This window comes from Pelophylax lessonae, assembly GCF_965119305.1.
Source record: "Pelophylax lessonae genome assembly, chromosome: 2".
Taxonomy (NCBI): Eukaryota; Metazoa; Chordata; class Amphibia; order Anura; family Ranidae; genus Pelophylax; species Pelophylax lessonae.
The window spans coordinates 19,324,681-19,468,859 of record NC_138769.1 but is presented as its reverse complement, the minus strand read 5'-3'; the positions used below and the strand labels follow the sequence as shown (position 1 = coordinate 19,468,859).

The following is a 144,179-nucleotide window of genomic DNA, read 5'->3' as shown; positions in this document are numbered from 1 at the left end:
AGCGCACGCGCCGGAGTCGCGCCCGCTCCCATTAGGCAGTGGAGAAGCCGATCCACAGAGCCAGCCGCCACAATTGCTGCTGGACACCCACGATCGCTCCCCATGGAGAGACGACGACGGTCTGCTCTTGTAAACACAGCAGACCGTTGTTCTCTCAGGAATGAACACCGGTACGGTGATGCTCCAGTTTAGGATCACAGGTCTCTGTGTTGATTCCACAAGTCCCTCCCCCATACAGTTAGAAATCACTCCCCTAGGCTCACACTTAACTCTTTGATTACCCCTGGGTTAACCCCTTCCCTGCCAGTGTCATTATTACAGTAACAGTGCACATTTCTAGCACTGATTACTGTAGTAATGTCACTGGTCCCAAAAAAATGGCAATTTCAGGGGTCCGATCTGTCCATCACAATGTCGCAGTCACGCTAAAAATTGCTGATCGCCATTACTAGTAAAAATAAATAAAAATGACATTGATATTTCCCCTAGTTTTTAGACGCGATAACTTTTGCGCAAACCAATGAAAATACTCTTATTGGGATTTTTGTTTGTACCAAAAATATGTAGCAGAATACAAATTGGCCTAAAATGATGAAAACTTTTTTTTTTTTTTGGGATGTATAGCAGAAAGGGAAAAATATTATTATTCCTATTATTATTATTATTATTATTATTATTATTATTATTATTATTATTATTATTATTTTTTTTTTTTTTCAGAATTTTTTTTTTTTTTTTTTTTGTTTATAGCACAATAAATAAAATCATTCTGTTTGCAAATATTAAAGATTCTAACTACCAGCAAGAATACAAATTGACCTAAACTGATAAGTTTTTTTTTTTTGGGGGGGGGGGATGTATAGCAGAAAGGGAAAAATATTATTATTATTTATTTATTATTTTTTTTTTTTTTCAGAATTGTTTTTTTTTTTTTTTTTTTTGTTTATAGCGTAATAAATAAAATCATTCTGTTTGCAAATATTAAAGATTCTAACTACCAGCAAGAATGAGTCCTTAAATTTTAAAGAGCACCTGTCATTTCAGATCCATCATGGCAGCGCCGGTTAGTGGGCATCCACTCACCTGCTGCCGCCACATCCCTCACCTTGTCACTGCTGCATCATCAGCCGTCCCATTAAAGTGAATGGGACTGTCAGTGAGTCAACAGCAGTTTGAAAGTTGCTCTTTAAAAATTATTTAACCACTTACCGCATACTAACGTAGGTCTACGTCAGTAAACTTTGCGGTAGTGTACCGGGATGATGCCTCTAGCTAGAGGCACCATCCCGGTACCGTGGTTTAGAGCCGACGGTTGGCTTTCCGTCGGTACCGACCGATGCGGCTCGGGAGCCGCTCGATCGGTACCCGGGGGGGCGGGAGGGGACGTCCCCCCCCCTCCCGCCGCCTTCCGTGGCTTTGCCCGGGGCTCCCGTTCCACCGGGAGCCCCGAGCACCCAGCCGGCACGTCCGCCGGCTGGATGGAGTCCCGATGAATGCCGGAAACGGCATCGATCGGGTCTCCGATGACGTAACCCGGAGGCGGCGTCCATGACGTCACTTCCGGGTTACTGTGCTGCAAAAGGCGGCAAATTTGAAAAACGGCTGTATGCAAAAATGCCGTTTTCGGCGTTTTGCATACAGGGAAGTGTAGTGGAGGGGTCTAGGGTCTTTTAGACCCTCGATCCCTCCATAAAGAGTACCTGTCACTACATATTGGTGTCACAAGGGATGTTTACATTGCTTGTGACAGCAATAAAAGTGATCAGATTTTTTTTTTTTTTTTAAAACTTTAATAAAGTTAAAAAAATAAATAAAATAAATGGGAAAATAAAAAAAAAAAAAAATTTAGCCGCCCCCGTCACCGTTAGCTCGCGCACAAAAAAAAACGTATACGGAAGTCGAGCCGCAAATGAAATCGCTGTTCAAACCACACATGTGAGGTATCGCCGCGATCGCCAGAGCGTGAGCAATAATTTAAAAAAAAGAGCTACACTCTAACTCTAAACTGGTAACCGTTACATAAATTTAAAGCGTCGCAGATTGAGATCTCTTTTGACCGTAGTTTGTCGCGATCCCACGGGGGGGCGCAATTTTAAACCGTAACATGTTGGGTATCTATTTACTCGGCGTGACATGTTCTTTCACAATATACAAAAAAAATGGGCTAACTTTACTGTTTAGTATTTTTTAAAATTAGTGAAATGTGATTTTTCAAAAATTTTCCAAAAAAATGGCGCTTTAAAGACCGCTGCGCAAATACCGCGTGATAAAAAATATTACAATGACCGACATTTTATTCTCCAGAGTCTTTGCTAAAAAAATATATATAATGTTTGGGGGTTCTAAGTAGTTTTCTAGGAAAAAATACTGATTTAAACTTGTAAACAAAAAGTGTCCGAAATAGGGCTGGGGCTTAAGTGGTTAAATCGAGCCTTTTTGCTAGTGATTTATATTGTGATTTAAATCTACTTTTTTAAAATCAAATCCACCCTGAGTAACGCCGTCCTTTTTCTTCCTCCACAGACATGTCCAGATCAGCAATGAGTCAGCCATAGATTTCTACAGGAAATTTGGCTTCGAAATCATCGAAACAAAGAAGAACTATTACAAGAGGATAGAGCCGGCCGACGCACACGTCCTGCAGAAAAACCTCAAAATCTCCTCCACCGCCTCGCAGAACGCAGACGTGCAAAAAAGCGAAAATTAAAAAGCGAGTTACGAACGAACCCTTTTTGTTTTTTCTTGCACTTGCTTGTCGCCAAATAAGGAAAGAGACCCGTTTTTGAGTTTTTACTCCGACCGTTCACTTCTAATACTCCGACCGTTCACTTCTAATATCTCTTCTTCCTCTCCACTTGAAAGAAAAAAAAAATTAAAAGGTTTTAAAATAAAATAAAAAAAGTTGAATGCTTCTTCAGAGAGCTGTACAATCTTATCACATATTATATATTGTTTGGTTGAACTCTTAACGTGTTTTCATGGAGACTCGCAGGGAGTGACGGATGTTCTTTCTGGCTTTTCGACTTCTTTGCCCCGTTTTTTTGTTTGGGAGAGTGCGTGGTTCTATCGGTCTGGAATAGTCTTTAAATAAAATCTAATTTCTTTTTAGCATTCTTTTTTCTAACTTCATTGCTGTTTATTTCACTATTGTGCAAATAGTGTTTTATGTTTTTGTTTTAATGTGCAATGATAGGTGCACTAGATGTAAACAGTGTATGTCAAAACAAAAACACTACGATAACAATGTTACCTGATGAAATGGTGCATAATACAAAAAATATGATAAATGGTGCACAATGCAAACCTATGTGTGATATAAATAATATGATTGATAAGTCCAAAACAAGGCAGTGAGACAATATGATAATAAGTCCAAATAAAAGGCAGGTTGTGGTCTTCTTAGGCCCCGTTCACACTGGGGCGACGCTACTTCCCAGGGCGACCTCATAGGTCGCGGCGCGCTGCTCGCACCGCGACCTCGGAGCGGCCGGCACGGACTTCATAACATTGAAGTCTATGCAGGTCGCTCCGGGTCGCCCCAAAGAAGCTCCGGACCCTTTTTCTAAGTCGGAGCGACTTGTGTCGCTCCTATTAGAACGGGTCCACAGCTTCTCTATGCCAGACGACCTACAGGCGACCGGGTCGCCCCAGTTTGAACGGGGGCTTAAAGATGAGAAGTGAAAAAAGGATGTGTAAACACAGAATCCCTCTTGATATCCACGTGTAGAAGATAGGAAGGTAATGCCCTTACCAACTTTAAAAATGTCATGCACTTGAACAGACAACAGCCAGTGTGATAAAACAGAGAAAGATCCCAACCTTTCACTCTTCCACCCGATGTGAGGTTTATTAAGACTCTTACCAGAGGTAAGTATCACAAATCAGATGGGGAGTGATGTTGTTCTTCAAAATTTCAGGCAGTATGCTTCCTTGCAAATCCTGCTCTAGCTCTTGCTACTATGAGGAGGTATGCTTCTTCCTTAGACTCCTCACACAAAGCCGCAGATAATATCCACATGAAAGAGTAAGGAACGAGCAATAGTGCATTACCTCTTTAAACAGCTTTATTTATAAAGTAGAACACTTACATTAAAGTGGAGTTTAAAAGGCGAATACAATCTTAATCGTGGCCGCTCTGCAGCGCGAACCACGGGTGGTGACAGCGCAGGCTTCTCCCTCCGACGCGTTTCCACTGGGAATGAAAAAAAATGTTTCTCTTACGTCCTCTGACAGTCGCCGCCCACTCATACAGTCTTCACTACTGGGTATTGGTCTTATCCACAGGAGTAAGCTAGGCAGAAGATTTTGTTAGAAAACATTCACAAAACCTTGTATAGACACACCTACAGGGGGCTGTCCCTCTGGTCCAATACCCCCCTGCTAGCAGCATTCCCAATTCAGTTTGTCTTTTGCCTGGTTAGGAGTAGGCAGGCTTCCCTTGGCTGGGGCTGCAGTCTCAGCCTTTTCTTCTTATATTTTATTTCTGCAAAGTGATTTTTCTTAACACATAGCTTTTTATTTGTTCCTGCGCTTAGTTAGTCAGACTTCGAAAGACTACAGCGTTTTTGCTGAGCTGGGAATCGCACTGGTTGTCCTAGAGCCTTACGGATTCCCAGCCTGCCATCGAGCGTTAGCAGGCTATGCGTACGCCCAGGCCTCGCAAACGACCTGTCCCTGTCCTCAGGGACAAAGCCTGCGGAGTGGCTACTTCGCTAGGATGTCTCAACTGCGGTACGCAGCGTGTTGCTAGCGTCCTGTTCGGCTGACGGCACCCCACCTAGAGCGGGAGGCTTCCCGTCACAGAGCAGCACCCACGTTTTTGCTGGACCGGTGTGTACCATGCTACCCCTCTGTCTATGGCATCTCTGTTATGGGGATGGCAGTCTGTGTGGAGTCTGTGATATCCCCCTTGTGTGTCTGTATGGTTCCGTGTGTCCCTTCACGGTCCCTGCAGGGGTGCTATTGCGGTTCTGCCGCAGTGTGGGGGGTTTGCGGGGGTCCCTGAGCCCTTTGTGATGCTTATGCTACGTTTTTGGGGGTACAGACGTGTGTGGGGGCCGCAGCGGTGTAAAACCGAAGGGCCACCATTTCGGGTGTGGGCAGGCTGTTTGGCTTCTTTGTAAGGGCAGCAGCAGCCATTTTCTGTAATGCTTGGCGCCCTTTCGGGCACCATCTTTAGTGTGGGCAATGTGTTTTCTCATGTGCTCGGCGGCCATTTTATCTGAGCCTCCCCATAGACTTATATTGGCAACCATTTTCTTGTGGCTCTAGTGGCGTGACATTTCCTTATTCCAAGCACTCAGATCGAGCTGGCAGCGTGGTACTGTATACACTTCTGTTACACTTCTGGGGGCTTTTCTGCTATTTTTTTTGGGTTTATATCTCTGCTGGCAGTTATATCCTTCAGTGCTCAGTAGCACAGACTAGTCACTCATTGCGGTGGGAACCGCCGCTATTGCCGATTTAAAGGGCCAGCGCCATTTAATTTCTAAGTGTTTCTCTGGAGTCCCAGGATAGCAAATTCCACCCAGCTCTGGTGGAGGGTTCAGGTACTCCTGAATCCTCTGCATTTGTCTCACTTACTGCTGCATTTGCGACTTTCGCGTCTACAGTGGATCTGCTGATGTCTGAGCGGGCTTCTAAGAACAGGCCCAGGTTTTCTCACTCTTCTGATTTGGAGCTAGATATGGTTGCCACGGACAGTGTACCCCCTGGGGTGTCTCAGTCCTCTGTCGGGGGGAGGAGGTGGAAGATTCCCCCTCCGGGTCGGCCAGAGAACGCGCTGCAATGTCTGCGCTCATTGGTTCTGTAAAAGACACGCTGCATTTAGAAGATGAGCCCCACCTGCCGGGTAAGCTGTCTTCCTTTGGGACCCGCAGAACCCAGAAGTCGGCTCAGGTGTTTTCCTGTCCCGCTGAGTTTCACGAAACGGTGAACGAACAATGGTGCAATTTAAAGCGCAATTTTGTGGTACCCAGGCGGTTGTCAGAACCGCTATCCCTTTTGCGTCTCCGGTGATTTGCGCTGGACTGTGGCCCCTAAGGTGGACCACACGGTATCCAGGTTGAACAAAGCCACTCTGAAGCCCGCCGAGGATTCTCCGGTGTATAGGGACCCGGCGGATAGGCGGGTGGAGTCTCTTTCCCCGCCACTCCTATATGGTGGCAGGTTCCTTGATGAAACCAGTGTTCGCCTCAGTAATGGTCTCATAGGCTGTGGTGGAGTGGACTAAGGTACTGAGTCGCACCTTTGTGGCTGATTCGGCCCCTCCTGCTACTCTGAAGATGGTGGACCAATTTATTCAAGCTGTTTTATACCTTTGTGACGTGGCCTTTAGTCTCCCGCCTATCTGCGGTCGCAGTGATGATCCGTCGCATCATGTGGTTGAAAAGCTGGGCGGCCGACCAGACTTCCAAGAAGACGGTGACATCCCTTATGCAGGAAATTGCTTTTTTGGGGACGAAATGGTTAAGGGGGGTCACTGGGGGTAAAAGCACACTGCTGCCCCAGGTGTCCAGAGGCACGTCTTTCTGCGATTAGCGGGGCCCTTCCTTTAAACCTAACCAGGGGTCCTTTCGTGCCTTCAAGGCACAAGACAAGGGAAAATCCTTCAAGGCCTCCGGTGGCCAGTAGAAGCCTTGGGCGGGTAAGCCAAAAGTCCGCCTCGTCCTGAAGGGGTGCTCTCACCCGTTTTCCGGGGTGGGGGGACGTCTGCTCTGTTTTCCCGAACCTTGGCTGGCCAAGATTCAGGACAGATGGATTCAGGAACTCATTCGCTCGGTACAAGATCGGATTGCGATCGCGCCCAGCAGACAGATTCTTTCCCTCAAATCTTCGTTTGACCCCAGATCGTTTCCAAGATCTCCAACAGGCGGTTCAGGATCTCCTCGCCCAGGGGGCGTTCGTCCCGGTGCCACATCGGGACTGGTTTCGGGGTTTCTGCCTGAATCTGTTCACGGTGCCCAGCAAGGTGCGTCCAATTCTGGACTTAAAGTTTCTAACCCGCTTCGTGCGGGATCAAACGTTACGTATGGAATTCCTTCGATCGGTGGTGGCCTCCCTGAGCCCGGGAGATTTCCTGGCTTCCATCGACCTCTAGGATGCGTATTTGCACATCCCCATTTACAAAGGTCATCGGAGGTTCCTCCGACTCGCATTGGCAGAGGAGCACTATCAGTTCGTTGCGTTGCCTTTCGGTCTCGCTTCGGCTCCAAGGGTGTTTACCAAAGTGTTGGCTCCTGTCCTGGTCCTGTTGCGGGCGCAGGGGATTGCAATCCTTGGATATCTGGACGATCTCCTGTTAAGGTCGAGTTCCACTACCTCTCTGTTGCACGATCTGTCAACTACAGTAAAGATTCTCCAGGTGTTCGAGTGGACCAGCAATTCTCAGAAGTCGACATTGTCCTTCTGTTCGCCTCCCTTACCTGGGGATGATTTCTGGACTCCGCCCAGGCAAAGTCCTCCTGCCGGAGGACAAACTCTGGACTCTACAGAACGTGGTCGGGTCCCTCGGGGACAACGGATCCTCATCGCTCAGGACCTGCATGCGGTCCCTGGGATTGATGGTGTCAGCCTTTTGAGGCGATACCATTTGCGCAGTTCCACACTTGATCTCTGCAAGCAGAGATTCTGGCTAGGTGGGACAGGCATCCTCAGTCCTTGGAAAGGAGGATATCTTTGAGCCACCAAGTCAGAGCCGATCTTCTGTGGTGGCTCCAGTCTCTGGCTCTGAGGGAAGGGAAATCCTTCTGGCTGTTATGGACGGTGATTGTCACGGACGCCAGCCTGTCGGGCTGGGGTGGCGTTCTGGGCAATTTGTCTGCCCAGGGCACTTGGTCGGAGGAGGAATCCTAGTTCAAAAGGAAAATGACCGCACTCCGAAATAAATCAAACAGGAGTGTATTTATTCCACATCAAAAATAGGCATCAAACTGTGAGACAAACTCATTGGGTAATGAGTAAGCGACATTCCTAGTCGTGGAACGCGTCTACCTTTGTCCTGGGTCTCACAGTTTGTAGTTTGATGCCTATTTTTGATGTGGAATAAATACACTCCTGTTTGATTTATTTCGGAGTGCGGTCATTTTCCTTTGGAACTAGCAGCCTCTGGATTACGGCTCTGACCAGCACCTGATATTACCTCACCTGGAGCGGTCCCTTTTCAGTTTGGATTCAATATATCTCCCGGAGGAGGAATCCTCTCTACCGATAAATGTCTTGGAACGGTGAGCGATAAGACTGTTTGCTCAATCACCAAGGGGGCACCAGGAGTGCCCGGGCGGCCAAGGAAGCGGTCGAGATTCTGTCTTGGGCCGAGACGCAGGTCTCAGCGCTTTTCGGCAGCTCACATTCCAGGTGTGGAGAACTGGCAGGCGGACTATCTGAGCCGCCAGACCCTGGACCAGGGGGAATGGTCCCTACACCCGGAGGTTTTCAGATGATGTGTGCGCGATGGGGATCCCTGGACGTGGGAAAGTTCGTGGCATGTACACGCGATCCAATGGTGGACACCTCGGACGCGCTGGTGGTGCCTTGGAATCAGTATCGTCTGATTTATGCCTTTCCCCCGATTCAGTGGTTGTTCCAGGTTCCTTCGCAGGTTGGTCTCGGAACCGAGGTTGGTGATTCTAGTGGCCCCAGACTGGCTGCGCCGGTCTTGGTGCGCGGACATCATGCAACTGGTTATCGAGCCCCCTTGGCGGCTCCCACTATGGGACGATCTGCTGTCTCAGGGGCCGATCTTCCATCCTGCTTTAACGGAGTGGCTGTTGAAAGCCAGGTCTTTAGAGATCAGGGTCTCTCGTCGGCGGTCATTCCTACCTTACATAAGGCAAGGAAGGCCTCGTCCGGTAAGATTTATTATCGTACCTGGAAGGCTTATTTTGCCTGGTGTGAGTCGCAGGGTTTCCATCCTCGCTCCTTTTCGGTGGCGAGGGTATTGGCATTCCTGCAATCTGGTGTGGACCAGCGTCTTGCACTGACCACTATTAAGGGTCGTTTATCTGCGCTGGCCATTCTTTTCCAGCGCCCCTTGGCGTCAAATTCCTTGATTCTCACCTTTATTCAAGGGGTTCGTCATCTGGCTCCCCCTAGGAGGACACCCTTGCCTCCTTGAGGACTTGAATTTGGGTTTGTCCGTTTTTGCACCGTCCTCCATTTGAGAACATCCGGGAGATAACTCTACCGGCACTGTCACGGAAATTCGACTTTCTGGTGGCGATCACATCTGCTCGCAGTGTCGGAGTTGGCGGCCCTATCTCACTGCCTGGTTGTTCATAGGGATAAGGTGGTCTTGCGACCTCCTCAATCTTTCTTTCCAGAGGTGGTGTTGGATTTCCATCTCAATGATGACATTGTCTTGCCTTCGCTGTGTGCGAATCCTAAGCATCCTAAGGAGTTTGCCTTGCATTCCTTGGATATAGTCGGGTCGATCAGGTTTACCCGTCGTCTACTGAATCCTTCGGTCTTGATTACCAGTGCAGTGCAGCATTGATTACCAGTGCAGACCCTTGTGGGGGAGGGGGGTGCCACTAGAACCACCAGGGATGCCCACCCATGACCCCAGGGATGCCCATCAGGGCTTAGTGAGCCCGCCAGTGCCCTCCCAAACAGTGCTGCTTGCCTGTGCCCATCATTGCCATCTATCAGTGCCCACCAATGCTGCTTATCAGTGCCACATATAAGTGCTCCCTATCAGTTGCCGCATATTAGTGCTACCTCATCAGTGCCTCCTCATCAGTGCAGGAAAAAAATTATCTACTTACAACATTTTATAACAAAAAACTTTTTTTTTTTTTCAAACTTTTTGGTCTTTTTTTTATTTGTTTAGCAAAAAAGAAAAAAACCTTGCGGTGATCAAATACCACCAAAAGAGAGCTCTATTTGTGGGGGAAAAAATGACATACATTTGGGTTAGGTACAGCTTTGCATGACCGCGCAATTGTCATTCAAAATTCAACAGCGCTAAAAGCTATAAATTGGCCTGGGTGGGAAGGGGGAAAAGTGCCCAGTATTGAAGTGGTTAAGGGGGTAAAACCTTCTGAAGCTGAAGTGGTTAAATACCACACAAAGAAAGCTTTATTTGTGTGAAAAAAATGATACAAATGTCATATGGGTACTGTGTAGCATGACCGCGCAATTGTCATTCAAAGTGTGACAGCGCTGAAAGCTGAAAATTGGCCTGGGCAGGAAGGGCGCACTGCATTGAAGTGGTTAAAGCCGTACAGATATGAAGAATACTCATGGAAAGTCCTGGTGTACGAGTTGTCATGCGACTTTGCAATCCCAAGTTGCAGGACGAGTCACACAAGTGTGGAAGGGGCCTAAAATCCCCACTTTAACTTTAAAAGTAGGCATTGACGTCTGTCTAGGCCAGTGATGGCGAACCTTGGCACCCCGGATGTTTTGGAAATACATTTCCCATGATGCTCAACTACACTGCAGAGTGCATAAGCATCATGGGAAATGTAGTTTCAAAACATCTGGGGTGCCAAAGATTCGTCATCACTGGCCTAGGCATACCTTCACCCCCTCCCCACACTTGATGCCCCCCGTACTTTTGATTGTCTATTTGGACACCAAGCATTAAAATGTGGGCGGTCAAGGGGTCCCCCTCCTTCATGACCAGGCCATTTTTTTGCAATAGGGCACTGCGTTACTTTGACAATTGCACGGGCATGCGATGCTGTACCCAAATAAAATTGATGTCCCCTTTTTTTTTTCTCTCCCCACAAATAAGAGCTTTCTTTTATTGGTATTTGATCACCTCTGCATTTTATTTTTTGTGCTATAAACAAAAAAGCGACAATTTTGAAAAAGTATTTCTGCTATAAAATATAACCAATAAAAAAAAAAAAAAAAATTGAAAATAAAATCGGATTTCTTTAATAAATTTAGGCCAATATTCTGCTACGCATTTTTGCTAAAAAAAAAAAAAATAAAATCCCAATAAGCTTATATTGATTGGTTTGCGCAAAAGTCATTGCGTCTACCAAACTATGGGATATTTTTACTTTTTTTGCTAGTAATGGCGGCGTAATAGTAGTACTAATCAGCGACTTATATCGAGACTGCAAAATTGCAGGCCAAATCCTGACACCAATAAAAAAATTAAAATAACCAATAAAAAAAAAAAAAATGTCTTTAATAAATTTACGCCAATATTTATTCTGCTACACATTTTTGGTTAAAAAAAAAAGAAAAAAATCCCAATAAGCGTATATTGATTGGTTTGCGCAAAAGTTATTGCTTCTACCAAACTATGGGATATTTTTACTTTTTTTTTTTTTTTTTTTTCTAGCAATGGGAGCGTAATAGTAGTACTAATCAGAGACTTAAATCGAGACCCCCCCCCCCCCCCCCCAGGCCTTTCGTTCTGCTCTTTTCATAGTTAAAATGTTGACATTGGTGCATAAGTAGTTTGCGTTGCTGATCTGAAACAAGCAAGCAGATAAGGAATGCAATGCCTAGTACACATGATGAGAAAATCAGACTAAAAAAAATGCCGCTTTTCAAGCAATCGTCCGATAATCTGATAGTACAGAGCTTTCAAGAGTTGATCGTGACAGTTCATGCAAAATTATCCAAAGGGTCAAATGTGAAAACTTTTCTCGTACAATAACAGAATGTATGATTTTTGTTTAATCAGTACAGTATTTCGAAGAAAGTCTGAAGAGCAAGACCACGCATGCTCAGAAATGATGCAATGCATTACATCACTTCCCAAGTTGTATTCTGTCGTACGAGAATTTTGGAAACTTTAGTAACCTATTTGTTTTTGATATGAGACTAATATAAAAAAATTAAAAAAATGTTTATTTGTCTAATGATTTCACTGTGTGTATGAGGCTTTAGGACAGGCATCACTAATTGGCGGACCACGATCCAAATCTGGACCAATGCGGTCCCGCCACTTAGGAGCCTGGTCTCTCGCTCTCTTTTGCCTGCAGATCCTGCCACTGTCTACTTCCCCCCCAGCTGCTGTGCTATCATCTTTGCAGCAGGGCAGAGGATGGGAGAGGTGCAAGGTCCGGACACAGTGCAGGAGCTGCAATTGGGTGATTGGTTGCTAGCATGCTGGATATTGCTAGCTACCAATCGTCAGCTTGTTAACAAAAAAAAAAAATGGTTCAGCAGCTCCCATCCTCCATTTAGACTTGCCCTGAGTATGGTAGGATTGAAAACACTACTGCAAAAGGGAATGGGGGAGTTAGCGCAGTCCTCTGAACCGGGGGGGGGGGGGGGGGGTTGGGTGAGATGTGAGGACACAGTGCTCTGAATTGGAGGTGAAGGGGGGGGTGTGACAGTGCTCTGAACTGGGGGTGAAAACAGTGCTCTGAAGGGAGGATGAATGGGGTGTAAGGACAGTGCTCTGAACTGGGGGTGAGAATAGTGCTCTGAAGGGTGGGTGGGGGGGGGGGTGAATGGGGGGTAAGGACAGTGCTCTGAAAGGGGGGGTGAATCTGGGGTAAGGACAGTACTCTGAATGGGGGAGTGATGACAGTTCTCTGAAGGGGGGGGGAATGAATGGGGGGGAGACAGTTCTCTGAAATGGGGGTGAAAACAGTGCTCTCAATGGGGGGGAGGACAGTACTCTCAACTGGGGTGACAACAGTGCTCTGAACTGGGGAGTGGTGATGACGGGGGGAGGGGGGAGGGGAGACAGTTCTCTGAAATGGGGGTGATGACAGTGCTCTGAAGGGGGGGGTGATGGGGGAAGGACAGTGCTCTGAACTGGGGGTGAAAACAGTGCTCTCAATGGGTTAGTGATGACAGTGCTCTGAAGGGGGGGGAAGAACAGTGCTCTGAATTGGGGAGTGATGACAGTGCTCTGAAGGGGGGGGTGAATGGGGGGGAAGAACAGTGCTCTGAATTGGGGGGTGATGACAGTAGTGCTCTGAAGGGGGGGGTGTAAATGGGGGAAGGAGAGTTCTCTGAACTGGGGATGAAATCAGTGCTCTGAATGGGGGAGTGATGACCGTGCTCTGAAGGGGGGGGGGGAGACAGTGCTCTGAACTGGGGGTGAATGGGGGGGTGAGAACAGTGCTGGGAAGTGTGGGGGCGAGCACAGTCTTGTGAAGGCAGGAGTTAAGGGGGGGGGGGCAGGGGAAACTGATGTGAAGAGGGGGTGAGGATACTGCTATGAAGGGGGACATAGGGAAAAAATTGTGATATGCGGGGAGGGGGGGACAGCGGACAATGATGTAAGAGGGTGAGTGATATATAGATATGGACGGGCTGGGATGAGAAGGATCTGAGTCATCGCACAAACATGTGATTCGGACCTCTGCTGGACAAAAATGTTACTGTCTGGACCTCTGTGAATTTTAATTCATTACTCCTGCTTTAGAATGTACCCGTACCTCTACATGGGCCCTATTGCTTTTACAGGGCGAGAAAGGGGGCCCCCTTCTTGTCACCGCCTGGCACCTTTACCTGGCTGTCAGAACTGCTGCTGCTTGGTCCCCTGGAGAACTCCGAGGTGAGGAAGGTACAGCTGTACCCCCACTCTTTGTGATGTTAGAAACCGGAAGCAATGAGGAACTCTGCTTTTCTGGTTACTGTTTGATGTTTACAAGCCGTTACCGGCCTCGTTTCTGGACAATGAAGAGAGATCACACCGCTCAGGCTAGTCAAGGTCCATGATTCAAGGTGAGTGCTGAACCTCGGCTCGCCACCAGGAGAAGCATAAAAGACGAAAATGGTCGCACACCACCACGGAATCCAATGAAGAAAAGTTCCGTTATTCGCATAAGTGGTACAAGGTACAGCAGGGTAGGACAGTAGACGCCTTTCACATGACTGCTACGTGCTTGTTCACTACCAAGTGAGCAAGCACGTAGCAGTCGTGTGAAACGCGTCTACTGTCCTACCCTGCTGTACCTTCTATCACTTATGTGAATAAAGGAACTTTTCTTCATTGGATTCCATGGTGGTGTGCGACCATTTTCTTCTTTTATTGTCTCTGGACAGGCTGATTCGGTTGTGGATGATGCTATCCCGGGCTTTGATGGTGCTGGAGTTAGGGCAGTCCTTTCTTACAATCTTTTGGTAGATTCTTGAGGAGGACACCAGCTTGCACATTTCCGTGGTTATTAAACTGAAAGTGATAGGACCATACTCATAAATGTACAGTATGCTTCTCTAAGAGCCAATTCACAACAGATGCAGTGGAATGTTGCACAGACAGCCCAAAATCAATGTTAGATAATGAGCATGTTAGTGGACAAATGGAAATGTATGAAAAAATGTGTGAATCCCAGGTACGGATTTATTTGCAAAGTTACATTGTTTCTGCTTGGACCATTATGTAAGTAAACATATTCCATACCTGTAGGATCCTTGTGGAATCTACCACAATCACCACTGTCTTCCTGAGCCCTTGACCAGGCGTCTGCCCTGCTACATACCGAACACAGGAGGAGGTCCCTCATTTGGCACAGTGCCATTTATGGAATGCCTTGCATTTTTGGCTTTGCACACTCATGGGACTGGTTGTGCAACTTTGGACGTCAAAGTTGCATGTCAAGTCGCATCCCATTCTTTTCAATGGCACTATTCAAATGGGTGTGACTTCGAAAAGGTGCCTGCACTACTTTAGTGTGACTTTTGATGCGACTTTGGTCAAAAGAATGTAAAGTTGGATCAGTCATTGTGACGGGATCTATGCGTTCTACTGTCAGTATACGGCTTCCTCCAGTCTGAACATAGATATCAGATATTACAGCTGCCCTACATACAAAGCTAGCCGAAAACTTAGCTTGTAAAGAACTGGAACGTTTTATTGAACAAACTCACACACAATATATACCACACAGGAGGACATCCCCCTCCTGATCAGATTACCCCACCAGGTCAGGTGCCTGATTACATTATAATATGCAGATACAATTGTTTACAGAAATATAATAAACCTGAACTAATTATCTAGCCATCTGGACAGAAACAATAGGTGAGTAAATCAGCATAATCAACAATGTGTGGAAGGCAGGTGGTTGAGCTGATGATATTAGAATCTGCTATGAGTCTGACTGTCTTGGGGAGACATGGACTTGAATCTAAAGTAACATTACTCCAAGGGCCCCACATATAGTGTCTGTCTTTCATCCCTAGTGACTGTGAATACAGTTAAATATCTCTCCCCCCCCCAAGGTAGACTAACCAGGTACCAGACCTCCAATCGGTCTGTGCCTGAGTTAGTCAGGTAACAAGTCCCCAAAGAGTCGATCCATCCTGGCAGCCTCCTCGACAAAGTTCCACATAGTTTGTAAGTTTGTCACGACAGGGCACATGGCGCTGTCATAGCCGATCAGTCTGTGGAAGTCTGGTTTGGGCAGGCCAGACTGGGCTTCTTAGTCACCCTGTGCCCCTAATAAGCACAGGGTGACTTAGACATACAGTAAGGAGGGCCTAGGGAGCCGAGAGAGGGATATCCCAACCTCTCTAAGGTAAGCTGGGTTCCACGGGCCCCCAACCAAAGTGACTTAAATGCCAGGGCCTATAGGCAGTAGGCTAGAAGCTAGCCTGCAGTCCCCTCCAAAAGCCCCTGTCCTGAGTGAGTTTGTCACAGTCATGCTCTAAAGTCACACTGGAAATTGCGCGACTTGGGAGACACGCTAATGTGAATGGAGCCTTACTCAATGATTCCACGAGATGGAGAAGCAGGGTGGTGGTGTCATGATGCCCACCTGGTCCAATTAGAGAATGTCTTGCATTTACGGAGAAAAATGCAATGTGTTCTGTGAATGGGGTCCGTACCGAACCAGCAACCCCCTGTATTCACTGTGCACAGGGGAGGAGTGGGCCAGGGGGCAATTGCCCCCTGTGCCACTCTGATGCCCCGTAAAAAGGCTGCACTGCTTCTGCCAAAGACATGCCTAATGGATTCTTGGTGAAGAGAAGTAAAAAGCCCCTGCTACTGTGTGTGGGAAGAAGACAAGGACAGAGCGCAGCCCCCAGGGGCAGACTGGCAACTTTCAGCCAAGGGGGCAAGTACAAACCAGAGGCCCATGGTGCAGTGACTCGGCCCGCTCCCACTCTTCCTGTCCTCCTCCTGACCCCCACTCCAGGTACTCTCTACTCACCGGCTGAATCCCGGTTCCCGAGCTGGCCAGCAGGGGGCAGTTTGGGGGAGCTAGAACAGCTTAGTTGGGGCTGGCTGGGAGAAGGAGAGTCTCCAGTGGGGCATTAAACTGGCTTCTGCTCAGACACAGCTTACACCATCCAGACACAGCTTACACCATCCATGCATGCCCCCTGGCCCAGTACTCCCCCTAGCAGCCCCCCCCCATCATGGATGGTGTAAACTGTGTCTGAGCAGAGGCCGGTTCCATGCCCTACTGGAGACTCTTCTCCCCCGGCCAGCCCCAACCAAGCTGTCCCAGCTTCCCCCACCACCCCCTGCTGGCCAGGTCAGGAACCTGGATTCAGCCAGTAAGTAGAGAATATCTGGAGCAGGGCTTCAGCTTGGAATGGGGATCAGGTGGAGGACGGGAAGAGTGGGAGGGGGGCCTAGTTGCTGCACCATGGGCCTCTGGTTTGTACTTGCCCCCTGGGCCGAAAGTTGCCAGTCTGCCACTAACTGTGCAGCAGGGCAGCTGCTCAGCAGAGGACTCGGAAGACAGCAGAAGTGATCACTAACGCGATTGTCTGCTTCCACTGCGAACCCACAGGTATGGAATATGTGTACTGAAATTGCTCCAAGCTAAAATAATGTAACTATGAGACAAAATCCATAGCTGGAATTTAAGATAATGCAATAAGCGTAAGGCACATGGACAACGTCTTATGAGTAAAAGACCTTTTCATATAACCTGCCTGCTTTATAATTTGATGATTTAGAAATGGTTATGCTACACAGCTAGAATTAATCATCATGTAATGACCCCCAGCTCAGATGGTCCTTTAGGAATTACTGTAATGAATGGATAATGGAAGCCTACACGTCTATAATGCTACATTGTACCTTGGCAATCTGCAAGTATGTGTGTCGTCTAGAATCTAGAAGGACCTTTAGGGGCCACATGTTTCTGCATCATGGTTACGCGTGTGTGTTTGCATAAAGGCACGTAATGTGTTATTGTGTTTGCGGTGCCCCTCATTTAGAATGGTACCCCCCAATGCAACACGGGTTCGGGTGCACAACACATTTTAACACAAGACACAACACACCAAAGGACTAAAGGCCTTTTTACGTAACATCCGTTATTACATTGTGGTGCCATTTTGAACGGTAATGCAATACACAGCTGTGCACTGTAGTATGTTGCACTAGGGGAAAAAGGGTCATGCCCCATTTTTGGCACACCATGGTGCATTGGCAGTGCAAGCATTTCAATTGGTTGCCCTAAAGCAGAACTCCGAAATGTTTTTTTTTTTTTTTTTTAATGCAAGTGGGGCTGTGCCCACGTTGCATGGGTTAACTGCGGTTTTTAAGAAAACAAAAAAAAAAACAAGAGGGGGTGTGGGAGTTGGATAGGTTTGAAAAAGTGCTGGGTCGTTTTAAACCCTCATCCCTTTAGCTAGTATAAAGCATATATATGGACAATATCCCCCAGATTGGGACTATGACGGGTAACGACACAGGTAGGTATAACCAAAGGAAATGGTTTATTGATGATAAACACAATAAAATATATATATACAGTAATTGGCAAGAGGGCCAAAAATATTACACAATTGCACAATTTTGAAAGAAAACGTTAAAAATTGGGCGACTCTTTATATTGGTAGATCCAATGATCATTTAGACATGGAGGAACCTGTAATGTGGTTTTGAAGACCCTACGCGTTTCAATGATACTCTTCTTCAGGGGTATTTTTAAACCTTGGTTCCAATTGACTGTTTATAACTATTTTACACTGTTCTACAAAAACAGAAACAAAATTGTTAATTTTATATCATGGTACAACTTCTAGTTATATATCATTTATTTTTCATTGTATATTGTTCAACATATCTCATCATACACATACCATGTCTTTTTTTATGTCATTCGATCTGCAAAGAGTCGTCTTTAAAAACTTGATCGTTTTGGCATTCTCCAGGATCACATGCTAGGAGATGTGTACGGGGGTTTGTACTGGGGATTCAGATCATTCCTACTCAATCCAAAAGGGAAGAGAGAAATGGGTGAATCAGTACTGGATAAGGAGCCGAGATAAGGACAGAGACGTAGGACAGAAGCACTGAGTCACTACACGGGGTCCATACCCAAAAAGCACCAGCTTATTCAATCCGCCATTCTAAAAAGATTAAATTAAAAAATATATATGTTATAATCTTATTTGTTGGTAACATGATTTCTTAGTCAGAGAATAACAGTATGAAGAGATATATCTCTTAACATATTAATGTTTAAATCGGGTTTGTGGGATTTTGGGTTTACATATCCCTGGGTATTGGGTAGTCATTTGAACATTGTGATTGGAATGTGAGTTTTAAAGCAAACCCAGATAGATATAATCTTGCAGGGTATAAATTGTTCCCTTTGCAAGAGACATCCGTGCATTCAAAAGGATACCTACCTTATAAAAGTGTGTTGTCAAGAAAAGAGGCTTTGGAGGGGAGGACAGGTCAAAAAATCACACTTGCAAGATATTTTCAATGGCCATATGGTTTCCAAAGAGACAAAGGAAACATCTATTTGGAATATAAAGTTATATATCAGTAAGTAAGTATGTATTTATTCATACAAAAGACTAGATACATGATCATAGTCTGCACTTCTAAAGAGGGAAGCCAGACTAGAAGATGTATATATCTATAAGTATCTTCAATGGTTTTTATATTTCAAAAATTACCTTTTGGAAATTGTCAGGCCGATTGCAGAGTGTGTGTGTCCCTCTCCTCCTGTGAGTAAAGAATGCCTAAATGATTGTGGGAGGGATGGCTTTTTATATCTGGGCTTATGGACTGAATTGACGGATCTAAAGCAGGTGTGTGTAATGGGAGGGCCCCCTGAGGGGGCGGTGCGGGGGGCGGCCCCACGGGATGCCAACCAATCGGGGCCAGCCGTCATGACACGTCAGGATCAACTCCGACCGTCGCCACGGCAACCCCGCTGTCAACAAACCCGGGACCACGATCCGCATCGCTCCCCCACCGACGCACGAAAGGGGGAACAGGGCGGTCAATTTGACCATCCCGACCCGCATAGCCATCCATCTCCAAGGCATAGATTGCCAGAGATCGGATGGCTTACGTGCGCCGGGCAGTGACTGTACGGACCGCCCATTCCGGGACCGTCCCATCCCGGCTCCTTCCAGGGGCGGATGTGACGTCACACATTGTGTGGCTTACCAAATCTCCCCGCATACAAGTCCCAGAATGCCTCTGGGGAGGCTCACGATCTGTGTGCCAAGTCATAGATTTAAAAAGACAAGAGGAGAAAAAGGAAAATGTAAATAACAACGTATATTGGACATACTATCTTATATAAACCATACAATGTATCCAAATATCGCTTTAGATTCATTGGTATTTACATTGCTATTAGTCATGTATAACAGAAAAGATGTACTTCCACATCATACAGTTATATTAACAGGATTTCTTTGTTATTGTTATACATTTACATACATTGATGGTAATAATATACATTCATATATATTGATGGTAATAATATAGCATTAACTACAGAAGATTATTTTACAGCGTAGACCAGCTCCTGTGCCATGACCGCAGCCTCTGACCAGCTCCTGTGCCATGATCACAGCCTCTGACCAGCTCCTGTACCATGACCGCAGCCTCTGAACAGCTCCTGTACCATGACCGCAGCCTCTGACCAGCTCCTTTGCCATGACCCCAGTCTCTGACCAGCTGTAAAATAATCTTCTGTAGTTAATGCTATATTATTTAAATTATTTAAATCTATGACTTGGCACACAGATCGTGAGCCTCCCCAGAGGCATTCTGGGACTTGTATGCGGGGAGATTTGGTAAGCCACACAATGTGTGACGTCACATCCGCCCCTGGAAGGAGCCGGGATGGGACGGTCCCGGAATGGGCGGTCCGTACAGTCACTGCCCGGCGCACGTAAGCCATCCGATCTCTGGCAATCTATGCCTTGGAGATGGATGGCTATGCGGGTCGGGATGGTCAAATTGACCGCCCTGTTCCCCCTTTCGTGCGTCGGTGGGGGAGCGATGCGGATCGTGGTCCCGGGTTTGTTGACAGCGGGGTTGCCGTGGCGACGGTCGGAGTTGATCCTGACGTGTCATGACGGCTGGCCCCGATTGGTTGGCATCCCGTGGGGCCGCCCCCCGCACCGCCCCCTCAGGGGGCCCTCCCATTACACACACCTGCTTTAGATCCGTCAATTCAGTCCATAAGCCCAGATATAAAAAGCCATCCCTCCCACAATCATTTAGGCATTCTTTACTCACAGGAGGAGAGGGACACACACTCTGCAATCGGCCTGACAATTTCCAAAAGGTAATTTTTGAAATATAAAAACCATTGAAGATACTTATAGATATATACATCTTCTAGTCTGGCTTCCCTCTTTAGAAGTACAGACTATGATCATGTATCTAGTCTTTTGTATGAATAAATACATACTTACTTACTGATATATAACTTTATATTCCAAATAGATGTTTCCTTTGTCTCTTTGGAAACCATATGGCCATTGAAAATATCTTGCAAGTGTGATTTTTTGACCTGTCCTCCCCTCCAAAGCCTCTTTTCTTGACAACACACTTTTATAAGGTAGGTATCCTTTTGAATGCACGGATGTCTCTTGCAAAGGGAACAATTTATACCCTGCAAGATTATATCTATCTGGGTTTGCTTTAAAACTCACATTCCAATCACAATGTTCAAATGACTACCCAATACCCAGGGATATGTAAACGCAAAATCCCACAAACCCGATTTAAACATTAATATGTTAAGAGATATATCTCTTCATACTGTTATTCTCTGACTAAGAAATCATGTTACCAACAAATAAGATTATAACATATATATTTTTTAATTTAATCTTTTTAGAATGGCGGATTGAATAAGCTGGTGCTTTTTGGGTATGGACCCCGTGTAGTGACTCAGTGCTTCTGTCCTACGTCTCTGTCCTTATCTCGGCTCCTTATCCAGTACTGATTCACCCATTTCTCTCTTCCCTTTTGGATTGAGTAGGAATGATCTGAATCCCCAGTACAACCCCCGTACACATCTCCTAGCATGTGATCCTGGAGAATGCCAAAACGATCAAGTTTTTAAAGACGACTCTTTGCAGATCGAATGACAAAAAAAGACATGGTATGTGTATGATGAGATATGTTGAACAATATACAATGAAAAATAAATGATATATAACTAGAAGTTGTACCATGATATAAAATTAACAATTTTGTTTCTGTTTTTGTAGAACAGTGTAAAATAGTTATAAACAGTCAATTGGAACCAAGGTTTAAAAATACCCCTGAAGAAGAGTATCATTGAAACGCGTAGGGTTATTCAAAACCACATTACAGGTTCCTCCATGTCTAAATGATCATTGGATCTACCAATATAAAGAGTCGCCCAATTTTTAACGTTTTCTTTCAAAATTGTGCAATTGTGTAATATTTTTGGCCCTCTTGCCAATTACTGTATATATATATTTTATTGTGTTTATCATCAATAAACCATTTCCTTTGGTTATACCTACCTGTGTTGTTACCCGTCATAGTCCCAATCTGGGGGATATTGTCCATATATATGCTTTATACTAACAAAAAAAAAAAGGCCTGGATGGCCGCACCTCGATGCAACTCCCATTTATTGGAATAAATAAATCCCATACAGCATAGCAGAGGTGCAGGAACATAATCATCTGATGCGTTTCGCACTTACATCAGTTCTTAGTTGCAGCTGTGACTAAGCACTGATGTAAGTGCGAAACGCGTCAGATGTCTGTGTTCCTGCACCTCTGCTATGCTGTATGAATTTTATTTATTCCAATAAATGGGGGTTGCATCGGAGTGTAGCCATCCAGACATTTTTTGTTTTCTTATGCAGATCCAGCACCCTCTCTCTCTGTGCTCAACAAGGATTAGTTGAGAAGTACTCACCTTGAGCGGTGTTTTTTCATTGTTTGTTCCTACATAACTGCTCGTTTTGTCCAGGGGTGTACCGAAAAGCTATACTTACCAGATCCTTCTGAAAACAGCACTCCCCCACGTCCAGTGGTGGACTGTTCCTGCCTTTCTCTGTATCCGGAGCTGGTCTATGGGCGTGATGACACCGGGAATAGTCCATTCACAAGACTGCTAGTGTGTGTGTGTGTGTAAGGGGGTGGGCAGGAGCAACAGTCACTGGTCCTGCGCTCTGAGGATCAGCGGATTTGGTAAGTATATCTCCGCTCTCCTAGACAAAAGAACTAGCAGTTAACATGTGCAGTGTGGGCACAGCCCCATTGCATGGGAACATTTTTTTCCCTGGAATTCTTCCTTAAAGGAGATGTACAACCAAAGCTGGTTTGGCTGTCAATCTCTTCTGGATCACAGGAGTGCAGTTCGTTCTGCACTCCTATGACCTGTTTTCAGCAGAGAGCGGTCTGAAGTCCGCTCTCTGCTGACGTCACAGATGTCAGTCCAGGCACAGCGTCATCACGACCATGGAGTTGGGATCCGCCAGATGCCTGTTCTGACACCCGTCTCAGCCTCTCAGCGAGCCGCTGAGAGCCTGAGCCACCTGTTACGCCCCCTCCACAGCCCAGCACTCCAGTGAGCGAGGAAGTGGGAGCAGAGCGGACAGCAGCTTTCTGCTCACGGAGCTGTCAGAACCGAGCAATCGGCGGTGTTCGATCGATCAGCTCTCAGTGTAGAGGCGCCGGGGGACAGATGCAGCATCCACTTGGTAAGTATAACTGAGGAAAAAAAAAAACATACTTCTCTTTTAACGCAATGCAGGGGCAAGCGCAACTTCACACATACAGTGCAATGCGAAAGTATTTGGCCCCCTTGAACTTTTCGACCTTTTGCCACATTTCAGGCTTCAAACATAAAGATATAAAACTGTAATTTTTTGTGAAGAATCAACAACAAGTGGGACACAATCATGAAGTGGAACGAAATTTATTGGATATTTCAAACTTTGCTAACCACTTGCCTTCTGTGCACTTAAACCCCCTTCCCATCCTGGCCAATTTTCCGCTTTCAGCGCTGTCACACTTTGACTGACAATTGCGCGGTCATGCTACACTGTACCCATTTGAAATTTTTATCATTTTTTTTCACACAAATAGAGCTTTCTTTTGGTGGTATTTAATCATCTCTGGGTTTTTTATTTTTTACAAAAAAAAAGAATAAAGACAGAAAATTTTGAAAAAAAAAAAAAGTTTTTCTTATTTTCTGTGAGTAAATTTTGAAAATAAATTTTTCTCCTTCACTGAAGGGCGCTGATGAGGCGGCACTGATGGGCACTGATAGGCTGCACTGATGGGCACTGATGAGGTGGCACTTATGGGCACTGATGAGGAGGTACTAATATGCCGCAATGATGAGCACTGATAGGCGGCATTGATAGGTGGCACTGATAGGTGGCACTGATAGGCGGCACTGATGAGCACTGATAGGCGGCACTGCTGGGCACTGAGAGGTGGCACTGCTGGGCACTGAGTTGGCACTGCTGGGCACTGAGAGGCGGCACTGGCGGGCACTGAGAGGCGGCACTGATGGGCACTGGCGGATGGCACTGATGGACACTGACGGGTGGCACTGATGAGCACTGATGGGCAGCACTGATGGGCAGCACCATCAGTGCCCACACTCAGTGCCCATAGTGCTGCCAATCAGTGCTTATCAGTGCCTAGATGAGCAGGCACTGATGGGCACTGACTGGCAGCACTATGGGCACTGATTGTGGGCATTGATGGGGGACACTGATGGCGGGCACTGTGGGCACTGATGGGGGAGCACTGTGTATGTTTTTTACCTTTTAGTAATCAGGGCACTGGTGATCAGTGCCCTGATTACATGTCTCTTTGTCCCTGGCGCTGTGCAGCTCTCCCTCGTTCCTCACACTGCAGGCTCCGTGTGAGGAAGGAGCGCCGGCGATGAGAGATGATCTCATATGTTTACATATGAGATCATCTCTCATTGGATGATCCGATCACGTGGTGAATGGCCGCTGTGATTGGCCATTCACCACGATCTGTGATCCAAGGGACACGGCCGACACAGATTCTCCCCGCTGCGCGCTCGCGGGAGCGCGCGGGGGGCGTGTCACTGGGAGGCCGTTTAAAAACGGCCTCCCGAAAATTCGAATCCGCGCTGCAGCCGTATATAGGCTGTAGCGCGGATGGGAACTAGTTAACAAATAAAAAACTGAAAAATTGGGTGTGCAAAATTATTCAGCCCCTTTACTTTCAGTGCAGCAAACTCTCTCCAGAAGTTCAGTGAGGATCTCTGAATGATCCAATGTTGACCAAAATGACTAATGATGATAAATAGAATCCACCTGTGTGTAATCAAGTCTCCGTATAAATGCACCTGCACTGTGATAGTCTCAGAGGTCCGTTTAAAGCGCAGAGAGCATCATGAAGAACAAGGAACACACCAGGCAGGTCGGAGATACTGTTGTGGAGAAGTTTAAAGCCGGATTTGGATACAAAAAGATTTCCCAAGCTTTAAACATCCCAAGGAGCACTGTGCAAGCGATAATATTGAAATGGAAGGAGTATCAGACCACTGCAAATCTACGAAGACCTGGCCGTCCCTCTAAACTTTCAGCTCATATGCCCCGTACACACGTGCAGATTATCTGCAGACTTTTGTCTGCAGACTTACCAAAACCATATAATATGAGGTCAAACCTAAACATTTTCAATTTGTATGCAATCCGGCAGGCCCTTGCACTACATAGAAAAGGTAAGTCTGCAGACAAAAGTCTGCAGATAATCTGCACGTGTGTATGAGGCAATACAAGGAGAAGACTGATCAGAGATGCAGCCAAGAGGCCCATGATCACTCTGGATGAACTGCAGAGATCTACAGCTGAGGTGGGAGACTCTGTCCATAGGACAACAATCAGTCGTATACTGCACAAATCTGCCCTTTATGAAAGAGTGGCAAGAAGAAAGCCATTTCTTAAAGATATCCATAAAAAGTGTCGTTTAAAGTTTGCCACAAGTCACCTGGGAGACACCAAACATGTGGAAGAAGGAGCTCTGGTCAGATGAAACCAAAATCGAATTTTTTGGCAACAATGCAAAACGTTATGTTTGGCGTAAAAGCAACACAGCTCATCACCCTGAACACACCATCCCCACTGTCAAACATGGTGGTGGCAGCATCATGGTTTGGGCCTGCTTTTCTTCAGCAGGGACAGGGAAGATGGTTAAAATTGATGGGAAGATGGATGGAGCCAAATACAGGACCATTCTGGAAGAAAACCTGATGGAGTCTGCAAAAGACCTGAGACTGGGACGGAGATTTGTCTTCCAACAAGACAATGATCCAAAGCATAAAGCAAAATCTACAATAGAATGGTTCACAAATAAACATATCCAGGTGTTAGAATGGCCAAGTCAAAGTCCAGACCTGAATCCAATCGAGAATCTGTGGAAAGAACTAAAGACTGCTGTTCACAAATGCTCTCCATCCAACCTCACTGAGCTCGGGCTGTTTTGCAAGGAGGAATGGGCAAAAATTTCAGTCTCTTGATGTGCAAAACTGATAGAGACATACCCCAAGCGACTTACAGCTGTAATCGCAGCAAAAGGTGGAGCTACAAAGTATTAACTTAAGGAGCTGAATAATTTTGCACGCCCAATTTTTCAGTTTTTTATTTGTTAAAAAAGTTTGAAATATCCAATAAATTTCGTTCCACTTCATGATTGTGTCCCACTTGTTGATTCTTCACAAAAAATTACAGTTTTATATCTTTATGTTTGAAGCTTGAAATGTGGCAAAAGGTCGAAAAGTTCAAGGAGGCCGAATACTTTTGCAATGCACTGTATGTGTTAGTGCATCACAAAGAAGTACACGGCCATTAATGGACCCTCAAATAGTCAGTTTAGCCAAGAAAGATAATTCCTGTTTTCATTTTGTAGGTACTGAACAATTAAAGTATAACCAATGCTTTAATACTTTAATGCAGCTGTCTCCAAACTTGGGGCCCTTTGCTCTATTCCTCCTACTGTTACAAGGTACTTATGCCCCCACAGGAAACCAACAGTGGGGCATAGTTCCTGCCACTGACACCTACAATGGAGCACTATCCCTCCCACTGATACCAATTATGGGGCACTATTCCTCCAACTAATACCAATGTTGGGGAATTATTCCTCCCACTGACACCAATGATGGGGAATTATTCCTCCCACTGATACCAATGATGGGGCACTATTCCTCCCACTGATACCAAGGATGGGCACTATTCCTCCCACTGATACCAATGATGTGGCACTATTCCTCCCACTGACACCAATGATGGGGCACTATTCCTTCCACTGATACCAATGATGGGACACTATTCCTCCCACTGACACCAATGATGGGGCACTATTCCTCCCACTGACACCAATGATGGGGCACTATTCCTCCCACTGACACCAATGATGGGGCACTATTCCTCCCACTTATACCAATGATGTGGCACTATTCCTTCCACTGACACCAATGATGGGGAACTATACCTCCCACTGACACCAATGATGGGGCACTATTCCTTCCACTGACACCAATGATGGGGCACTATTCCCCCCACTGACACCAATGATGGGGCACTATTCCCCCCACTAACAATAATGATGGGACACTATTCCCCCCACTGACACAAATGATGGAGCACTATTCCTCCCACTGACACCAATGATGGGACACTATTGCTCCCACTGATACCAATGATGGGGCACTATTCCTCCCACTGACACCAATGATGGGGCACTATTCCTCCCACTGACACCAATGATGAGGCACTATTCCTTCCACTGACACCAATGAAGGGGCACTATTCCTCCCACTGACACCAATTATGGGGCACTATTCCTCCCACTGATACCAATGATGGGGCACTATTCCTCCCACTGACACCAATGATGGGGCACTATTCCTCCCACTGACACCAATTATGGGGCACTATTCCTTCCACTGATACCAATGATGGGGCACTATTCCTCCCACTGACACCAATGATGGAACACTATTCCTCCCACTGATACCAATGATGGGGCACTATTCCTCCCACTGACACCAATGATGGAACACTATTCCTTCCACTGACACCAATGATGGGGTACTATTCCCCCCACTGACACCAATGATGGGGTACTATTCCTCCCACTGATACCAATGACAGGACACTATTCCTCCCATGAATACCAATGATGGGGCACTATTCCTCCCACTGATACCAATGATGGGGCACTGTTCCTCCCACTGACACCAATGACAGGACACTATTCCTCCCACGAATACCAATGATGGGGCACTATTCCCCCCACTGATACCAATGATGGGGCACTATTCCCCCCACTGATACCAATGACAGGACACTATTCCTCCCACGAATACCAATGATGGGGCACTATTCCTCCCACTGACACCAATGATGGGGCACTATTCCTCCCACTGATACCAATGATGGGGCACTATTCTTCACACTGATACCAATGATGGAGCACTATTGATCTTTTATTGAAAAGAATCAAGCAACATATTTTATACAAAAGTAAAAAACATAACTATAGTACAATATTCCAACAGAAAACAAAGGAATACACATCCATGTGCAGAATATATACAATATATACATAATCCACTTCCAACATTTTTAGAAAACTATTTACATAAAGCAGCAGAAAGGGCCTAAGAGGCACAACCCATCACCTATGTATGCAGCCATTTATCAAAAACTGAGCATTAAGAAAAAATCTAGGGTGATAAGAGACAGAAAGCCACACCCAGGACAGAGACTCCTGGCAGTCAGGGAGGCTTGAAACCCCTCCACGCCTTCAACCAAGCCCTCTGACCCCACTTGTCTCTCTCAAGCGCCCGAATCTTCCCCACCTCATGCAGAATGTCACACACCACCACCTGAACAGGAAGGATTTTACGCCGAAGGGTGACCTGACACCGTGCGTTCCAGGTGTAATAACGGACTACTAAGCTAACTAAAAAAAGTGTATCCAAACAAAAGCCCCCACCAGTATTGAATGCTCCATACACCCACTCAGCATAACCCAGCCTGGAGAGGAAAGGAACACCGAGGGCCCGCCCCACCTGTTTGTATACCTCTATGTTAAAAGGGCAACGAAGCAGAAAATGGTCCATAGTCTCCTCCTCACCTGAACATTCCTCCCGAGGACAACCACGATCCATCCCACTGCGGAATTTCAAATTGCCCCGAACATAGAGCCTCCCATGGAAGCACAACCAGGCCAGATCCCTGATTTTAAGGGGGACTCTAGCCAAATTAATCAATCTTAACCCTTCCCTCAAAATTGGGCCTGGGCAATCCCTTAAGGCCAGTGGGTCATGAAAGACTTCGCTCAAGACTCGGCTCATAAGGACTTTCCTCGGAGCAGATCTGAGATCTTCAGCCGACAGTTGCCACTGCCGCAGCAACTTCAGACACGGAGCGACATAGGCTGGGAGCTGACCACGATGACCCCTGAGATTCTTCACTTGGCCACCTTCTTCCCAAAGTCGCAGAAAAGGCCTAAACCAAGATCTAAACATGCCTGTCCATCCAGGAGGTTCCACTGCAAGCATACTACCAATGTTAAACTTGAGAAATAGCAGTGAAAAGAAAAGAACGGGGTTGACCATACCTAAGCCACCCTCCCTCCTGGATAGATAGGTGACATTCCTCTTGATGGGGTTCAGTCTGTTCCCCCACAGCATCTGGAAGAACACACTATAGATCCTAGCATAGAGAGACACTGGCAAGATGCAGACAGGGCTGACATACAAGAAGATCGGTATCAGGTAAGTCTTAATCAGATCAACCCTTTCCCTCAGAGATAACTTCCATCTCTTCCAGCTGACCACCTTAGTATTGGCAACTTCCAGCCTGCCTTCCCAGTTTTTAAGGCCATAATCGCCAGGTCCGAATTCAATGCCTAATATCTTAATTTTTTCCTGGGGCACTGGAAAGGTGTCCGGGAGATCAAACCCCTCACCTTCCTTTCCCATCCAAAAAACTTCACTCTTTTCCTGATTGATCTTGGAGCCTGATGCTTCAGAGTACCGTGATGTCAGAGAGACCACCTCCTCTGCTTCATCTGTCCCAGTGACAATCACTGACACATCATCCGCATAGGCAACAACCCTCAAAGGCGGCTCACCCGGGATTCCCACTGGTACCCCACACAACATGCTGCTCTCTAGTCTCCTGATGAAGGGGTCGATTGCAAACACATAGAGCAGGGGACTCAGGGGACAACCCTGGCGCACCCCAGAACCAACCTCAAAGGACTGTCCAACCCAACCATTAACAAGAGGGAAGCTTTCTGCCCCCTTATACAAGACTTTTAACCAATCGACAAAACCACCCGGCAGACCGTACTTACTAAAGAGCAACCAGAGGTACTCATGGTTGACACGATCGAAAGCCTTTGCCTGATCCAATGCCAGTAAATACTTTCCCCAGCCTGCAGCCCTGCACTGCTCCAAGGCCTCCCGGACAGCTAAAACCGCTGTGAAGGTGCTCCTACCCTGGATCGAACAGTGCTGATGGCGAGAAAGCAAAGACTCTGCTACTGCCGATAGGCGCCAGAAAAGTATCTTCGCCAGCACCTTTCTATCGACATTGAGAAGGCTGATGGGGCGCCAATTCTCAATCATCGAAGGATCTTTACCTTTTGAAAGAAGAATCACAGCTGAGTGTCTCATGGAAGGGGGAAGCACCCCCTCAGCAAGACAACTGTTAAAAATCTCTACCAAATGTGGGGCCAGAATAGACTTAAAGGCTTTGTAAAACTCAGCCGTCAGACCATCCGGTCCAGGTGACTTCTTGATGGCAAGCTGTTCAATTGCCCTCGTCACCTCTTCAACTGTGATCTCTTCTGTCAAATTCATCAAAGGGACATCTCCACCATTTAGACCTGGAGTAGAGTCCAAAAAGCTTTCCATCTTGTCTCGGTCAAGCTCTTTCCTCCCAAGAACTTCAGCATAAAAAGACCTCACGACCTCCAGGATCCCTGACCTGGACTTTGTCAAGGAACCTGTACTATCCTTAAGGCCAACGACCATCTTAACAGCTATACCCTGTTTGCAGTTCTGGTAAGGGTCAGGCGAGTGGTATTTCCCATAGTCCCGCTCCAGAACCAAAGAGGTATGCCGATCATATTGACACTTCCTGAGGAGGATTTTCACTTCAGAGATTGCCCCAGGATCTCCTCCTCTCGAGACAAGAATATCCAGCTTCCTCCGCAAACATTGGTAGGTCATGTATCTATTAAAATGTTTTTTATTGGCTAGGCCCCTGAAGAATCCAGCAATCCTCTTTTTGGTCAGCTCCCACCACTCAGCCTTGCTGCTACAAAAGTCCAGGATGGTCACCTGTGCCTGAAAGAATTCCTCAAAGGATTGTCTAACATGTTCTTCCTCAAGGAGAGTCGAATTCAATCTCCAGATGCCTTTGCCCCTCTGAGGGAAGTCTGAAGCATTCAAGACCACAGATAGCATACAGTGATCAGAGAACTCCACTGCCTGCACCACTGGGGGTGAGAAAGCAGAGGCCTCCTTCAAAAAAAACCTATCTATCCTACTCTGACTATTACCTCGATGAAAGGTGAACCCTGTGTCATCCGGAAGGTGCTTAATGTGCACATCCACAAGACCAGCATCCCTAACCATACTATTTAAAAAAACGCTATCATATCCCAGCCTGTCATTGAAGTCCTTCCTGTCCTTGGGCCTAGTCACAGTATTAAAGTCACCTCCAAAAACCACTTGCCGGGATGTAAAAAGAAATGGCTTGATCCTTGTAAAAAGGCATTTCCTGTCCCACTTTGTGTGCGGCCCATAAATATTAATTAGGCGCAGGTCCTGCCCTCCCACAAGGACGTCTAAGACCATACATCTCCCAATCTCCACCTCAATAACCCGCCGGACAGTTACCATGCCGGTTTTAAACAACACCGCCACCCCGCTGTAAGGCTCGGCCGCAAGAGACCAGTAAGATGGACCATACCTCCACTCTCTCTTGGCCATATGAATATCTGCCAAGGAGGTGAGCCTAGTCTCCTGCAAAAATAAAATTTCAGCATCTAATTGGCTGAACAAAAAGAAGGCCATAGAACGAGCTCTTACCGACTTAATACTGGCGACATTTATTGTCACCACTTTTAACGGAGGGGGAACCGCCATTTGGGTTATTGGGTGGATTGCTTCTTAGCTCCCCTCTGCTGCTCATCACCAGAAGCCTCTCTTTTTCTTGAGGCCTCCTCCAACTCCATTTCTGAATCTGAATTTTGTTCAGAGGAAGCTCCAGATGAGGAAATATCCCAAGCGGAAGCCCTAGAACGGTTGGGGACAGACACTGGGGCTTCCTGTCCCTGTTCCGTCCTCACCGCCTGTCTCTTCCGCCTCACAACCCTCCTTCTCTCCTCCAGGTACTGCAGGTCAGACTCCGAGATGTTTTCATCTCTTGTCTTTTTCTTCAAAGTCTTCGCAGAAGACTTCTTTACGGAAGAAGCAGCAGCACCCTTTTTGGCACATGCCACCGCTCCAGGTGGGGGGGGACCTTCCCTTAAGTCAGACCTAGGAGACTCATGGGGCAAGACTGACTTGGGGGGCACAGACTTAGAAGGTTCTGACACAAGAGGAGCGGGTACAGTAGGCTGGGGGGACACAGAGACAGCCACAGAAGGAATACCTACAGACACAGGAGGGTTGGCTACAGAAACTGGGGAGGGATCCTGAACAGGACCTGGGGGGTCAGTCACCGCAGAGGAGGATGGTACACCAGGGGCCTCATCCTCCATCCTGTCCAGCCTCAACAGCTCATCTACTACCTCCTTCTCCATATTGTGCCAGGCCTCCGGACATCGGCTGTAGGGGTGGCCAAGGCGCAAGCACAGGTTGCACCTTATCGCCTGGGTGCAGTCCCTGGCCACATGACCCTGTCCCCGACATACCGAACATATTAAGGCTGAACAGGAGGAGCTAAAGTGCCCCTTTTCTCCACAGCGGTGACACAGCTTTGGCTGACCAGGATAAAAAACAGTCATCCTATCCCTCCCTATGAAAGCCGAGGAGGGCAGGTGACGGACAACATTCCCATCCCTGGCCAACCTGATCGTTACTGACCAACCCCCAGTCCAGATGCCACGTTCATCAAGGATTTTATTTGGCGTTGTCAAAACCTCACCATAATTCCTTAACCAGACCTCCAAGTCCCGAGCAGGAACACTCTCGTTAGTGAGGATGATGGTTATTTTTTTAACCGTTGATCTTTGTGAAACAGCAACTGGTGCCAGATCTTCCCATTCGGGTCTTGACCTGCACCGAGCCTCATATCGTTCCCAGAACAGGTCAAGACCCTCTGGCCTGGTGAAGCTGATTGTGTACTCCCGGCTCCCAGCTACATGTATTAGGGCATAAAGGTCATTCGCCCCAAAGCCCATCTCCAAAATCATATCCACCACCACACGCCGTGCTGGAGAGACTGCACCACCTTCCCATTTAAGAATGACTACATTACGCCTTGGACCCCCAGCAGAAGCCAGAGACCCAAGACCGGAACCAGGGGTGCTCAAAGTGGCAGTCTGTGGTGTAAATCTCTGCCTGGAAGCAGGGTTCCTCATTGGCTGCAGCCCTGGCTTAATAATATTACCAGGTGCAGAGCGTACCACCTGAGCAAAAGAGGGCTTATCAGGGCCAAGACCCCACACTGATGTGACTTTAGCCGGTACATTATTATTATTATCCTTATTATTAACTGCTTGTACTGAGCCAGCAGGATTGTCTATTGCACACATATTGGCAGCATTATCCAGAACACCTGAAATAGAAGAATCGTTAGAAGAATTGTTACAATCACCATTCATTATCACAGTGTCTGCTGTAGTACCACAGGTGGCCTGATGCTGCAGTGTAGAGTCCTGAACAACAGCTGTGACTGGACAAACAGCCTTGGGCTCAGCAAAAGGGGGGTTAATGGGTTGCTCAGGCTCTTGTAGTTCCTTTGCTGCAATGTCATTTTTTAAACGCAGTTTTTCCTGCAAGGAAACATCAGCAGCTGAAATATTGCTGGATACAAAATTACCAGCCTGGGTGTCATTGGGCAAAACATCAGTATTAGCCAAGGTGTTAAATGGCACAAAAATAGTTTTATCAGTCACTTGTGACTTGCTAGGTTTTACCTTATCAGGCACATTATCAGGTATGTTCTCCTCACCAAACACCAGCTGATTCGCCTGTAATGGAGACTCCACTGCCTGGATCACTTTAAGCATGCCTCCTGAGCCTTGAGAAGGTAACGGGCTGCTCACCTCACCTTGGGGGGGCAGGGGATCAGAACTTGGGGTCCCCTCCTCCACCTCCATCTTTGCCATCCTTGCAAATCTGCGGTCATTGCAGAACTTTTCTTTAAAGGGCCCCTCTTTACCTTCCATCATGGCCACAATGGTTTCCTGGTGTTGAACCCGGACCTTTGCCAACTGGATTTCCGAATCCATAGATCCACGGCTGCGGCTGTGCAAACCTTCACGTTGCTTTCGCAGGCGTTTCAACTCTGCTCTCAGTTTGTAGAGCTGGTCTCTCTCCCTATTCAGGACCTTGATCCCGGCCACCACTCGCTCCCGAATGGACTCGGTATCCTCATCCTCACCAGGGGCAGAGAGATCTCCAGCCATGGCTTGTCCAGGAGCAGGTATGTCATCCATCAGCCCAGGGGATGGTTCAGAGCTTCCAGCAGGAGAGGCCCTGCTGGCCTGCATGGCCTCCCCAGATAGGGGCCAGCAGGGCTGGGAGAGATTTTACCGAACTCCCCTCTCACAGAAATCACCTGGAGCAGACACACAGCCAGAGAACCTTCCTGCAGCCACACCCGAAGCTGAATGATGGGAAACTACTCCTCCCACTGACAGCAATGATGGGACACTATTCCCCCCACTGATATTAATGATGAGGCACTATTCCTCCCACTAATACCAATGATGGGGCACTATTCCCCCCACTGACACCAATGATGGGGTACTATTCCCCCCACTGATATTAATGATGAGGCACTATTCCTCCCACTAATACCAATGATGGGGCACTATTCCTCCCACTGATACCAATGATGGAGCACTATTCCTCCCACTGACACCAATGATGGGGCACTATTCCTCCCACTGACACCAATGATGGAGCACTATTCCTTCCACTGACACCAATGATGGGGCACTATTCCTCCCACTGATACCATTGATGGGGCACTATTCCCTCCACTGATACTAATGATGGGGCACTATTCCTCCCACTAACACCAATGATGGAACACTATTCCTCCCACTGACACCAATGATAGGGCACTATTCCTCCCACTGACACCAATGATGGGGCACTATTCCTAATACTGATACCAATGATGGGGCACTATTCTTCCCACTGATACCAATGATGGGGCACTATTCCTCCCACTGACACCAATGATGGGGCACTATTCCTCCCACTGACACCAATGATGGGGCACTATTCCTTCCACTGATACCAATGATGGGGCACTATTCTTCCCACTGACACCAATGATGGGGCACTATTCCTTCCACTGATACCAATGATGGGGCACTATTCCTCCCACTGATACCAATGATGGGGCACTATTCTTCCCACTGACACCAATGATGGGGCACTATTCTTCTCACTGATACCAATGATAGGACACTATTCCTCCCACTAAACCAATGATATAGCACCTTCCAAGGGAATACCTTATATAGAGGGGATGTTTGAATAATGTTGCATTAAAAGGTATTTTAAACCATAACAATTAACTTTTCTGGTCTGTTAAATATAATAATGAAAGTATTTTGTAATATCTGTTTAATAAGTGTAAAATAAAATTCCTGTTTATCCTGCCAGAAATCTTGTGAGCTGATAACTTCCTGTGCTCTCTGCCTGCGCTGTTATTAGGTAACAATATTTCCAGTTCCCTCTGTGGAGTACGAAGCATTCTATCCTATAGAGATGAGACTGAGAAATGATTTGTAAATTCTAACACACTTCCTATCCAAGGGTGACAGAGCTGCGCCTCCATAAATATAGTAGAATGACGTAGATGAGTGTGGATAGAGTAGATGAGCGATGTCAGCCTAGGATAAATTTACTAGCAAGGGCAAATAGTGCCCCATCATTTGTGTCAGGGGGAGGAATGGTGCCCCATCATTGGTGTCAGTGGGAGGAATAGTGCCCCATCATTGGTGTCAGTGGGAGGAATAGTGCCCCATAGTTGGTATCAGTGGGAGGAATAGTGCCCCATCATTGGTGTCAGGGGGGGGAATAGTGGCCCATCATTGGTGTCAGTGGGAGGAATAGTGCCCCATCATTGGTATCAGTTGGAGGAATGGTGCCCCATCATTGGTGTCAGTGGGAGGAATAGTGCCCCATCATTGGTATCAGTGGGAGGAATGGTGCCCCATCATTGGTGTCAGTGGGAGGAATAGTGCCCCATCATTGGTGGCAGTGGGAGGAATAGTGCCCCATCATTGGTATCAGTGGGAGGAATACTGTGCCATCATTGGTATCAGTGGGAGTAATAGTACTCCATCATTGGTGTCAGTGGGAGGAATAGTGCCCCATCATTGGTATCAGTGGGAGGAATAGTGCCCCATCATTGGTGTCAGTGGGAGGAATAGTGCCCCATCATTGGTATCAGTGGGAGGAATAGTGCCCCATCATTGGTATCAGTGGGAGGAATAGTGCCCCATCATTGGTGTCAGTGGGAGGAATAGTGCCCCATCATTGGTATCAGTGGGAGGAATAGTGTGCCATCATTGGTATCATTCGGAGGAATAGTACTCCATTATTGGTGTCAGCGGGAGGAATAGTGCCCCATCATTGGTGTCAGTGGGAGGAATAGTGCCCCATCATTGGTATCAGTGGGAGGAATAGTGTCTCATCATTGGTGTCAGTGGGAGGAATAGTGTCCCATCATTGGTGTCAGTGGGAGGAATAGTACTCCATCATTGGTGTCAGTGGGAGGAATAGTGCCCCATCATTGGTGTCAGTGGGAGGAATAGTACTCCATCATTGGTGTCAGTGGGAGGAATAGTGCCCCATTATTGATATCAGTGGGAGGAATAGTACTCCATCTTTGGTGTCAGTGGGAGGAATAGTGTCCCATCATTGGTGTCAGTGGGAGGAATAGTGCTCCATCGTTGGTGTCAGTGGGAGAAATAGTGTCCCATCATTGGTATCAGTGGTAGGAATAGTGCTCCATCTTTGGTGTCAGTGGGAGGAATAGTGCCCCATCATTGGTATCAGTTGGAGGAATGGTGCCCCATTATTGGTGTCAGTGGGAGAAGTAGTGCCCCATCATTGGTGTCAGTGGGAGGTATAGTGCCCCATCATTGGTATCAGTGGGAGAAATAGTGTGCCATCATTGGTATCAGTGGGAGGAATAGTGCCCCATCATTGGTGTCAGTGGGAGGAATAGTGCCCCATCATTGGTATCAGTGGGAGGAATAGTGTGCCATCATTGGTATCAGTGGGAGGAATAGTACTCCATCATTGGTGTCAGTGGGAGGAATAGTGCCCCATCATTGGTGTCAGTGGGAGGAATAGTACTCCATCATTGGTGTCAGTACGAGGAATAGTGCCCCATCATTGGTATCAGTGGGAGGAATAGTACTCCATCATTGGTGTCAGTACGAGGAATAGTGCCCCATCATTGGTATCAGTGGGAGGAATAGTGTCTCATCATTGGTGTCAGTGGGAGGAATAGTGTCCCATCATTGGTGTCAGTGGGAGGAATAGTACTCCATCATTGGTGTCAGTGGGAGGAATAGTGCCCCATCATTGATATCAGTGGGAGGAATAGTACTCCATCTTTGGTGTCAGTGGGAGAAATAGTGTCCCATCGTTGGTATCAGTGGTAGGAATAGTGCTCCATCTTTGGTGTCAGTGGGAGGAATAGTGCTCCATCATTGGTATCAGTGGGAAGAAAATCCAAAAATATGCACTCACAATGTAAAAAGCAATATATAGCGTTACTTGGTATAACAGCTTCCTCACGCCTGTCCAGCCAGTCTACGCTTGTACTCTCCGCGGCTCGGTACCAGCCGACGGACTTCCGGATTGCGGGGTATGACGTCAGATGTTCTGTTTGCTAGGGTGACCGCTCACGCCCTAATGCGTTTCGTCAAAGGGGACTTATACGGAGGAAGTCTAATAATAAAAATTCTATGTGTGTTCCCGCTGTAGTCCTTTAAAAAATGTGCCACATCCCTGAATTGTAATTAAACAATATAGGTTCCCCTGGAGGTGGGACTTTTTAGGCACAATATAATATTGGTAACAAAAGAAATTAGTATTAAAAATATTTATTTTATTACAGACATTTGGTCTGGACTGGAAGGTTGAGTCAAATCAATTGCATACATGAATTATTGCTTGCTAAAATAAGATATCATTGTTCCTATATTTGTATTCATGTTTATGTAATAAAATAAATATTTTTAATACTAATTTCTTTTGTTACCAATATTATATTGTGCCTAAAAAGTCCAACCCCCCAAGGGAACCTATATTGTTTAACTAATAATAAAAATAATGTGTTCTATGGTTGCAATTTATTCTACTAAACAACTAAAATAACAACACAGTTTTCAATAATCAAAAAAAATAATATTATTTAAATAAATTTGTATAATACAAACAAAACAAAGTTACTACTACTATAACTAATATGATTAACAACAGGAAAAAAGATAATTATATAAAAATCCCACTGTTGCAACGGAAAAAAAAAAAGAAAGAAAATATTGCCACCACTACAATTAAATTATATAATACGTTATAATTGTTAATAATAAAAATAAAAAAATGTATAAAAATAAAATAAATAAATAATAATAAATAAGAAAATAAAAAAATAATAATAATAAATAAATAATAATAAATAATAATAATAATAATAATAATAAAAATATATAAAAATAAAATAAAATAAATAAATAATAATAAATAAGAAAATAAAAAAATAATGATAATAAATAATAAATAAATAATAATAAATCAATAATAATAATAAAAATATATAACAATAAAATAAAATAAATAAATAATAATAAATAAGAAATTAAAAAAATAATAATAATAAATAATAAATAAATAATAATAAATAAATAAATAAATAAATAAATAAATAATAATAATAAAAATATATAAAAATAAAATAAATAAATAATAATAAATAAGAAAATAAAAAAATAATGATAATAAATAATAAATAAATAATAATAAATAAATAATAATAATAAAAATATATAACAATAAAATAAAATAAATAAATAATAATAAATAAGAAATTAAAAAAATAATAATAATAAATAATAAATAAATAATAATAGATAATAAATAAATAAATAAATAAATAATAATAATAAAAATATATAAAAATAAAATAAAATAAATAAACAATAATAAATAAGAAAATAAAAAATAATAATAATAAATAATAATTAAATAATAATAAATTAATAAATAAATAAATAAATAATAATAATAATAAAAATATATAAAAATAAAATAAAATAAATAAATAATAATAAATAAGAAAATAAAAAAAATTATAATAATGAATAATAAATAAATAAATAAATAAATAAATAAATAAGAAAAAAAAATAAGAATAAAATAATATTCATGTAAACATTGTTAGTCTGTGTTATTTATTTCTCATTTCTATATATCACTCCCGTTCTCTATCAGCTCTCTCATATCCACAGCATTACAACTTCACTGCAGAGGAATCTCCAAACACCAAAACACCCGCATTGTCCCTTTAATCAAAGATCCTCCCTCTAAAAAGCTATTGGCCGAATGAGCCATCAATCAAACAAAGGAGAAAATAAACACTTCCTCGATTGTACATTTCCACACAGAAACGCCCTCTTTCCAACTTCGCCTCATATCAGGCCTCCCATTGGCGGGACATACCGCCACTCAGGATAGATCCACACATCGCATACCCTATTGGTCGATAGAGGAGGAGCCGGGTACAGGATTGGTTGCCCCATCAGAACGGCCGCAGACTGGCTTCGGTAAGCTTGGTTGGCTGGCGGGGATGTAGGCCCCACCGGGGGGACCTGCCCGGGAGGGAGGAGACACCGGATTACCGGAACTAAGGTACCACATACCGGGCGGGAAGGGGAAAGAAGGCCCACAAAGCGGGAAAATAGGGAGAAAGGGGGGGGGGAATTACCCAGAGAGTGCTGGAGGAGCATAAATAATAGGACCCCCCCCAAATATTACTCTGTACCCCCCCTACACCCCCTGTCACTCTGTATATCCTCCACTATCACTGGGTAATACACCCCCTGTCACTCTGTATATCCCCCACTATCACTGGGTAATACACCCCCTGTCACTCTGTATATCCCCCACTATCACTGGGTAATACACCCCCTGTCACTCTGTATATCCTCCACTATCACTGGGTAATACCCCCCCTGTCACTCTGTATATCCCCCACTATCACTGGGTAATACACCCCCTGTCACTCTGTATATCCCCCACTATCACTGGGTAATACACCCCCTGTCACTCTGTATATCCTCCACTATCACTGGGTAATACCCCCCCTGTCACTCTGTATATCCCCCACTATCACTGGTAATACCCCCCCTGTCACTCTGTATATCCCCCACTATCACTGGGTAATACACCCCCTGTCACTCTGTATATCCCCCACTATCACTGGGTAATACCCCCCCTGTCACTCTGTATATCCCCCACTATCACTGGTAATACACCCCCCTGTCACTCTGTATATCCCCCACTATCACTGGTAATACACCCCCTGTCACTCTGTATATCCTCCACTATCACTGGGTAATACACCCCCTGTCACTCTGTATATCCCCCACTATCACTGGGTAATACACCCCCTGTCACTCTGTATATCCCCCACTATCACTGGGTAATACACCCCCTGTCACTCTGTATATCCTCCACTATCACTGGGTAATACACCCCCTGTCACTCTGTATATCCCCCACTATCACTGGGTAATACACCCCCTGTCACTCTGTATATCCTCCACTATCACTGGGTAATACACCCCCTGTCACTCTGTATATCCCCCACTATCACTGGGTAATACACCCCCTGTCACTCTGTATATCCCCCACTATCACTGGGTAATACACCCCCTGTCACTCTGTATATCCTCCACTATCACTGGGTAATACCCCCCCTGTCACTCTGTATATCCCCCACTATCACTGGGTAATACACCCCCTGTCACTCTGTATATCCCCCACTATCACTGGGTAATACACCCCCTGTCACTCTGTATATCCCCCACTATCACTGGGTAATACTCCCCCTGTCACTCTGTATATCCTCCACTATCACTGGGTAATACACCCCCTGTCACTCTGTATATCCTCCACTATCACTGGGTAATACTCCCCCTGTCACTCTGTATATCCTCCACTATCACTGGGTAATACACCCCCTGTCACTCTGTATATCCCCCACTATCACTGGGTAATACACCCCCCTGTCACTCTGTATATCCCCCACTATCACTGGGTAATACACCCCCTGTCACTCTGTATATCCCCCACTATCACTGGGTAATACACCCCCTGTCACTCTGTATATCCCCCACTATCACTGGGTAATACCCCCCCTGTCACTCTGTATACCCCCCACTATCACTGGGTAATACACCCCCTGTCACTCTGTATATCCCCCACTATCACTGGGTAATACACCCCCCCTGTCACTCTGTATATCCCCCACTATCACTGGGTAATACACCCCCTGTCACTCTGTATATCCCCCACTATCACTGGGTAATACACCCCCTGTCACTCTGTATATCCCCCACTATCACTGGGTAATACACCCCCTGTCACTCTGTATATCCTCCACTATCACTGGGTAATACCCCCCCTGTCACTCTGTATATCCTCCACTATCACTGGGTAATACACCCCCTGTCACTCTGTATATCCCCCACTATCACTGGGTAATACACCCCCTGTCACTCTGTATATCCCCCACTATCACTGGGTAATACTCCCCCTGTCACTCTGTATATCCTCCACTATCACTGGGTAATACACCCCCTGTCACTCTGTATATCCTCCACTATCACTGGGTAATACTCCCCCTGTCACTCTGTATATCCCCCACTATCACTGGGTAATACCCCCCCTGTCACTCTGTATATCCTCCACTATCACTGGGTAATACCCCCCCTGTCACTCTGTATATCCTCCACTATCACTGGGTAATACACCCCCTGTCACTCTGTATATCCCCCACTATCACTGGGTAATACACCCCCTGTCACTCTGTATATCCCCCACTATCACTGGGTAATACACCCCCCTGTCACTCTGTATATCCCCCACTATCACTGGGTAATACACCCCCTGTCACTCTGTATATCCCCCACTATCACTGGGTAATACACCCCCCCTGTCACTCTGTATATCCCCCACTATCACTGGGTAATACACCCCCTGTCACTCTGTATATCCCCCACTATCACTGGGTAATACACCCCCTGTCACTCTGTATATCCCCCACTATCACTGGGTAATACACCCCCTGTCACTCTGTATATCCTCCACTATCACTGGGTAATACACCCCCTGTCACTCTGTATATCCCCCACTATCACTGGGTAATACACCCCCTGTCACTCTGTATATCCTCCACTATCACTGGGTAATACACCCCCCCTGTCACTCTGTATATCCCCCACTATCACTGGGTAATACACCCCCCCTGTCACTCTGTATATCCCCCACTATCACTGGGTAATACCCCCCCTGTCACTCTGTATATCCTCCACTATCACTGGGTAATACACCCCCTGTCACTCTGTATATCCCCCACTATCACTGGGTAATACACCCCCTGTCACTCTGTATATCCTCCACTATCACTGGGTAATACACCCCCTGTCACTCTGTATATCCTCCACTATCACTGGGTAATACACCCCCTGTCACTCTGTATATCCCCCACTATCACTGGGTAATACACCCCCCCTGTCACTCTGTATATCCCCCACTATCACTGGGTAATACTCCCCCTGTCACTCTGTATATCCCCCACTATCACTGGGTAATACCCCCCCTGTCACTCTGTATATCCTCCACTATCACTGGGTAATACACCCCCTGTCACTCTGTATATCCCCCACTATCACTGGGTAATACACCCCCCCTGTCACTCTGTATATCCCCCACTATCACTGGGTAATACCCCCCCTGTCACTCTGTATATCCTCCACTATCACTGGGTAATACACCCCCTGTCACTCTGTATATCCTCCACTATCACTGGGTAATACACCCCCTGTCACTCTGTATATCCTCCACTATCACTGGGTAATACACCCCCTGTCACTCTGTATATCCTCCACTATCACTGGGTAATACCCCCCCTGTCACTCTGTATATCCCCCACTATCACTGGGTAATACACCCCCTGTCACTCTGTATATCCTCCACTATCACTGGGTAATACACCCCCCTGTCACTCTGTATATCCCCCACTATCACTGGGTAATACACCCCCTGTCACTCTGTATATCCTCCACTATCACTGGGTAATACACCCCCCTGTCACTCTGTATATCCCCCACTATCACTGGGTAATACACCCCCTGTCACTCTGTATATCCTCCACTATCACTGGGTAATACACCCCCTGTCACTCTGTATATCCCCCACTATCACTGGGTAATACACCCCCTGTCACTCTGTATATCCTCCACTATCACTGGGTAATACACCCCCTGTCACTCTGTATATCCCCCACTATCACTGTGTAATACACCCCCTGTCACTCTGTATATCCCCCACTATCACTGGTAATACACCCCCCTGTCACTCTGTATATCCCCCACTATCACTGGTAATACACCCCCCTGTCACTCTGTATATCCCCCACTATCACTGGGTAATACACCCCCCTGTCACTCTGTATATCCCCCACTATCACTGGGTAATACACCCCCTGTCACTCTGTATATCCCCCACTATCACTGGGTAATACACCCCCCCTGTCACTCTGTATATCCCCCACTATCACTGGGTAATACACCCCCTGTCACTCTGTATATCCCCCACTATCACTGGGTAATACACCCCCTGTCACTCTGTATATCCCCCACTATCACTGGGTAATACACCCCCTGTCACTCTGTATATCCCCCACTATCACTGGGTAATACCCCCCCTGTCACTCTGTATATCCCCCACTATCACTGGGTAATACACCCCCTGTCACTCTGTATATCCTCCACTATCACTGGGTAATACCCCCCCTGTCACTCTGTATATCCTCCACTATCACTGGGTAATACACCCCCTGTCACTCTGTATATCCCCCACTATCACTGGGTAATACACCCCCTGTCACTCTGTATATCCCCCACTATCACTGGGTAATACTCCCCCTGTCACTCTGTATATCCTCCACTATCACTGGGTAATACACCCCCTGTCACTCTGTATATCCTCCACTATCACTGGGTAATACACCCCCCTGTCACTCTGTATATCCCCCACTATCACTGGGTAATACACCCCCTGTCACTCTGTATATCCCCCACTATCACTGGGTAATACACCCCCTGTCACTCTGTATATCCTCCACTATCACTGGGTAATACCCCCCCTGTCACTCTGTATATCCTCCACTATCACTGGGTAATACACCCCCTGTCACTCTGTATATCCCCCACTATCACTGGGTAATACACCCCCTGTCACTCTGTATATCCCCCACTATCACTGGGTAATACTCCCCCTGTCACTCTGTATATCCTCCACTATCACTGGGTAATACACCCCCCCTGTCACTCTGTATATCCCCCACTATCACTGGGTAATACACCCCCCCTGTCACTCTGTATATCCCCCACTATCACTGGGTAATACCCCCCCTGTCACTCTGTATATCCTCCACTATCACTGGGTAATACACCCCCTGTCACTCTGTATATCCCCCACTATCACTGGGTAATACACCCCCTGTCACTCTGTATATCCCCCACTATCACTGGGTAATACTCCCCCTGTCACTCTGTATATCCCCCACTATCACTGGGTAATACACCCCCTGTCACTCTGTATATCCTCCACTATCACTGGGTAATACACCCCCTGTCACTCTGTATATCCTCCACTATCACTGGGTAATACACCCCCTGTCACTCTGTATATCCTCCACTATCACTGGGTAATACACCCCCTGTCACTCTGTATATCCTCCACTATCACTGGGTAATACCCCCCCTGTCACTCTGTATATCCCCCACTATCACTGGGTAATACACCCCCTGTCACTCTGTATATCCTCCACTATCACTGGGTAATACACCCCCCTGTCACTCTGTATATCCCCCACTATCACTGGGTAATACACCCCCTGTCACTCTGTATATCCCCCACTATCACTGGGTAATACACCCCCTGTCACTCTGTATATCCTCCACTATCACTGGGTAATACCCCCCCTGTCACTCTGTATATCCTCCACTATCACTGGGTAATACACCCCCTGTCACTCTGTATATCCCCCACTATCACTGGGTAATACACCCCCTGTCACTCTGTATATCCCCCACTATCACTGGGTAATACTCCCCCTGTCACTCTGTATATCCTCCACTATCACTGGGTAATACACCCCCTGTCACTCTGTATATCCTCCACTATCACTGGGTAATACACCCCCCTGTCACTCTGTATATCCCCCACTATCACTGGGTAATACACCCCCTGTCACTCTGTATATCCCCCACTATCACTGGGTAATACACCCCCTGTCACTCTGTATATCCTCCACTATCACTGGGTAATACCCCCCCTGTCACTCTGTATATCCTCCACTATCACTGGGTAATACCCCCCCTGTCACTCTGTATATCCTCCACTATCACTGGGTAATACACCCCCTGTCACTCTGTATATCCCCCACTATCACTGGGTAATACTCCCCCTGTCACTCTGTATATCCTCCACTATCACTGGGTAATACACCCCCTGTCACTCTGTATATCCTCCACTATCACTGGGTAATACACCCCTGTCACTCTGTATATCCTCCACTATCACTGGGTAATACTCCCCCTGTCACTCTGTATATCCTCCACTATCACTGGGTAATACTCCCCCTGTCACTCTGTATATCCTCCACTATCACTGGGTAATACACCCCCTGTCACTCTGTATATCCCCCACTATCACTGGGTAATACTCCCCCTGTCACTCTGTATATCCCCCACTATCACTGGGTAATACTCCCCCTGTCACTCTGTATATCCCCCACTATCACTGGGTAATACTCCCCCTGTCACTCTGTATATCCTCCACTATCACTGGGTAATACACCCCCTGTCACTCTGTATATCCTCCACTATCACTGGGTAATACTCCCCCTGTCACTCTGTATATCCTCCACTATCACTGGGTAATACTCCCCCTGTCACTCTGTATATCCTCCACTATCACTGGGTAATACACCCCCTGTCACTCTGTATATCCCCCACTATCACTGGGTAATACACCCCCCCTGTCACTCTGTATATCCCCCACTATCACTGGGTAATACCCCCCCTGTCACTCTGTATATCCTCCACTATCACTGGGTAATACACCCCCTGTCACTCTGTATATCCCCCACTATCACTGGGTAATACACCCCCCCTGTCACTCTGTATATCCCCCACTATCACTGGGTAATACACCCCCCCTGTCACTCTGTATATCCCCCACTATCACTGGGTAATACACCCCCTGTCACTCTGTATATCCCCCACTATCACTGGGTAATACTCCCCCTGTCACTCTGTATATCCTCCACTATCACTGGGTAATACACCCCCTGTCACTCTGTATATCCTCCACTATCACTGGGTAATACTCCCCCTGTCACTCTGTATATCCTCCACTATCACTGGGTAATACCCCCCCTGTCACTCTGTATATCCCCCACTATCACTGGGTAATACACCCCCTGTCACTCTGTATATCCCCCACTATCACTGGGTAATACACCCCCTGTCACTCTGTATATCCCCCACTATCACTGGGTAATACTCCCCCTGTCACTCTGTATATCCTCCACTATCACTGGGTAATACACCCCCTGTCACTCTGTATATCCCCCACTATCACTGGGTAATACTCCCCCTGTCACTCTGTATATCCCCCACTATCACTGGGTAATACTCCCCCTGTCACTCTGTATATCCTCCACTATCACTGGGTAATATCCCCTCTGTCCCTCTGTATATCCCCCACTATCACTGGGTAATACACCCCCTGTCACTCTGTATATCCTCCACTATCACTGGGTAATATCCCCTCTGTCCCTCTGTATATCCCCCACTATCACTGGGTAATATCCCCTCTGTCCCTCTGTATATCCCCCACTATCACTGGGTAATACACCCCCTGTCACTCTGTATATCCTCCACTATCACTGGGTAATACACCCCCTGTCACTCTGTATATCCCCCACTATCACTGGGTAATACCCCCCCTGTCACTCTGTATATCCCCCACTATCACTGGGTAATACACCCCCTGTCACTCTGTATATCCCCCACTATCACTGGGTAATACACCCCCTGTCACTCTGTATATCCCCCACTATCACTGGGTAATACACCCCCTGTCACTCTGTATATCCTCCACTATCACTGGGTAATACACCCCCTGTCACTCTGTATATCCCCCACTATCACTGGGTAATACACCCCCTGTCACTCTGTATATCCCCCACTATCACTGGGTAATACACCCCCTGTCACTCTGTATATCCCCCACTATCACTGGGTAATACTCCCCCTGTCACTCTGTATATCCCCCACTATCACTGGGTAATACCCCCCCTGTCACTCTGTATATCCCCCACTATCACTGGGTAATACTCCCCCTGTCACTCTGTATATCCCCCACTATCACTGGGTAATACCCCCCCTGTCACTCTGTATATCCCCCACTATCACTGGGTAATACACCCCCTGTCACTCTGTATATCCTCCACTATCACTGGGTAATACACCCCCTGTCACTCTGTATATCCTCCACTATCACTGGGTAATACACCCCCTGTCACTCTGTATATCCTCCACTATCACTGGGTAATACACCCCCCTGTCACTCTGTATATCCTCCACTATCACTGGGTAATACCCCCCCTGTCACTCTGTATATCCTCCACTATCACTGGGTAATACACCCCCTGTCACTCTGTATATCCTCCACTATCACTGGGTAATACACCCCCTGTCACTCTGTATATCCTCCACTATCACTGGGTAATACACCCCCTGTCACTCTGTATATCCCCCACTATCACTGGGTAATACACCCCCTGTCACTCTGTATATCCCCCACTATCACTGGGTAATACTCCCCCTGTCACTCTGTATATCCCCCACTATCACTGGGTAATACACCCCCCTGTCACTCTGTATATCCCCCACTATCACTGGGTAATACTCCCCCTGTCACTCTGTATATCCCCCACTATCACTGGGTAATACACCCCCTGTCACTCTGTATATCCTCCACTATCACTGGGTAATACCCCCCCTGTCACTCTGTATATCCCCCACTATCACTGGGTAATACACCCCCTGTCACTCTGTATATCCCCCACTATCACTGGGTAATACACCCCCTGTCACTCTGTATATCCCCCACTATCACTGGGTAATACACCCCCTGTCACTCTGTATATCCCCCACTATCACTGGGTAATACACCCCCTGTCACTCTGTATATCCTCCACTATCACTGGGTAATACACCTCCTGTCACTCTGTATATCCCCCACTATCACTGGGTAATACCCCCCCTGTCACTCTGTATATCCCCCACTATCACTGGGTAATACTCCCCCTGTCACTCTGTATATCCCCCACTATCACTGGGTAATACTCCCCCTGTCACTCTGTATATCCCCCACTATCACTGGGTAATACACCCCCTGTCACTCTGTATATCCCCCAATATCACTGGGTAATACTCCCCCTGTCACTCTGTATATCCCCCACTATCACTGGGTAATACTCCCCCTGTCACTCTGTATATCCCCCACTATCACTGGGTAATACACCCCCCCTGTCACTCTGTATATCCTCCAGTATTGGAGAGTGTATTGATCGGTGAGTAGTGGAAGAAGATATAATGTGATGGAGGACTGTTATCCAATGTGTAGTGGAGGGGGATGAGTGTGATATAGGAGTGTATAGCCCTTTGGTGGGTTGTATTGGGTTACACTGGAAATATTAAACCCTTTGAGCAGTGGGTGGGGATAAAGCTGGGCAGGGGATGGGCTCACTCTTAGAGCAATGAAGGGGGGCGTACTGAGGATGGGGGGGCGCAAAGGAATTGTGTCAGGGAAAGTTTTTCTTTTCATGAGCAATGAAATGATAGGGGGGTGTGCTACCTACCCTGAGCAATGTAGGGGAATATATAGAGTGGCTCTACACCCATCCACATTGGAGGAAAATGTAGTTTTCCAGGGGATATCGTTACTCCTTTGACCAAAGAAAGGGGATAAGGCGTGACGGGATCACTATACAGCCTCCGAGCAATGGACTGGATCACCCATACAGCAGCAGAGGGGGGTATAAAGCAAAGACTGGTGTATAGATGCAAGTGGTTAGGTAAGGGGTGGGGGAATCGCTGTGATTGGAGAGCATTATTTAGTGAGAATTGCTTAGAAATACGCTATGCTCACTGATGGTTCAGGATAATTGTTCAGCAAGTGTTTTTTTTTTTCCCCCATTTTTTTAAGTAATCATTGTTTGAATTCTTTAGCATTTAATCTGGTGTTTTCATATTTTCACGTTGTCCTCTTTGTAGTGTGCAATATCATGACCGATGGCGGGTGCGGAGTGCCACAAGAACCCGGAGGAGATGGGGATGGTGAAGCCAGAGTGAGACTACAGTACTTTCTGGAGTAACTTTGAGGGTGTGAAGGTAAGTTCTTTACTCATTGGTTGTCTAAAGACCCCAAACCAAAATGGAGACAGGAGGTTGAAAAAATGTCAACCTCCTGTCTCCATTTTTTTTGCTTTTATTTTAATTTTTTTTTTTTTTTTTTTATGTCCTTTCTCAGCCGTTTATTAAAGACCACTTAAGGACTGCCCTATAGCAGATATACTGTTTCAGGGCAGCCCTCTTTTGCTAAATCAGGTATATTTACGCGATCCTGTACTTCGCCTAGGGGGTGCACAGCGCCACTGCCTTGATTAGTCAGAGCAGATGCCGATCTGTGGATGCCAGGCAAAGGATGTCTGCTGGCACCCGCCAGTTGTCGGGCAAAGACTCGGAAGCTCTGCCTATGTAAGAATGACAGGGCTCCGTTCTGACTGGTCCCCTTTCAATGGCAGAGTGACCCCAGCGTGCCCCCCTTTCAATGGCAGAGTGACCCCAGCGGGCCCCCCCTTTCAATGGCGGAGTGACCCCAGCGTGCCCCCCTTTCAATGGCGGAGTGACCCCAGCGTGCCCCCCTTTCAATGGCGGAGTGACCCCAGCGTGCCCCCCTTTCAATGGCGGAGTGACCCCAGCGTGCCCCCCCTTTCAATGGCGGAGTGACCCCAGCGTGCCCCCCCTTTCAATGGCGGAGTGACCCCAGCGTGCCCCCCCTTTCAATGGCGGAGTGACCCCAGCGTGCCCCCCCTTTCAATGGCAGAGTGACCCCAGCGTGCCCCCTCCTTTCAATGGCAGAGTGACCCCAGCGTGCCCCCTCCTTTCAATGGCAGAGTGACCCCCAGCGTGCCCCCCTTTCAATGGCAGAGTGACCCCCAGCGTGCCCCCCTTTCAATGGCAGAGTGACCCCCAGCGTGCCCCCCTTTCAATGGCAGAGTGACCCCCAGCGTGCCCCCCTTTCAATGGCAGAGTGACCCCCAGCGTGCCCCCCTTTCAATGGCAGAGTGACCCCCAGCGTGCCCCCCTTTCAATGCAAAGCGACCACCATGCAGAGACTGCCAGAGAGACCAGTGCACTTTCCTGCAGTGGCGGGCGGCTTCTCCTCAGTCCCCCGCGTCTCCTCGAGTCCTCCCGCCTCCTCCTCGGCCAATGGCATGGGTTCGCCTTTTGGCCAATCTGATTGGCCAGGAGGAGGATCCATGTGACAATAGCGAATTTTAATTCGCTATTGTCACACAAATGGGTGGGCTAGGGCGCAGTGCTCTGCGCCCCGGGTCTACCCTTTTCTGAAGCATAATACAGCTTCAGTGAGTGACCGACAGTCAGCCCTATTCCGATCCCGATGGGCGGGCCGGGTTCAGGACCCTGGCGGGCCGCATGCGGGCCATAGTTTGAGGACCCCTGCCCCACAGTGTCAGTTTGTGCCACAGGTGATGTTACGCCGCAATATCCCAGTCCCAGTATAAGTCGCTGATTGTCTCCATTACTAGTATAAAAAAAACTAAAAAATTCCAGTATATAGCCCAATCGTTTGTAGACAATATCATTTTTCGCAAACCAATCAATATACGCTTATAGTGATTTATTTATTTTTTTCTTTACCAAAAATACGTGCAGAATACATATTGGCCTAACTGCTATGAAGAAATTATATTTTTTTTTATAGCGGAGTTAAAAAAAATAAATAAATAAAATATATATATATAAAAATCTACCGGAGGTCAAGTGGTTAAAGGCCTCCTCTTCCTCCCCTTTTTCTTCTCTAAATTTTCCACATTTTGTCATGTTACAACCAAAAAACTTAAATGTATTTTATTGGGATTTTATGTGAATGACCGACACAAAGTGGCACATAATGGTGAAGTGGAAGGAAAATGATAAATGATTTTCAATTTTATTTAAAAATAAATCTGTGAAAAGTGTGGCATGCATTTGTATTCTGATATACTCTGTATATGATATACTCTGATACCCCTAACTAAAATCTAGTGGAACTAATTTCCTTCATAAGTCACCTATTAGTAAATAAAGTCCACCTGTGTGTAACTTAATCTCAGTATAAATACAGCTGTTCTGTGAAGCCCTCAGAGGTTTGTTAGAGAGCCTTAGTGAACAAACAGCATCATAAAGACCAAGGAACACACCAGACAGGTCAGGGATAAAGTTGTGGAGAAGTGTAAAGCAGGGTTAGGTTATAAATAAAATATCCCAAGCTTTGTACATCTCACAGAGCGCTGTTCAATCCATCATGGGAAAATGGAAAGAGTATGGCACAACTGCAAACCTACCAAGACATGGCCGTCCACCTAAACTGACCGGCCGGGCCCCTACCAAGACATGGCCATCCACCTAAACTGACCGGCTGGGCCCCTACCAAGACACGGCCATCCACCTAAACTGACCGGCTGGGCCCCTACCAAGACATGGCCATCCACCTAAACTGACCGGCTGGGCCCCTACCAAGACATGGCCATCCACCTAAACTGACCGGCTGGGCCCCTACCAAGACATGGCCGTCCACCTAAACTGACTGGCCGGGAAAATAGAGCATTTACAAAAACTGTAGCGGCTGACTTTTAGAAAAACAGCCGGCCCCCAATCCAGTGGTGTGCTTGTGACGGTACTAGCCGTCACTATGGGTGACGGATCACCCTGTCCCTGGATTGTAAACCCCTTTGTGTCATTTTCTTATGAGTTTGGGACATTGCATTTTATTTTCCCTTTATTCATCCTCTGAACAACTGACTCATGGCATTGAGTTAATGTAATGTAATGTTACAACCCATCCCCCCCCCCCCCCTCCTGTTTCTGTGTCTAAGTGTGTGGATTCATGGCAGACAATGGTCTGAGTTGGAGACATCTCTCCGCAGGGGGTGTGTATTAAGACTGCATGTTTCAAATGTACAAATGTTCAGTTCTCATTGGTTGGTTCCCTTCCCCCCCTTCTGTGGAAAGGCTAAGGGGAGTTTCCCTAACTGTATGTAAAACTGTTGTCTTGGAATGTAATAAACAGTTTAAGCTCTGCATGTTTAACCCTCAACACCTGTGTGGATTGTCTCGTGATTGAGGGGTTAAGGGCTGGATATGACTTCTCCGCAGGCTGTGGGTGCGTTTGGAGGACAGGAGACACAGATTCGGCGGATGTGCCCAGCTGGGGTACAAAGATCCGTCACATTGGTTGGCAGCGGTGGGATGTCTCCTGCAGTCCAGGACATCCAAACCACCACCAGGATTCAAGATCTGGGCAGCTGCCAAGGAGTGATACGGGGACCAGCCAGCATGAGAGCGGAGTTCGGGAGGAGGCTGCAAGGCATGCGGAAGCAACATCGGGGACCAGCGACAGAGCACACCAGGCTCGGCTGGGAGGATGTGATCCGCCGGCAACTCTGGCATGAGGCGCTAAGCCACGAGCGGCACCATCAGGGGAAGATCCTTCCCTCCTCCACAGAGATGTACCGGAAGCAGTACCGTGCGCGAGAGGTGTTCCTGAGGGAACGACCGCGAGATGAAGGGAAGACGGAGCTCGGAAGATTGGTCCAGGAGGAAATGAGGCTGGACGCCAGCTACAGAGCCCTCCGGTGGTTCGCGGCTCAACTGTGGCCAGGTACAGCAGATGGCAGCCCAACAGAAGGCGTTGGCTATGGCGGCGTGGGGCTGCTCCATCAAAAAATGTACGGAGACCCAGACTTTGGGAGCGATGAGGAGTGGCGGCTGGAACACATTCTGGATTTCCGAGATGAGGTGCTGGACCTCCCCGACGAGGCGTGTGACCTGGAGGAATTGGAGTTCCTGGTTGAGCAGGAATGGGAGCTCGAGATTGCCTACAAGCGGCTGTTTGACGGTGATCAGCAGCCTGGCATGGCTCCCGTTGCCTGGGACTGTCCGAGAGAAATAGCAGACAGTCACGAAGATGAGAAGCAAATGGGGCCAGGGGTGACCCTGCGTTTCCCGTACTAACTGCAATGGAAGAAGCAGCGATGATACAGAGGGCACTGCGAGCGCTAGAATGCCGGAACGCACCGGAGGTCCACCAGGCAGCGAGACAAGCTAATAGCATGAAGGTCTCAGAAGGGGGGAGTTGAGACAGGCGCTGGAAGGCTGGGAAATGGTGATCAGCAGCAAGTCCAGAGTATCTCATCTGGTGCCCCAGCAGAAGCATTGGCTACAGGGCAGAGTGCCCCTGGCATCTGCCCAGCATCAGAAAAAGAGTTGGATCCGGAGAGTCTGAGAGAGGATCTGCGTGAGCTGTTTTCCCAACAGCAGATACCCCCACCGGGAGTAGAGGAAGCAATTCTCCCTCCCCAACAATTGGACACTACCCCAGTGTTTATCCCCCCAGCAGAAGCGCTGGCTACGGGGCAGAGTGCCGCTGGCCTCTGCCCACCCTCAGAGGTAGATCCAGGGAGTCCGAGGGGTGACCTCAGTGAGCCGTTTCCCCAGCACTTGGACACTACCCCAGTGGTTATCCCCCCAGCAGAAGCGCTGGCTACGGGGCAGAGTGCCGCTGGCCTCTGCCCACCCTCAGAGGTAGATCCAGGGAGTCTGAGGGGTGACCTCAGTGAGCCGTTTCCCCAGCACTTGGACACTACCCCAGTGTTTATCCCCCCAGCAGAAGCGCTGGCTACGGGGCAGAGTGCCGCTGGCCTCTGCCCACCCTCAGAGGTAGATCCAGGGAGTCCGAGGGGTGACCTCAGTGAGCCGTTTACCCAGCACTTGGACACTACCCCAGTGTTTATCGCCCCAGCAGAAGTGCTGGCTACAGGGCAGAGTGCCCCTGGCATCTGCCCAGCATCAGAAAAAGAGTTGGATCCGGAGAGTCTGAGAGAGGATCTGCGTGAGCTGTTTTCCCAACAGCAGATATCCCCACCGGGAGTAGAGGAAGCAATTCTCCCTCCCCAGCAATTGGACACTACCCCAATGTTCATCCCCCCCAGCAGAAGCGCTGGCTACAGGACAGAGCGCTGATGGTCTCTGCCCAGCATCAGAACCAGAGATGAAGAATCCGGGAGACAGTCCCTGCAAGATACCTTCTCAGCGGCTCGTAACTACACCAGGAGAAAAGCAAGTACCTTTTTCTCCCCAAATGCATAGCCCTACCAGCCTACATTCCCTACCAGTGGAAGCGCTGGCATCAGGGCAGAGAATTATTCAGCTCCCCCCAATATCTGCAACCCTGCCCTGGATCAGAGGAGTGCAGACAGCTGTTCCCACTCTGCAGCGGCTGTTTTTATTCATGGGAGACCCTATGTGCGGTGTTGCTCCCCAGCGCCAGAGTCGTTCTTTTAGTTTTCCTGGTTGCCTGGGGTGGAAGTTTGTGACTAACGCAGGTCCAGACCAGTTGAGGGTCAGGAACCTCGTTAGCCTGTTTTTAAAAGGGGAGAAATGTGACAGAACCCACTGTCACTGTGTGTTTTGGAGGGGACTGTGCGCAAGCCTCCTACCGACAGACTATGGGCCAGAAGCTACTGGAGTTTGGCGCTGCAGCCTTTTGACTTTACCATCCACTACTGCCCTGGGAAGCAAAACGGCAACGCCGACGAATTATCCAGGCAAACAGACATTGACTCTTTTTGGGATTTGTTACCCGACTAATTCAGGCACAGACCAGTTGGAGGTCTAGTACCTGGATTAGTCTACCTTTGGGGGGGAAGAGATGTGACGGTACTAGCCGTCACTATGGGTGACGGATCACCCTGTCCCTGGATTGTAAACCCCTTTGTGTCATTTTCTTATGAGTTTGGGACATTGCATTTTATTTTCCCTTTATTCATCCTCTGAACAACTGACTCATGGCATTGAGTTAATGTAATGTAATGTTACAACCCATCCCCCCCCCCCCTCCTGTTTCTGTGTCTAAGTGTGTGGATTCATGGCAGACAATGGTCTGAGTTGGAGACATCTCTCCGCAGGGGGTGTGTATTAAGACTGCATGTTTCAAATGTACAAATGTTCAGTTCTCATTGGTTGGTTCCCTTCCCCCCCTTCTGTGGAAAGGCTAAGGGGAGTTTCCCTAACTGTATTTAAAACTGTTGTCTTGGAATGTAATAAACAGTTTAAGCTCCTCATGTTTAACCCTCAACACCTGTGTGGATTGTCTCGTGATTGAGGGGTTAAGGGCTGGATATGACTTCTCCGCAGGCTGTGGGTGCGTTTGGAGGACAGGAGACACAGATTCGGCGGATGTGCCCAGCTGGGGTACAAAGATCCGTTACAGTGCTCACCCCAGTCGGTCCCTTCCTCTGGCTTCTTTCTTCGGCGCCGGCATCTTCACTATGGGCTCTCGGCTGTGACAGCTTGTGGCTTCACAACTGGGTGCCCACTGCACATGCGTGAGTCCCAGAAGACTGGAGGGAGGGAGGAAAACTTTAGTTTCGGACCGCCTAGGCTGTCGGAACGGAAGTCGGATGGAGTACCTGTCAAAATCGGGTACCTGCCCCCCTCTCCCAATTGTTCAGGAGGAGGGGGGGGGGGGGGAAGTGGGCGATCACTTTTTTTTCCTATTACAAGGAATGTAAACATCCCATGTAATGGAAATATGGTCCTCTTTAATGTGGGATCTGGGCTCAAAAAGACCTCAGATCTCACATCTACCCTTAACCACTTGCCGACCGCCGCACGACTATTTACGGCGGCGGTGAGCCCCTCACATGCAAAGCGACGTAGGGCTACGTCACTAGCCTGTGAGGCTCTAGGGAGCGAGCGCGCGCGCCGCCGCCGCGCGGTGGACCCGATCGTCCGTTACACCGGGAGAAAGGCAGACGGCTAATGTAAACAAAGCCGCCTGTCATTCTTCCCTGTGTAAGAATGGAGATCATACGGTTCTACTATGTAGGACCGTTGATCACTGTTCTTACACATCAAGCCACAGCCAATCACAGTTAGAAGCACGCCCCTAGGGACACACATAACCCTTCCCTCTAAAAAAAAGTTAACCCCTTCACTGCCAGTGTCATTTTTACAGTAACCATGCATATGTATAGCACTGATTACTGTAGTAATGTCACTGGTAACCCCAAAAGTGTCAAAAATGTCAGTCAAGGGTCCGATCTGTCCGCCGCAATGTCGCAGTCCCGCAAAAAAAATCGCAGATCGCCGCCATTACTCGTTAAAAAAGAAAAAAACAACAAAAATGACAAAAATCTTTCCCTTAGTAAACACAATAACTTTTGCGCAAACCAATCAAAATACGCTTTTTGTGATTATTTTATTTTTTTTTTTACCAAACATATGGTAAAAAAAAAATGGCCTAAAATGTTAAAAAATTGTTAAATTTTGATTTTTACATATTTTTTTGGGGGAATTTCATATAAAAAAATGTGAAAAATATTGTTGTTTTTGCAAAATTGTCGCTCCTTTTTTTGTTTATAGCGCATGATCAAAAAATCGCACAGGTGATCAAATACAACCAAAAGAAAGCTCTGTTTGTGGGACAAAAGGACGTCAAATTTGTTTGGGTACAGCGTCGCATGACCGCGCAATTGTCCGTTCAAATCACGCAGTGCCGAATCGCAAAATAGGCCCTGGTTAGGAAGGGGGTAAAATCTTCCGGGGCTTAAGTGGTTAAAAGCAAGAAATAAAAAATAAATATTTTTTGGATTTTTAAGCATTAATAGTACAACAGACAAACAAAACAATAAGGCATTATTGCAGGGGTGTCAAAGTCCATTTTTTTTTTTTGATGGCCACGTCCGCATTATGGTTGCCCTCAAAGGGCCGGTTGGATCTGTAAGATTAGTTGTCCAGGCGGCTGGAGACTGCTGAATGGTGAGACTGGGGAAGCGGAGATGAGGGGGGTGCTGCGGCTGCACAGAGAGGTACAAAATATGTTGGAGGAGCTCTGTTCTCCTGTCTGCTGCTGAATGCTGAAACAAGGTGGGGGCAGAGACGAGGGGGTGTGCTGCACCTGCAGGAGAGGTGCGAGGGCCACATGAAATTGCCTCGTTGGCCGCAGTCAGCCCGTGGGTCTTGTGTTTGACACCTGTGCATTATTGTGTTACCCACGCAGGGATGCAAACTAAATGACCTAAATGGAACTTTCACATAAGCATTAGTGACATCAAGATTTTTAGTGATTTGTGTATTCTTCTATGATTAGCGCAGATTTTTTACTTTTACAGCCCATTCACACTGATCCGACTTGGACCGCGACTTGGTCAGCCTGACAAGTCGCGGTCCGTCGCGTCCCATAGTGTAGTACAGGAACGGTTCTAATAGGAGCGACACAAGTCGCTCCGACTTAGAAAAAGGGTCCTGTACTACTTCGGGGCGACCTGGAGCGACTTGCATAGACATTCATTATATGAAGTCCGTGCAAGTCGCGCCAAAGTCGGGCTGCACGCGACTTCACAGGTCGCCCCGAAGTCGGATCCGACATAGTGTGAACCGAGTCTTATATTAACCTCAAGATAATGCTAGTGCGACTTCTAGGTGAGTTCATTTATGGAAAAAAAAAAAAACATTAGAAAGACGAGGATATAGATAATATAGCCTGTGTCCTCAATTAGGTGAAAAGCAAAAATAAAAGAAAGCAAACAATGCAAAAAGGCGCTGTTAATGCTTAAAATCACCTGGGCTCCAAAACCACAGCCACATCCTATCAGGAGGAGACAGTGGAGGGATCTGCCTAAATATAGGTATTTTGGTGTCTCGGGCCAAAGGGGTTTGGGATTTTTTAGGCAAATAAGTAGGTAGCGTAATAAAAAATAAACCATTTTTTGAAGAGTGAAGTCTTTTTTTACAGTGCAAATATATACATTGTGCAGGGTTTAGTAACCCTGTGGTGAAGAGGTGATAAGAAATATAAAGGTATGTGACATAGGTGATATGGTGACTGTAAGAGTTGTTCTCTTTATTCCGTGCTTCTACACAAGTCTGGGTTAAAACAGAGAAAACGCCTGTGAAGTCCGACGCGTTTCGGCTGTTAAGCCTTTTTCAGGGATATCGCCATATATTAGAGCTGCACGATTCTGGCCAAAATGAGAATCACGATTTTTTTGCTTGGAATAAAGATCACGATTCTCTGTGTAACATCTTTTACATTATAAAAAAAATTGGGATAACTTTACGGTTTTGTTTTATTTTTTTTTATTCATTAAAGTGTATTAATTGCGTTTGAAAGACTGCTGCGCAAATACAGTGTGACATAAAAATTTACAACAATCACCATTTTATTCTGCAGGGTCTCTGCTAAAAAAAAAAAAAATATATAAATGTTTGGGGGTTCTAACTACTTTTCTAGGAAAAATAAACTGATTTAACTTGCAAGCAACAAGTGTAGGAAAAAGGTTTAGTCTTTAAGAGGTTAAACTTCCTTCCTCCGGCAGAGGGAAAGAAAAGATACAATGTAATCATTTGTGTTTACAGTTCAGTGGGAGACTAATGCTGATAGGCTTTTGCGGGAGGCTTTTTTTTTTTTTTTTTTTTTTTTGACAGCTGCTCCCTCACAGCTATGTAAAGAATCCAGCAAGTGTCATGTTAAGATCGTCAGGGGGAGTGAATCGCGATCTCGATTCTGTTACGATTAATTGTGCAGCTCTACCATATATCGTATTTTTTTTTTTTGCCTTCTCCATATCTGAGGGTCTTTCTCTCCTAATGTCCTTCAATCGCAACGAGAACAGGAGTTGCTGCTTCTGTGTGGTATTGTTTTCTGCACATATGGTGCTCACATGAGAGCCGTCATGGATGGTAGTTGCAGGGTACTGCCGCGATTCTCGAGTGGAGTTTTTTAGGTGTCCAAGGCAGCGCTTCCACAGGTGCTTCTCCTTTCCTCTCTCAGAGGGATCTGCCAACTACTTGGACCATATTTTATCATGTTTGGTTGGGTATTCACAATTTAGTATATGTCTCCTAATAAAGTGGGAGTTTATTTTTTATTTTTTTTATTCGTTTCCAGAAGGAAATCGAAGGGGAAGGCCTCTTCTTCCAATGTAAGGCAATTGCCTTCCTGGCATAGAAAAGAAGTAGGCTGACCAAAGTCTGTTAAGTAAGGGCAGTTTTGGGACTTTGAATGAGACACAAGCTCTGCGCCTCCATCCCTATGATCGAAATTAAGGAAATAAGGTTGGGACTTTAAATGACGTGCTTGAGAACAACCGGCCCTAAGTAAACCATACTCACGGACCAGTCTGATAAAAAACCGAATCATCCTGTCTAACAATGTAGGTTAAAAACAGGGGTTTAGTTAGCACACATTTGCAAACGCATGTGTAAGCTGCAAGGCCCCTTCACGGCACCCTGTATTACTTGCAGTCCTAACACTACTAATTTATAAGTGTCTCCACAGTGGGAGCACATGCTAGCCAATGGATAGATGAGGGACAGGTGGGCATGGAGGTAGCCCAAGCCTCCCCCCCAACCAGCCCCCATCTATGACTGGCCTTCGATGTATATTACATAATCACAAGTAAATACAATCCAATGGCTATGTGATAGCCATAGGGTTGAAACTAAAAATGACCGGCTGAGGAGCACGCACCTCCATCCCTGATTGTATTATGGGTAAGGGCAGTTTTGGGACTTTGAATGAAGACACAAGCTGGGTAAGGCTGACCAAAGTCTAGTCGGGATAAGGTTATCCACTAGGCCCAACAGGCAGACATCTATTGCCAGTGGGACTGGAGACAACACAAAAACATTACTGAGAGGTAATCCGTCCTTCCAGAACTACACAATGGGAGGACAGGTCTAGAACATGTGAGCAAAATCACCCGGAGCCTTGGCCTCATCTCCAGCACTCTGGGGAATGAGATGTATTCATCTTATAATGTCTGGAAGGAGTATAGTAAGCTCTATGCGCTATTTTGAATTGGATCAGTCCATCATGAAGGGGCAAATACTTTTTCCCTGTATGTGTACCCCGATTTTTATTTTTTTTCTTATGGTCGTGTGACTGGCTCAGTGTTCTCTGTACAGCACTGCGGTATATGTCAGAGCTATATACAGTGGGTACGGAAAGTATTCAGACCCCCTTAAATTTTTCACTCTTTGTTATATTGCAGCCATTTGCTAAAATCATTTAAGTTCATTCTTCTTCCTCATGAATGTACACATAGCACCCCATACTGACAGAAAAACACAGAATTGTTGACATTGTTGCAGATTTATTAAAAAAGAAAAACTGAAATATCACATGGTCCTAAGTATTCAGACCCTTTGCTCAGTATTTAGTAGAAGCCCCCTTTTGATCTAATACAGCCAGGAGTCTTTTTGGGAAAGATGCAACAAGTCTTTCACACCTGGATTTGGGGATCCTCTGCCATTCCTCCTTGCAGATCCTCTCCAGTTCTGTCAGGTTGGATGGTAAATATTGGTGGACAGCCATTTTTAGGTCTCTCCAGAGATGCTCAATTGGGTTTAAGTCAAGTCTCTGGCTGGGCCATTCAAGAACAGTCACGGAGTTGTTGTGAAGCCACTCCTTCGTTATTTTAGCTGTGTGCTTAGGGTCATTGTCTTGTTGGAAGGTAAACCTTCGGCCCAGTCTGAGGTCCAGAGCACTCTGGAGAAGGTTTTTGTCCAGGATATCCCTGTACTTGGCCGCATTCATCTTTCCCTCGATTGCAACCAGTCGTCCTGTCCCTGCAGCTGAAAAACACCCCTACAGCATGATGCTGCCACCACCATGCTTCACTGTTGGGACTGTATTGGACAGGTGATGAGCAGTGCCTGGTTTTCTTCACACATACCGCTTAGAATTAAAGCCAAAAAGTTCTATTTTGGTCTCATCAGACCAGAGAATCTTATTTCTCACCATCTTGGAGTCCTTCAGGTGTTTTTTAGCAAACTCCATGCGGGCTTTCATGTGTCTTACACTGAGGAGAGGCTTCCGTCGGGCCACTCTGCCATAAAGCCCCGACTGGTGGAGGGCTGCAGTGATGGTTGACTTTCTACAACTTTCTCCCATCTCCTGACTGCATCTCTGGAGCTCAGCCACAGTGATCTTTGGGTTCTTCTTTACCTCTCTCACCAAGGCTCTTCTCCCCCGATAGCTCAGTTTGGCCAGACGGCCAGCTCTAGGAAGGGTTCTGGTCGTCCCAAACGTCTTCCATTTGAGGATTATGGAGGCCACTGTGCTCTTAGGAACCTTAAGTGCAGCAGAAATCTTTTTGTAACCTTGGCCAGATCTGTGCCTTGCCACAATTCTGTCTCTGAGCTCTTTTAGGCAGTTCCTTTGACCTCATGATTCTCATTTGCTCTGACATGCATTGTGATCTGGAAGGTCTTATATAGACAGGTGTGTGGCTTTCCTAATCAAGTCCAATCAGTATAATCAAACACAGCTGGACTCAAATGAAGGTGTAGAACCATCTCAAGGATGATCAGAAGAAATGGAAAGCACCTGAGTTAAATATATGAGTGTCACAGCAAAGGGTCTGAATACTTAGGACCATGTGATATTTCAGTTTTTCTTTTTTAATAAATCTGCAACAATGTCAACAATTCTGTGTTTTTCTGTCAGTATGGGGTGCTATGTGTACATTCATGAGTAAGAAGAATGAACTTAAATGATTTTAGCAAATGGCTGCAATATAACAAAGAGTGAAAAATTTAAGGGGGTCTGAATACTTTCCGTACCCACTGTAAATGTATAATAATAATAGCGTGTGACTGTGGGGGGACATTAGAGTGTAAGCTCCTCTGGTACAGAGACTGATGTGACTGGCTCAGTGTTCTCTGTACAACACTGCGGTATATGTCAGAGCTAAATGTATAATAATAATAGTGCGTGACTGTGGGCGCCATTAAAGTGTAATTAACCACTTACCGACTGCCTGCCACAGTTCTACTGGGGCAGGCTGGCTCGGCTGCGAGAATGGACATAGGGGTATGTTGGTTCACAGGAGCGCTCCTGAAGGCGAGCGTGTGTCGGTGGCTGCGCGCTCTCGCCCCCCATTAGGCAGCGAGGATGCCGATCCATCGGACCAGCGGCTCTTTAAGAGAGTGCTCCTAATCTCAGCTCCTTACCTGTATAGAAGACACCTGGGAGCCAGAAATCTTGCTGATTGATAAGGGATCAAATACTTATTTCACTCATTAACCACTTGCCGACTGCCCATCACAGTATTACTGCAGCAGGCTGGCTCGGCTGCGCGAAACGACATAGCCCTACGTCAGTCACGCACGTGGTGCTGGGGCCGCGCTCCCGCCCCCACTAGGCAGCGAGTATGCCGATCCATGGAACCAGCAGCCGCAATTGCTGCCGGGCACCCGCGATTGCTCCCCGCTGAGAGAGGACGGTCTGCTGTTGTAATATATCCTATATAGGAATTGTGGAGCTTGTGGAATTTGGAAAGTAAATCAAATGATTCAGAATTTCCAATGGAGTGATGTGCCAGAAAGAGACATCCGAATCGTCGCTGTCATCACTTTCCGTACCTTATGATGAGTTTTCCCACAAATCGCTATCGCTCGGTTCTTCAAGTAACTCAGTTTCGCTGTCGCTGTTTTCCAGTTTGTCTAAAAGCACGTTTGCGTAAAAAAAAAAAAAAAAAACGCTTTTTGGACGCCATGGTTGTTCTCAATTTTCCAGGCACAAAGAACTGGAAAAGTCACCAGGTGAAATCCTGTGGTGAAATGGGATGATACAGTGTAATCCGTTAGGATCACAGCATCGTGTCATTTCTGTATTTACATTTTTGAAGTTGCCGCCGTTTCCTTCCCCTGCTTTGCACCGCTCGCAGGGAAGGGAACCAGAAGACAGGTGCCGTCAACAGCTGGGAGGATGGCTGGAGGACGGCGAGGGATCGCAGGGGAAGGTGAGTTTTAAAATATAAAACCACAGATTTCCTTGCAAAACAATGTACCGCTTTTAGCACAGAAATCCTGACATAATCGGACCGCCAGGGAGGTTAAAGAGTGTAAGCTCCTCTGGTGCAGAGACTGATGTGACTGGCTCAGTGTTCTCTGTACAGCACTGTGGTATATGTCAGAGCTATATAAATGTATAATAATAATCGTATGTGACTGGTGGGACATTAGAGTGTACATTTTTGTTTATTAAAAATCTTACCAACATAGTATAAACATTTACATATATAAAAAAAATAGAGTGTAAGCTCCTCTGGTGCAGAGACTAATGCGACTGGCTCAGTGTTTTGCACAGCGCTCCGGAACATGTCGGCGTTATAAAAATGTTTAATAGTGTGTGACTGAATGACATTTCTTGATTTTTCCTTGTTTCTTCAGAAAGCATCCTCTGGATTTAAGCATGCCGGAGATGACTCAGAGTGCAAACCCTAATAAAGCCAAGCATAGGTAAGAATGGAGTTCTTATAATGTGAAAAATTAGGCTGGGTGTTTTTATATTGAGATTTTGAGATCGAAGTGATGAGGATGAAATATGACCTTGATTGATGACTTGCTGTGGTTTTATAAAATATTACCTCCCCCCTGGAAGAGTCTGCTAAAGCAACCCCCCCCCCACACCTCCATGGCAGTTTTCCTATGTTACATAGTTAGTCAGGTTGAAAAATGACACAAGTCCATCTGGCTCAACCAATAAAAAACAGTAATGAAAACCCAACCATACAATCCCATATACACAATCCTATACTCGCAGTTGATCCAGAGGAAGGCGAAAAAACCCCCAGCAAAGCATGATCCCAATTTGCTACAGCAGGGGAAAAAAATTCCTTCCTGATCCCCCCCGAGAGTCAAATCTGATATTTCCTGGATCAACTTAAAACTTTGTGACCCAATTCAAATGGGTTTGCAGTGTTTTTAAAACTGTGTTCAAAATGAGACAAGCAGGGGGACAAAGGAGTAGTCTCCAATATTTCCCATGGTCTCCCTGCAGCTCAATTGCTGGCTTACCATGTGTGTTTCTGCTCTGTGTCTATGTGGAGGCGGCCATATTGATAGAAGCATGGCTTTGCTTCCTGATATCAAAGCCTTTATCTTGGAGAACAGTCAGCAACACAGTAGTGACCTCCCCCAATCTCCCCTCCAAATCTCGTGAGACGAGCAGTGACGGGCAACAGTGCCTTAGATGTTCCCATACTGCAGATATATTGTATAGTTATGAGGCTACAGAACCAGAGTGCTTAGGTAAAAAAACGTGCTAAGAAATGTTTTGGGAAGAAAGACGAGCTGAACTTCAGGATGTACCTAATTTTATTACAACATTCCCACCCCCACGTGCAGCAAAAGCACCTCAAAATGTTCTAAATAGCGGAAATTCTGAGCCAAAAAAAGTTTTCTTTTTCTTCTTTTCTTTTTCTTCTGAAATACACATTTAAATGCTAAAGATTGGATAAAAAAAAAAAAACCCTACAAACATTTATTAATTTTTCAAACACAGAAACTCTGGAAAAAAAAACATGGTAGCTGCAAACGGTCACAAGACATTGGCACAAGGATTTATCAAACCTATCTTTTTTGGCTAAAAAATACTTTAAAGTTCATTTTAGGGCACACAATTACTTTCTGATGCAAAAAATAAAGGGTGAGATTGTGTCAAATAAATAAAGGCCCAACAGGGCAAGCTTTAACCCTTTCCCGTCACTGCCACCTCCTGGCCCTTTAAGAACTTGTAGATGTCGGGAGGCAGAGGCGGGCATTCAGATCATGTGACTGCTGCGATTTGCTGTTACAGTGGTCACATGATCAGAAAGCTCCTGATTGAACGTATGCATCGGCAATTATTATGCATTGATGCCTGCCAGTGACTTTGCTGGGAGTGCGTACATAGGGCTGCATATACAGTAACCTCTTCCCGTCGGCCTATATATATATATATATATATATATATATATATATATATATATATATATATATATATATATATATATATTATATTAGGGATAGACCGATTATCGGCAAGGCCGATATGCACTTTCCCCGATATATCGGTATCAGCCCTGGAACTGGCCGATATTTTTGTGACGTCATTCTGCCTTCTTAGGCCGCCTCCCTCGCCTTGAACAGCCTCGTCTGGAGTCGGGACTAGTTTTGCGGGAGTGTATCCCAGCCATACACCCACCCACAGCAGCCCATAGCCAGCCACCCACACCCACAGGCCCTGTACCAGCAAGCCAGCCACCCACAGCCCCTGTGCCAGCTAGCCACCCACCACAGGGTGCCAGACAGCCAGCCACCCACAGACAGGGTGCCAGCCCTGAAAAAAACCATATTGGTCTATCCCTAAAAAAAAAAGTGTGTGTGTGTGTGTGTGTGTGTGTATATAATATATAGTAGCACTGACCTCTAGAGGGCTGCTGAAAATTACTTTCTTGGGTCCCCTGGGTTACCATTAGCAACTGACAGTAGATTGACGGCAGTAACAGTTCTTGGCTCAGACAATGATCAGTCTAGGGGATTTGGTTTTTGTGTTTTATTTAGAACTGGGATGGGAGAAGGGATGAGTGGGATACTCCAACTATGAATTATGCACAAACTTGAGGACAAGGATCTGTAGTATGCAGCAAGGCTGCTGCTTCACCTTGCCACAGAAGTAAAGATAAATTGACTGTTCCTGTTTGAATATTCTCTTCAGGGTTAACAACTTGGCACCCCCTTTACTCTCACTGCCTGTGTGCTAACACCCGTCCGCTGACTCTAGCCACTGGAGCGGTCCCCTTCCTGGGCAGACCCTTTGGCAAGCTCCCCTGTACTCACGGACACTGTTTTTCCAGAGTTGCTCTGCCTTCACCTCCACAGTCAGCTTCACTGGACTTCTGGGTTCAGCCACACTTTTTGGTCCACTAGGCCGACTGCCTGTAACCACCTTCCACAGCAAACAGTAGGAGAGACAGCCGTCACCCTCCTCCTGGGACCTGGCTTCCCGCTCAAAGACCCCCTGTCACATGTGTCCTTGGCTTTATAACATATCCCAGGATGCACCACTGTTTGTGCCAACCCACTTGGACAGTTACAATGCCTGTGTGTCACTGGCTAGGTTTTTTCCACTGTCCAACAGGCTCTCCTATTGAATACAGTGGGGACACTTCCTCAGACCAGTTGAATCACATCTAGACACATGCAACAGGCCTGACTAGAAATCCTGCTCCCCTGTTAAGCAGATAGAGCAACTAGGTTTTACCTACCGCTCTCCTGATAAGCAGGCAGAGCAAACTATACTCCCTACCTAGCACCTATCTAGGAGGGTGCTTCATATATAATACTGAACAAAACTTTCTCTTACGTCCTCCGACAGTCGCCGCCTCTTCATATTCGTCACATATGGGGTATTAGACTTTGCTCCGAAGGAGTAGCTAGGCAACAGAATATGTTAACAATAAAGCTTTAACATATCCCACCCTCAAGGGGTGGTCCCCTCAGTCAATACCCTCCTACTTCCTGCAACCATATCTCAGTTTTAATGTCTAGCTTGTCAGGAGTGGCTGGCTCTCTCTGTGCTGGGACTTTCTGTCCCAGACTCTTTCTTCTTTTTAATATTTTGTTTGAGTTTTTCTCTCTACCTTTATTTAGCTGTTATTTTGTCAGCGTTAGTTAGTTCTTCGGACGAAGAGGATCATGCGGACTGGGTCTCGGGCTGATCCCCCCTGGTCGCAGGTCGTGGGTCAGTGGCTTCCCAGTCTGCCATCGAGCGTTCAGCCAGGTAACGCTCCTGGCACAGTGAACGACCCATCCCTGTTCGATGCAGGGATGATTGGTGAGGTGGCTACCTCACTGGACGCCGTGCGGTTTCTTAACCCCCTTTTTTGTGCGTCTTGAATTGCGACTCTCCCTGCCTCATGTGCAGCGGCTTGTTCGCCTGTGCGGGTCCCCCACGCCATGTGAGGTAAGTGTATCTATGTGGGGACCTGTCTGTCTGGGGGGGTGTCAGTCTGGGACTGTGTAACCTGCCTCTATTCACACTGCTTGTCTCCCTATCTCTCGGCTGCATGCTGTGGGCTGCAAGGGGGGGGGGGGAGCTGTATGACACTGTGTGTGTCAGTCTGGTCAGTGTGAGAAGCTGTGTGCTGTGGGGCATGTTTTTTTGGCATGTTTGGGCACTATACGGCGATCGCTGCGGCGATCTGACATGTATTCTGATATTGGAATGTAATGTGTGTTTTAATGCACTGTGGAGCGGCGGTTTCGGCGCCAAACGACGCCATTTTGCCTACACCCGCTCCGGCCGCATGGTTTACATGCATGGCGGCCATTTTCTTGTAGCCTCCATAGGCTTACATAGAAGCGCCCTGGCAGCATCACTTCCTCTTTCCTGGAACACCGATCGAGGCAGCAGCAGCGGCGAGGGTCTCCTCAGGTTTTATCCTTCTGTTCTTGCTATCCATTGCCTGTGTTCAGTTTGCATATTCCCTGTGGGGGTCTCATTGTGCTTGAGTGTGGTGCGGTGGGCTGCGCTTGCCGCGCTTGCTTAAAAGGGGCAGTTAACCCTTGGTTGTCTGGCATTACAGGGGCAATGGATTCTCAGGAGGGCAAATTTCCTACAGTATTGGTGGAAAGCCAGGGGACCGCTGTTTCCCCCCCAGGGGGGGATTTGGCCACTATTGTGGCTGGCCTTGCTGCTCAGGTGCAAATGCTGGTGGCTGCTCAATCTACTAAAAGGCCCAGAGTTGCTCTTTCCTCTGATTCTGAGGGTGAAGGTGATGGGGCTGTTCTGGCAGGGGCCTCCTTATCGGGGTCCCGCTCCTCTCTTGATCTAGTGGGGTCTGAGGTGGAGGCTGAAGTTGAGGGGGTTGATAATTCTCCCCCTGGCTCGCCTGAAGAGCTTGCAATCATGGATGAGTTGATTGCTTCCATTAAGCAAACGCTGCGTTTGCAGGACGAAGTGTGTCCCCCCGCTGCCTTGGCGGCTTATGGGACGCAGAGGAAACGCAGGACGCCGCAGGTTTTTCCCTGCAATGCTGATTTTCAGCGCGCTGTTAAGGATCAATGGCGCGATCTGCGCAAGCCTTTTGCGGTACCGAGTAAATTCAAGCTGCGTTATCCTTTTTCGCCTGCCACTGATGAAAGGTGGTGTGTGCCTCCACCAGTGGATCATGCAATTGCGGTTTTGAACAAAGCCACTGCGATTCCTGCAGAGGGTTCCCCTGTTTTCCGTGATGCCACGGATAGGAGATTGGAGTCTCTTGCCCGTCATACTTATTCTGTTACGGGTTCTATGCTTAAGGCTCTGTTTGCTTCTCTCATGGCGGCCCAGGCGATCGCAAGTTGGACGCAGATGCTTAGGCGCGTCCTAGTGGCCGACTCGGCCTCGCCGGCGACCCTGGATATGGTGGATCAGATCCACCAGGGTGTCATGTATCTGTGTGATGCGGACCTGGACCTGATTCCGTTGGCTGCACGTGTGCACAGCGTGGCGGTGTTGTCTCGCCGCCTGGTTTGGTTGAAATGTTGGTCGGTGGACCAGTCTTCACGTAAGACCTTAGCCAATCTGCCTTATGATGGGTCTCGCCTTTTTGGGGAGTCCTTGGATGTGCTGATTAAGGGGATCACCGGGGGTAAGAGCACTCTCTTGCCCCATTTCCCCAAGGCTAAGGGGGCTTCTGGGAAGAAGCATGCTAATTTTCGGCCCCCTCAGGGGTCCTTTCGTGCCTTTCGGCCGCACTACAAGGGCAAACCGTTCAAAGGTCAAGGCTCTCAGAAGAAGCCCTGGTCTGGTAAACAGAAGTCCGGCCAATCCGGTCCTGCAGCCCATAACAGTTCGGCCTGAAGGGGCGCCCTCACCCAGTTTTGGGGTGGGGGGACGCTTGCTCGGTTTTCTTCAGCCCTGGTTGGCCCGTGTGCGGGACAGATGGGTTCTGGAAATCGTTCGATCTGGTTACAAGATCGAGTTTCTCTCTCGGCCGGAGAGCAGATTTTTTCCCTCAAATCTTCAACTGTCTCCAGAGCGCTTGCGGGACCTGCACCTGGCGGTGCGGGATCTGAGGGCTCAGGGAGTGGTAGTTCCGGTGCCTCATCGGGACAGGTTTCGGGGGTTTTATTCCAATCTGTTCACCGTGCCCAGAAAGGAGGGCAAGGTTCGTCCGATTCTGGACTTGAAGGCTCTGAACCGCTCTGTGCGGGTTCGCAAGTTCCGCATGGAATCCCTGCGGTCGGTGGTGGCTGCCCTGGCTCCGGGGGAATTCATGGCCTCCATCGATTTGAAGGATGCGTACCTTCACATCCCCATATTTGAGGGTCATCAGAGGTACCTTCGATTTGCCATTGCGGAGGATCACTACCAGTTCGTGGCGTTGCCCTTTGGTCTCGCCTCGGCTCCGCGGGTCTTCACCAAGGTGCTTGCACCGGTTCTGGCATTATTGAGGGCCCAGGGCGTTTCTGTCCTGGGGTATCTGGACGACATTCTGGTTCGGTCTGCGACCAGCCAGGGTCTGGAGGAGGACCTGTCTGTCACGATGCAAACTCTACAGGAGTTTGGTTGGACGATAAATTTTCCAAAGTCGACACTGAGTCCGTCGGTTCGTCTCCCCTATCTGGGAATGATACTGGACTCGGTGCAGGCGAAGGTCTTCCTGCCGGAAGACAAACTCAGGACTCTCCGGGAGGAAGTCAGGTCCCTCAGGGACGTTCCAAACTCGTCTCTGCGGACGTGTATGAGATGTCTGGGATTGATGGTCTCGGCCTTCGAGGCGATTCCTTTCGCACAGTTTCACACGCGGGGTCTCCAAGCGGAGATCCTGTCCAGGTGGGACGGGCGACCTCAATCTCTGGATCTTCAGATCTCGTTGAGTCTTCGCACCAGGGAAAACCTTCTGTGGTGGCTCCAGTCCCCGTTGGTGTCCGGGGGCAAGTCGTTTCGTCCGATCTCGTGGACGGTAATCACCACGGATGCCAGCCTGTCGGGCTGGGGTGGAGTTCTGGGCGTTCTGTCCGCTCAGGGGACTTGGTCGGAGGGGGAGTCTTCCCTTCCGATCAACATTCTGGAATTGCGTGCGATAAGTCTCTGTCTTCATCGCTGGACGGACCGGCTGCAGGGTTGCCCGGTTCGGGTGCAGACGGACAATGCCACGGCGGTGGCCTACATCAACCACCAAGGGGGCACCAAGAGTGCCCGAGCGGCTCGAGAAGTGGCCGACATTCTGTCTTGGGCCGAGACTCATGTCCCGGCGATAACGGCGGTTCACATTCCGGGAGTGGAGAACTGGCAGGCGGACTATCTGAGTCGCCAGACCCTGGATCAGGGGGAATGGTCTCTCCATCCGGCTGTCTTCCAGACGTTGTGCGCGAAGTGGGGTCTTCCAGATGTGGACCTGTTCGCGTCTCGCCTCAACAAGGTGAAGAGGTTCGTGGCAAGGACGCGCGACCCTCGGGCAGACGCGTCAGACGCGTTAGTGGCCCCGTGGCATCAGTACAGGCTGATGTATGCGTTTCCACCGATTCAGTTGCTGTCCAGGTTCCTTCGCAGGTTACACTCGGAACGCAGCACGGTGATTCTTGTGGCACCGGACTGGCCTCGCCGGTCCTGGTACGCAGACCTCGTGAATCTGGCGGTCGACGCCCCGTGGCGTCTGCCTCTTCGAGACGATCTACTGTCTCAAGGACCGATATACCATCCTGCTTTACAGTCGCTGGCTTTGACGGCCTGGCTGTTGAGACCGAGGTCCTGAAGGAGAGGGGTCTCTCTCCGGAGGTCGTCCATACTTTAATCAATGCGAGGAAATCTTCCTCGGGGAAGGTTTATTACCGTACTTGGAAGGCCTATTTTGCCTGGTGTGAGTCCAGGGGGTTTTCACCCCGCACGTACTCGGTGTCCCGTGTGCTGTCTTTCCTTCAAACGGGTGTTGATCAGCGTTTGGCGCTGGCTACGATAAAGGGTCAGGTGTCTGCTCTGGCCGTTCTGTTTCAACGTCCCGTGGCTTCCAACCCATTGGTTGGCACCTTTATTCAGGGTGTGCGGCATCTGGTTCCCCCGAGGCGGGATCCTCTGCCCCCTTGGGACTTGAATCTCGTTCTATCTGTGTTACAACGTGCTCCTTTTGAACAGATCAGGGAGATCTCGTTGTCTATGTTGTCCAAAAAGGTCGCCTTTTTGGTGGCGATCACTTCGGCTCGCAGAGTGTCGGAGCTGGCGGCTTTGTCCTGCAAGTCTCCGTACCTGGTTATTCATTTGGATAAGGTGGTCTTGCGACCTAATCCTTCTTTTCTTCCGAAACGAGTTTCGGACTTCCATCTTAATGAGGATATTGTCTTGCCTTCGTTGTGCACGAAGCCTAAACATCCGAAGGAGGTGAGATTGCACTCTCTGGATGTTGTTCGGGCGATAAGGGTTTACCTTAAGTCGACTGAGTCTTTTCGAAAGACGGACTCCTTGTTTGTTCTTCCAGAGGGTCCTCGGAAGGGCATGGCGGCTTCGGCCTCTACCATCGCCAAATGGATCAGGCAGACCATTGAACAGGCCTATGCCTTGCAGGGGAAGGTTCCCCCTGTGCCTGTGAAGGCGCACTCGACTAGATCTCTGAGTACGTCTTGGGCCTGTCGTCATGGGGCTTCTGTAGCCCAGGTGTGTAAGGCGGCGACTTGGTTGACCGTGCACACTTTCACAAAATTCTACAAAGTAGATGTTCAGGCATCGGCGGATGCTTCCTTTGGCCGCAAGGTTCTTAGTGCGGCTGTTCCCTAGGGTCCCTTGTTGGGGACTCCTGGCTGTTGGGATAAGTTTTGTATCCCCCGGTTTTTTTGTCTTTTCCTGGGTTGTTGCTCCTGTTGAGCACTTGTTTTTTGCTGTTGCCCAGCTGGTTCCTTCCTTTGGTAAGGTTCCTTCTTTGATGCGGAGACTGCGTTGCCTTTCGGCGCGAATGCGTTTCCCACCCCTCATGTTTGCACTGCTTTGGGACGTCCCCATATGTGACGAATATGAAGAGGCGGCGACTGTCGGAGGACGTAAGAGAAAACGGAATTTTTGTAAAATCTTACCTGTAAAATTCCTTTCTCTGAGTCCTCCGACAGTCGCCGCCCCCGCCCCTCTTTTGGGGTTTGATTGTGTACTCTACTGCTATTCCACTAAAACTGAGATATGGTTGCAGGAAGTAGGAGGGTATTGACTGAGGGGACCACCCCTTGAGGGTGGGATATGTTAAAGCTTTATTGTTAACATATTCTGTTGCCTAGCTACTCCTTCGGAGCAAAGTCTAATACCCCATATGTGACGAATATGAAGAGGCGGCGACTGTCGGAGGACTCAGAGAAAGGAATTTTACAGGTAAGATTTTACAAAAATTCCGTTATATATGCAGCACTTGTTTTTGCCCCCATTTTTCATGCGCTGAACTCCAAGATCTAAGAAAACCAAGATTCATCCGTGAAGAGAATCCCTCTCCAAAGTGCCAGAAGCCATCGAATGTGAGCATTTGCTCACTCAAGTTGGTTATGACAACGAACTGCAGTCAGGTGAAGACCCCGATGAGGATGACGAGCATGCTGATGAGCTTCACTGAGACGGTTTCTGACAGTTTGTGCAGAAATTGTTTGCTTCTGCAAACTGATTTTTGCAGCAGATGTCCGCGTGGCTGGTCTCAGACCATCTTGGAGGTGAAGATGCTGGATGTGGAGGTCCTGGGCTGGTGTGGTTACACGTGGTCTGCGGTTGTGAGGCCGGTTGGATGTACTGCCAAATTCTCTGAAACGCCTTTGGAGGCGGCTTATGTTAGAGAAATTAACATTTCATTCACGGGCAACAGCTCTGGTGGACATTCCTGCAGTCAGCATGCCAATTGCACGCTCCATCAAAACTTGGGACATCTGTGGCATTGTGCTGTGTGATAAAACTGCACATTTTAGAGTGGCTTTTTATTGTGACCAGCCTAAGGCACACCTGTGCAATAATCATGCTGTCTAATCAGCATCTTGATATGCCACACCTGTGAGGCGGACGGATTATCTCGGCAAAGGAGAAGTGATCACTAACACAGATTTAGACAGATTTGTGAACAATATTTGAGAGAAATCAGCTTTTTGTGTACATAGAAAAAGTCTTAGATCTTTGAGTTCAGCTCATGAAAATGGGGACAAAAACAAAAGTGTTGCGTTTAAATTTTTGTTCAGTGTGTGTGTGATTATATATATATATATATATATATTATTATTATTTATGTATATAATTTTTTTTTTTTCGGTTTCTAATATGCTTGGCTACAGCACTCTGTGAACAGCCAGCTTCTTTAGCTTTGACCTTTTGTGACGACTTACCCTCCTTGTGGAGTGTGTCAGTGACTGTTTTCTGGACAACTGTCAAATCAGCAGTCTTCCCCATAATTGTGTTACCTACTGAACCAGACTGAGAGACCATTTAAAGACTCAGGGAATCTTTACAGGTGTTTTTTCAGTTAATTCTCTCCAACGAATACAAAACACCACACAGGTGGTTTCACAAAGGTATCACTCTAGGCTCTTATACTCTTATTCTTGTCCACCCAGGATAATTGCCACCTCGCTGCCCTCTCAAAGACGGGGTGGGGGGAGAGATATCTGTATATACTGGAATCAAGAAATATACAGAGGGCGCACCGGCCTAGCGCATTATCCTTAATAAAAATGGCTTTATTAAGTAAACATTCAAATTCATACTCGCAAACATAGGTTCGACAAAGACACATCAATTTCCATGTTATAGCATCAAAACGATCGCATAGCAGGTAAAATGTCTTCAATATGACTGGCTGACCCGTTTCGAGGTCCTGCCTCTTCCTCAGAGCCAACTAAACTGTACCACAGCCTTTGAGTTTATAGAACCAGACACAATGCAAAGGAGGTGTAATCCAGGATTAGCCCCTCCTAAATGGGTGTATCATCCTATGGTGTCAACCCACACAGTGTTGGTATGCAACCTCAAGGCATATTAAAGTGGAGTTCCACCCATTTTAATAACTTTACTGTAGATGTATGTAATCCCCTTTAAAACTACTTTTACCAATGGAAACTTTTTTTTTTGCTAGGAAATACATTTTTTTCTTCTTTATTCATCCTCACTTCCGGTTCCGGCCGCGGATCGGCGATTAAGTAATTTGGCCATTCGCCCTGGCTGCTGGGATGAAATCTCGCATTATTACACAGGTGTCCTGAGCCGTACTGTATGTATTGGATTGAGTCCATGCTCCGCCCCGCCTCTTCTCAGTGAGCTCTACGTGATATAATGCTTTCAGTCCGCGCTCACTGAGAGGAGGTGGAGCAGGGGCGGAGCATGGACTCAATCCAATACATCTGAGTACAGCTCACTGAGAGGAGGCGGGGTGGGGCATGGACTCCATCCAATACATACGAGTACAGCTCAGGACTCCTGTGTAATAATGCGAGATTTCATCCCATGAGATACATCCCAGCAGCCCTTGCGAATCGCCGAATGACGTGATCGGCGGCCGGACCTGGAAGTGAGGATGAATAAAGAAGAAAAATAAAGTATTTCCTAGCAAATAAAAAGTTTCCATTGGTAAAAGTAGTTTTAAAGGGGATTACGTACATATATGTAATCCAAGTTATTAAAATGGGTGGAACTCCACTTAAAGTAAATCAAAACCAAGGAAGTGCGGCCAACTCCTGCGTTCCAGGCCACTAACATCACTTCCGTCCACGTCATTTCCGGGCCATTTCCTGCATTCCAAGCCACTGACATCACTTCTGCCTGCGTCATTTCCGGGCCATTTCCTGCATTCCAAGCCACTGACCTCACTTCTGCCCGCGTCATTTCCTGGCCGCCTCCTGCATTCCAGGCTACTGATGTCACTTCCACCCGCGTCATTTCCGGGCCGCCTCCTATGTTCCAGGCTACTGACCTCACTTCCGCCCGCGTCATTTCCGGGCCGCCCCCTGCATTCCAGGCTACGAACGTCCCTTCCGCCCACGTCATTTCCGGGCTGCCTCCTGCGTTCCAGGTGAGTGCATTTGGTATAATGCAACGTGGTGCCACTTGGGTAAGGTACATAAAAAATATAGTGAATAATAATTCATAATAATAATAAAACTGTACAAAAATCAAAGATGGAACAAATTGTCAAAATTGCCACCATAAATATAAATGTAAAAACGTACTGCAAAATTGACCGGATAATTTTAAATTATGAACTAAAGTAAAAATATATAACCCCTAAAAGATACAGTAATTAAAATCAATATTAATAATAGTAATAATCGTATAGCAGAATAAGTTCCACCCTGATATGGGAGGACACTAATCTAATAACCACTAATTGATTCTTTTAGTTATCTGTAAGTGACGGGTATATGATGCCACAATTTCTCCACAAAAGAATGGATAGGTTACCTCTCTATATCACTCTGTGAACACACAAGAGCAAATTGGGAGAGAAACCAGAAACCAAACCCAAGAAACTCAACCACCCCTAAAAGCTAGAGCTAGGCAGTTCGGTTTATAGAACATTGCAGGTATCTACAGTATATGTGAAAGAATCGACTGGTTTGAGGAAATTCTCACCCGTCCATAGTTGCATGTAAAACCATCCATATCTGAGGTACTTAATACGCAGAGATTGGAAATCATAGCTGGATAAAAGGGGTGGACTAACCAGACCCCTCATATAGACATAATCCCTAAATGACTCCATGTATCTTAAGGTCCTCATTGAGTCCCCCAGGTATAAGAGTTCCCAGAGTGAAGATCCAGTAGGTCTCCCTCTTACACAATTTCAGGAGCCTCCTGCCGCTATCCTGATCTCTGCCTATGGCCGCAATGCCAAAGACCCTCGAACCAGACAGCTCCCCATTGTGGTGTTGCCTAAAATGCGGAGGGACTGAATATTTGTTCCTCTCCTTCACTCTTTCATTTTTGTTCAAAATAATGCATTTATGCATTACTGTATCTTAGGGGTTATATATTTTTACTTTGGATAATTTTAATTATGAACCAGTCTATTTTTTGCATTGCTTTATTTATATTTACGGTGGCTATTTAGAAAACTTTTTTACATCTTTGATTTCTGTACAGTTATATTATTATGAAATATTATTCACTATTCATTTTTATGTCCCTGACCCGAGTGGCACCGGGTTGCATACACTAATTTGCATTATATGGTCATGAAAAGCTCCCCTTGATCAGACTGCCCTTGTGCATTTGTTCTGTTTTTTTTCTTTTCAGTACTGCCAATCAGTGACTGCCTGTCAGTGCTCATTTGTGGTGCATATCAGTGCAGCCCCATCAGCCCACAAATGTGAGGAGAAAAATTACCTGTTTGCAAAATTTGACAACCGAAACTAAGAAAAACGTTTTGTGTTTTTAATTTTTAAAACTTTTTTTCGTTTGTTTAGCAATAAATACAAAACAGAATAATGATTAAATGCCACCAAAAGAAAACTTAAAGTGTGATAAAAATGATGAAAATTTCATATGGGTGTAGTGTTGCATGACCGAGCAATTGTCATTCAAAATGTGACAGTGCTGATAACTGAAAATGTTGTCATAGGCAGGAAAGGGGTGAGAGTGTCCAGTAGGCAAGTGGTTTATACAGGGAATGCATTAAGGTACAAGTTTTGGCTTTACAACCACTTTGCCAGAGAGGCCTCTAGGCATAAATTGCCCAATTTGAAAAAAAAAAATTAGTTTAGCTTTTTTTTTTTTTTGGGTCCATTACTGATCATGTTTTTCTGTGTTTTTGTTACCGTAGGAAGAAAAACCGGGAGAGCCACAATGAGGGTGAGTTTAATCTACTCTTCAGAATGTTTTTGTGCTTTGGATCATAGGTGTCCTAACCAAAAATCCTTTAGATCTTGGATAAATGTATGACTTGCACCCTGAAGTGACTCTATGGTTCAGCAGATCCTCACGGGATGACGGGTAGCAGCTGTTGTAGTGTAAATTAGGTTGACCCACCCCTTTCCCATGAGCCAATATGAGGAAAAGATTCTACCTATTACCATATCATGTGACACTGTACCCAAAATAATTTTTTTTCATCCCTTTTTTTTTTTTTTTTTAAATAACCACTCTTTTCACTGTATAAAGCAGGGGTCTCCAAACATTCTAAACAAAGGGCCAGGTAATTGGCCTTCAAAATTTAGGGGGAGCTGGACTATGGTATCAGTGAGAGTAAACATCGCTACATTTGGTATAAGGGGGAGGAATAGTGCCCCATTATTGGTAACATTGGGAGGAATAGTCCTCCATCGTTGGTATCACTGGGAGGAATAGTCCCCCATCGTTGGTATCACTGGGAGGAATAGTCCCCCATCGTTGGTATCACTGGGAGGAGTAGTCCCCCATCGTTGGTATTACTGGGAGGTATACTCCCTCATCGTTGGTATCACTGGGACGAATAGTCCCCCCCATCGTTGGTATCACTGGGACGAATAGTCCCCCCCATCGTTGGTATCACTGGGACGAATAGTCCCCCCCCCCCCCCCCCCCATCGTTGGTATCACTGGGACGAATAGTTTCCCCCGCCCCCCCCCCCTCCATCATTGGTATCACTGGGATGAATAGTATCACTGGGACGAGTAGTCCCCCCCCCCCCCCCCCCCCCCATGGTTGGTATCACTGGGAGGAGTATTCCCCCCCCATCGTTGGTATCACTGGGAGGAATAGTCCCCCCCCCCCCCCCTCCCCTCCCTTCGCCGGGAACTGGGAGGAATGGTGCCCTGTTGTTGGTGTCAGTTGGCAGGATTGTGTCTAAAATCAGTGGGGGAAAAAAAGTGCCCCAAGGGCAGGATAAAAGCCAGCAAAGGGCCGTATATGTCCCCTGGGTCACAGTTAGGAGACCACTGATCCAAAGGAAAGAAAACCAGAAATTTCCCTTGCTTGTTAATAAATACAAAATGCCAAAAAATGTTTTTGAAAATTTCCTGTGATGCTGCTACATCAATATAAGGAGCGCCAGTCAAAGGCTTATTACTTGGCACTAAAAGACCTTTTGCACGTTTCGGGGGCCAGAAAGCACTGCTCCTTTTATTAGGTCTTGCTCAGTAATGTAATAATGTTGCTTGCAATGACATCCACCTTACCCACCCTTTCTTCTATTCACTCCATTCTCCTATTCAGTCAGTTTCTTGCATTTGGAGTTATTGTTTCCTGCCCTGGGGACCTGATAATTTTCTTCTCCTCATCTCCTTGAGGGCCGGTCCCTTCACCACCCCTGTGCAGTTTTTTTGGCTCTCAATCATGTCCCTATAACTCAGTGCAACTGCTTCTGTGGGGGAAGTGGGGGGGAGAGAAGTATTTTCTTACCTTAAAACACGATGGATATCCATTTGACCTGGCGCTCCTTCTAATAAATGTTCATTCAGGTAACCCGCTAGGCAGGGGCAACACCCTGGTATTGTTTTTTAAAGCCGGCGGTCGTCTCTCTTGTAATAGCAATCGGAGCGGCTTACTAGCCCCTCTATTGCTATTACAAGTGACGGGAGGGGACATTCCCCCGCTCAGACTCTCCCATCCCACTGGGAGACGCGACCGACCAGCCGGCACGTGCAAAGCCAGGATCGGCTTATCATACCAGGAAACCGGAAGAGATGGCATGACATCACTTCCGGCTTATTCGTAAACCATCGGCGCAAGTTTTTAAAAATCGAAGGCATTCAAAAACACAGATCTTGGTGTTTTGAATGCTTTTAAAGGCAGAAGAAGGATTTGGGGAGAACAAAGAATTAACTCTGTGCCTAGCCGGTGTTTGTGTATATTGTATGTGCTGCTTTTACTAAGGGCAGTGATATATTTTCATTCCCTGCTTTGCAGGGACACAAAATCCATCACCCCCCCCCTCCCCTGTCAGAACGGAGCACTGTCATTTTTACATAGGCAGAGCTTCTGAGTCTGGGAAGGGGTTAAACAAGGGGGAAGGTGTTAAACATCAAGGGGTAATCAAAGGGTTTAATGTGTACCTAACCAGTGTTTGTGTACTGTGTGCTGTTTTTAATCGGGGATGTGCTGGATTTTATTGCTGGAAATCCATCCCTTCCCCTTGTCAGGTCGGAGCTGTGCATTGTTTACATACGCAAAGCTCCGACCAGCCTCTCTTCTCGATGATCGGCGGGTGCCAGCGGACATCCATTGGCTGGCACCCACTGATCAGCTTCAGTGTATATATATATACATGATTCTGCACAGAACGGTCATCCTGTAGCAGTACATCTGCTATAGGGCGATCGTTAAGTGGTTAGTTTCAAGTAAACTATAGGGTTACACCTATAGGCTCAATAAAACCTAATATGGTAGGCACTTGCAGTAACAAAAAAATCAGACATGTATCGGGAAATGAGAACTACCTGTCCCATATTTTATTGTACTTGGGACATCCCATATGGAGGAAAACCAACTTTTTGTAGGGAAGAGTAGAATTAACCTCGATTGGAATGGGGGGCAGGGTTGGCTGCATCCAAGAGCGTGCAAGAACTTTTCTGGCGCTAAAAAAAACGTCTTATGAAGAAATATGGTTAAAAATGTATCTGGATTGAGAAGACCAAGCAGGCAGGGCTTGGGGTCTAGTTGGAGAGGGGAGCCCACCCAGTCATGTAAAAGTTGTGACCAAAGGCCTATATTGCTGGGCACGTCCAAATGTAAAGTTCTTAATGATTCCTTTTCTTTCTAACTGTTTTTCTTATATTTTCAGTGGAGAGACATAGGAAGAAGAAGATCAACTCAGGAATCAACAGGATCGGGGATCTAATCCCATGTTCTCCAGCACTAAAACAGGTATATCTTCTTTCCGAGCCATCCTTGCTTGTCAGAGTGAATGGGTCTGAACCTTAACCTCCCTGGCGGTAATCCCGAGTGTGGCTCGGGGGTTAATTCTCAGTACCAAAAGCGGTAACCCCGAGCCACATTCGGGATTACCCAAGAATCACACTCACCTTCCCCTACGATCCCCCGCCCTCATCTCCGCCGTCCTCCCCCTGTGTGCTCGGCCGATGCCGGCACCTGTCTTCCAGTTCCCCTCCCTGTGAGCGTTACGACGCAGGGGGGTGGAACCGGCGGCCAATTCAAAAATGTAAATACACCAAATGAGAGGATAGAAAGCTGTGATCCTAACAGATTACACTGTATCATCCCATTTCACCACAGGATTTCACCTGGTGACTTTTCCAGTGCCCTGCCTGTGCTTTTCCAGTTCTTTGTGCCTGGAAAATAGAGAACGACCATGACGTCCAAAAAGCGTTCTTTTTGCGCAAAAGCACTTTTAGACTGGAAAACAGCGACAGCGAAACTGAGTTACTTGAAGAACTGAGCGATAGCGATTTGTGGTAAAATTCGTCATCAGGTAGGGAAAGTGAGGACAGCGACGATTCTGATGTCTCTTTCTGGCACATCGCTCCGATGGAAATTCTGAAGAATCATTTGATATTCTTCCCAAATTCCACAAGCAATGTGCCAGAAAGAGACATCAGAATCGTCGCTGTCGTCACTTTCCGTACCCGATACCCGATGACCAATTTTCCCGCTGCCACTGTTTTCCAGTTCGTCAAAAAGCGCTTTTGCGCAAAAAGAACGCTTCTTGGACGCCATGTTCGTTCTCTATTTTCCAGGCACAAAGAACTGGAAAAGCACAGGCAGTGCACTGGAAAAGTCACCAGGGGAAATCCTGTGGTGAAATGGGATGATACAGTGTAATCCGTTAGGATCACAGCTTTCTATCATCTCATTTGGTGTATTTAAATTTTTGAATTTGCCGCCGGTTCCTCCCCTTGCGTCGCAACGCTCGCAGGGAAGGGAACCGGAAGACGGGTGCAGGCATCTGCCGAGGACGACGGGTTGAGGACGGCGGGGGATCGCAGGGGAAGGTGAGTTTTAAAATATAAAACAACAGATTTCAATACAAAACAATGTACCGCTATTCGCACAGAAATCTGGACATAATCAGACCGCCAGGGAGGGTAAGGCTCCATTCACACTTTTACAACTTCAAAGTTGTGCTGACTTTGGAGTGCAACTTTGATGCAACTTTGGATTGGTGCAACTTGGATACAACTTTGGCTTTGACCAGTGGTAATGGACAACTGTTGCATTTGTATAACATTCAGGTATGACTTTTATGCAACTTCTGAGGGTTATCCGTAAAGTCTACAGCCCTCACCGTTGCATTAAAGTCAGACCAAAGTAGTGCATGAACTACTTTGAAGTCGCTGCAACTTTCAGTCGCACATATATAAATGTTTACCATTGGAAAACATGGTGAATAATTTGTCATGCGACTTTGATGTCCACAGTTGCGTGACAAGTCGCACCAGTATGGAGCCTAAAGCGGGGGTCCGCAACCTTTTTTGGCACCTGGAAGTGGCTGTGTGGAAGACCATTTTTCCACAGACCGGGGTGGGACGGGATATAGCCTGCCGCCACATGCAGTCACTTTCCACTTACTGATAGGGTTTTAATAGGAGTCTCTGTGCTAATGATCTGTATTTGCAGCCAGTCCCCAGCGCAAGCATCACCGCCTCATCTCCACCTCCGATCGTCAGGCATTGCATTCTAATAAGGAGCATGCAACCTAGCTCCCTCCCATGTGCAGTTTACAGTAGAGTTTGCGCTCCTATGAGAATCTAATTCCTCCGCTGATCTTACTGCATTGTAAAACATCTGTAAGGAAATGCAGGAAACACTGGATATGGGTGTAATGTTATGTTATTCTTTATGAAAGGTCAACTTGGTTTGTCCATGCAGGGTAACACAACAGGTTTTCTGCTGGGGAAAGGCATTAATCAACCTTTGCTTCACTCCCTTGACACTGTTCAACCTCCCCCGAGCAAATCCAGAGCAAGTGCTTGCTGAGATGGAGGTCCAAGTGATGCTGCTACTTGGCAGTTGCCCCAGTGCTGTCACATGGGAGAAGTACCTCAGCCTTGTGAAAGCTCTAATGGGAGCACCTCATGGCTTACACAGAGCTTCTTTACTCCCAGAAAATCAGGCAGGTGAAGGAGAGGCAATTATGTGCAAGAGATTTGCTTTTATTCAGACTTGCAGAGTTCCATGCTGTAATATTTGCCTTTTTATTTTTCCTTTTATGCTTTAGCTATTGCATTGCGAGGAAATATTGTTCCTTTTTTTTTTATCTATTTTAATAAACCAGTTAATTATTGGGAAATAAGTTCATCATATAGGTATTCATACAATAAAATAAACTGCCCATGAGACTTTTAAGGAGGTATGCCTTATCCAAAAAAAAAAAAATACAATATAAAATTCCATAAAAATTTTATTCAACGTACTGTATATAAATATTAAAATATGGCTGAAAAATACAGACCACCATTAAATACATCATGCAGAAATTGGTAATGAAAATAATTGACTGCTGTCGCATACCATTAAAAATGAAAGCAGAGATTATCAAGCCGCGTTATGCATCTCGACACATTTCGTCAAATGTTCATTTCCTCCGGAGATATTAATGACCAAGTATCTACAGAGAAACCATGTCAATAGTAATAAAGAAGTACATAAAAAAAATAGGTAAGGCCCTCCCCACACACACCAAGGCTACCCCCCCCCACACACACACACACACACACACACACACACACCAAGGCTACTCCCCCCCCCCCCCCCCCCCACCCCACACACACACACACACACACACACACACACACCAAAAGAAAGTACATACTTCACAAAAATTAAATGACAGCAGTCAATTTTTTTAAACGCTGATTTATGCACTATTGGTGAATTTAACCACTTTACCACTAGAGCATTTTGCTGTCTTACGTCTGGGCCACTTTTTGCGATTCGGCGCTGTGCGAATTTAACTGACAATTGCGCGGTCATGCGACGCCGTACCCAAACGAAATTTACGTCCTTTTTTTTCCCACAAACAGAGCTTTCTTTTGGTGGTATTTGATCACCTGTGCGATTTTTACTTTTTGCGCTATAAACAAAAAAAGAGTGTTTATTTTGAAAAAATAACAATATTTTTAACATTTTTTTATATGAAATTCCCCCCAAAAAAGATGTAAAAACCAATTTTTTTTTTATTTTTGGCCAATTTGTTTTCTGCTACCCATGTTTGTTAAAAAAAATCGCAATAAGCGTATTTTGATTGGTTTGCGCAAAAGTTATTGCGTTTACTAACTAAGGGAAAGATTTATGTCATTTTTGGTGGGTTTTTTTTTAACGAGTAATGGCGGCGATCTGCGTTTTTTTTTTTTTTTTTTTTTTTGCGGGACTGCGACATTGCGGCGGACAGATCGGACCCTTGACTGACATTTTTGACACTTTTGGGGGTACCAGTGACATTACTGCAGTAATCGGTGCTATAAATATGCACTGTTACTGTAAAAATGACACTGGCAGGGAAGGGGTTAATTTTATTGGAGAGGGAGGGGTTAATGTATGCCTGGTGCTTACTGACATGTGGGGGGGAGGTGACTTTGTGAGACAGGGACAGATCGGATGTCCAGCTATGCTGAACACTCTGATCTGTCACTCCCTGTCACTGAGGAGATCCGCCTGCTCTGTTTACACAAGCGGGCGGATCTCCAAACTGGATTCCCCGACGATCGGGGCAGAGCAGCGGCGATCGCCGCTGCTCCTCCCCTGGCCCGACTCCCGCTGTGAATGAAAACAGCAGGAGCGCGCCTACAGGGGGAGGAGTCTGGCGACGTAGGTCTACGTCGTCAGACCTACAAGAGCCACTTTGCCGCAGTAGTACTACGGTACTCAGCGGTAAAGTGGTTAATGATTGTTTGTATTTTTTCATTAAAAAAAAAATATATATATATATATAATATTTAGAGCTGCAAGATTAATTGTTTAAAAAAATCACGATTTCAATTCACCCCCTCACGATCTTAAAACGGCATGTCCTTGATTCTTACAGAGCTTTTCTCTGCTCATTCACAGCTGTCAAAAAAAAAAAAAAAAAGCCTCTGGCAAATGTTTATCAATGTTGTTAGCCCATTCAGACTGGCGCGACACGACTTTGTGGGGCGACCTGTCATATAATTGAAGTCAATGCAAGTCGCCTCCAGGTCGCCCCAAAGTAGTACAGGACTTGTGTCGCTCCTATTAGAACGGGTCCTGTATTACACAATGGTGAGCGACCGACTGCGACTTGTCAGGCGACCAAGTCGCCTGACAAGTCGCGCTAGTCTGAATGGACTCTAAGGCTACTAGATAACTATGCAGGTGCTCTTCCATGCAGTGGCCACTAGGTGTCCTAAGCGCTCACCTCAATTGGCTTTATAACCAGCTTTGTATGGTATCATATGTAATGTTTCCTCCTTTTTCTATGGTTGATGGGTCCGGTCACTAATTCTCACACTTATCCCTTTTACCACGATATTCCAGGGGGTGTATGTGGAGCCTTTGAATCTCCAAAATAAATGGGGCCACAATAGTGAGGTACCGTTTGGTGATTTTATTAAAAGAGATTAAAATAACAGACTCACATTTTCCTTCGTCTTTGCCAATGCATAACAATTGTAATGTCGCTACGTCACTTCCGGTTTGGCGTCCTACGCGTTACGCTGCGTGCCCACACAGCTTCTTCCAGGGATCCCTGGAAGAAGCTGTGTGGGCACGCAGCGTAACGCGTAGGACGCCAAACCGGAAGTGACGTAGCGACATTACAATTGTTATGCATTGGCAAAGACGAAGGAAAATGTGAGTCTGTTATTTTAATCTCTTTTAATAAAATCACCAAACGGTACCTCACTATTGTGGCCCCATTTATTTTGGAGATTCAAAGGCTCCACATACACCCCCTGGAATATCGTGGTAAAAGGGATAAGTGTGAGAATTAGTGACCGGACCCATCAACCATAGAAAAAGGAGGAAACATTACATATGATACCATACAAAGCTGGTTATAAAGCCAATTGAGGTGAGCGCTTAGGACACCTAGTGGCCACTGCATGGAAGAGCACCTGCATGAATTTTGAAAGAAAAGGCGTCTGAATATACACCATTTTATTTATATATATAAGGACACTTTGGCACTTTTTCACTTTTGAATTATTTAATTATTGGAAACTTATAAGCACATAATTTATCACTGGCACTTTATTTTAACAAATTTTGATATATTTAAGGATTGTTTATAGCACATATTTACATCACTTGTAAGAAATATTTTATTTATTAATGAGAATTTTTTTTAAATTTGATGCACTGGAGAATATTTATATAATTTTATGCACTGGAGAATATCTATATAATTTTAGCACAAGGGATTTTATTATAAACATTTGAAAGCACTGAAAGTAAATTATTAAATGTAATTAGTATGAATAACATGCACTAAGCACCTTTTAAGCGCGGTACTCCCCCCTGTTATAAATTTCTGAATTGCGTAGGTTACCAATAACAGTACCTGCAGCTTTAAAGGAATTTAGGATTCATATAGAGTGACAGCGCGAGAATTTCACCAACCCAATAGATAACTATGAACACAATGCTTTACAATGTATCATTTCGTTCTTTTAGATCAAAGGAATGAACTTCCGTCTGTAAGTGAGGGCAGTTTAACCTCATAAAGACTAAACCTTTTTCTGACAGTTAAAATCTGTATTTTTTTGCTAGAAAATTACTTGGAACCCCCAAACATTTTATATTTATATTATATATATATATATATATATATATATATATATATATATATATATATATATATATATATATATATTATAATATAATATAATTTTTTTTTTTTTTTTTTTTTTTTAGCAGAGACCCTAGAGAACAAAATGGCGATCGTTGCAATCTGCTATCTTTTATGTTACACTGTATTTGCGCAATCCTTTCAAACGCAGTTTTTTGGGGAAAAAACGCACTTTAGTTTTTTTTTTTTTTTAAATTCATTAAACAGTAAAGTTAGCCCAATTTTTATGTATAATGTAAATGATGATGTTACGCCGAGAATCGTGATCTTTATTCTAAGCAAAAAAATTGTGATTTTCATTTTATCCATAACCGTGCAGCTCTAATACAAAAACATTATATATACATACATATACAGGGAGTGCAGAATTATTAGGCAAATGAGTATTTTTGAGGATTCATTTTATTATTGAACAACAACCATGTTCTCAATGAACCCAAAAAACTCATTAATATCAAAGCTGAGTATTTTTGGAAGTAGTTTTTAGTTTGTTTTTAGTTTTAGCTATTTTAGGGGGATATCTGTGTGTGCAGGTGACTATTACTGTGCATAATTATTAGGCAACTTAACAAAAATCAAATATACAGTATACCCATTTCAATTATTTATTTTTACCAGTGTAACCAATATAACATCTCAACATTCACAAATATACATTTCTGACATTCAAAAACAAATCAGTGACCAATATAGCCACCTTTCTTTGCAAGGACACTCAAAAGCCTGCCATCCATGGATTCTGTCAGTGTTTTGATCTGTTCACCATCAACATTGCGTGCAGCAGCAACCACAGCCTCACAGACACTGTTCAGAGAGGTGTACTGTTTTCCCTCCTTGTAAATCTCACATTTGATGATGGACCACAGGTTCTCAATGGGGTTCAGATCAGGTGAACAAGGAGGCCATGTCATTAGCTTTTCTTCTTTTATACCCTTTCTTGCCAGCCACGCTGTGGAGTACTTGGACGCGTGTGATGGAGCATTGTCCTGCATGAAAATCATGTTTCTCTTACATCCTCCGACAGTCGCCGCCCCTTCATATTCGTCACCAATGGGTTATTGACCTTTTCTCCGTAGGAGTGGCTAGACAACAGAATATGTTAATATCAAAGCTTTTAGCATACCCCACCCCTAGGGGGTGGTCCCCTCAGTCAATACCCTCCTGCTTCCTGCATTCCAACCTCAGTTTCATTTGTCTAGCTCAGGAGTAGGTTAGACGTTTCCTGTGCTGGGGCTTTTCAGCCTCAGCTTCTTCTCTCTTTTTGATTTTATTTGGAGTTTTTTTCTCTTTCTTTACTTAGCTGTTTATTTTCAGCTCTAGTCAGGTCTTTTGATGAAGATGATCATGCGGTGCTGGGTCTCGGGCTGGCCTCCCTGGTTATCCGGGGTTCAGGGCCAGTGGCTTCCCAGCCTGCCATCGAGCGTTCAGCTAGGTTTCCCTGGCAGATATGAACGACCCATCCCTGTCCGCTGCAGGGATGCTGCGGTGAGGTGGCTACCTCACTGGACGCCATGCGGTTTCGCACCGCAATTCCTCTGCTTCCTGGCTGCGACTCTCCCTGTCCTTGGTGCAGCGGTTTGATCGCTTGTGCAGGCTCCCTACGCCATCCGGATGGTAAGTGTATTTCTGTGTGGGGACCTGTCTGTCTTGGGTGTCAGTCTGGGACTCTGCATGTCTGTGCATAATGCTGAGCTCCCTGTCAGTATAGCTGCTCTCTGTGGGCTGCAAGGGGGGGGGCTCTCCTGCTCTGCTCTGTGTAACAGGCTGTGTGACATGCTGTGTGCTGTGAAGGACATGCTTGTGTAAGACATGTTGTGGGCATACTGTGCGGCGGCCGCTACTGCGGTCCGCCATTTTTTTGTGACGATTTTGTGGTGACCGTCCCTGTGTGGTGAGAGCGCCGTTTTGGCGGCGATCGCGCGGGCCACATGTCAGTGTTTTCTGCCTCTATAGCCTCGGCCGGCGGCCATGTTTGTGTAGCTTTACATGGGCTTTATGAGGGCGGTCGGTCTCACATCACTTCCTTTTGCTCTGAGGACAGCGATCAATGAAGCAGCAGCCTGTGTGACCTCTCCAGGTTTTACCTTCCATTCCTGTATTCCTTGCCTTTGTATTCCTAGCCCAGTGGGTCAGTGTGTTTCTGTGAGTGCGGTGGGCGATCGCCGCGACCTTAAAGGGGCAGTACTTCTTTTTTTCCTAAGTTACTGGGGCATGGATTCTCAGGAAAGCAAGTTTCCTCCCTCCTTGGTAGGGGGCCAGGGGGCTGCTGCTGCTTCCCCTGAGGGGGCTGATTTGGCTGCTATTGTGGCTAACCTTGCTGCTCAGGTGCAGATGCTGGTGGCTGATCGTTCCACGAAAAGGCCCAGGGTGTCCATTTCCTCTGATTCAGAGGGTGATGGGGATGCTATGGCTGGTGTGCCCTTCTCAGGGTCTCGTTCTTCTTTAGACCTTGCGGGGTCTGAAGGGGAGGCTGAGGTGGAAGGGGTTGATAATTCTCCCCCTGGCTCGTCCGAAGAGCTTGCAATCATGGATGAGTTGGTTGCTTCTATCAAACAAACGCTGCATTTGGAGGATGAACCATGTCCTCCTGCTTTTGATGTCCTCTTATGGGACACAGAGAAAACGCAAAATGTCGCAGGTTTTTCCTTGCTCTACTGAATTTCAGCGCGCTGTTGAGGAGCAATGGCGCAACATAAAGAAACCTTTTGCTGTGCCGCATAGGTTCAAGCTGCGTTATCCTTTTACACCGGCTACTGATGAGCGTTGGTGTGTGCCGCCTCAGGTGGATCACGCAGTGGCGATTTTGAATAAATCCACTGCGATTCCTGCTGAGGATACCCCGGTGTTCCGGGACCCTACGGACAGGAGATTGGAGTCTCTGGCCCGTCACTCTTATACGGTTGCGGGCTCTATGCTGAAGCCTATTTTTGCTTCCATTATGGCAGCCCAGGCTATTGCCGATTGGACGCAGGTGCTCAGGCGCGCTCTGGTTGCTGACTCTGCTTCGCCGTCGACATTGGCTATGGTGGATCAGATTCATCAGGGTGTCATGTATTTGTGTGATGCGGACCTAGATATGGTCCCTTTGGCTGCGCGTCTTTCCAGTGTGGCGGTATTGAACCGTCGCTTGATATGGCTGAAATGTTGGTCTGTTGACCAATCTTCTCGCAAGACTTTGGCTAATTTGCCTTAAGCGGGCTCTCGCCTTTTTGGCGAATCCTTGGATACTCTGATCAAGGGTGTTTCTGGGGGTAAGAGTACTCTTTTGCCCCAGTCTCACAAGTCTAAGTTTGTTCGCGGTAAGAAGAATGCTTCGTTTAGGCCCTCTCAGGGGTCCTTTCGTGCCTTTCGGTCGCACTGTAAGGGTAAGCCCTTCAAGGGACAAGGCTCCCAGAAGAAGCCGTGGGCAGGTAAGCAAAAGTCCGGCCAGTCCGGGTCCGCTACCCATAACAATGCGGCCTGAAGGGGCGCCCTCACCCAGTTCTGGGGTGGGGGGACGTTTGCTCGGTTTTCTTCAACCCTGGCTGGCCCGCGTTCGGGACAGGTGGGTTCAGGAAATCGTTCGATCTGGATACAAGATCGAGTTTCTCTCTCGGCCGGCGGGCAGATTTTTTTCCCCTCAAATCTTCAGCTGTCTCAGGAGCGCTTGCGGGATCTGCACCTGGCGGTGCAGGACCTGCGGGCTCAGGGAGTGGTGATTCCGGTGCCTCATCGGGACAGATTTCGGGGGTTCTATTCAAATCTGTTCACTGTGCCCAGAAAGGAGGGCAAGGTACGTCCGTTTCTGGACTTGAAAGCTCTGAACCGCTTTGTGCGGGTTCGCAAGTTCCGCATGGAATCCCTGCGCTCGGTGGTGGCTGCCCTGGTTCCGGGGGAATTCATGGCCTCCATCGACTTGAAGGATGCGTACCTTCACATTCCCATTTTCGAGGGTCACCAGCAGTACCTTCGATTCGCCATTGCGGAGGATCACTTCCAGTTCGTGGCGTTGCCCTTTGGTCTCGCCTCGGCTCTGCGGGTTTTCACCAAGGTGCTTGCGCCGGTTCTGGCTATGTTGAGAGCCCAGGGCATCTCGATCCTGGGGTATCTGGACGACATTCTGGTTCGGTCTGCGACCAGTCAGGGCCTGGTGAACGACCTGTCCGTCACGATGCAGACTCTGCAAGAGTTCGGTTGGACGATAAATTTTCCAAAGTCGACGCTGTGTCCATCGGTTCATCTCCCTTACCTGGGAATGATCCTAGACTCTGTTCAGGCGAAGGTCTTCCTGCCGGAAGACAAGCTCCGGAAGCTTCAAGAAGAAGTCGGGTTCCTCAGGGACGTTCAGTGTTCGTCCCTCCGGACATGCATGAGGTGTCTGGGACTGATGGTCTCGGCTTTCGAGGCGATACCCTTTGCCCAGTTTCACACGCGGGGTCTCCAAAGGGAGATTCTGGCCAGGTGGGACGGACGACCACAATCTCTGGATCTCCGGATTTCGTTGAGTCATCGCACCAGAAGGGACCTTCTGTGGTGGCTCCAGTCCCCGGCGGTGTCGGGGGGCAAGTCCTTTCGCCCTTGCTCGTGGACTGTGATCACCACGGATGCCAGCCTGTCGGGCTGGGGTGGTGTTCTGGGCGTTCTGTCTGCCCAGGGAACTTGGTCGGAGGAGGAGTCCTCCCTTCCGATCAACATTCTGGAATTGCGAGCAATAAATCTCTGCCTTCGGCGTTGGTTGGACAGGCTGCAGGGCCGTCTGGTTCGGGTGCAGACGGACAATGCCACAGCGGTGGCCTACATCAACCACCAAGGGGGCACCAGGAGTGCCCAAGCGGCTCGGGAAGTGGCCGACATTCTGTCTTGGGCCGAGACGCACGTCCCGACGATATCTGCTGTTCACATTCCGGGGGTGGAAAACTGGCAGGCGGATTATCTGAGCCGCCAGACCCTGGACCAGGGAGAATGGTCCCTTCACCCGGATGTCTTTCGGATGTTGTGCGAGAAGTGGGGGTCCCCAGATGTGGACCTGTTCGCGTCTCGTCTGAACAACAAGGTGGAAAGGTTCGTGGCAAGAATGCGCGATCCTCAGGCAGACGCCTCAGACGCGTTGGTGGCGCCCTGGCATCAGTATCGTCTGATGTATGCCTTTCCACCTATTCAGCTGCTGTATGCCTTTCCACCTATTCAGCTGCTGTCCAGGTTCCTTCGGAGGTTGGTCTCGGAACCGAAAACGGTGATTCTGGTGGCACCAGACTGGCCTCGCCGGTCTTGGTACGCAGACCTCGTGAATCTGGCGGTCGACGCGCCGTGGCGTCTGCCTCTTCGAGACGATCTCCTGTCTCAAGGGCCGATATTTCATCCTGCTTTACAGTCACTGGCTTTGACGGCCTGGCTGTTGAAACCCAGATCCTGAAGGATAGGGGTCTATCCCCTGAGGTCATTCACACCTTGATTGAGGCTAGAAAGTCCTCTTTGGGGAAGGTTTACTACCGTACTTGGAAGGCCTATTTTGCCTGGTGTGAGTCCAGGGGGTATTCCCCTCGTTCATACTCAGTATCAAGGGGGGTTGGCTTTTCTTCAAACGGGCGTGGACCAGCGTTTGGCGTTGGCCACGATTAAGGGTCAGATTTCTGCTCTGGCCGCTCTCTTTCAGCGCCCTGTGGCGTCTAATTCTTTAGTTGGCACCTTTGTTCAAGGGGTGCGGCATCTGGTCCCTCCTAGGAGGGAGCCTTTGCCTCCATGGGACTTGAATCTTGTTCTGTCCGTGTTGCAACATGCTCCCTTTGAAAAAATCAGGGAGATCTCGCTGTCTATGTTGTCTAAGAAGGTCGCCTTTTTGGTGGCAATCTCCTCGGCTCGTAGGGTGTCGGAGCTGGCTGCCTTGTCCTGCAGATCTCCGTATTTGGTGGTTCATTTGGATAAGGTGGTCTTGCGTCCTAACCCGTCTTTCCTTCCGAAGAGGATCTCAGAATTTCACCTCAATGAGGACATTGTTCTACCTTCGCTTTGCGCAAAGCCTAAACATCCAAAGGAAGTGGCTTTGCATTCCTTGGATGTTGTTCGGGCGATCAGGGTTTACCTGTCGTCGACTGGATCCTTTCGCAAGACGGATTCTCTATTTGTCCTTCCAGAGGGACCTCGGAAGGGCATGGCGGCGTCGGCTTCTACCATCGCCAAATGGATCAGACAGACCATTGAGCAGGCCTATGCTTTGAAGGGGAAAGTTCCCCCCATGCCTGTGAAGGCGCACTCTACAAGATCTCTGAGTGCGTCTTGGGCCTGTCATCATCGGGCTTCTGTGGCCCAGGTGTGTAATGCGACGACTTGGTCGTCCGTTCACACCTTTTCAAAATTCTACAAGGGGGATGTTCAGGCATCGGCAGATGCTTCCTTTGGCCGCAAAGTTCTTAGTGCGGCAGTGCCTTAGGGTCCCTGGTTTGGGTCCTTGGCTGTTGGGGTATTTTTACTCCTGGGTTACTTGTTCTTTCCTGGGTTGTTGCTCCTGTTGAACAAGTTTTTTTCATGTTGCCCAGTTGGTTTCCTTCCTTTGGTAAGGTTCCTTTCTCTGATGTGGGTATTGCGTTGCCTTAGGCGCGGCTGCTTTTTTCCCACCCCTCATGTCTACACTGCTTTGGGACGTCCCATTGGTGACGAATATGAAGGGGCGGCGACTGTCGGAGGACGTAAGAGAAAACTGAATTTTTGTAAAATCTTACATGTAAAATTCCTTTCTCTGAGTCCTCCGACAGTCGCCGCCCCCGCCCCTCTTTTGGGGTTTTGTTTATGTACTCTACTGCTATGCTACTGAAACTGAGGTTGGAATGCAGGAAGCAGGAGGGTATTGACTGAGGGGACCACCCCCTGGGGGTGGGGTATGCTAAAAGCTTTGATATTAACATATTCTGTTGTCTAGCCACTCCTACGGAGCAAAGGTCAATAACCCATTGGTGACGAATATGAAGGGGCGGCGACTGTCGGAGGACTCAGAGAAAGGAATTTTACAGGTAAGATTTTACAAAAATTCCGTTTTTTCTTGAAGGATGCAGACTTCGTCCTGTACCACTGCTTGAAGAAGGTGTCTTCCAGAAACTGGCAGTAGGACTGGGAGTTGAGCTTGACTCCATCCTCAACCCGAAAAGGCCCCACAAGCTCATCTTTGATGATACCAGCCCAAACCAGTACTCCACCTCCACCTTGCTGGCGTCTGAGTCGGACTGGAGCTCTCTGCCCTTTACCAATCCAGCCACGGGCCCATCCATCTGGCCCATCAAGACTCACTCTCATTTCATCAGTCCATAAAAAAATTTGAAAAATCAGTCTTGAGATATTTCTTGGCCCAGTCTTGACATTTCAGCTTGTGTGTCTTGTTCAGTGGTGGTCGTCTTTCAGCCTTTCTTACCTTGGCCATGTCTCCGAGTATTGCACACCTTGTGCTTTTGGGCACTCCAGTGATGTTGCAGCTCTGAAATATGGCCAAACTGGTGGCAAGTGGCATCTTGGCAGCTGCACGCTTGACTTTTCACAGTTCATGGGCTGTTATTTTGCGCCTTGGTTTTTCCACACACTTCTTGCGACCCTGTTGACTATTTTGAATGAAATGCTTGATTGTTCGATGATCACTCTTCAGAAGCTTTGCAATTTTAAGAGTGCTGCATCCCTCTGCAAGATATCTCACTATTTTTGACTTTTCTGAGCCTGTCAAGTCCTTCTTTTGACCCATTTTGCCCAAGGAAAGGAAGTTGCCTAATAATTATGCACACCTGATATAGGGTGTTGATGTCATTAGACCACACCCCTTCTCATTACAGAGATGCACATCACCTAATATGCTTAATTGGTAGTAGGCTTTCAAGCCTATACAGCTTGAAGTAAGACAACATGCATAAAGGGGATGATGTGGTCAAAATACTCATTTGCCTAATAATTCTGCACTCCCTGTACAGTAATGTGTAGAATATAGATGTGTGTGTGTGTGTGTGTGTGTGTTTATTTAGAAATATATATATATATACATACATACATACATTTTTTTTTTCCATCAATATTTTCATATTTGTATTCGTTGAATAAAATGTATATGTCCTTTTTATATTGTATGTTTTACATCTATTTTTTTTATTTTTCTCTTATCTTCAGAGTAAGAACATGATTCTGGAACAGGCCTATAAGTACATCACCGAGCTCAAGCGGCAGAATGACGAACTCTTACTCAATGCAGGTGACCAGGAACAAGGTGAGGCCTTGCAGGCGGGAGCGAAGTTTATTATTTTTTTATTTTGCAAGATTGGATGTTGCTGGCTTTTTTTAAAGGAGATTTCAGTTTCACACACGTAGCCCAGTGATTTTCCTGCCTGCTACTTAAAGTGGTGCTGCCACTGTAGTAAAGGTCCCCATAAAAGGCATACCTGTAAAAGGAGACAGTAAATGCCTTTTGGAGTGTCCTTGCTTCTGAACATTGCTCTATTCAGTAGAAATTGTCTCTTAAAGTCTACTGGAAAACTGACACTTCCTGGAGTGTTTCCCTCCTGGGTGCCGCACAGCTCTCAATGGTTCTTGCTGCTGACCTCTGCATCATAGCAATATTCTATACTCTATCCTGTAATGAGTGGAATGCGGCCCTTTGCTTGCTTTTAGTCAGTGCCTTTTAATGTTTTGATGCACTATTTCATCCACTGATACCAATAATGGGGCACCAATCCCCCCACTGACAACAATATAAGGGCACAATAATAAAGTGCATATCAATCATGAAGAATCTTAATAAATATACACAAGCAGCGCTAAGACCATAGTAAAACTTAGTCTGAATAAAAATCTCTAAAATCACATATGTCACAAATAAATAGAGAAAAGTCAATAGTGGAAAAGGTCCGTCACAAGCAGAGTTCTTGCGGGATCACAGTGGGGGGGTAAATCTCTGGTGTGGAACCAAAGCTGACACTATGTCCCACCACCTCACCATGTGTAAAACAGCCAAGATGGACACGCTTACCAGATCCCGCTATAATAATAGCCTGCAAGGATATTGCAATCACGTCCGGACCATCCAGATATTCGAGCTCCGAGAGCCCTACTCACGGCTGTGATAACCTCCATAGATGCAGTGCATGGGAGGGAGTAAAAAAAAAGGCACATAGAGAAGTACCGCTGGATACAAAATGCACTTCTTTATTAAATTCCCCCCCCCTCACCCATTACACTCACATTTAAAAGATCAAAAAACAGCATGTAATACAATTATATCGGCACCACGGACCCTGCCGGGGCACAATTCCTCCCAATAACACCAACAAAGGGTCACAATGCCTCCCAATGACACCAGAAATGGGGGCCAGTGACAGGAATTATGGGGCACAATTCCTCCCAAGGACACCAATAATGGGGTACAGTTTCACCCAATGACACCAGATATAAGGCACAATGACACCAAAAATTTATCTTAATGACACCAGCAATGGGGCCCAGTGACACCAATAATGGGGCACAATTTCTTCCAATAACACCAATAATGGGACACAATTTCTCCCAATGAAACCAGCAATGAGGCCCAACGATAGGGCACAATTCCTCCCAATGAAACCAATGATGGGACAAAATCCTCCCAATGATACCAATGTTGGGGCACAATTTCTCCCAATGGTGACAAAATCTTCCCAATGACACCAATGATGGGGCACAATTCCTCCCAATGACACCAATGATGGGGCACAATTCCTCCCAATGACACCAATGATGGGACACTATTCCTCCCAATGATCCCAACGATGGGGCACAGTTTTTCCCAACGATGGGGCACAGTTTTTCCCAACGATGGGGCACAGTTTTTCCCAACGATGGGGCACAGTTTTTTTCCCAACGATGGGGCACAGTTTTTTTCCCAACGATGGGGCACAATTCCTCCCAATGACACCAATGATGGGTCACAATTCCTCCCAATGATACCAATGATGGGGCATGAGGTGTCGTCCTCTCTGGTAGGAGAGTAGTGGCTGGGTGTCCCCTCTCTGATGGGGCACAACTTCTCCCAATGACACCAACAATGGGACACAATTGCTCCCAATGACACCAAAGATGGGGCAATTTTTTCCCCACTGATGTCGGAACCTTTGCTGTTTCCAATAGCCACAGTCTGGCCCTCCTTAAGTTTGAAGGACCGAAAAAACTGGCCCTTTGTTTAGAAAGTTCAGAGACCCCTGGCTTAGACATTTCCGTTTCTCCAGACCAGGGGTCTCCAAACTTTTCAAACAAAGTGCCAATTTTCTGTCTTTTAGACTTTAAGGGGGGGGGGGGGGTGGATTGTGGCCATTCACAGTAGAAAATGTACCAGGCCCAGCATCAGTAAGAGTAAACATGACCTCAATGTTAGCGACCAATAGGAGGAGGCGTAATGCCCCATTGTTGGTGTCAGTGGGAGGAATAGTACCTTATATCATATGGAAGAATAGTGCCCCAAGGGCCGGATAAATGCTAGCAAAGAGCCGCATCCGGCTTTCGGGCTGCTGTTTAGAGACCCCTGCTGTAGACAACAGAGCTATTCAAGCATACCTCTGTGGGTTCTTGAACTCTCATCCTAAGGGCCCATTCACATGGGGCGTAATCATGCATCCGGGGCCATCTTTTACCGGCACAGGGATGCACAGGTTCTGGATGTACAGTTGTTTGCAAGGGCATAAAGAAATCATCAAATTATCAGCTGGTTCAGTCTCAACTGATGGCCTATAAAAAGGTGTCTCATTACCAAGGTGTCACACAAGAAACATCCCTTTATGGGTAAAAGCAAAGAGCTCTCTCAAGACCTGCACAACCTTATTGTTGCAAAACCTACTGATGGCATTGGTTACAGAAGGATTTCTTTTTTTTTTTTTTTTTTTAATAAATTCAATGTTTATTAAAAGAGGAGTAGGCATATAATACAGGCAAGAGTAATGGTACAGGTCCATATACAAAACCTAAACAGATAACTCAAGAGGAAACAAAAGCGAACCTCAATACATAGGACCGCAAAGTGATAAATAATATAGAAGATGTCAAAGAAAATCGCAACGAGAAGCCAGGCTCCCAGAGAGGCCTCACCCTCCACCGACCTCTATCACATGGCCGGGGTACGGAGAAAGATAGGAGCAATCCGGGCGGCCCGATATCCTCGCAGTCGTCTAGAAGTAACAGGCAAACGTATGCCCAGGGGGAGAGGGGAAAAGGAGAGTAGAGCAAAGAAGGGGGGAAGTTAGAGGGAAAAAGAGGGGGGGGGGAAGGGAAGGGAGGAGGGGAGGGGGGAGATGGCCAACCTATCCACCTGTAGCAATCTAAGCAACCAAGTCTTTGTATTCCGCGGAAAAACTGAACTCATGCCAGTAATGCCATAGTTTGAGGAACTTCTCCCTAGTGCCCCGTTCTGTAGCCACAAGATCTTCCATTTAGTTGATACTTGCTACTTTCCGTAGCCACATAGCCACCGTGGGAGGTTGTGACTGTTTCCAGAGAAGAGGGATACAGCTTTTGGCCGCCGTGAAAAGGAGCGGCAGGATCGATTTTCTATAGGACGCTTGTGGAAAACTATTGTGGTGGAGGAAGAAGAGAGCAGGACTCAAAGTGAGAGCATGGTCTGTCAACTTTTGTGCGATGCGCAGTACCTCAGCCCAAAAGGGCTGCAGGCGGCTGCAGGACCAAAAGACGTGGAGAAGGGAGCCCACATCTTCACCACAGCGCCAGCAGAGATCCGAGCAGGATGGGAACATCTTGCGCAACCTGACCGGGGTGTAGTACCACCCGATCAAGAGCTTGTACCCTGCCTCTTGATACTTGGAGCAAGTGGAAGTTTTATATGTGAAGAAGAAAATACGGTCGACCTGGTGATCCGACAAGGAAAGGCCCAGATTACGTTCCCAGCGAGTTAAATATAGGGGTCGGAAGGAAGGATCAGGCCCCGTTAGAAGACAATAAAGCAGGGATATGGTATGGCGTAATGGAGAGTCCGACACGCATAATTCTTCAAAAGATGTGAGGCTGCTAACAAACGAGGCTGCAGGTGGCAAGGACTGTAGAAAGTGATCCAGCTGTATTTTTTGCCAAAAGGACAATACTGCAAAGGAGCTGTTGGAAAAGAGAGTCTGCCGAGAGACCCACTGTCCCAGAGCGATGAAGTGTCTGGCCTGATGGAAGCCTCTGGACTTCAGGGTGGGAAAACCCTGGTCCATCAGTCCAGGGGAGAAGTCCTGGTTCTCCACCACCGGGAACAAAGGAGATGGCAAAGAGGCAATCGAGCCCTCCTCGCATATCTTGCGTCCCAACCTCAGGGTGGCCCCTATGGTCAGGTGGTCCGACACTTGTTTCGGCAAGTCGGCAGCGCCCCACAGAAAGGATTCCGGAGGAGAATCTCCATGACTCCGTTCAATCCTGACCCACTGTTTCAGTTGGCCATGGACGTGCCAGTTTATAACCCTTGCAGGGTGACAGGCTGCGTAGTACATTGTCGCGTCCGGGAAAGCCATGCCTCCACTCAGGTTTGGCATACGGAGAACCTTCAGCGCAATGCGGGGGGGGGGGGCCCTCACCCAGAGAAACTTCCAGAAAGTTTAATTTATTTTACGGAGGAAGACCGGGGGAACAGAGATTGGAAGGGCTTGAAGCACATAGAGCAGACGAGGCATAACATTCATTTTAATAATGTTACAACACCCGAACCAAGAGAACATCACCTTCTGCCACCCCTCCAGGTCCTTCTGAACACGGGAGAGAAGAGGAGGGAAGTTGCACTCGAAGATGCGGTCGGGACAGTTTGGGAGGAAAATACCCAGATTTTTTATATGAGAGGAGCTCCATTTAAAAGGGAAATCCGTCTTGAGGAGGTTCAATAAAGCAATCATCGCAACAGGTAGAGCTTCAGACTTCTGGTGATTGATTTTATAACAGGATAAGGTTTCGTATTCCCGGAACTCCCTCATAAAGATTAGGTAAGGAGATAAGTGGTTACGAGAGGAAAAAGAGGAGGTCATCGGCGTAAGCCACTTCCTTCGGGGCAAGCGATGGAGAGATGCTCAACCCAGTGATGTCGGCGTTGGCCCTTATCGATCACAGAAAAGGCTCCAAGGTCAGAACAAAGATCAGGGGGGACAGTGGGCACCCCCGTCGAGTCCCATTTGAGATCCCAAGAGGGCTGGACAGCAGGCTGTTGATCTTAACACATGCAGATGGGCGGGAGTAGATTGCGCGGATCCAGGACATCATGCGTTGTCCCAGGCCAATATGATCCATAGTCCCGAGAAGGAAATCCCAGTTCACCTGATCGGAACTCCTCTTCGGCGTCCGTCGAGAGAAGCAGCATGGGGGTCTTCCGGGCACACACCAAGTGTAACAGATCCAGGGCCATTGTAGTATTGTCCCTCGCCTCTTTGGAACGGACAAAGCCCACCTTGTCATCGTGGATCAACTGCGGAAGCAGAGGGGCAAGGCGAGAAGCCAGGATTTTGGTAAATAGTTTCAGGTCCACATTGAGAATCTAAATGGGTCTGTAACTTTGGCAGAGTAGGGGATCTTGCCCTCCTTTGCTATCACAGTGATGTGCGCGCGGAGCGAATTAACCCGGGAATGTCACTCCCAAGCCTGTCGCATTGTAGGCGGCAAGGAAGTGGGGGTAGAGAATATTCTCAAAACACTTATAATAAGTTAAAGAGTATACATCGGGACCCGTTGCCTTGCCCCTCTGAGACCCCGCGAAGGCTCTCGAGAGCTTGTCAGGGTGAAGTGGCTCCTCCAGCTGCTCCAAGGCATCTAGCGGGAGGCTGGGAAGACCCGAGTTCCCTATGTACTCCTGAATCCTAGAGCGAAGTGACTCCCGTGTGGACTCGGACGTGTCAGACGCCAGGTTATATAGGGAGGCATAGTACCGGCGGAAGACCTCCGCTATACGGTCCGTAGCCTGAAACTTCTGGTTCGGCGAGGAAAGTATTTCTGGGATAAACGTCTGCGCCCTCTGTTGGCGTAGCGCGCGTGCCAGGATCTTGCCACACTTATCCACATGTTCATAAAAAAACCCGTCTGCACTTAGCCACAGGATTTCTAAACTTCTGAATGTTCCAGTGAGCACTGTTGGGGCCACAATCCGAAAGTGGAAAGAACATAATTTTACCATAAACCAGCCATGACCAGGTGCTCCTCGCAAGATTTGTGACAGAGGAGTGAAAAGAATTATCAGAACAGTTGTCCAAGAGCCAAGGACCACTTGTGGAGAGCTTCAGGAAGACCTGAAATTAGCAGGTTCAATTGTTTCAAAGAAAATCTTAAGTAATGCACTCAACCGTCATGACCTTTATGCACGCTCACCACGCAAGACTCGATTGCTGAAGAAAAAGCATGTTGAAGCTCAGTTTCTGCACAAACATTTTGATAAGCCTGTGATATACTATGAGAATCTAGTCTGCTCAGATGAGACTGACATTGAACTCTTTGGATGCCATAACACACACAATGTTTGGAGGTCAAATGGCACATCACCCCAAAAACACCCCCCATACCAAGAGTGCGGTTTGGAGGTGGGAACATCATGGTGTGGGCTGTTTTTTTTTTTTTTAAGCATACGGTACTGGCAAACTTCATATCATTGGAAGGAAGGATGAATGGAAAAATGTACCAAGACCTTCTAGATAAAAATCTGCTGCCATCTACCAGGATGATGAAGATGAAATGAGGGTGGATATTTCGGCAAGACAATGATCCAAAACACAAAGCCAAGGAAACTCCATTGGTTTCAAAGAAAGAAGAAAAAAAAAAGGCAGTCTCAGCCAATCCCCTGACTTAAAATCCAATAGAAAATCTTTGGAAAAAACTAAAGATCAGAGTTTTTAGAATCCCACTGAACCTTCAAGAATTGAAGTCTGTGTGGAAAAATGGGCCAAAATCACACCTGAGCAACGCATGCGACTAGTTTCTCCATACAGGAGGTGTCTTACCAACAAAGGATTTTTTACCATGTATTAAATACATTTCACTAAGCGTGTTCAATACTTTTTCCCTGTGTCATTCCATTTTATTACACAACTTCATTTCTGAACTTATTTGTTTTGGTTTCATTGTATGTATGTATGTATGAATTGCATGGGTTGGTGAAAAAGATAAAAGGAAAAGAAGACCGGGACGTTAAAGGTGTTGAACTCCCCCGTCGGGTAATAAAAAATCACCACTAAACAAAACTTAATAATTTTATTACATAATAATTAAAAGGATTTTTTTTCCATTACTGGAAATATTGAATAAAAGCAATACATATCATACAAAATCGCATAGAATAAATTGAGTAACCCATTGTGCAGCCCCCCTCTTTCAAAATGTAAAAATAGGGGAAGCTAAGGAGTAGCGCCCAGTGACCATCAACCAATTGAGCTAGTTGGCCGAACCCAGGGGGGACGGCACGCCACCCAATGCGTTTCGCTTTGTGGCTTCTTCAGGGGTATTTGCACATAGGTTTCACATAGGTTACTATAAATACAAAAAAAACACATCATCAGCTGGTTCTTTGGCAAATATATAACATATTAAATGATATTCAATGTAGAAACAATAATACACAAAAGGAAAACTTACAAATGAATGAACACTATTGCAGTCAATTATGAATTATTTTTTTTCCTCCGTCTCCCACTTGGTTTTTGGGTGTCTGGTAGGCATTCCTCTGTGTCCCAGCACCTCTTTGGTCATTAGATCCAACTGTGGTGGTCATCCATACCTGCATCTGTGATTCCATTGGTTTCTTCATAATTGACCGCAATAGTGTTTATCCATTTGTAAGTTTTCTTTTTGTGTATTATTTTTTTTCTACATTGAATATCATTTAATATGTTGTATATTTGCCAAAGAACCAGCTGATGTGTTTAATTTTCTTGTATTGTAACCTGTGTGCAAATACTCCTGAAGAAGCCACAAGACGAAAAGTGTCGGATGGAGTCCTGCCCCCCCCCCCCTCTGTGTACCGTCCCCCCCCCCCCCCTCTGTATTTGGCCCCATTGGTTGATGGTCACTGGGGCGGTACACCTTAGCTTCCCATATTTTTACATTTTGAATGAGGGGGGCTGCACAATGGGTTACTCAATTTATTCTATGTAATTTTGTATGATATGTATTGCTTTTATTCAATATTTCCATCCTTTTGACTATTACGTTTTATTTAGACGTGATTTTTTAGTACCCGACGGGGGAGTTCAACACCTATTTAAAGTCCCGGTCTTCTTTTCCTTTTATATTTTTCACTGTTTTTTTTTTTTTGGAATGTGGTGTTGGTAGGATTGACTTTGGCACCTTTCTTCTATTGCATAGGTTGGTACCGACATGTGGTGAAAATGTCATATCAATAGCAGCTTAAAAATATATTTGCCTAGAAAAATGGTGACGTGTTCACTACTTATTTTACCCACTGTAAATAAATAAATAAATCGGGTAACATTTTTATGTTTTTTTTTTTTTTTTGCAGTCATGTGACGAGGTATAATTGAGTATTGCCACTGCTTCTTTGTCCAAGGCAATGGATAGGGTGATGACACCACACTCTATTCATTAACTCAAGTAGAAAGAAGTGGTGTCACCCTCCTAGCAGGGCCGTATTAATGAAAAAAGTGGATAGACAGAATTACAAAGTTTATTTTTATTCAGCTTTAATATGCAGCTATATCTGAACATTTAAAACTGCTTGTTATATTTTGTTATAAAAATATCTGTCCTGTATTGAACTGTATTGTTGGTGCTTTATAAATCCTATTTAATAATAATACTTCATCGTATGTTTGTATTTTATCTGTCAGTTTTCTTTTCTTTCTCTGTGTGTGTGTTGCCTTTTTTTTTTTTTTTTTTAACAGTTTCTTTATTCTGTTTCACAGCCCGTGAAATCCGAAAACTCAGAAGAGAGTTGGCCGACATTCAGAAGGAGAACGCGCGATACATAGAACTTTTGAAGAGCAATGATATCTGTCTGTATGATGACCCAACGCTACACTGGAAAGGAAACTCCAGACGAGCAAAGCCCTCTCTGATCGCTCCGGCCGACCAGAAACTCCCGCTCTGCCTAAATAGTAATCAGCTGGCTTCTACTAACCAAGGTAGCGCAGTGCAAGGAATTACTTTCAATGTTGGGCAGAGCCTCCAAAAACAGACTGCCAATGTTGTGCCGGTGCAAAGAACTTGCAATTTGGTAACGCCTATGTCAATTTCTGGTGTTTATCCACTGGATAAAGCTTGGCAGCAAAATGCAACTTCTGCAACGACGACGAGTCAACAAGTTTCTTTGTGTCTTCCGGTCTCCACGTCGGCTCCTACCACAACGGACCTTGCCACATCCAAAGGCACTCAAACTGTCTTATTTCACACACACTCTGTAGCTAATTTTCCTCTGCCATCCTGCTCAGCAAGCTCACAGCTTTATTCTTCCAGCCAGCCGGCACCGCCAGAAGGCTTAAGGGGGAAGCCTGTGGACTCTGCATCAACCCTGACTGTATCCACCTTCAATAATCTTCCATCCCAGCCATCTCTCCTGGCTTCTCAAGCTGTCATGAGTCCTCAGGAGTCTCCAAATTCAATCCACGGAAAAATATCTGCAACTGCTGAAACTGTTAAAGACTTGGTTAAGGAGATATTTCCCAGTGTTCATATTGAATCAAGTCCAGAGGTGGTGGTCACATCAAGAGATGTAAACCCCTTGGTTGAAGTTCACACAGCTTCTGCTGGCCCCTCTTGTCTGGAGAGCAGCTGGTCCCTTTCTAACACCTTGCCAGAGCTAAAAAGCATAGGTAGCTTGACACGAATCCCCTCAGATGGAAATACACAAACTACCTGGACCACACTGCAGCTTGCAGGGAACACTGTGCAGCCGTTAAGTCAATCTTCCTCCGGCACAGCATCAACTCTTTTAGTTGAGCAGGTGGTGGCATCTAAAGACAAGGTTAATCCTCAAATGTCAGCTGGTGTAAACATAAGTAACATAGTAGCCTCAGAAAATAGGACTGGTGAGCCAGTAATGGTGCAAATGCCTTCTTGTCAACCTGTCACAGTCCAGCCCTTTAAATCACCACCACAGCCACAAAGCACAGCCAATATTCTTCCACTTAATCAGCCGATGCAAGTAATTCAGGTGGCCCAGCCATTCGGTGCGTCTCTAAATCCAGTTCCAGCCAATCAGAACATTATATTGCTTCAGCCTCCAGCACCGGCTCCTTGTCCACCTCTTCCTAAACCAACAGTGGGCCAACAAATTGTTATAATCCAGGCAGCGCCCAACCAGAATCCAATACCCCTCGTGTCTGCACAGCCCTCACCCTCAGTGGTGATGCCTATAAATGCGCCCAATCCCTTAGTTTGTCCGGCAAACCCAGTGCAGAGTATAGTGGCTCCACAGACATTTGGTGCTAAGCATCTTGTGCACATATTACCCAGGCCTGCACCTGTGCAGCCTTCAGGTTCCACCCAGCAAGTGTCAGTATCCACTACTGCCTCAAACCAACAGCCCCCCACAATTTCCTTAAACGGTCAATTGTTTGCGCTGCAGCCAGTGACTCCTTCAGCTGGCTCCTCAAGTCAAGCTCCAATGCAAATTATCCAGCCAACAACCAGCGAAGATCCCAACACAAATGTAGCCCTTAATACCTTTGGTGCATTGGCCACCCTTAGCCAGAGCATATCTCAGATGGGTGGACAGAACTGTGTGCAGTTTACTCTGAACCCCTCCGTTGCATCGTCTTTAGCGGCCAATAACCTACCAGTCAACTGTGCTTCTGTGCCGGTGTCCAGTGTGACAACAGTACCCGCTGAAACATCTGTCGTACCAGTTGCTTCTGTACTGGCAAAGCCTTTATCTGTCAAACCAGTTAGTGGCACTTCACCCACTTCAAAGCCAAAGAAGACCATCAAGAAGCCTGCTGTTAAGAAGGGAGGTCCCTTGAGGAAAGAATCCACTCCAACAGTTATACCTGATGATTCATCAGAAGCTTCAAAATCTCAGGCCCCCAGTGATGAACAGAACCAGGTGGAAAAATTGTCTGCTTCTAATACAACTCAAGAGAAAGCAAGTGCCCCAGATGGAATGTCCCAAAATATTGACCAAACTCAAGAGAAGGCAGGTGCCGAGGCCTGTACTTCTTTGGCACTGAATGTGGGAATTGAAGGGGACGTTCTCAGTGAAGCTAAATCAAATGAGAACGTTCCAGCAGAATTTTCTGCCTCTAGAGTTTTTGTTGCTGAAGAGGTTTGTGCTAATACGAATGAGAAGAGACTGCTGTCTGTTGCACCAGCCTCACCTAAGGCTGAGGTTGTGGCAGCCATGCTCCCCTTAAAAGAGCAATCTGTTCAGGATTCTCTGCCCGTTGACCAGTCTGTAGTGACTATTGATGAACATTCAAATCCGGCTTCCAAAGATTGCCTAATTCAAGGGGATGCTGCAGACCTAACTGCTGCTGACTTGTTGGATGTGCAGATTTTATCAGATGATCCGAATGTCAGATCTCCTGAAAAAGTCACCACAGATGTCCCCGAAAGCTCTAAATCATTGTACGGTGAAACCAAATCAAATGATGCCTTGACGACTGATTCCATAATTTTGACAACTTCGGTTGTCCACATTGCCCAGAACCAGTCTAGTACATCCGAACATGAAGTTGTTAGTTCATGTGCTAACAATCGACAGACTGATTCTCCTATGTCTAATAGTTCTGTAAGCAGTCGAAATTTTACTGTTGCCTCAATGTTGCCAGATACCAGTAGACAGGACACTGCTAACCCCATTTCCAACGTGCCACCTTTTAATGGATGTGGTTTTTCTGAGCAGAATGAAATAGTTGCAACTGCTGCAAGAACTATATTCGATCAAGAAAATAATACCAAGGAAAAGACCGGAACACAGGCAGTAGTTGGAGAAGCGGTTTCTAAAAACCTAGAAGTAGTATTGCCGGGGGATTGTCACCTCCCGTTCAAGCCGCATTCAGCCAAAGAAGGAACCTCTGGGCTCCCATCTATATCACACTCTTTCAGTACTTCAGAAACCAATGCCCCGTCAACCTCAGATCGGCTGGTGGATAAAACTCATTGCACACTAGGGATAAATAGTACCAATCTCTCTCTGCAAATTTCAACCGCTCAGTCTCAAAGCGTGACCAGTTTGAGCATCAATAATTTAATACACCAACGTGGGATATCCCGTTCGGTTTCAAACTCTGCAAATGTTTCACAGGCATCGGAGCATTTGCATTTGGCTACATCCATTAGTTCATCAGTGCCCACCAGCAGTTACGAAGGACATTCTGCAGGGACAATGGTCTTATCTGAGTACCATCAAGAGGAACTGAATTCTATGAAGGCTAGAGTCATGCAGGTCCCCTCAACCACAGATTCCCTTTTAAAGCAAAATTTAGATGTTCGGAAAGAATCTTCCAAACGCACTGCACATGGGGATGAGTTACTGTCAGCTGCCAAAAGGCAAAAACAGTTTCAAGGCCCCATGAGAATTGAAAGGATTCAACCATCTGACAGTGTAGGAGAACGGAATGAAATGTTAGGTGGTCCATTACCTTCTGACTCATCCTCTTTGTCTGGACGTATTCAGAATCACGGAGAGGGAATTTCTAGTCTGTTTTCAGCAAATAATAACTTTGTTACTCCAAATCTAAGGCAAAGTGACATGCGTTGCAATTCCCAGCCACCAGTCTCTGAGCAGAGTCAGATGGGGAATCTGCACCTTCAGCCTTTGCAGCAACACCAGCAGTCAACACTTCTTCATAACAGCAATCCTTACATAAAGCAGCAACAAACTGGACACATGCGGGAACAGCATCACTTGTACCAACAGCAGCAGCAACAGCACCACGTTTCACTTGCAGACAGCTCTGTTCGCGCTCAGTCCCACAATGTACAGCAGCAAAGAATGATGCAGCAAGATGTTCAGATGCAAAAGAAACGACCCTCAATTCAAGGTGCCCAGGTGGGAAGATTGTCTCTACACCAGAAACAGCTGCCTGAGCAAAACAGACAAAACACAGCTCAAGCTCACCCGCACCACCAACAGATCCAGCAGCAGATGCCAGCTCATTTTGGGTCCACACAGGCAGAAAAATCTTGTGAAAATAATACATCAGCCCGAGGTCTTCACAGTTCTCATCAACAAAGCCATATGAGTCAGGACATCCGTCATCAGCATCAACAGGATATCAACAGGGCACAGGGGTCTGTGGTATCTTCAGAACATCTGCCGGGTCTTAACCAAGTCCAGAGACTTATAACCTCAAGAAGTTTAGAGCAACAGTTGGTGTCCCAGCCCAGTGTTGTGTCCCAGACTACAAACATGAACATGAGTACATCCCATCGGCAAGAACGAAATAGAGTTTCAAGCTACTCAGCAGAGGCACTTATTGGTAAGAGCACTTCAAACTCCGAGCAGAGAACAGGAATTTCGGTCCAAGCTTCTAGGGTGTCAGAACAAATGGAAATGAGAAAGTATTTAGATGCTTCTAGGAATAAAGTTATGTCATCTCACAATATACAAAGCAGGATGACCATAGATCATTCTGTAAATACAGATTCCCAGAGACTTGCCGACTGTCAAACCTTTAAGCCGAACAGCTTGAACCAACAGCAGCAACAGCCAGCTTCCTTTGATGTCCAGACTTCAAGAAACAATGATGGTGGCACCACAGCCAATATGAGAAGTCTGCAATCCCAGGCCTACAGACATAATCAGAATCCCAATTCAGCAATGGATCGGCAAAAGCATATGCCATACCAGACTGTACAAGAGGTTCCAGTCTCCAATACGCTTCAGATTAGAGATAATGAAAATGCTTGCCATCAAAGCTTTATGCAGAGTCTTTTAGCCCCACATATTGGAGATCAAGTTGTTTCAAGTCAGCGGGCAATATCTGGTCCTCAACGTCCGCAGTACAACTCTTCCTCCAGCCTTGAATTTGGTTGCCCACCGGCTCGTGATGCTCTCCATTTAAGGAGAGATAGCGAAGTCCAGAACAGAGAAAGCTGTGACTTGGTCATGGGACAGGTCACTTCGAGAAATAATTCTTTAAATATTCCTTTCTCCAGCTCTTCTGGAGATATCCAGGGAAGAAACACCAGCCCTCACAGTACAAACCAGAGGTCCAATTCGATTAGGCAAGTCGACAGTCAAGGTGCCAAGAACCAGCTTAATATCCAAGTGTCTATTAACATGCATGGAGTGGTTCACCCACCCATCCCTCACCAGTCTGTTTCCCATGGAAATGTCGATCAACGACAAACAGTGAGGCAGGTCAACCCTCCAGTTCCTCAGCGCTCAAGGCATCCTTTACAGGAGGAACCAGATTCCAAAGGCCGACAGTCTGAACGGAGCAGGTCTGGAAGCCAAAGACATGGCAATATGTTTGACCCGGCCTTGCCTCACCTTCCTCTGGCTGGTCCCAGCAGCATGATTCTTGGGCGCCAGCAACCTGTTACAGAAAAAAGGCCTGGTATTGTTCGCTTCATGCCAGACACCCCTCAAGTGCCCACTGACAATTCGGGCCCCGATCAGCACACTTTAACCCAAAACTTTCCCTTTCCATTTATACCAGAAGGTACAATGAACCCACCGATAAATGCAAATGCCTCCTTTATTCCTCCAGTCACCCAGGCCACTGCCACCCGGACTTCTGCTCTCATTCCTGTTGACCCACAGAACACGTTGCCATCATTCTATCCACCTTATTCACCAGCTCACCCAAGCCTGTCTAATGACCTCACATTGCCATATTTCTCTAACCAGATGTTCCCCAATCCCAACACAGAGAAGACCAACAGTACAGGCCTGAACAACAGGTTTGGTTCCATATTGTCCCCACCACGACCTGTTGGTTTCTCCCAAACCACGTTCCCCCTCCTCCCGGAAATGCCTCCAATGCACATGGCCAACCCCTCACACCTGTCCAACTTCAATTTGACATCCCTTTTTCCGGAGATCGCCACTGCTCTTCCCCCTGATGGATCCGCCATGTCTCCTTTACTGTCTATATCCCACTCCTCCGCTTCGGACTCCTCTAAGCAGACTTCAAATCGGCCTGCACACAACATAAGCCATATACTGGGTCATGATTCAAGTTCAGCTGTTTAATGTTAAGCAGATCAAGTTTGCAGATCTAGTGCAGAATGGATCAATTTTATTTGTACTTGTTGTCTTTTTGAAGCTAATGTTTTTGGGTTTTTTTGTCATGTCGAGTTTTTTGAGTGTTTCTCACTTTAGGTTTGAAGTAGAACTGTGGGCAGGCTATGGTCAATCAAATATTTTACATACTGTATTATTAACAAGCAGTTAATAATCTTTAAAGTATATCTAAAGCAGGGATGTCAAACTCCATTAGATCTCGGGCCACATCAGCATTATGGTTGTCCTCAATGGGCTGCTTTTATCTGTAAGACTAGATGTCTATAGGACCACCCTCTTAAATCAGATGTCAAGAACTCCCCACCATCAGAACTAAAAAGTCCCCCACCCTCCCTTATATCACTGTGCACCCCCTTACCTTGTGCTGCTGCTGGGAAGAAGCTGTTGATGCAACACAGAATACAACACAAAAAAAGTAAATGGGACAGAAGAAGTTAAGTGCATGAAAAGTGTTTTGCTTCTATAGAGTAGGGCTTTAGGAACAATGTGGGTGTATAACCCAGAATGCTATGTGGAGGAGGGAGAAAAAGGAATACAAAATATTCAGCTGTAGCTGTGATGTACATCAGCAGTTCTGGGTGTACAGCACAGGGAGACAAAAGGAAAATGCTCACAAGCTTGCGTAGCAAGCCGGGTGTGCAAGGAGAGCCAATGAAGGCAGAATGGAACTTGTCTACACTCTCCATAGAAGGCTAAATCACAAAGACTGGCCTTTGCTGATGATGCCGACATTATCATAAACAAATGATTGTTCTGGATGTGCACACTGTAAGCCCTGCCTGGAACATCTTTCTGACGCGTTTCACCCTACAGAGACTTGGTTATACAACCTTTTAAATGAAGCAAAGACTAGCTCCATCCTGCATGCAACTGCTCTGTGGACACCGGCAATGAGCGGCGACCTTTTCTGTTTCTCTACCGTACATCCAGGAGTGCCATTGTACATCTCCAATACAGCCTAATATTTTTGGTTCTTATTCTCCCTCCCTACCATCACCTGGGTATTTCTTCTTGTTGCTTCCCATCCTCGTTCCATAGAAGCCAATGTATGCACTGCTCTGATGATTGGGAAACAGCTGAATATAGTTTGAAATAAACAGCTCTGTCGGGCTGTAGACAGTCCAAAGCGTCCTTAGCCCGTAGGTGGGGATAAAGGGAGGATTGGCATCCCTTAACACTCCCTTCCTACAACCATGTAGGGGAAGCCTAATTTAAGGGCGAGAGGCAGACTGAAAGGTGGGTAAAGGGGCAGGCAGAATGGTGGTCTGGAAGGTAGGTGAAGAGGCAGGCGGAGAGGTGGGCTGGGAGGTGGGTGTAGGGGCAGGCGGGAATGGTGGGCTGGGAGGTGGGTGGAGAGGCAGAATGGGAGGTGGGTAAAGGGGCAGGCGGAATGGTGAGCTGGAAGGTGGGTAAAGAGGTAGGCTGGGAGGTGGGTGTAGGGGCAGGCGGAGAGGTAGGCTGGATGAAGGGGCAGGCAGGGAGATGGGCTGGGAGGTGGGTGGAGAGGTGGGCTGGGAGGTGGGTGAAGGGGCGGGTGGAGAGGTGGGCTGGGAGGTGGGTGAATAGGCGGGCGGAGAGGTGGGTGAAGGGGTGGGCTGGGAGGTGGGTGAAGAGGCAGGCAGGGAGGTGGGCTGGGAGGTGGGTGAAGGGGCGGGTGGAGAGGTGGGCTGGGAGGTGGGTTGGGAGGTGGGTGAAGGGGCGGGTGGAGAGGTGGGCTGGTAGGTGGGTGAATAGGCGGGCGGAGAGGTGGGTGAAGGGGTGGGCTGGGAGGTGGATTAAGAGGCAGGCAGAGAGGTTGGCTGGGAGGTGGGTGAAGAGACAGGCGGAGAGGTGGGCTGAGTGCACCCAAATCATACACTCTTTATGGGTTGGTCCCACCCAAATCTGGCCTCTAAATATGCAGGTAATGCATATCAAAACCACTTTATAGGTTGGCCCAGTCCAGGCACCACCTCTAAATTTATAGGGACCACGCACTTGTGGCCCCAATCCCAGCAATTTAATACCTTTTTGAATTACTGTGCACGTGCAGTAAGTCAAAAAAGGTTGATGTGTCCTGGAGATGGTCCGGGACACATCGGTGGGACAGAAGCATTCAGTACATTGATACAGGGAGCAGCTTTGTTGGGCAGAAGGCATGCTAATAAACTGACCATGGAGATGCAGGCACACTTCATTTCACGTGGGAATGAATGATACGCAAACTGAACCCGCTAGCACGGATTTACTTTCATGTCTGGCATGGTCAGATTGCTACAGCAAAGAGAGGGACTGGCAGGATGACCAGGTATTTTTAGGAAAACTAATGTATAAAAATTGATTAGGCTACAGTTGCACACACCCTTATAAAAGGGCAGCTGCATGTATGATATAATACATTTAGGGGTCACATATACTTTAAGCCCTATTTCATAGAAGCCATTGTTTTCCTGCACTGCACTGGAGATGGGTGACCGATTTGAAACCGCCATATACAATATATAAATAATGTATTTAATATTAATTGTTAATATTATTATTATTCTTAATATTAATGATTCTTATTATTACTATTAGTAGAGTAAATGACTCAAATATTGGGCTATACCAGTGCTGACATCGTCTTTGTGATTGAGTTCTGGCTGTACAGTTATCTGATATCATCTATATAGAGGAAGGGAGGCCCAGGATTTGATGTTCCAGGTAGAAAGTTTGGCCATAAATCAGTAAGGCCACCCTTCTTTATTTCCTCCCCTAAAAGCCCAATAAGCTGGAAATTTTAGCTTTCTTGGACAGTAGTTTTTTGTCTTGTTTATTTTTTGGCATTTACAGAAAATCATGGAATTTATTCACAGATGGAAACGTACATTTTTAGAATATGTCACAAAATGGTTTGTGTAGCATCTATGTATGTAGAAAAAGTACAGGTGGTGTATACATTTGGTTTTTGATCCACAGTGGTGTCTGGGTGTGTTGGAATTGAGGTTTAATCATACAGAAAGTTTTGATTATACAGTAACTTATATGGTCCTTGTTGGTTTTAACACTTCTTTTGTTGGGCATCTATGCCCCCCTTGTGTTAATGGTATCATGCTGAGTAATTGCTGTGTCTGGATTTGCAAATCCAGAACAACATACACCAAATTACCAAAAGTATCGGGACGCCTGCCTTTACGCACACAAGAACTGTAATGGCATCCCAGTCTTAGTCCGTAGGGTTCAGTATTGAGTTGGCCCACCCTTTGCAGCTATAACAGCTTCAACTCTTCTGGGAAGGCCGTCCACAAGGTTTAGGAGTGTGTCTATGGCAGTGTTTCTCAACTCTGTTCCTGCACACTAACAGGCCAGGTTTGCAAGAAAACTTAAATACATCACAGGTGATATAATTTGCTGCTCAGTGATTGCAGTACTCTAGTCTGCATCTCCCCAAGGTAATACCTAAAATCTGGCCTGTTAGTGTGCCCTGAGGAACGGAGTTGAGAAACAGTGGTCTAAAGTTTGACCATTCTTCCAGAAGCGCATTTGTGAGGTCAGGCACTGATGTTGAACGAGAAGGCCTGGCTCGCAGTCTCCGCTGTAATTCATCCCAAAAAATGTTTCATCAGGTTGAGGTCAGGTCTCTGTACAGGTCAATCAAGTTCCTCCACCACAACCTCGCTCATCCATGTCTTTATGGACCTTGCTTTGTGCACTGGTGTGCAGTCATGTTGGAACAGGAAGAGGCCATCCCCAAACTGTTCCCACAAAGTTGGGAACATGAAATTGTCCAAAATGTCTTGGTATGCTGCCGCCTTAAGAGTTCCCTTCACTGGAACTAAGGGGCCAAGCCCAACCCCTGAAAAACAACCCCACACCATAATCCCCCCCTCCACCAAATGATTTAGACCAGTGCACAAAGCAAGCTCCATAAAGAAATTGATGATGATCCTTCCTATTGGTTACTAGATGATGCTGGTATCTCGTGCATCTCACCCACAGAGATTGGACTATGATCCTCCCGATTGGTCACTTAATGGTGCTAGTTTCCCTTGCATCCCACCCACAGAGATTGTACTATACTCCTCCCTATTGGTTACTATATGGTGCTAATATCCTGTGCATCCCACCCACAGAGATTGGATTATGCTTCTCCCTATTGGTAACTGGGTGGTGCTGGTGTTCCCTGCATCCCACCCACAAAAATTGGACTATGCCCCTCCCTATTGGTTACTAGATGGTGTGCTAGTATCCCTTGCATCCCACCGACATAGATTGGACTCTGCTCCTCTCTGTTGTCCATTAGATGATGCTGGTATCCTCTGCATCCCACCCACCAAGATTGGACTTTGCTTCTCCCTATTGGCCACTAGACGGTGGTCTCCTCTCTCTGCATTCCACCCACAGCGATTGAACTGTGCTTCTTCCTATCAGCCACTAGATGGTGCTCTGCATATATTGCATGTAAATGATCTGTGGCAGGGTTACTGGGGATGCCAAGATTCATATAAATTTCTTCTCCCACCATGATTGATTTGGAAATTCAGGACTAGCATAGATAAAATTCCTAGAGCCCTATAATTGCACATCCTTAAAGCATGGCAATGCCAGTATGTGATCTGACCAAATCCAAAATTCTTTAACTTTCTTCTCTGTTTATCAATTTGCACTCGGCAATCCTGTGTTGATGGTCTAGATGTGCTACTGCAGAGCGTAGCGGAATGATCTGTACTATTTTTTTACATGTTCATGGAGCTTGTAGATAATGTACATATGTGCAGACGACGGGGGAGTCTTTCATACAGTCTCCTATGTACATACCTTGTATAGTTCTTGATACTTTTTTTTTTTTTTTTTTGGAAATCAGAATAGAAAATCCCCTCCTGGAGTTTAGGCAGGCCGTCACCTGATAGGTGGGGGTGTGATACGGGCCACCACCTGATAGGTGGGGGTGTGATACGGGCCGCCACCTGATAGGTGGGGGTGTGATACGGGCCGCCACCTGATAGGTGGGGGTATGATACGGGCCGCCACCTGATAGGTGGGGGTGTGATACGGGCCGCCACCTGATAGGTGGGGGTGTGATACGGGCCGCCACCTGATAGGTGGGGGTATGATACGGGCCGCCACCTGATAGGTGGGGGTGTGATACGGGCCGCCACCTGAAGAGAGGGATTCTGATTCTCGTCTGATTTTTATAATTGGTTCTTCAGGTCTTGAGAATCTCATGCTAAGATTTGATTTCAGATGATTTTTTTATTTAATGTAACTCTGGTTGTAATAATTCTTTGTAAAGAGCTGAACATATTTTATTAGTAAAATAAGTTTTCACCTCCTTTTGTGTCTGCTTTTTTATTTATTTTTTTTTCCTTCCTTTCCTTTCTGGTTTTATGATTGAGATTTTATGATGTTAACCTCATAGAGACAAATGTAAAAGAGCTGTTTTTTTTTTTTTTTTTTATACGACACACACGTTTAAAAAAAATAAATTTTGGGTCTGAAGATTAGCTAAACCGCTCAAAACACACTCACTGGCCACTTTATTAGGTACACCTGATTATTGCTTGGTAACACAAATTTCTAATTAGCCGATCACATGGCAGCAACTCAATGCATTTAGCCATCTAGACATGATAAAGATATAATTTCTATATTTTTTTTTACTACACCTGTCTTTGGTTGTGTTTGAGTGCTGTATGTACATTTGCTGGCCACTTTATTACAGTACACCTGTTCAATTGCTTGGTAACACAAATCGCTAATCAGCCGATCACGTGGCAGCAACTCAATGCATTTAGGCATCTACACGTGGTGAAGATGACTTGCTGAAGTTCAAACCGAGCGTCAGAATGGGGAAGAAAAGGGGCTTTGTGACTTTGAACGTGGCATGGTTGTTGGTGCCAGACGGGCTGGTCTGAGTATTTCTGGGATTTTCACACACAACCATCTCTCGGGTTTACAGAGAATGGTGGGAAAAAGAGAAAATATCCAGTGAGTGGCAGTTGTGTGGAGGGAAATGCCTTGTTGATGTCAGAGGAGAATGGGCAGACTGGTTTGAGATGATAGAAAGGCAACAGTAACCCAAATAATCACTCGTTACACCCAAGGTATGCAGAATACCATCTCTGAACGCACAACACATCCAACCTTGAAGCAGATGGGTCAGAAGCAGAAGACCACACTGGGTGCCACTCCTGTCAGCTAAGAACAGGAAACTGAGGCTGCAATTCGCACAGATTCACAAAAAAAAAAAAGCCAGATTGGAAAAACATTGCCTGGTCTAATGAGTATCGCTTTCAGCTGCGACATTCAGATGGTCGGGTCAGAATTTGGCATAAACAACATGAAAGGATGGATCCATCCTGCCTTGTATTAACATTTCAGGCTGGTGGTGGTGGTGTAATGGTGTGGGGGTTATTTCATAGCACACTTTGGGCCCCTTAGTACCAATTGAGCATCATTTTAACACCACGGCCTACCTGAGTATTGTTGCTGACCATGTCCATCCCTTTATGACTACAGTGTCCCCATCTTCTGATGGCTCCTTCCAGCAGGATAATGCACCATGTCACAAAGCTCCAATCATCTCACCACTGGTTTCTTCACCATGACAATGAGGTCACTGTACTCAAATGGCCTCCAATCTCATCCAATAGAGCACCTTTGGGATGTGGTGGAACGGGAGATTGGCATCAGGGATGTGCAGCCGACAAATCTGCAGCAACTGCGTGATATCATGTCACTATGGACCAAAAATCTCAGAGGAATGTTTCTAACACCTTGTTGAATCTATGCCACGAAGAATGAAGGCAAAAGGGGGCCCAACCCGGTACTAGCAAGGTGTACCTAATAAAGTGGCTGGTGAGTGTATATTTTCTGAAAGCAGAGACCCTGGAGATTAAAATGGTGGTAATTCCAGTTTTTTATATTACACAATATTAGTGCAATGGTTTACAAGGTGCTAAATTTCATAAAAAATAAATCCTAGTAGCACTATGGTGGTGAGTCACAAAGCCATTCACACCTGAGCATGTTCTGACATATTCTGACTTGCACTCGCCTGGGTCACAGACCAGTTTACTTTATGGAGTAGTAGAAGAAATAACGTGTGTGTGTGTTGTACTGTTGGTGGAAAATGAGTGACTGGAGTGTTTGTTGTTTTGGTAGAATAAAAAAAAAATGAATTTTTGTAAAATCTTACCGTAAAATTCCTTTCTCCGAGTCCTCTGACAGTCGCTGCCCACTCATACAGTCTTCACCAATGGGTATTGACATCTTATCCATAGGAGCAAGCTAGGCATAAGACTTGTTAGAAACAAAGCAATTTACATAGACACACCTCTAGGGGGCTGTCCCTCTGGTCCAATACCCCCCTGCTATCAGCATTCCCAACTCAGGTTGGTAGCAAGCAGTTAAAGTCCAAAAGAAACCCACAAAAGGGGCGGGGGCGGCGACTGTCAGAGGACTCAGAGAAAGGAATTTTACGGTAAGATTTTACAAAAATTACATTTTCTCTTACGTCCTCTGACAGTCGCCGCCCACTCATACAGTCTTCACCAATGGGATGTCCCAAAGCAGTGTAGACATGAGGGGTGGGAAGCACAACCGTCACAAAGGCAACGCAGCACCCAGGTCAGAGAAAGGAACCTTATCTGAGCAGAAAAGGTAAAAACTCTGGGTAACACAAAAGCTCAACTGGAGCAAACAACCCAGGAAGCAAATAAACAAAGGGGAAAACAACCCCAACAGACAGGGACAGGCAACGCCATGTCCCCATCAAGGCACTGCCGCACACAGAAATTTGCGGCCAAAGGAGGCATCTGCTGATGCCAAAACATCAAGTTTGTAGAATTTGGAAAAGGTGTGCACGGGCGACCAAGTCGCTGCCTTGCACACCTGGGCCACCGAAAGCCCAGGACGCACTCACCGCTCTGGTAGAGTGCACCTTGACAGGGAAGGGCGGAACCCGTTCCTTAATTGAATAGGCCTGTACAATTGTCTGTCTGATTCATTTTGAAATGGTTGCTGCAGACGCAGCCATACCCTTCCGAGGGCCCTTGGGAAGGAACGAAGAGAGAATCCGACTTCCTGAAGGATTCAGTAGACGACAGGTACACCCTGATCACCCGGACTACATCCAAGGAATGCAAAGCAAACTCCTTAGGATGCTTAGGATTCACACACAGCGAAGGCAAGACAATATCCTCGTTAAGATGAAAATCTGAAACCACCTTAGGAAGGAAAGATTGGTTAGGTCGCAAGACCAACTTGTCCCTATGAACCACCAGGTAAGGGGAGAGGCAGGACAGAGCCGCCAACTCCGACACTCCGTGGGCAGATGTGATCGCCACCAGAAAGGCAACCTTTCGTGACAGCACAGGCAGAGGAATCTCCCTGTTGTTCTCAAAGGGAGGACGTTGCAAAACGGACAGGACCAAGTTCAGGTCTCAAGGAGGTAAAGGCACCCTCCTAGGAGGAGCCAAACGACGCACCCCCTGAATAAAGGTGCGGATCAAAGAGTTTGACGCCAAGGGGCGCTGGAAAAGGAGTACCAGTGCTGACAACTGACCCTTAATTGTGGTCAGCACAAGACGCTGGTCCACACCCGGTTGCAGGAAGGCCAACACCCTTGCCACCGAGAAGGAACGAGGATGGGTACCCCTGGATTCACACACGGCAAAATAAGCCTTCCAGCTACGGTAATAGATCTTACTGGACGAGGCCTTCCTAGCCTTGAGTAGGGTAGGAATGACCGCCGACGAGAGACCCCTGTCTCTCAGGACCTGGCTCTCAACAGCCACGCCTTTAAAGCCAGCGACTGTAAGCAGGATGGAAGATTGGCCGCTGATACAGTAGATCGTCTCTCAACGGGAGCCGCCATGGAGGCTCGATGACCAGTTGTATGATGTCTGCGTACCAAAACCGGCACGGCCAGTCTGGGGCCACCAGAATCACCAACTTCGGTTCCAAGACCAACCTGCGAAGGAACCTGGACAACAACTGAATCGGGGGGGGGGGGGAGGCATAAATCGGGCGCATCCGAGGCGTCTGCCAGAGGATCGCGCGTTCTTGCCACGAACCTTCCCACCTTGTTGTTTAGCCGAGATGCGAACCGATCCACATCCGGGGATCCCCATCGCGCACCCAGCATCTGAAACACCTCCGGGTGTAGGGACCATTCCCCCTGGTCCGGGGTCTGGCGATTCAGATAGTCGGCCTGCCAATTCTCCACACCTGGAATGTGAACTGCCGAATTCGCCGGGACGTGCGTTTCGGCCCAAGACAGAATTTTGGTCACTTCCAGGGCCGCCCGGGCACTCCTGGTACCCCCTTGGTGATTGATGTAAGCCACCGCAGTGGTGTTGTCCGTCTGCACCCGCACAGGGCGGCCCCGAAGCTGATCCGACCAACGGAGCAAGCACAGTCTGATCGCTCGCAGTTCCAAGACGTTTATCGTCAGGGAGGATTCCTCCTCCGACCAAGTGCCCTGGGCAGACAGAAAGCCCAAAATGCCACCCAAGCCCGACAGGCTGGCGTCCGTGGTGATCACCGTCCACAACAACGGGCGGAAGGATTTCCCCTCCGTCGGAGCCACCAGAGAAGATCCTCTCTGACTTGGTGGCTCAAAGATATCCTCCTTTCCAATGATTGAGGATGCCTGTCCCATCTGGCCAGGATCTCCGCTTGAAGAGATCGTGTGTGGAACTGTGAAAATGGTATTGCCTCGAAGGCTGATACCATCAACCCCAGGGACCGCATGCAGGTCCTGAGCAATGAGGATTCGTTGTCCCTGAGGGACCTGACCTCGTCCTGTAGAGTCCGGAGCTTATCCTCTGGCAGAAAGACTTTTGCTTGGGCAGAGTTCAGGACCATTCCCAAGTAAGGGAGGCGAACAGAAGGGGACAAGGTCGACTTCTGAATGTTGATGGTCCATCCGAACTCCTGGAGCGTCTGAACGGTAGTCGACAGATCGCGTAACAGACACGGCTGGCACTCGATCTTAACAGGAGATCGTCCAGATATCCCGAGATCGCAATCCCCTGTGCCCGTAACAGGGCCAGAACAGGAGCCAGCACTTTGGTAAAAACCCTTGGAGCCGAAGCGAGATCGAAAGGTAACGCCACAAACTGATAATGTTCCTCCGCTATTGCGAATCGGAGGTACCTCTGATGACCCTCGAATATGGGGATGTGTAAATACGCATCCTTGAGGTCGATGGAAGCCAGGAAATCTCCCGGGCTCAGGGAGACTACCACCGAACGGAGGGATTCCATGCAGAATTTTTGAACCCGCACAAAGCGGTTCAGAGCCTTCAAGTCCAGAATCGGACGTACCTTGCCCTCCTTTCTGGGCACAGTGAACAGATTTGAGTAAAACCCCCGAAATCTGTCCCGATGTGGCACCGGGACAATTACCTCCTGGGCGAGGAGATCCTGAACCGATCCTGTAAACGATCTGGGGTCAAATGAAGATTTGAAGGAAAGAATCTGTCCGCTGGACATGAAAGGAATTCGATCTTGTAACCTGATTGAATGATTTCCTGAACCCACCTGTCCAGAATCCGGAGCAGCTAAGGTTCGAGAAAACCGCGCAGATGCCCCCCCCACCCCTGGTACGGGTGAGGGCGTCCCTTTATGTCGAGGTGGACGGGCCCGCCATGCCCGCATTGCCAGCTTTTGGCTTGCCCGCCCAGGGCTTTCTGTTGCCACCCTGGCCTTTAAAGGATTTGCCCTTGTCCTGTGCCTAGAAGGCATGAAAGGACCCCTGATTTGGTTTAAAGGAAGGGCCCCGCTTACCGCGGAAAAACGTACCATTGGGATTCTGGGGCAGCAGAGTGCTCTTGCCCCCAGTGACTCCTTTAACCAATTAGTCCAGTGAGTCCCCAAAAAGGCGAGTCCCCGCATAAGGGATGTCAGACACCGTCTTCCTGGAAGTCTGGTCAGCCGACCAGCTCTTCAGCCATACCAAACGACAGGTTATCACCGCGACAGCAGATAGTCGTGTGGCTAAAGGGGCCTCATCCAAGGCCGCGTTACACAGGTACAGAACAGCCTGAATAATCTGGTCCACCATCTCCAAAGTAGTAGGAGGGGCGGAATCAGCCACAAGGGTGCATCTGAGCACCTTGGCCCAATCTGCCGCAGCCTGAGAGACCATCCCTGAGGCGAAAATAGGTTTTTTTCATGGAACCCTCCACCATATAGGAGTGGCAAGCAAGAGATTCCATCCACCTATCCGTAGGGTCCCTGAACACCGGAGAATCCTCCGTGGGCATAAGAGTGGCCTTGTTTAATCTGGACACCGTGTGATCCACCTTAGGGGCCACGGACCAGCGCAAATCCGTAGGAGTTTAAACTATTTTGGTACCACAAAAGGGCACTTCAAATTGCGCCATTGTTCGTTCACCGTTTCGTGAAACTTAGCGGGACAAGGAAACACCTGTGCCGCCTTCTGGGTTCTACGGGTCCCAAAGGAAGACTGCTTACCCGGTGGGTTGGGCTCATCCTCTAAATGTAGTGTATCTTTAACAGCGGTAATAAGCGCAGACATAGCAGCGCGTTCTCTGGCCGTCCCAGGGGGTGAATCATCCCCCTCCTCATCCTCCGCCTCCCCCTCCGAGTGAGAGGACTGAGGCCCTTCAGGGGGTACACTGTCTATGGCAACCATATCAGACTCTGAATCAGAGGAGAGAGAAAGCCTAGGCCTCTTTTTAGAATCCCGTTCAGACATCAATAGATCCACCTTGGACGCTAAAGTCGCAAGTGCAGCAGTAATCACAGATGATTCAGATGTACCTGAATCATTCACCAAAGCTGGGGGGAATTTGCTGTCCTGAGACTCCATAAAAGCTTTTATGGTGCTGGCCCTTTAAATCGCAATAGCGTAGATCCCACTGCAATGTACCGCAATAGGGACTATACTGAGATACCCCACAGGTAGCAATAAAACTGATAGCCAAGAGATATTCCCCAAGAAACAGCAATAAAGGACCCCCAGAAGTGTTACCACGCTTGCTGACGATCTCTCTGCATGTAGGAAAGGAAGTGATGTCACACCGCTAGAGGCTAAACAGGACTCAGGCTAAAGAAAAATGGCTGCCCATAGAAATCAATGGGAGGCTCTGGGAAAATGGCCGCCGAACACATGTATAAATCAAACCGCCACACACAAGATGGCGCAATACACTGCAATAGAAAATGGCTGCTGAAGTGCCCATAGTGAAGCCAGAGCAGCCGCCCATACCCAAAATGGCGGCCCTGCGGGTTTTCACCGCTGCGGGCCTCCCACACATGCCTGTACCCCATTAAAAAAGCACAGTAATATTGCCACAGGGTTAGGGACCCCCACAACCCCCCACAGAGCGTCCTGGATGCGGTAGTGCCCCCGCAGGGATCAGGAGGAATGCGAGCCCCAGACACACAGACATGAGGGGAGAGCACCGACACAGCAGACTGTCATCCCCAGACAGAGGCCCCACACAGAATGTAATCAGCGTTCCATGATGGCGTGGGCGCCTCTCTGCGATTGGAAGTCTCCCACCCCAGGTGGCAGGGGGTGCCGTCAGCCAAACAGGACTCTAGCAAAGCACGGAACCGCGGTTGAGGTGTCCTAGCGAGGTGGCCACCTCGCGGGCTTTTGTCCCTGAGGACAGGGACAGGTCGTTTGCGAGGCCAGGGCGTACGCATAGCCTGCTAAACGCTCGATGGCGGGCTGGGATTCCATAAGGGTCTCTGTCCTGGGACACCAGGACAACCAGTCTGATTCCCAGCTCCGCAAACGCTGTAGTCTTCCGAAGATCCGACAAACTAAGTGCTGGAACAAATAAAAAGCTAGTAGTGCAAAGAAAACACTTTAGCATAAAATAAAAGTAATAAAATAGAAGAAAAGGCTGAGACCGTAGCCCCAGCACAGGGATAGCCTATCTTACTCCTAACTAGGCAGAAGACAAACTGAGTTGGGAATGCTGACAGCAGGGGGGTATTGGACCAGAGGGACAGCCCCCTAGAGGTGTGTCTATGTAAATTGCTTTGTTTCTAACAAGTCTTATGCCTAGCTTGCTCCTATGGATAAGAGGTCAATACCCATTGTTGAAGACTGTGTGAGTGGGCGGCGACTGTCAGAGGACGTAAGAGAAAGATATGGTTGCACCAAGTAAATAGATACTCTACATGTCAAGCCCATGAATCCACAACATATTTCTTTACCATAAATTTTCCAGGTGATCCTTTAAAAAGCCCCTAAAGGTCATCAGTTTAGAGCGAACTGTGAATAATGGGCCTAGAAGTTTTGCTTGAGTAACTTTATTTTTTTATAATTTTTTATTTTTTTTAGCACCTGTAGGACAAGCCATCTCCTTTGGATGTTGGACTTCTACATATCTGCCACAATGGAAGGGTTTCATAGTAATGGAAGTGATGTGTTGACTTATAATAACTTTGTTCTCAGCGTGGAAGTGTGCACCTCTTCTTCAGGAACACACATGATGTGTACAGTACTCCAAGAGGCTGGAGAACTGATTACCTGAGCATAGAGTATAGTTACCATGTGCATAGCTGTCAATTCACCTAGGAAATTTTGGAGATACCTGGGAGTGTCCTCTCCTATGTCTACCGATGGTTGATGCAAATCTTTTGAGTCTTTGGGAGATGATCTGTAGTTACAGGCTGCAATAAGGAGGGAGGAAGGGGTGAAATGCATTAGCAGAGGAGGTGCCAGGTGGGGCTTCTTGAAGTTGTCCTGGAATAATTAAGTTTTACAAGCGTGGCCTATATACAAGTGCATCTCAAAAAATTTGAATATCATCAAAAAGGTAATTTATTTCAATTATTCAATTCAAAAACTGAAACTCATACTATAGATTTATTACACACAGAGTGATATATTTAAAGCATTTATTTCTTTTAATTTTGATGAATATGGATTACAGCTAGTGAAAACCCAAAATTCAGTATCTCAGAAAATTTAGAATATTGTGAAAAAGTTCAATATTGTAAACTCATGGTCTCACACTCTAATCTGCTAATTAACTCAAAACACCTGTAAAAGGTTTCCTGAGCCTTTAAATGGCCTCTCAGTCTGTTTCGTTAGGTTACACATTCATGGGGAAGACTACTGACTTGACAGTTGTCCAGAAGACAGTCATTGACACCCTGCACAAGGAGGGCAAGTCACAAAAGGTCATTGCTAAAGAAGCTGGCTGTTTACAGAGTGCTGTATCCAAGCATATTAATAGAGAGTTGAGTGGAAGGAAAAAGCGTGGTGAAAAAAGGTGCACAAGCAACAGGAATAACCGTAGCCTTAAGAGGATTGTGAAGCAAAGGCCATTGAGGAATTTGGGGGAGATCCACAAAGAGTGGACTACGGCTGGTGTCAGCACTTCAAGAGCCGCAACACACACACTTATCCAGGACATGGGCTACAATTGTCGCATTCTTTGTGTCTAGCCACTCCTGAACCAGAGACAACGTCAGAAGCGTCTTACCTAAGCTAAGGTGCAAAAAGACTAGACTGTTGGTACAAAGTCCTCTTTTGGGATGAAAGTAAATTTTGCATTTCATTTGGAAATCAAGGTCCCAGAGTCTGGCGGAAGAGTGAAGAGGTACAGAATCCAAGTTGCATGAGGTCCAGTGTGAAGTTTCCAGTCGGTGATGATTTGGGGAGCCATGTCATCTGCTGGTGTTGGTCCTCTGTGTTTTATCAAGTCCAAAGTCAGCTCAACCCTCTAGCAGGAAATTCTAGAGCACTTCATGCTTCCCTTTGCTGACCAGCTTTATGGAGATGCTGATTTCATTTTCCAGCAGGACTTGGAACCTGTCCACACTGCTAAAAGTACCAATACCTGGTCACATGATCATGGTATAACTGCTTGATAGGCCAGCAAACTTGCCTGACCTAAACCCCATAGAGAATCTGTGGGGTATTTTCAAGAGGAAGATGATAGACACCAGACCCAACAATGCAGACGAGCTGAAGGCCGCTATCAAAGCAACCTGGGCTTCCATAACACCTCAGCAGTGCTACATGCTGATCGCCTCCATGCCATGTCACATTGATGCAGTAATTCATGCAAAAGGAACCCCGACCAAGTACTGAGTGCATCCTATACTGTACATGGACAGACTTTTCACTAAGCCAACATTTCTGTATTAAAAACCCATTTTTTTATTGGTCTTATGTAATAATCTAATTTTCTGAGATGCTGAATTTTGGGTTTTCACTAACTGCAAGCCATAATCATCAAAATTAAAAGAAAGAAATGCTTTAATTTTATCACTCTATGTGTAATGAATCTATATAATATGAATTTTACTTTTTGAATTGAATTACTAAAATAAATTAACTTTTTGATGATATTCTAATTTTATGAGATGCACCTGTAGGTGTGTTGCTAGCTGTTTGTTTTTTTCTAGATGCGCTGAAATTTGAGAAGACAAGCCCCTGTTTGGCATTTGCACTCGGTAAGCTGAGGGAGCTATGGGAAATACTCACAGGTCTTTATGGAGATTGCTTTGTGCACAGAGGCACAGTTATACTGGAACAGAAAATGGGATTTTTGACTTACCTGTAAAATCCCTTTCTTCGAGTACATTACAGCAAACAGAGAAGTTCATTCTCAAGCTACTGGGTTATGCTTCACTTCCAGGTGCTTGGAAACTGGCAAATAGCAAAGAATGGCACCACCTGCCATAAATCCTCCCACTCCCAGCACTGCCTCAGTTTTGTGAGCAAGCTGTATTAAGACATAACCCAATCCCATTTACCTAATCATACATTATAGGACACAGAAAGTGAATTCTTACACTATTGGGACATTCAAAAGCAATCCCATGAGGAGCGGGCACTGCTTAACCAGCCCAACACTAACAATCTTCTTAAACTGCCAAGGCTCCTACAGGGCAGCCTGTACAACTTTCTGACCAAGGCCAATGTCCACCAGGGCCTGAACATCTAACTGGTAAAACCTAGCACAGGTATGAGCAGAAGATCAGGAGGCCACCTTAACAGCCCTGGGAGACTGAAGCCTGATTTTAAAAACTCCATGAAGCACCAACACCTTTGATGGAGTGAGCACTTCCCCCAGGAAAGTGAGGAAACTCACCCCATAAATCCATTTTGGTTCAAGAGGCATCCTGTCCCTTCCTGGGGCTTTCAGACAACATAACAAGGACATCAGCTTGATGAATTGGGGCCGTGGCTGTGGGGTAGACTCACACAGCCCTAACCAGATTTTAATGGAACGTGGAGAACACCCTAGGCAGGTAAGCATTATGTTACCTCAATCAAGGCCTTGTCCTTGTGAGGCATAAGAAAAGGTTCCTTACAGGACAAAACCACAAGCTCCAACATCCTTCTAATCGAGGTGATAGCCACAAACATAAATATCTGAAATGGGTTCAAATGGTGGCCTGTGACAACCGATAAATCCAGACTGAGGTCCCATAGAGATAGCGGGGAGCGTACTCGTGGAACAATGTGAGCCACCCCTTGCACAAATTAAGGAATCCAAAGACAATAGTCTCTGAAAGAGCACTGCCAAAGCAGAAACTTCTGTTTATAGCACTCAGGGCTAGGGGCTTGTCCAGTCTTGACTGTAGAAAGAATACCCATGGCACAAAGGGCTCAATTCACTAAAAGTGAAATAACGACAAATAAAACATGGTAAAAAAAATGCATGTGATAAATCAGTTGCAAAAGTTCAATTCACAAAGAATTTAGCGTTAAATAACGAATGCGGTATTTTTTTTATTTTCGATTTTTCGGTAACTAACGCATTTTCTCATGCTGTTATTTATCGCTCGTGTCAGTGGTTAAGGGTTGTTTAAGGTAATTTCCTTATCATTTTTTACTTTTTAACATGTTTATTTTTCTTTTGCAAAAAACAATTTTTGAATCTAACATTTTTTACAGTAGTCTGTATTTAAAGGCAGAACTACCTACCTACCAAATCTCTCCTGATAATTGGTGATCTAAGCTCCTTTACTAAATCTATCAATAAATGTGTGTTTTTTTTTTTTTTTTTTTTGCAAATGTATGGCCTGCTAGGGTTCTTGAAAGTACTCTTTTCTATGTTTTTGGCACAATAAATAACATTTTTATTTTATTTTTCATGTTCCCAACTATTATTTTTTTTTGTAATGGTGTCTATAACCATGAGCAATACAGTGGCCACTTCAAGAGGTCACTTATAGCTGGAGTAATTGTCATGGTTGACATACTCCATTGTTGTATTTTTTTTTTTTTTTTTTTAAGTTCTTGTTAAATTTCAGCCAGTGTTAGCAAATAATTTGCACTGCACGTCATGATTTAATAAAAAAATAAAAATAAAATAAAAAATACTCTTGATGCCACGTTTTTATGTGTCCACTGCTGGTGGAATAGTGTCAACTTTCTGTGGGTGAAATTAGACTCCTCTCTGAGGGTAGTATTGCACCCCTTTTTGTGGGTGGAATAGTACCCCTTCCTGTGGGTTGAATTGGGCTTGCCCTTTTCTGGGGGTTTGGTACCACAATGGTTACCACCACCAAAAGGGTGGTGGTAAATATCACACCTTTTTTAAGTTCCTGTTTCGTTTGAGAATTGGACAGATTACTGCACGATTTTTTGCGATTGTTAGCGACAATTTTTTTTTTTTCGTTGTTTACCGCAAAATCGTTTTTTTAATGAATTCGACTTTATTTACCGCAGGCGATAATTTATGCAAACGAGTAACATGAGACCCTTTATAGCATGCGGTAAAGCTTAATGAATTGACCCCAAAGTATTTCCTGGGATAAAGCTTTCCCTCTTTGCATCAATTGCATTTTCTACGTGCCGTGGTAAACCCAATCAGAAGAATCTAAAAGACTGTTGTCCCTCAGAACTTGGGTTTCAACAGCAAAACTGTAAAAGCCAGCGACCGTAAAGCAGGGTGTAACACAGGATCTTGAGAGAAAGAGTCTGGTTTGGCCCACAACGAGTCTACTAGGAGTAACTATCCCCAAGGATAATGCTCACCTGGGCCTATTTGGTAGCTCAGGTAGAGATCAAGACCTAAAAATCTTCTGATCATCTCTCTGCAGGTTCTTTTGGATATCTTCTAGCTGTTCCAACACTGTGAAAAACTCATGAGAATTCCTCCCTTGATACAAAGGTCCCCAAGGCCGAAGCCCCTAAGGAGTTGGTGAGGAACCTGATGTTGCCTGAGACCCAGAACTGATATGCTGCCCTTCAAGAGAAATTGTGGACAGAAGACTTTCTCCTGATATGACAGTGTAGTCCTGCTTCTAAACCACCATGCCTGCCAAGTCCACCAGGGCGCACAATACCTAAATTACTGAGTAAGAACATCGATAAGGGGGGAGGGGTAGTCTCCCAGTGTTCCATGACCTGGGGGCTTTGGGGTCCTGTGCTGTAGGAGCTCTGCAATATATGTCCTGCCCAGTTGGTATCCTAAGCAAAACAGGGGTGCAGAGGCGCCGTCAAGCCCTAAAGAATCAGCATCCTCAGTGCATCTAACAGGGTGTCCCATCAAGTAGCCAATTGCACCATCTAGTGGCGCTGAACCAGCCCGGACCCACATCTCCTCCACGGGTGGCTGGGACCCCCACACAAAATAGGAACACTAACACACAGCAGCAATGAAAACTTAATTAAAGTTCACCTTAAGAGTAAGCACACCCTTCAGGATCTTTAAGAATTGGGTCTTGCCGCAGCAGACGACGACCCTGGACCTGTAAAACACCCCATCAGATAACTCATGGACACTAGCACAAAAATGAGGCAAAGTTCAGCAATGGGAGGGGTGATGTTGGATGGAATCAAGCTTTGCTATTTGCCCTATCACTTGGAGATGGTTCTTAACCCAGTAGTCTTAAGAATTAACTCTCCTGCGCCCTGTGTTGTACAATTTAAAAAAAAAGGGTCTTCGCCATACTGGTACCACAAGGTTGGTGAGTGTGCATCTGTATAAAGCCCCGTACACACGATAAGAAATTCGGCCGGGAAATTTCGTCCGATGACCGATCTGCCGATTTTCGGATTGCTAGTAGGATGCTTTCGACAGCCGACTCCGACTTTTCGGCTGACAAAATCCTGGTGTGCAGGCATTAAAATTTTTGTCCTCCGTCAAAACACGTCCCATTTTCGTCTCATTAGTACAGATTTCGATGCGGAAAAATCTTAAGAGCAAGACTAGGCATGCTCAGAGATAAAGAACACATACAAAGCAATCCAACACATGACGTCACTTCTGAAGTAGAATTCTGTCGTACAGGAAAATTCGTGTGCAGTCTAGAGCACATTCCAACCAACAGACACCACTCTGGACAAAAGACGGACGACCGGTCGGCGGAAATTCGTTGCGTGTGTACAAGGCTTTAGATGTCTTTGTATGTTGTAGTATTATCATTACCTTTAATTTGAAACACCTGAACTCATGCAATGGAGAGGGTCCACACACTTATGGCCTAAAATAAAATATAACAAACTGTCACTTATTGGTTTTCATTCCCAATCAGTGATGTCATGATATTTTAATTCCCCAACGTTGCTCCTTGTAAGTTTATATCCCTCAACAGTGACACATTAATACTTGGTATTCCAGAGCAAGACACTGATATTTGGAGTCCCTGATGTGTTATTTCGCTAAAGTCAGTAATGACAAAGATACAAAGCTGATATTTTTCTGTATTTATGTAACATCATTGATAATAATTATAACGCATTCAGAATTGATAAAAGTGCTGTTATATTGACACTATCGGGTACAACAAGTTTAGGCAACCTGCGGCTCTCTAGCAGCTGTGGAGCCACCTGAAATGTTATCATTGTGGAGCACACGGCTCCATAAAAACCCAACTCCACAGCCTGCACTAGAACACCCTGGGTCCATATACTGTGCTTCTTCTTGTTCTACAAATGCCATCCACTCAAAAAGTTCATCAGTAAACATGTTAGTAGAGCACTGGCCTAGAATCTTGAGATTCAAACTTGGAAGGTAACTGAGGTATCCTCAGGAGGTTCCTAAACCAGTCTGAGAAATGCAGAAAAGAGTGCCACAGAATTGGTGGGAGTCAAGTAGACTAGAAAAAGCCAACGTGTTTTGTGGCCCTAACACCCCCCCCCCCCTTCATCAGCGCCCCAAATGCTGGCAGTGACTGATGATAAAACTTGACTTTCTTAGCATATTATGGGGCTTTTCCACTGCATGGAACCGAACGGTTTGGCTCGCTTTTGCGCTTTTCCACTGCATGGTAAGGTGTTGGAACGTTTCGGTACGGTGCGGCGGCGCTTTTCCACTACATGGAACCGAACGGTCCAGCTCGCTTAAACAGTACCACCTCGGTTGTGGTTTCAAGAGGGCCGTACCGGTACCATATCCCACAATCCTTTGCATGCAGCCTTGACTGTTTGTCACTACTAGCCACTGATTGGTCAGAGAATCGTTGTTATCCCACCCACTTTACTCTAGTGGAAAAGCAAACCGTACCGAACCGTTCCAACACCGTACCATGCGGTACCATGCAGTGGAAAACCAAACAGAGCCAAGCAGGGCCGAGTGGAGCCGAGCCGGTACTTGCAGTGGAAAAGTGCCATTAGAGATCTTAGCTTTCGGGTTCCTGGGGTCCCTAGTAGGCAGCACCTGATGCGTTTGAGAGCTGGATTTAAAAGAAAGAAGCGGATTCTGTTCCTTTCACTGCCGGCATTTTAAGCCCTGCTGAAGAAGTGTTGAGTCCAAAAAACCTGCTTGTTTTTTTTCTTTTGTTGTCATTTACAAAAAAATAAAAAAATATTAGTTCCGTGGCGCTCCTTTCTTACAATTCCATGAGCTTCAACTGGCTTTGCTGCCACTATACTGGCACAATTCTGCAACTGAAGAAGTAAAAAACATCAGAAAGTTTTTCAGATTCCAGCTCCTTGGCAAGATACAACTCATTTTGAGGTCTTGTTGAAAAAATGTACAAATCACATTCAAATAAATTACTTAAGACGACAACAAATTCAGCCGTAGTCGGCGGCAGCAGCAGCAGCATGGCACTGGAGAGTTAATGCAAGACTGACTGACGTGCACTGGAGATCACAGATCTTGTAAGACAAATACACATTACAATAAAATAGATAAGATTAAAAAAAACTATTCCTGGCACAAAGGGCCAACGGGTCCTTCCCCCAGTTCCTGGTATTGAAATATCCAACCTTTTCTGGCTTGCTTTGCCAGTGGGAAAATAAATATACTACTTTCATTAGCTGCAGTCCTGGCAGCTTCTTGAGACCCCAAATCGACTGGCCGTCTTCAGCGACTGGAGGGTGTTGAAAAGCAACGTAAACAAGGAGTCATGATCACTGTGAAAAGAATTTAAAAAATTGGCAAATGTGATCAGCTCTTAGGAAGTTCGTCCATTTTCTGGTGGATGGTGAATGCTCCACTGGAGCAAGTTTAGAGTTTTTGACTTACTGGGAGGCAGTGGTGTTCAATGCATCAGTTGTGCATGGAGAGTGTGGTGCACCAGTCTGACCTAAAGATGGCACTATACCAGCACAGGAACAGTGTGGCATTATCAGGCAGCATTTGATTGGTTTGTTCTTCTGAACTTTTGGGCTGAGAGGGCAAGTCCGCCTCTCCTGTTTCCGCTTTTCCACTTTCCTCTTCCTCTGGAGGGGTGATAATTTTCTGCGGTCTTGGATGCAGGCTTTACTGCATGCCGATGGTAAACGAAAGAAGGAAGGAGACGACGCCATTTCTCCTTAAAAGACTGGAATTTTGTCTCTCCGAACCTCATCCAGATCGTCATCCAATGTGAGCAGAACCTGGAGATAGAACCAAATAACACAGCTGTTTAAACTGGTCATGACCAGAGGACATGGAAGCCTAGATACTCAGGTCAAAATTTTTACATTTTAGAATGGGGTACCTCAAGATTGTCCATAATTTTGGAGGGTGCCTTGAGACTGTTCATATTTTAAAGGGTGCCTTGACTGAAAAAAGGTTGAGAAACACTGCTCTAGGGTGGCAGAGCTGATTGGTGGATACACCCTTTAATTACAAATGACTTCACACAGACTTGTAAATTTGAGGAAGACGGGGCATCTCTAATGTGTCTGACCAGGTCTGTTACAGTACAGATTGCACAGGGTAGTGTGGTCAGACTGGCACCTTATTGCACTGCTATTTAATCATGCTGCACAACTGCTATAGGAAAGTGGAGGTAAGATTATTAAAATAGAACCTATTAGTATAATGTCTATCAAACTGAATATCTACTTTAACTAAAAAACCTTCTTATGGGACCAACTTGCCTCAAACAGCCAGGATCGCATGGACAGGGGTGCATTTTTGAGTATTACCAGTTGTCCTTTACTGTTCTGTCTGTTCCTGTAGAACAGAGTTCTTCAAACTTTGGCCCTCCAGTTGTTCAAGAACCACAATTCCCATCATGCCTAGTCATGTCTGTGAATGTCAGAGTTGTACAATGCCTTATGGGATGTGTAGTTCCGCAACAGCTGGAGGGCCGTAGTGAGGATCCCTGCTGTAGAAGATAACAGCTGCAGCCTCTTTTCTAATATGGATCAACCCTTTAGGCCATGCATTTATCTCCTGAGGATAACAACCAGCTTCCTGTTCTGCTGCTGTACTGTATAATTATATCTGATGATAACTGGTTACATGTACTGAGTGCCAAATTTCCTCAAACCCTCCAGGCTCCCCTCCTTCTCTGCTGTGCCTTATGGAGCTGCTGTCCAGACACATGGTCAGAGGTCACCAGAGGGCTGACCAATCAACTGCCTGATTTTACACACCATCTCCCATCTCCCGAGTGTGTGGTGTAATCTCATCCAATGGTCTGGCAGCAGGTAGTTCTTTTATGGACTGGTATGCCCAACCAGCAGCGTGGGTAAGAGTTCTGGCCATTATTGCACATGTATCTGCTGTTGGTAGTGCTTACTCACCAGGAATGAGAAGAACATGGCAGTGGCTGACAGGAAGTGCCAGATATCATGGTCATCGAAGAAATGCATGATGATACACTCCCGATTCTTCTCCCGGGACTGCGCTGGGGTCTCCTGCAACAATACACAATGCAGCCAATGAATACAAAAACACCAAAGTAATTCAGGCAACGCTAACATCCACTCTGCCTAAAAATAAACTACAGGAGGAGTCGTCAGGGGACTGGTCACCCAGCAATCAGAGCGTAGAGTGAAGCTGACAGGTCTTCAAAAAGTGTTTTTCTGTTTATAAGATAGCCCCAACTTAAAATTCAAACATTGAAACAAAGTTATCCCTTTCCCTACATGTTTTGCTACAAATTGTTGCTTCATCAGGAGATAGAAAGTGCACATGCGCAATGGTGTTTTACTTTCACCATGTTGATATAGCAATAACCTGCAGATTGCACTATGTACACAGGGTGTGACTTATGGCACTTTTCCACTGCAAGTACCGGCTCGGCTCCACTCGGCCCTGCTTGGCTCGGTTTGGTTTTCCACTGCATGGTACCGCATGGTACGGTGTTGGAACGGTTCGGTACAGTTTGCTTTTCCACTAAAGTAGTAAGTGGGTGGGATAACAACGATTCTCTGACCAATCAGTGGCTAGTAGTGACAAACAGTCAAGGCTGCATGCAAAGGATTGTGGGATATGGTACCAGTATGGCCCTCTTGGAACCACAACCGAGGTGGTACTGTTTAAGCGAGCCGTACCGTTCGGTTCCATGTAGTGGAAAAGCGCCGCCGTACCGTACCGAACCGTACCATGCGGTACCATGCAGTGGAAAAGCACAAAAGCGAGCCGAACCGTTCGGTTCCATGCAGTGGAAAAGCGCCAATAGAGTGAGCTGTAGAACCCCCCTCCAGAGGTTAGAATGGATAGAAGTTTTAGCCAGATGATGTCACTCATGGTTGGCACAAGGTCCTTCAACATCCAAGGCAAAAAGGCCACCATGGGCACCTTTTAGCACCAACTCCTGCTAAAGCATCCAAGGCAGCCACCTCTTCTACCTACCCCTCGACCCAGCCCCGATATCACTGGCCAAAGAAATGAACAGTGCTGTGCTCTGGATGAGATGCCAAGAGGACATTTTGTATTTCATTATTTAGTGGACATTACCTCCCAACTGCTCAGGTTCTGGAAGAAGAAGTACAAAGCTGCAGCCCAGACTCCAGCGGTGGCAATGATGCAAAAGAGCGGTAGTGGGAGAATCCTCTCTGCACTGCGTAGCTGTGAAAGGAGAAGAGAATATACAGTAGGTGCCGCATATTACACAGTATGGACAGTATTACACATCTAACAGGCTTCTGTGACTCCTCTGCTAGAGGCCATCAGACTTGAAAGAGCTATTCGGTGTATACTCAGTGGTTGTGCTTAAAGCGGTTGTAAACCACTGGGTTCCATTTTTCTTTTGTTTTCTGATCTGCAAGGTAAAGCCATAATGTGCTAGTGTGCATAGCATACTTGCACATTATGTGAAACTTACCTGAAAATGAAGCATTCCAGCAATGTGCTGTCATTGCTGGAGGCCATCTTCCCCCACCTTGCTTCTGGGTTCACAGACTCTGGCTCTTTGACTGGCCGAAGCCACAATGACGTTACTCCCATGCATGCCGTTCCTTCATAGCGCATGCGCCAGTGATGTCATACATGTACAGTAAATAGCTCCTAAACGGTGCGCATTTAGGAGATATTTACACTACCTATAGGTAAGCCTTATTATAGGCTTACCCAGGGCTTTTTTTCTCAGAGAATAGGTGCAGGCACTCCCCTCTTCTGAGTCACCCCTTGTCTCCACCCCCTACCCACCTCCTCCGAGCGCTGTCCTTTGGTTCCACCTTCTACCCACCTTCCAGTACCCCCCTTTTTAGAGAATACAGAACCAAGTATCATGTTTTGGTTGTATGTAATTTGTTAATGATAACTAGAAAAGCAGTAAAATAGATCCCCTGGAATCAGCAACAGTAGACCCCCCAAACAATAGATCCCCCCAGCAACAATAAATCTTCCCCTGCAACAATAGGAAAAACTGTAAAATAGACCCCCTGCAATCAGCAACAATAGACCCCCATCAACAATAGACCCCCAACAACATCAACAATATTTCCCCCAAGCAACAATAAATCCTCCCCTGCAACAATAGACCCCCCCAACAACAATAGCCCCCCATCAACAATATTTTTCCCAAGCAACAATAAATCCTCCACTGCAACAATAGACCCCCCCCCCCCCCAACAACAGTAGCCCCTCATCAACAATATTTTTCCCAAGCAACAATAAATCCTCCACTGCAACAATAGACCCCCAGCAACAATAAATCCTCCCCTGCAACAATAGCCCCCCCCCAACAATAGCCCCCATCAACAATATTTCCCTCAAGCAACAATAAATCCTCCCCTGCAACAATAGCCCCCCCCCAACAATAGCCCCCATCAACAATATTTCCCTCAAGCAACAATAAATCCTCCCCTGCAACAATAGACCCCCCCCCCAACAACAACAATGGCCCCCCATCAACAATATTTCCCCCAAGCAACAATAAATCCTCCACGTCAAAAGTAGTCCCCCCCCCCCCACAACAAAATGCCCTCCAGCAACAATAGATTCACGCCAGCAACAATAGATCCCCCTGCAGCCAGCATCAATAGGCCCTTCAGCTCACGCCACTGACCCCAGCACCCCTTTGCCATTGCATATATTCAGACCGGAGGTGCCGGAACTGCGTTCCCTTGCATTCCCGCTGAAAAAAAACCCTGGGCTTACCTATAAGTAAAAGTCAGTGATGAAAGTTTACTTCCACTTTAAAATATTGAAAAAGTGTGTTTGTTTTATAGAGTTATAAACAAAAGGTACCACATCCCTAGTCTGTATAGAATCTATACTGGGAAAGGTATCCCAAAGAGTGAAACCCACAGCTGGAACCTGAGGTGTACAGGTAGGTGCTGGGGTAAGAAGACATGAGAAAGAAGAGAAACATATAAGAGAAGGGGAAGGGAGAAAAAGAAGGAGGGAAAGGAAAAGGGGGAGGGGAAAAGGGGGAAAGAAAGGGGGGGGAAGGAAAGAAAAGGAGGGAAAGAAAGATAAAAATAAAAATAAGGAGAGGAAAGGGATAGGGGAAGGGAAACAAAAAAAGGGGGGGGGGGAAAAGGAAAAGGGGTAGGGAACTGGGAAAAATGGGGAAGGAAAGAGGAAGGGAAAAACAAATGAAGATGCGAAAAAATGGGAGGGCTAGTGGGACTTTGAAGGTACCAGGTAGTTCAAAATAATAAGTACATAGTTTAAAAACTAGAAATATTTATTGACATAACATCTTTAAAATACAAGACAAAAAATACAACATAGATGCAAGTATTTTGACATATACAAGAAGAACAATGTATTGAACATAAGGCAATAATGATAATGAAGATAAATAGGTCCAATGATGAGCATTAAACCAATCCCGACATGTTTCGCGGGCAGTGATGCACCGCTTCTTCAGGGGAATAAGAATGTGTCAATGTACAGTGCCTGTATGATACAGTAACAACAAACAATTGTTATTAGTTCAAATGCATATATGTCTAACAACAAAAACATGAAGTGCATGCTAATATGGAACATCAAAGGGCATCCAGGGCCGTCACCATAGAGAGATCCACCACCAAACCAATTGGATAGAAAGCTCCCCAGAAAAAACGTCTCACCCGCGGATGTGGAGGGGCATAGGGGGTGGGATAGAGATGTAAGTGTGGTGAGCTAAGGAAGCTTCCACCGCCCGGTAAACAAGAAAGAAAAGCCTGTTTATAGGTCTAACATATATACCTTATTCAGTGTCTGAGATAGACACGTTTGTATAGTCAAAATGAAAAAGGTTAAGGGCAGGAGGTGTCAAACATGGCGGCCAAGTTGGAAAATACCCAGCGGGGTAATGATCTGTTGAGATGGAAATCAAGCAAGTAGTGCATCTGTGATCCAAAATGCTGTATATTATATCTCTGTAAATGATTAAAAAATAAGCGAAGGGGGGGCTTTACCTGCAAAGATGGAGGATAAGTCCTTCTTGGTAAAGATAGGTAACTAGGGATCTGAATAAAGCCCAGGTATGAGCTATTGCACTTGTATTACTTAGTCAGAGGGGTAAGGCCAGCCATCACAGACATCTAAATAGCATATTTGGAGAGATCAACATATTACAAGGTGAAAAGAGAACCCATCTATCATCTGATAACAGGTACGCCAATATGGTTCTAAGTATCTTACCCGCGTGGGACCGCCATGTCCGCACACACCAGTTCCTGAGTGACTGAATGAGACGCTTAATCCCCCTAATATGGCCCTCAACCCGACACCACGCCGCGCATGACGTCACGCGTAACGTGGGCGGGTCAGGTCCTCAACTGCGCGCGCATCCGAAGAGGCGCATGCGTAGTGTCGCTCAGACCGGGCCGCAAAGGACAGCCCGGAAAGCGGCCACAACAACGCCGGACGGACAAACAACATCCGGCCAGCGGTGTGTGAGAGGACCACACATCCGCTGAGACGTCTGGAGAGCACGCCACTCAGTGGCAGGAGGAAAAACCACACACATGGATGGTGCCCCGGATGCACTTCGATCGCCAAAAGAATCATAGCATGCATGTAAACAAATATGACAATGGACATGATAAGGAGATAAAGTAATGGCAAAAAAACACCTATTGATTTTTGTGTAAAATATAAAGTTATAATCCTCAAAGTAAATAGTTATTATAAAGGAAACTTATAGGAAACAATAAGTTCCCCATAGTTTCTACAAAAGGATACCATGTTATGGAGAACTGAGATCCTCCAGCACACGGGAAATTTGACATCATAAAAAATAAAACATATCATAATATTAAGTATTAACTACTACAGCAATTGGAGATATAAAATCCCAGAGAGACATCAACTCGAAGAATGAGGATATAAAGTTTTCAATAATGAGAGTGATTGGCAGACTCACCATTCTCCAGAGTCACATCTGCGGTGCCACAGGGGGTGGATGGTCCAGAGATGAATCGTGGGCAAATAAGGGGCAGAGACGTCCAGCAACTAACATCGACCGGGCTCAAGAGCAATCCAAAAATGTATATAGAATGTATATGAAAAAAGGGGAGAAAAAAAGGAAGGAATAGACCATTGGGGAAAAGACCACTTTAACCCAAGAAAGGTTTGTAAGTCAGAACCTCATTGATCCCAGGGGGTATGGTAGCCTCCAGGGACTCTATCCAATACGATTCCCTTTGTAGAATCCGTTTGTCCCAGTTTCCCCCACGGGGATCCTGGGGGATCACTTCCAAAGCAAAAAACGAGACCATGGAGTTATCATACTTGTGGCAAAAAGCTATGTGACGTGTGACGCTCGTTTGTATTGTACCTCCCTCAGAGTGATAGATATGATCACCTATACGCTTGCTCAATTTCCGAATGGTCTTGCCGACATAGAATGCCCCACAGCAACAACTCATGAGGTAAATAACCCCCTGAGTGTTGCAGTCGGCATGATGTCTGGACTGAAACCACTTTCCACTGGGCAAGCGAATACCCGTACCGACCCTTATCCAGGGACATTTATCACAAGAACCACAGCGGTATGTACCCTTTGGGAGACCCACCTTGGTAGATTCTTTTGTATAGTGACTTTTAGTTAAACAGTCTCTAAGGGACATTGATCGTCTAAACACCAGACTGGGTCTGGCACTTAGATATTTGTGAAGGGTAAAGTCTTGAGTAAGAATCGGCCAGTGGCGCTTCAGGATCTTTCGCAAAACATCATCGTGAGCAGAGTATGTGGTAATAAATCTGACACTTTTATCATCTTTTTTGGAGGTGGTTTTGTAAAGCAAATCAGCTCTCGAATAGGTGATGGCTCTATTGTAAGCCTTCCTGAGCAGTGTCTTAGAATATCCTCTGGCAAGGAGTCGCTCACGGAGCAGGCCAGCCTGGACATAAAACTTAGCCTCCATGGAACAATTCCTGCGGAGCCTTAAATATTGGGCATAAGGGATGCTTGCAATCAAGGGGGCGGGATGGGCACTTGCTGCGCTGAGAATGGTATTACCCGCACTAGGTTTGCGGTAAAGGTCCGTGTCAATAAGGCCATCCGGGGAGAGGCTGATGTTCAGATCAAGGAATGAAATCATGTGCCTGTCAAACGTGTAAGTAAATTTAAGATTTAGATTGTTATGATCAATGGCTTTCAAAAATAGTGAAAGTTCATCTACTGTACCTGTCCATATGATCAACAGATCATCAATGAACCTGTACCAAATTAAAATGTGAGACATCCACTGTTCCATTCTCTCGTCCGAAAAGACCAGCCTCTCCCAGGCACCCAGATATAAATTCGCATAAGAGGGAGCGCAGCAAGTGCCCATAGCTACCCCCTGGACCTGCAAGTATGTTTGTTCCAAAAAGGTAAAATAATTTCTCGTGAGAATGAATCTTAATAACCGGAGGACAAAGTCCATCAAGGGCCAGGTCTTATAATCCTGTTCCTTGAGGAAAGATTCGGCCATCCGGATGCCCTAGTCGTGCGGGATACTGGAGTATAATGCCTCAATATCAATTGCTACAAGCAGGGCATCCGGAGGGACCTGAATCTCCTCAAGGTGTTTGAGAAGATCGGTGGTGTCCCTGATATAGGACGGGAGTGCAAGGACATGAGGAAGTAAGAATGAGTCCACAAATTTGCTGGCGTGCTCCGTGAGCGACTCGTTGCCAGAGACGATGGGTCTCCCAGGAGGGTGCACCAGGCTCTTGTGCACCTTGGGCAAAGTATAAAAGGTCGGAGTTTTGGGATATTTGGTAGATAGAAAGTTATACGTATCCCTGTCTATGAGGCCCTGGGAAAGGGCCTCAAAACACAGGGACCTGTATTCACAAATGAAATCCTCAATGCAACCAGGCTCAATGGGCAGGTACCATTGCCGGTTACACAAGACTTCTAGACACATGGTTTCATACTGGGGAGGAGTCATAACAACTATGTTACCCCCCTTGTCTGATTGTTTTATAAGGATATCTTTATTGTTTTGAAGTGAGGATAGAGCCAGGGCCTGATCTCTAGTGAGGTTTCTAGGGATGGGGGGCAAAGAAGTCGTTTTTAAGTCTCTGGACACCCGTTGAACGAACGTCCAGATGTTAGCATTGTTCGATAGATCAGGAAATTTCTCTGATTTCGGTTTGAAAACCTTTTTTGAAATAATTTGAGAAGTAGGAGGAGGAGGGGTTTCATCAGGTGAATCCACTGAGTCAATCATGGACACAACTTCCGTGTTGCCCTCTTCATATAACAGAACTAGGTCCTTGATGGCCCGACTCTCAGCCATGGTCAAGTGCCTGGTCTGTTCGGCCAGTTGTTTTTCTAAATTTTTTTGTTTCCTATCTTTGTCAAACATAAATTTAAAAGTAAGATTTCTTGCAAACAGGTGTAGATCTTTTATAGTTTCAGAAGTATCAATAGCCCTGGAAGGGCAAAAGCCTAGACCCAGGCCAAGCACTTGTTCTTGGACAGGAGTCAAGTCAAACGGGGTTAAGTTGATAATATTAAGTTTGTTTGAGGCATTAATGTGTGTGTTGAAATTATTTGGGTTGTTTTGGGTTTCACATACATGTTTAGATTGCCCTGTTTGGTGTTCCTGGGTGTTTGGGGATTGGGTAACTCTAAAAAACCGTCGTCCGATATAGCGGAAGCAGAATCACTAGTGTTAGAGGGTAGTGAAGTGTTTCTGGCTAGTACTTTCTGTAGTGTAGGGGCTATGTTTGGTAGACTCGTGGACGTGTTTAGATTAGCGAGTGTATCAGGTTTTTTCTTATTTTGACTCGAGGGTAAAGTGGGTGAAGGACCAGCACTGCCTCGTCCTCGTTTCTGGGCCTTGGTGCGTTTGTTAGGAGCAGGGGGGCCTGATCGTGGTGCTCGTGATTGGTGCGAAAGGGAACTGGCCAAGCTAGAATCAGATTCTACATTATCATCCGTGATATCTGCGTGATTAATAGTGCGTGTGCGGTGTGTATATAAGGGGCGGGTTTTGAAATTCCATTTATAGGCATAGCCTTCATTGAAGGCTTGTTTGTCTTTTTGGAACTTAACTTGTTTTTTATGAATAATTTCTTTATTCATAACCTCTAGTTTGGCCTTCACCTCTGTCCAAGCTGGAGCAAAATTAGGGGCCTCGAAGACCTGTTTATATTTGGTATTCATTTGATCTATTTCAATGTCTAACGCTGTCATATCCACCTTATACTGGGTCACGAGTGATTTCATCAAATCTTGACTACATGTATTAAGTATACTCTCCCATTCTTTTTTGAAAGTCTCAGATGGGTCTCTGATTGCAAATATTGCAAGCATCCCTTATGCCCAATATTTAAGGCTCCGCAGGAATTGTTCCATGGAGGCTAAGTTTTATGTCCAGGCTGGCCTGCTCCGTGAGCGACTCCTTGCCAGAGGATATTCTAAGACACTGCTCAGGAAGGCTTACAATAGAGCCATCACCTATTCGAGAGCTGATTTGCTTTACAAAACCACCTCCAAAAAAGATGATAAAAGTGTCAGATTTATTACCACATACTCTGCTCACGATGATGTTTTGCGAAAGATCCTGAAGCGCCACTGGCCGATTCTTACTCAAGACTTTACCCTTCACAAATATCTAAGTGCCAGACCCAGTCTGGTGTTTAGACGATCAATGTCCCTTAGAGACTGTTTAACTAAAAGTCACTATACAAAAGAATCTACCAAGGTGGGTCTCCCAAAGGGTACATACCGCTGTGGTTCTTGTGATAAATGTCCCTGGATAAGGGTCGGTACGGGTATTCGCTTGCCCAGTGGAAAGTGGTTTCAGTCCAGACATCATGCCGACTGCAACACTCAGGGGGTTATTTACCTCATGAGTTGTTGCTGTGGGGCATTCTATGTCGGCAAGACCATTCGGAAATTGAGCAAGCGTATAGGTGATCATATCTATCACTCTGAGGGAGGTACAATACAAACGAGCGTCACACGTCACATAGCTTTTTGCCACAAGTATGATAACTCCATGGTCTCGTTTTTTGCTTTGGAAGTGATCCCCCAGGATCCCCGTGGGGGAAACTGGGACAAACGGATTCTACAAAGGGAATCGTATTGGATAGAGTCCCTGGAGGCTACCATACCCCCTGGGATCAATGAGGTTCTGACTTACAAACCTTTCTTGGGTTAAAGTGGTCTTTTCCCCAATGGTCTATTCCTTCCTTTTTTTCTCCCCTTTTTTCATATACATTCTATATACATTTTTGGATTGCTCTTGAGCCCGGTCGATGTTAGTTGCTGGACGTCTCTGCCCCTTATTTGCCCACGATTCATCTCTGGACCATCCACCCCCTGTGGCACCGCAGATGTGACTCTGGAGAATGGTGAGTCTGCCAATCACTCTCATTATTGAAAACTTTATATCCTCATTCTTCGAGTTGATGTCTCTCTGGGATTTTATATCTCCAATTGCTGTAGTAGTTAATACTTAATATTATGATATGTTTTATTTTTTATGATGTCAAATTTCCCGTGTGCTGGAGGATCTCAGTTCTCCATAACATGGTATCCTTTTGTAGAAACTATGGGGAACTTATTGTTTCCTATAAGTTTCCTTTATAATAACTATTTACTTTGAGGATTATAACTTTATATTTTACACAAAAATCAATAGGTGTTTTTTTGCCATTACTTTATCTCCTTATCATGTCCATTGTCATATTTGTTTACATGCATGCTATGATTCTTTTGGCGATCGAAGTGCATCCGGGGCACCATCCATGTGTGTGGTTTTTCCTCCTGCCACTGAGTGGCGTGCTCTCCAGACGTCTCAGCGGATGTGTGGTCCTCTCACACACCGCTGGCCGGATGTTGTTTGTCCGTCCGGCGTTGTTGTGGCCGCTTTCCGGGCTGTCCTTTGCGGCCCGGTCTGAGCGACACTACGCATGCGCCTCTTCGGATGCGCGCGCAGTTGAGGACCTGACCCGCCCACGTTACGCGTGACGTCATGCGCGGCGTGGTGTCGGGTTGAGGGCCATATTAGGGGGATTAAGCGTCTCATTCAGTCACTCAGGAACTGGTGTGTGCGGACATGGCGGTCCCACGCGGGTAAGATACTTAGAACCATATTGGCGTACCTGTTATCAGATGATAGATGGGTTCTCTTTTCACCTTGTAATATGTTGATCTCTCCAAATATGCTATTTAGATGTCTGTGATGGCTGGCCTTACCCCTCTGACTAAGTAATACAAGTGCAATAGCTCATACCTGGGCTTTATTCAGATCCCTAGTTACCTATCTTTACCAAGAAGGACTTATCCTCCATCTTTGCAGGTAAAGCCCCCCCTTCGCTTATTTTTTAATCATTTAACAGAGATATAATATACAGCATTTTGGATCACAGATGCACTACTTGCTTGATTTCCATCTCAACAGATCATTACCCCGCTGGGTATTTTCCAACTTGGCCGCCATGTTTGACACCTCCTGCCCTTAACCTTTTTCATTTTGACTATACAAACGTGTCTATCTCAGACACTGAATAAGGTATATATGTTAGACCTATAAACAGGCTTTTCTTTCTTGTTTACCGGGCGGTGGAAGCTTCCTTAGCTCACCACACTTACATCTCTATCCCACCCCCTATGCCCCTCCACATCCGCGGGTGAGACGTTTTTTCTGGGGAGCTTTCTATCCAATTGGTTTGGTGGTGGATCTCTCTATGGTGACGGCCCTGGATGCCCTTTGATGTTCCATATTAGCATGCACTTCATGTTTTTGTTGTTAGACATATATGCATTTGAACTAATAACAATTGTTTGTTGTTACTGTATCATACAGGCACTGTACATTGACACATTCTTATTCCCCTGAAGAAGCGGTGCATCACTGCCCGCGAAACATGTCGGGATTGGTTTAATGCTCATCATTGGACCTATTTATCTTCATTATCATTATTGCCTTATGTTCAATACATTGTTCTTCTTGTATATGTCAAAATACTTGCATCTATGTTGTATTTTTTGTCTTGTATTTTAAAGATGTTATGTCAATAAATATTTCTAGTTTTTAAACTATGTACTTATTATTTTGAACTACCTGGTACCTTCAAAGTCCCACTAGCCCTCCCATTTTTTCGCATCTTCATTTGTTTTTCCCTTCCTCTTTCCTTCCCCATTTTTCCCAGTTCCCTACCCCTTTTCCTCCCCCCCCCCCTTTTTTTGTTTCCCTTCCCCTATCCCTTTCCTCTCCTTATTTTTATTTTTATCTTTCTTTCCCTCCTTTTCTTTCCTTCCCCCCCCTTTCTTTCCCCCTTTTCCCCTCCCCCTTTTCCTTTCCCTCCTTCTTTTTCTCCCTTCCCCTTCTCTTATATGTTTCTCTTCTTTCTCATGTCTTCTTACCCCAGCACCTACCTGTACACCTCAGGTTCCAGCTGTGGGTTTCACTCTTTGGGATACCTTTCCCAGTATAGATTCTACACTTTAAAATATTGTATAAAAAGTATCTGGTTGAATCTGCTGCCCCTCCCTCTCCCAGTCTGAGTGCTGCTCTTCAGGGATGTGCAGTCAATGCTGCGTTGCTATCAAACACCAGATTTCATTTTCAAACCCAACTGCACTCAAATGTAAAACTTTTTTTCTTGAGAACCAAGAAGGCTCTGGACCGATAGGAGAATGCTGAGCAGAGAGTTACCTTCATGATGATGTAGAAGGCCAGATAGAGCAGCAGGTTACAGATGAAAATGCCCAGCAGATAGGAGGCGAAATCTCGAGGACGATAAACCAGTCCGAAGATGGCCCTGGGAGGGAAGAAGGAAAAGGTTAAAGGTCGTGATCCGGGAGAAAACTGAACAAAGACTGCAAGATGAGAATGGGAAAACCCCATTCATAGCCTACAGTGACAACTGCTAGAAGAAAATTGTATTTATTGGTTTGAGTAACATTGATAGAGTTCTGGGAGGGTTCTCATTCATCCAGGCTCTGAACACACAAGGGATCCTCTTAGATACACCGGTATTATTATTAGGATATGACATACAAACGTAGATGTGGGGTTTCTGTGATACAGCCATGCTTTATAATTGGGCGTCTTGTCTCTTTTGACATTCTGGGGGTTCCATTCAGGTGGATTCAAATTATGGATCTTATGTTTTTTTCCCAATTTGGGAGATATGGGGGCTCTGGCATAATGCATCCTATGGCACCCCTAGGTCCTTGTGGATTGTGCTGCCTGCTTTGGGGTTGGATTGGCAGTCCTGGATTCCCAGATGGGGATGCTGACACTGGCTGGCATTGTATCTTACCGTATGGACCCGATATGGACTGATTTGCCATAACATTATGACCACCCTCTGTAACATGTCCACCCACCTAATAATGTGTAGGTTCCCTTTTTGCTGCCCAAACAGCCCTGACCTTTTGAGGCATGGACTACACTTAGACCTCTGAAGGTATGCTGTGGTAGCTGGCACCAGTCAGTAGCAGATCACTGCCTCCGCCAGCTTACCTTCTTCCCATAATGCATCCTGGCGCCATCTCTTCACCAGGTAAGTGACGTTCTCACTCCTGGCCATCCACATGATGTGTAAGAGATTCTGATTCATCAGAC

At 46.4% G+C, this 144,179-nt stretch overlaps 3 protein-coding genes across 4 annotated transcripts in view; 2 read left to right on the top strand and 1 right to left on the bottom strand.

Annotated features, from left to right (window-relative positions):
- The window catches only part of NAA50 (N-alpha-acetyltransferase 50, NatE catalytic subunit), a 35,864-nt gene extending 33,055 nt beyond the window's left edge, over nt 1-2,809 (top strand). Inside the window, exon 5 of the mRNA XM_082246810.1 lies at nt 2,524-2,809. Within this exon, the coding sequence (XP_082102936.1) occupies nt 2,524-2,707 (184 nt within the window). The 3' untranslated portion in view covers nt 2,708-2,809. The remainder of the gene's footprint in view (nt 1-2,523) is intronic.
- A 36,369-nt stretch (nt 2,810-39,178) lies between these two features.
- Nucleotides 39,179-108,735, top strand: USF3 (upstream transcription factor family member 3). Its single transcript, XM_082246225.1, has 7 exons — nt 39,179-39,268; nt 48,996-49,112; nt 63,249-63,317; nt 76,589-76,617; nt 79,526-79,608; nt 93,623-93,719; nt 102,349-108,735. The coding sequence occupies exons 3-7, from the start codon at nt 63,271-63,273 to the stop codon at nt 108,582-108,584; spliced, it is 6,492 nt and encodes a 2,163-aa protein (XP_082102351.1). The 5' UTR covers nt 39,179-39,268; nt 48,996-49,112; nt 63,249-63,270; the 3' UTR covers nt 108,585-108,735.
- A 21,194-nt stretch (nt 108,736-129,929) lies between these two features.
- SIDT1 (SID1 transmembrane family member 1) overlaps nt 129,930-144,179 on the bottom strand; it is a 174,664-nt gene continuing 160,414 nt past the window's right edge. For both annotated transcript variants that reach the window (XM_082247262.1, XM_082247263.1), the window contains 4 exons: nt 143,265-143,370; nt 132,676-132,786; nt 131,517-131,630; nt 129,930-130,376 (listed from right to left, as the gene is read on the bottom strand). In XM_082247262.1, coding sequence (XP_082103388.1) covers nt 130,314-130,376; nt 131,517-131,630; nt 132,676-132,786; nt 143,265-143,370 — 394 coding nt within the window. In that variant the 3' untranslated portion in view covers nt 129,930-130,313. The remainder of the gene's footprint in view (nt 130,377-131,516; nt 131,631-132,675; nt 132,787-143,264; nt 143,371-144,179) is intronic.

Bases quoted from the DNA above. Each gene is read 5' to 3' on its own strand.
- USF3 (XM_082246225.1), top strand. From the start codon at position 63,271: ATGCCGGAGATGACTCAGAGTGCAAACCCTAATAAAGCCAAGCATAG. The intron at 76,618-79,525 runs GTGAGTTTAATC...TTATATTTTCAG, and splicing joins CCGGGAGAGCCACAATGAGG to TGGAGAGACATAGGAAGAAG. The intron at 79,609-93,622 runs GTATATCTTCTT...TCTTATCTTCAG, and splicing joins GTTCTCCAGCACTAAAACAG to AGTAAGAACATGATTCTGGA.